Here is a 144,179-nt window from a genome sequence, read left to right on the forward strand (position 1 = left end):
TTTAAAAAATAGACAATATAGAACCTCTAAAAAGAAAAGGTACAATCTGTGTCCCATTTCTGCCTACCCCCAGGCCCATTTCTCTGAAATAACCTGTTTTAACTATTTCTAGTTTTAATTCTTGTAGTAGTTCCTTCTGCAGTTGTATGTACGGTTAGCATAACATAGTGGCTTCAAGTGTGGAGGCTGGAGCTAGACTACTGGGTTCAAATTCTGGCTTTACCGCTTACTAGCTGGACAACCTTGAGCTTGACTTTCTGTGCCTCCATTTTCTTATCTATAAAATGGAGATGCAGGTATGAGGTTTATAAGTTGCAATACAGGAAAGTATCTTTTTTTTTACATTTTTTTTTAACGTTTATTTATTTTTGAGACAGAGAGAGACAGAGCATGAATGGGGGAGGGTCAGAGAGAGGGAGACACAGAATCTGAAACAGGCTCCAGGCTCTGAGCTGTCAGCACAGAGCCCCACGCAGGGCTCGAACTCACGGACCGTGAGATCATGACCTGAGCCAAAGTCGGCCGCTTAACCGACTGAGCCACCCAGGCGCCCCTACAGTAAAGTATTTTAGAATACTGTTTGACATGTAGAATGTTAGCCATTCTTAGGAACTCCAAATTTCTAAATATTAACTAGCTAATCGCTATACTGCTACTTTTTAAATTATCAATTTAAAATATTTTCTATTGATGAGATGAAGATTTAACTCACATATATTGGCTCATCTGTTTGGTCCACTGCGGCCATTTCTGTATGTATTTTAGGCCATGGCTTCTGGGTTTTTACTTTATCTTTTTAGTAATTTCTGATCCCTTTACCCTTTTCCAGAAAACTGTTGGAATCCTGTACCCTGAAAGTTCTTCTCCCATTCATTTTACTAGGTTTATATATTTGTTAGGTTCTTACTATTATTTGAGTGAAGTTTGGGAGGAAAGGAGGTAAACAATATGAGTTTCATGGTGTATTTTCTTTAAAAATCAAGAATGAGATAGAAGGCAAAATGATATACACTTGCATGTGAACAGGGAAGATAAAAAATTTCTTACGAAATTATTTTATGTTACCTAGTGTTTCTGATACTTAATTTCTCATCTGTGAAATAAAGTGATTGAGCAAAATGACTTCTAAGTTCCTTTCAACTTGAACATTTTATTATTATATTTGTTTGGTTTTTTTTTCCCCTCTCTGTTATAAATCTCTACCCTCATTCACACTTAACTATTCTGGCCTAGTTAGTTTCAATGAAATGTAATCTACACAAACTGCCCTTCTCCTTTGTTTCCTAACTATGTTCATGTCTATACATGAAATTTGAAAGATAACACAGAAACATTCTGCCACCCTTCATAAATAATCAACTTCTTTCAAGATTAGTAAACCAACAGAAATACTTTATAAGCTTTTTTTCCGATTGCTGTTGAAGAAATAAGCTCAAAAAGCCATTTTAGTGTAATTGGGCAGTATTTAGTTATGTGTTTGGGGGATATATCTATTAGAGGCTTCTGCATGTTTTTGACCTAATAAAGCTGGTAGAACATGACTCTCTTCAAGAAAGCTTGTTCACCAAGGTTGAGTTAAATAGCCCTTCGAAGACAAACATCCAGGATTCATCATGATTTTTCCTGTTTCTTCACATCCTACATCCAGTCAGATCATCAGCAACTATGCTTTACCTCATATACACGTGTAAGAAGTTGACCCTTGAACAATGCAGGGTTAAGGGCACAAACCCTTGCCCAATTGAAAACGCATGGATACCTTTTGGCTCCCCAAGAACATAATTACTAATAGCCTACTGTTGACCAGAAGCCTTACTGATAACATAACTGGTCAATTAACATATATTTTGCATGTTGTATGTGTTATATACTGTATTCTTAAAATAAATAAGTTAGAGAAAAAGTGTTATTAGTAAGGTCATAGGGAAAAACATTTACTATATTTATACTGTATTGTATTTATTGAAAAAAATCCACGTGTGAGTGGACCCGTGTAGGTCAAACCCATATTGGATGTATGTATGTGTATTATTGTATGTGTGTAATCACGTGTGTGTGTGTGTATACATATATATATATGTATATATACATATATATGTATATATACGTATATATATACGTATATATACATACGTATATATATATGTATGTATATATATATATAATCCAGCCTTTTCTCAACAACTTCACTAAGACCACCTTCTGTCAGGTCAACCCTATACCCAGTGCCTCCTACACTGGTCTCCTAACTAATCCCTTTGCTTCTACTCTTTCCCCTATATTTCCCTATTTTGAAATGGCTTCCCAACACACATAGAATACAATCAAAACTCCTACCATGACCTATAAACCTTGCTTAATCTGACCTGGCCTCCTCCTACCTTCTCTTCTATCAATTCTCTCCTTTTCCTTTACTCCATTCCCACAACATTGGCTTTGTTTTTCCTCTAATACACCAAACCCTTTCCATCCTTTGGGCCTTTATGCTTGTGGTAGCTCTGGAATGTGGACCATCTGGAATGGTCTCCCAGATCTTTGCTTCAATGCAGCACCTCAGAGCAGCCTTCCAAAGCAGCCATGCTCTTCTTCACCCCCTGGCATTCTGTTCCCTTTATCCTAGCTTATGATAACTTAGGATAAGCACTTACCATTTTGTGACATCATATAGAACTATTGATACTTATAGATACACATTTATCTACATTTTACTTCTGTCTCTGTCTTTCTGTCTCTTCATCTCTTTGTCTATCTTTCTGTCTCTGTATTTTTCTCTTTCTCTTTCTACTTCTCCCAACCCAAGGAAGGGTAAGGTAGGTGTGTGGTCAGCCTCCTTCTCTGCTGTACTGCTGCTTATAGCACCTAGGATAGTGCCTGAAAAATACTAAGCATTTAAAATATTTTTATATTGAATTCTCACTGGCTATTTAATTGCTTCTAAATTGCTAGTCTGGAAGCAATTACAAAGTAGGAACCATGTCTATCTTACCATTTGATTCCTAATACTGACTAGAGTGCTTGGCAAAAATAACACTGTGTTAAAGACAGAAGGAATAAAAGTTCTGAATTCAACAATGAGTCTTATTTGGAAACCACCTATTATGACATTTATATGAAGCATTCTAAAAATTATAATAAATCACTGGCTTCATTAAATTTCTAGGCTTATGAGCACTTTTTGAATAATTTTTTAAAAAAATGACAGTCAACTTTTGAAATTCAAAATCCATTCAGATTTTGTGATGATCACTTTTCAAATATCTGTGGTTTTCTATTATATACAAGTATCTTGCATTTATCAATGTCCTACATTGCAATTGGACACACTGTATTAGAAATGAGGACATTTTAAATAACCATATGAATTTGGGCAAGTCCCTGCATCCCAGGGTATCCCATTTGCTTCATTTGTAAGTTGAAAAGAATCCTATACATGACATGCAAAATGCTGTTATTCTTGTCATACCACATGTGCTATGTCATAATAATATTGGCTTTTTATAAAAGAGTAGTGAGTCATCATTAATCATACAGGCACACTTGAGTACTACTTGGAGATGGGCTTAGTTCTGCATAACTGTTTGAGGAACATTGTTCTGGCATGTGGGCAATAGTGAACTACTCATGAGCTGAGTACATTAGCATCTGCTGTGCTGTCTGCATGGAAAATATAAACAGAGCCTCTTCAGTTCAGTTAGGCAAGATTTCTGACCCTTGAATCTATTTCCCTGTTGGATTATCATGTCTTATGAAGGCAGATGACTTTCTTTGAATTAAAAAAAGATGTAAAAACCATGTTCAGTGCTTTATTGTTTCGCAATGTTTACAGGTAAAACAAATTTATTCTTTAGATTAACAAATCACATGTCCAGTGATGGCTTCCACTCAAATATATTATTTACTATGTACACATTCTTTATTTTTGAAGAACTTGAGAGTAGATCAAGAGAAAGAACTAAAACATGACTTGCAAGCAGAATAGTGGCATTTAGAGAAGTAAACAAGAAATTTTGTTTACTTCTCTAAATGCCACTATATTCTGCTTGTTAGTCACGTTTTGGTTCTTTTTCTTGATCTAAAGTTCTTCAAATTTTATTTAATGTAGAACCCAAACTACAAAGATAGGGCAACAAATATGGTTAATAGAGACCATAAAGGAACTCCTTTACAAGGCATTAATTTTCAAGGCTCATTAACATTTCAATATTATCCTATTTTTTTAGAAATGCCCAAACATTGGTGATACAAATTAGAGCTTTACCAAGAGCCTATTAGTAGGCAGAAATAGATGTGGCAGGCTACACATAATGATTACGGGAATGCACTTTGCTTTAAAACAAGTAAAATAAACCAAAAAAAAAAGGAAAAAAAATCAACTAAAAAATCTATGCCACCATTACTGTTTCCTTTATAACTTTAAAGTGTTTTGGTTTTATAAAGTTACCTTTAAGTTAAAAACATCCTTGTATTAAATTATGGAGTATTTGAATGTTAGGAAAAATGGGTATTTAGTTTTAGTTTCAAGGTTTTGAGTACTAGACAGGCATTGTGCTGTATCAATATCAAGGTAAGACTAAATCAAGAGCAAAACAACAGAAAAGGCTAGAGAAATTGAAGATCAGGATTAGTACTCTTGGTAGATATAAAGTAAAATATGGAAGTGAAATCCTGGAAGATTAGCTTAGACTACAAAGACAGAAAAGCATAAAGACTTAAGAAAATAGTAAAATTCAGGAAAGCATAAAGACGGAAGTAGACATTAGAAACATGAAATTGAGGAGCTGAGACCCGATAATCAAGAGACAGGACCAATGATCATATGTGATGGGGAGTCTTTATTTCACTGAGGAAAGAATATTGAGTTCAAAGGGGTAATATAGCAGAAGCCCTTGAGTTAGGAGTAACGGATGAACATTTCATTACTCACTGGGAAGTTCACTTACTGTGTCCTTATCACCTTATCACTTGGTAGGAGTTAGCAGAAATAGGGTTCATGGTAGTGACCTTCAGCATTTGTAGGTATGTCTTGCAGTGGATATGGCTTTATAGCCATAAATCAAAGAGTGAGAAGTATGTCATATTAATATGGTTCTTTTTATCAACTCAGATTCTGAGTATCCAGTCCACTGGGAAGTAATTCAATCTGTTATTATGTTCCCCTCCTTCTTGTCCAAGTCATGGTTAAGTCCTAGAGGCTTAATCTATACTAAAGCCCCATAGGCTGCGCTTTTCTCCTGTTCTGATTATCACTAAAATATCTAATGACCAAGTCTCATAGTGCCCTGAGTTTCTAGGCTTCTTTTTGAAATTTTGGATACCAAAACCTTTGTAGAAGGTAAAAGTCCTGGAGATTCTTGGAGATACTTCCCTAGGCACAGCTCACAGCCATTGAGATCCTACCCCCTTTAAAAAGTCCTAATGTGGAGTCAACTTCAAAGGACCTCTATTTGATGCTCTGCAAGAATATTCATGGTAAGAGCATTCAAATGGCATAGCAAAATGTTTAGAAATAAGGGAAGGAAAAATGGAGATCAGTGACATATATGTACCTCAATATTTTATCTAGTTACTTCCCCCCACTAGTAAACCTCTATGTCTTTTCAAACAACATATGTTTCCCATTCCTGTGTGGCCACGTACTATCACCACAGTCAACATCTCCACCACCACTAGAAAGCTGAAACATGTGCATGTTATCCCATAGGGGGATGTTACCCCCAGCATAGTGTGACACATGTGCAAAGTGGTGCCTGTCAACACCTCAAGAACTAAAATGATGAGCTTGAGCACCAAGATAATGTTTGACAACCCCTTTTAGGAGCCCATTTTTCTTAATTTTCCTTCCAAAGTAACTTTACCCTACCCAGGTTCTCAGTCTTAGGCTCCGGGGCCCCACTTGTCCTCAGAGATAGGTGAACTAAACATGAGCAAGGCTGACCTAACGGCAGCTGTATAAAGTTTCTATTTGCTACTGGTAATTACAGCAGCCACTGAATCCTATTCTCCATCAATACCGTATCATCTTCCTAACCATTTCCTTCCTTTTACCACACCTATATCAAGACCTCCTGATGATATCTTCCTAGATTAAGCCAGCTGGGTATTTTTATCTGACCTGTATGAGGTCCAGGTTTTCTTTTTTTCCCAACGTTTTTTTTTTTTTGTTTTTTTTTTTTTTATTTTATTTTTTTTTATTTTTGGGACAGAGAGAGACATAGCATGAACGGGGGAGGGGCAGAGAGAGAGGGAGACACAGAATCGGAAACAGGCTCCAGGCTCCAAGCCATCAGCCCAGAGCCTGACGCGGGGCTTGAACTCACGGACCGCGAGATCGTGACCTGGCTGAAGTCGGACGCTTAACCGACTGCGCCACCCAGGCGCCCCTTTTTTTTTTTTTTTTTTTTTCCCAAAGGTCCAGGTTTTCAAGGGCAAGAGAAGAATGGGAATTTATGGAGAATAATTCATATAATATCATATGTGTAGTCTGCACCTGTGTTCTCAATAGAGGGTGGCTGGATTGATCTGGCACATAGGAGGCTCTCAACTAATTGTTGAATGGGTTATTTTCCTTATACTCCTGTAGCTTCAGTCTCTGCCTTTCTATGGACTCCTTCCCAGTAGCAGTTCACCATACTGTCTCGCCACCCCTCTACTTCATTTCCTCAAATCCTTATGTTCTTCTCCACTGCTTGATCTCCCTCTGGCAGCCAAATTTCCTAGGAAAGTTCCTTGTGCTTGGCCATCCCTTTCCAATTCTTATCCCTCTCCAGTCTGACTTCCACCCCCATAAATGCCTCTGATTGAGGTCAGCCATCGTCCTACTTGCTAATCTCACATTTCTCAATTCTTACTGTACTTGCTCTCCCTTTGTTGAGAAATACACTTCCATCAGCTTTTGTGACCTCAGCATCCATTTTTTTTCTTCTTCTTCCTCCCCCTGAGGATGTTCCATCTCAGTCTCCTCTGCAGGTCCCTCTTTCTTTGCCAAGACATTAAATGTACTAGGTATTAATATACCCAAGAGCTCTGGCCTTGTACTTCCTCTTGCTCTCCATTTTCCCTGGCACATCTCACCTTCTCCTTTGGCTTCAGTTATATGCTGATGCTTCTCAATCTACTTATAATTCAAACACATCCCCTAAGGCCAGAGGTATATATTCTAGTACCTATCAGATGTCTCTATGTACCACTGGCACCCCAGACTCAAAATCGCCAAAGCTGATCTTATCATTTCTCCTTAAAACCCACTGGTTCTCTTATTTTTCCTTCTCTCTCTCTTTTTTTTTTTTTTTTTCATTCTGATGCTATTATTGTCCTTTTACCTTTAGACTTCCACCATTTCTCCCACTTCTGGCAACCACCAGTCTTTTCTTTGTATCTGTGAGTTATTATTTTGTTTTTAAGTGTCTACATACAAGAGACATTATATGGTATTTGTTTTTCTCTGTCTGTCTGATTTCACTTAGCATAATGCCCTTGTTGCAAATGGCAAGATTTCGTTTTTTATGCTGAATAATATCCCATTGTGTGTGTGCATACTGTAATATGTATACTAGATATACAGTAATATAGACACATACACTCTCTCTATATAATATATACTCTAATAAATCTGTATATATATAACAAATTTTTATCTGTTCATCAATCAGTAGTCTCTCAGGTTGCTTCCATATCTCAGCTATTATAAATAATGCATACAACCTTTTCAAGTTGTGTTTTTGTTTTATTCAGGTAAATATTCAAAGTGGAATTGCTGGATCATATGGTTGTTCCATTTTTAATTGTTTAAGGAACTGCCATACTGTTTTCCATAGTAGATACACCAATTTGCATTCTAAATGTGCAAAGTATTCCCTTTTTTCCACATCCTTGTCAAGACTTCTTATTTCTTGTCTTTGTGATAATAACCATTATAACAGGTGTGGTTTTGATTCATTTCTCATTGTGGTTTTTACTTACATTTCCCTGATGATTAATGGTGTTGAACATATTTTCATGTGTCTATCATGTGCATGTATTTTTTTAGATAATTGTCCATTCAGGTCCTCTTGTCCATTTCTGAATTGGATTATTTGGGGTTTTAATGGCCATTGAGTCTTATGTTCTTCAATTATTATGAATATTATCCCCTTATCAGATATAGGATTTGCAAATATTTTTGCAAATAGTTTGCCTTGTCAACTTGTTGATTGTTTCCTTTGCTGTGCAGAATCTTTGTAGCTTGATATAGTTCCACTTGTTTATTTTTGCTTTTGTTGCTTGTTATTTTTAAAATTTTTTACACTTATTCATTTTTGAGAGACAGAGACAGAGCACAAGTGGAGGAGGGGCAGAGGGAAAGAGGGAGACATAGAATCTGAAGCAGGCTTCAGGCTCCGAGCTAGAGCCCGACGCGGGGCTCCAACTCACAAACCTCGAGATCATGACCTGAGATGAAGTTGGATGCTCAACTGACTGAGCCACCCAGGTGCCCCGCTTGTGCTTTTGATATAAGATTCAAAAACTCACCACTGGGGCACCTGGGTAACTCATGAGTTAGGCATCTGACTCCATCTCGGCTACAGTCATGATCTCACAGTTTGTGAGTTTGAGCCTCATGTTGGGCTCTGCACTGACAGTGAGGAGCTGGCTTGGAGTTCTTTCTCCCTCCCCCTGTACTCCTACCCCACTTCTGCTCACTCACTCTCTCTCAAAATAAATAAACTTTAAAAAATTAAAAAAAAAAACAACTCATCACTAAGACCGATGTCAAAGAGCTTACCACCTATGTTTCTTCTAGGAGTTTTATGGTTCCAGGTCTTATGTTCAAATCTTTAGTCCATTTGAGGTTAATATTTTGTGTATGGGATAAGTAGGGGTTGAGTTTCATTCTTTTGCATGCAGCTGTACAGTTTTTCCAACACAATTTATTGAGAGTCTGTCCTTTCCCCATTGTATATACTCTTGGCTCCTTTGTTGTGAATTAATTGACCGTGAGTACAAGAGTTTATTTATGGGCTTTTCATTCTGTTCCATTGATCTGTGCTTCTGTTTTAATGCCAATACCATACTATTTAATTACTATAGCTTTGTAATATAGTCTGAGTGAGGGAGCATGATGCCTCCAGTTTTGTTCTTTCTTTCTTTCTTTTTTTTAATGTTTATTTTTGAGAGAGAGAGAGAGACAGAGCATGAGCAGGGGAGGGGCAGAGAGAGAAAGGGAGACAAGGAATCTGAAGCAGGGTCCAGGCTCCAAGCTGTCAGCTCAAAGCCTGACGAGGGGCTCGAACCCACAAACCGTGAGATCATGACCTGAGCCAAAGTCAGACGCTCAACCGACTAAGCCACCCAGGCGCCCCCCCCCCCCAATTTTAAATATTTCTTTTCAATATTTTATTATCAATGTATAGAAATACAACAGATTTTTGTGTATTGATTGCATATCCTGCAACTTTACTGTATTTGTTTATTAGTCCTAACAGATTTTTGATGAAGTTTTTAGGGTCTTCTATATGTAATACCATATCATCTGAATATAGTGAGAGTTTGACTTCTTCCTCCATTCCTACTCATACATACCTTTAAAAAAGTTTACTGATTTTAAGCCTGGGATGCTCCCAGTTTTGAACATTGAGCAACCCAAGAAAACCTGACTGCAGACAGAGTATATAGTAGCATTTTATCTTCTGTATTTCCCTTCTCTGTGCTATAATCTCAGCTCTGCAGACCTTCCTACTTGCATATCTTATGTTCCCATCATCTCTTCACACAGTCCTCTCTGACCACTTTCCTTGGCTATCAATAGCTGAGCTGAGATTACACTTCTATCTGTCCTTTTACCTTATTTTGAATTGAGCAGCATAGTGATAAAACATGGGTCTACTTATGAAATAAAAAGAGCCCATTCTGCAGTTAAAACCAAGTCTTAAGATACTAATATCCTGAAGACACATGATTACGATTTGCCTATTTTACTTTTTAAAGTTTATTAATTTATTTTGAGAGAGGAGGAGAGAGAGAGAATGGGAAAGGGACAGAGAGAGAGGGAGAGAGAATCCCAAGTAGGCTCTGACTGTCAGATGCAGAGCTTGATTTCACAAACTGTGAGATAATGACCTGAGCCTAAATCAAGAGTCAGACCCTTAACCAACTGAGTCACCCAGGTGCCCTGCCTATTTTAAATATTAAGCAGTATAAGTGTAAATTTTCAAAAGAGGATACAAGTAAAAATGACACAAGAGCATTGTTTAAAAAATAATTTATTTATTTTGAGAAACAGTGCACAGAGCCCAATGCGGGGCTTGAACTCACGAACCATGAGATCATGACTTGAGCTGCAGTCAAGAGCCAGTTGCTTACCGGACTGAGCCACCCCGATGCCTCAACACAAGAGTTTTTGATGGGAGAAGGGAAATACCAAATCTAAAATAGAAGAGTTTCACAAGGATGGGAATCCAAGGAATCAAAATAAAACTTCTACTCCAGATTTTTGCCTAAAAAGGAGCTCTAGGAGTTTCTGTCTTGCAAGAGTTCCTATCTGGGTAGACACAGCTGTACTGAGCCCCTACTTGTCACCAGGCTTTGCTGTAGACACTGGACCATTCTGCAGTAAACAACAAGGCTACCGGATTAGCAAAGCAAATACTTTTATTTCAATTTAACAGACAATAAAACTGAGGCCCAGAGAACTTGACTGAGTGATTTTCCTGAGGTTCTTGGAGACAGTCAAAGAACTGCATCAAGAACTCGAGTCTCCTCATTGTTCTTAGTAGACCATAACTACAAATCAGACTTTAGATACAGGATTCTAATAAACCTTGTCACAGTTTCTTACTTCCTGCACCCATCTGTTCTTCACTTATTGGAGTATCATTCTCCATTTTTCTCTGTCTTTTCCTCTACTTCCCAAGAACGTTTTGCACTTTGGCCTTGAGATTGTATGCATTGCTCCATTATCTTAAATAGACCCAGCCAAAGATTCACATGATAATCTCTGCTGTAAGCACATTGGTCAAGGTGTGAGGGAGGCAGGAAGTGTGCCAATACATTGCATAAGTGCCATGAACATGTAATCGGATAGTGTGACACGGACAAAGTGACCAAGGGAAACAAAGAATAAGGCAGAATAAAAGCAAAGGGGAGAAAACCACCGGACTGTTACTACAATGTACTAGAAGCAGAATAGGCTAGGATTCTTCTGTAACCACACTGTTGGAGAGTTTACTGACAGAAGGAAGTCTAAATAAAATCCAGAATCTAATTACATGAAAAGTTATTAGGCCACTTGATCCATGATCAAAGACAAGAAATAGACATTTCCCCTGCAGCACAGAGTATGTGATCTCCCTATGGGTGCTGGGATATACAAAGCGACATGATGTCTGATTTGCTCACTAATGTTGTTTGTAGTTTGTTTGTTTTTTTTCTCTCTGAAGTGTGTTGCAGTTTTTTACAAAAGATCGTAGAATTGGGGAAAGTCTTAGAATATTCTTTTATGCAGTCTCTGAAATGCCATGTTTTCAAAATGTAAAGGAAAGGTATTCACTTCACATGGTATTTTCTCATTTTAGGAACCATTTTCTGCTCACCCTCAAATGATTGTTTTGTACTATCTTTGCATGTTTAGCAAAAAATGGGTGATCTGTGCACTCTAACTTTATACATAGCAAAGGTTGGAAAACAACTCTGGTAAGGATGCCTGGGGAAAGTGCTAACATCTCTACCTTTCCCTTATAGAAAAGTCTAGAGACGATAGTTTTTCAAATCAGCTTATTCAACTCCTGCTGTCACACACCTTGATGTCACCACTTATCAGTATCCAAGATTTTCTAAATAGTTTTTAGAAACATTCTGGGAGTGAGTGTATAAGAGATGTCTGGATATTACAAAAAGAAATGTTCTGGGAGTGGGTATACAAGAGATATCTGGATGTCAGAGAATTTAGGATATGAGCTCATTCTGTTTATTTACAGCTTGGTTTCTCTTGGGAGGAAATGTACTCCCTTTTCACTTACAGGATCTCCTACGTGGAAGACAATTGTTCTTAAGTCCTCCTGTTTGTCTTTTCAATCAAAGGTCTTGGGCTTGAGATTGATTTTTCTTCAAGGCTATATAAGTCTTGGTGTTGGCAGGATGATTTTAGAGAAGGTACAAGATGGAAAAAAAGGAGTACAAGCTATGAAGGCAGTGGGTTGACATGCTATTTCTTGTAAGTCCTTAAGGAATCTTCAACTATGTGATCAACTCCTCCCAACTGAATGAATACCACTTTTAAATTGAATTAATATCATAAAGCAGTTGTAAAAAACAATAGCAAGTATATTGTTTATAAGGCAATGCTAGTTCTATTTCCTATTCTACTATAAGAAAATGAACATATTTTATTTCTTATACTCTTATGTTAAAAATATAAGTATAACTGGCAGGCTGCACAAACTAATATTTCCTTGGAAAACTATTCAAACCATGGTTTTCATATTGTCTTTCTTGATATAATTTTTAATTTTTAATTGATTTTTTTCTGCTTAAAGATGAGAATGTTCTTCAAATGTAAATAGAGAAATACTTAAAAATGAAATATATATATATATATATTATTTATTCCACTAAGTAAATATGAGCACTTTAAAGGTTTCATTTATTTTCTTCCAATGAAAACGCTATTTCTTTTCTTTTCTTTTCTTTTTTTTGTTTTGAAAACCCTATTTCTTATTGCCTAAGAGTGATTCAAGACTGACTGTTGTATAACATCAAAATATTAATAAACTCAATGTCATTAATTAGGACTTAAAAGGAATGATTAGAACTAAGATGGACATATTACATTCATCATGACAACTTAGTTCTCATTCGTTTAGGCTTTTCCACTATTCATATATATGTATTTTTTTTTGGTTGGGATATTTTTCTGATGTTCTAAATACATCTTATTATAGTTCATTTGACTATTATTCCTAGATATTATGACAACAGATATCTACAGAGCATAGTAAAAGGACAAATAACTTTGATTATGATGGCAAGCTTTTTTGTGCATTTTTTATGTCTTCTAAAGTCAAGACATATGTTTAATTATCTTGTTTTTTTCTTCTAAGATTTTATTTAAATTCAAGTTCATTAACATATAGTGTAGTATTGGTTTCAGGAGTAGAATTTAGTGATTCATCACTTATATACAACACTCAGTACCCTTCTTAATGCCCATCACCCATTTAAAACATCCACCCCATATCCCCTCCAACAACTCTCAGTGTGCTCTCTGTAGTTAAGAGTCTCTCAGGGTTTGCCTCCCTCTCTGTTTTATCTTATTTTATTTTCCCTTCCATTCTCCTACGTTCATCTGTTTTGTTTCTTAAATTTCAAATATGAATGAAATCACAAAGTATTTATCTTTTTCTGACTGACTTACTTCGTTAAGAATAATACACTCTAGTTGTATCTACATCATTGCAAATGTCAAAATTTTATTCTTTTCGATGGCTGAGTAATACGCATGCACACACACACACACACACACACACCACAATCTTCTTTATCCACAGACAGTCTCTTCAGTAAATAGTGTTGGGAAAATTGTACAGTGACATGCAGAAGAATGAAACTGGACCACTTTCTTTTTTTTTTTTTAATATATGAAATTTATTGTCAAATTGGTTTCCATACAACACCCAGTGCTCATCCCAAAAGGTGCCCTCCTCAATACCCATCACCCACCCTCCCCTCCCTCCCACCCCACATCAACCCTCAGTTTGTTCTCAGTTTTTAACAGCCGAGAAACAAATAACCCAGTGAACAAATGGGCAGAAAACATGAATAGACACTTCTCTAAAGAAGACATCCGGATGGCCAACAGGCACATGAAAAGATGTTCAACGTCGCTCCTTATCAGGGAAATACAAATCAAAACCACACTCAGATATCACCTCACGCCAGTCAGAGTGGCCAAAATGAACAAATCAGGAGACTATAGATGCTGGAGAGGATGTGGAGAAACGGGAACCCTCTTGCACTGTTGGTGGGAATGCAAATTGGTGCAGCCGCTCTGGAAAGCAGTGTGGAGGTTCCTCAGAAAATTAAAAATAGACCTACCCTATGACCCAGCAATAGCACTGCTAGGAATTGACCCAAGGGATATAGGAGTACTGATGCATAGGGGCACTTGTACCCCAATGTTTATAGCAGCACTCTCCACAATAGCCAAATTATGGAAAGAGCCTAAATGTCCATCAACTGATGAATGCATAAAGAAATTGTGGTTTATATACACAATGGAATACTACGTGGCAATGAGAAAGGATGAAATATGGCCTTTTGTAGCAACATGGATGGAACTGGAGAGTGTGATGCTAAGTGAAATAAGCCATACAGAGAAAGACAGATACCATATGGTTTCATTCTTATGTGGATCCTGAGAAACTTAACAGAAACCCATGGGGGAGGGGAAGGAATAAAAAAAAAAAAAAGAGGTTAGAGTGGGAGAGAGCCAAAGCATAAGAGACTGTTAGAAACTGGACCACTTTCTTACACCAGACACAAAAATAAATTCAAAATGGATGAAACACCTAAATGTGAGACAGGAAAACATCAAAATCCTAGATGAGAACACAGGCAGCAACATTGACCTTGGCCTCAGCAACTTCTTACTAGACATGTGTCCAGAGAAAAGAGAAACCAAAGCAAAAATGAACTACTGGGGCCTCATCAAGATAAAAAGCTTCTGCACAACAAAGTAAACAATCAACAAAGCTGAAAGGCAGCCTACAGCATGGGAGAAGATATTTGCAAACAGCATATTGGATAAAGGGCTAGTATCCAAAAATCTATAAAGAACTTAACAAACTCAACACCCAAAAAATAAATAATCTGGTTAACAAATGGGAAGAAGACATGAACAGATATTTCTCCACAAAGACATACAAATGGCTAACAGACACATGAAAAGATGCTCAACATCACTCATCATCAGGGAAACCAAATCAAAACCACAATTGGATACCACCTCCCACCCGTCAGAATGGCTGAAATGAACAACACAGGAAACAAAAGATGCTGGCGAGGATAGGAGAAAAGGGAAACCCTCTTACTGTATTGTTGGGAATGCAAACTGGCACAGTCACTCTGGAGAACACTATGGAGGTTCCTCAAAAAGCTAAAACTCATTCGAGTTTTAACCTATGACCCAGCAATGGCACTACTAGGTATTTGCCCAAAGGGTACAAAAATATTGATTTGAAGGGGCACATGCACCCCAATGTTTATAGCAGCACTATCAACAAAAGTCAAATGTAGAAAGAGTCCAAATAGCCTTTGTATATTTCAATTTCAAATTTATATAGTGATAAATCAAGGAGAATTTTAGAATCCATATAACCCATAATCTAACTTTCAAAGGCCCAGGATTCTGATATCTCTTGTTCATAGCTGAAAAAAGGTTTTATTTAGGTTTTATTAAGTCCTCAGTCTTCCAAAAGGCAGTCTTAGTTGAGGCAGCTGAGTATTGGGAAATCATCCAGGTGTTTGGAAAATATAGAGTTACGGGTAATCCATTAGATATCCATTTCCTATTAAGAACTATAGTTGTAAGAGTAAAAACATGACAACTGATTACGAGGATAAGAAAGGATGTTACAATCAAACTACATTTTGACACTTGATAAGGAGTGATTCTAACAGCAAGGATAAATAATAAAGCCTGGCTGATAAATGACAGTTTCTTTTTCTAGTAGTTTATCCGCACTATAGTGTTCTTTACATGAGGCACTCATAAGGCTTAACTGAAACGGGTAAGGTAAATAACTGTAAGGTGGGGTGTCATAGCAGGAACCAGAGTAGTCAAAGAGTACGTATAAGCTATACCTTGAGGGAACATAAACCCTGAGTTACCCCTCGGAGACATAAATTCAGTGTAGTGTAAAGATGAGGAATTTGCAGTGGAGTTATCCCCTAATAGCAGTACAGAATTGCACCCGGAAGAAGGCATTTACCTTTTCTCATCTGCCATCTGTGTGACTTGAGTTAGCACTTACGGTTTGAATTCATTTTGAATAAATTAGTTCATGTATATGTGTCAGCTAGTCTGGTTTTTATAATTACAAGTCATCAGAATAGTTGCTCTCAAAAGTCAGCCTTGCTCAAGAGAATGCAAACATAGAGGTCCTTAAGGATGGCCTGATATTGGAGAGAATTCTGAGACCCAAGGGGAAAGATAGGTTAACTTGACTTGAAAGCTAAGCTTCAAAATTGTTTGATTGTGAAATAGCAAATCCCTGTGCATGATGGAGGCTCACTGTTCATGATTCTGATACTACAGATGATCAGAATTCCATCAAACTTTTGATTGATAATTATTACATTATACAATGCTTTGATGAATCCATGCATTAAAAAGTATTGACTACCCACTATGTTCTAGACACAGTGATGACTGCAAATCACTTCCCTCCGTGAGCTTCCAATTTAGTGGATAATGATAGTTAATAACACAAGGCAGCATTTGTTAATTTTCAAATGAGTGTCATTGACAGTAAATTCTCCAGGAAACCATCTTTCTCAACAGAGAGGCTCATAAAGCCTCTTTGCTCCCTGACATTAATCTGTCCATCTTTCATGTGAAACCAAACATTCAACTAAATTTACATTCTTCTCCAAGGAGAACCAGCTGGTGTTTATAGTGAATCCTTTTGGCTTGATTATTGCCATGTACAACTTATTCTTTATTTCTATTTTATAACATGACTGGAAACAGCAACAAATTTAAACAGAGACATTAGCAACGGTCTCCAAACATAGTTAATTTATGTCTTTTAAAAACATGTATTTTTAAAGCATGGTGCAAAATTACCAGAAGTTTCTATAGCATGATTATAAATGTGAAATACATTTTCATGGAGCCACCAAAATAGTTAACCTGAATACCCCTTTCTGAGAGAAACTGATAGAAAAGCATATGTGGCATGCTGTTTTTCAGGTCGTTATTCAAAGGACTTCAAAAGGAAGTTTGTGAATTCATACAATTATTCGCAGAAAGTTAGATGACTATAATGTTCATTAATCCAATGAACCTATTCAAAGGTATCAGAGGTATCTCACAGAATGTAGGGATATAAATATCTTTCCTGGCTCTTATGTGCGCTATCTAACTGTGTCGTACGGGTTAAGAGGATATCTAAGTGTTTCTCGGTGATTTAAGATAAATGAGACAATTCTTGAGACTGTCCTTAGAGTATTTTTAAGCTTTTTACAGATCAGATTGCTGCCCAAGTTACTTATTTTCTATGATTACGAGAAGAGTAAGGGGATCCGGAAATCCTACTTAGTTGTATAGTCTGAAAATGTTTTCAGAGATGAAGGGAAGCAAGGTTTGGGTAGGGAGGAAAGGAGGATGGAGAATCACTGGTCACATACACCTTTTGTTTTTAGGACCTCTTTGGTGCCCATTGGAGTGTGGGAAGATTTGCTAATGCCACTGGTAAGCTAAACTAGTTCTCTCACAAGCCCACAGCTGGCATGGCTCCAAAATGTCAGGTGGGTGACTTCTATCCTCAGAGTCTGATCAACTCCCCCTTTAATGAATCTTTATCACCTTGGTAACACATCTCTGTCAATGTAACCAGCAACATTTTGTCATAGAGATCTTAGAAATAATTTGTCCAATTTCCATAGAAAGCCTTCAGTGTGACAGGCCCTGAGCCAAACAAGGGGCAATTCACTAATACCGAGTTGTTACTGGCAAATAACTGAGCCAAACTTCCAAGGGCATTTATATGATAATGCAACAAAGGCAGTGGAATACAGTTCTCATTTTGGGTATCATGAAGAAAAGTAGAGGTAACATTCTTAGACTCAATGATTTATGTTATCTCTTTGGGCCTATAGATTTCTAAATTTCTATTATAGCAAAACGAACCCGATCAGTTTCTTCTGTCTTGTAAACTGCCTTGCAGGCAATACAAAATTTCACTACTGCTTTTATCTACTGACCCCCAACCTTAGTCTTTGCAATTCTAATCTAATCTCTGATTATGCTTTCAACTTTCAATATTTACATGTCCATTCATTTTTCATGTGTCCTCCATAATTCCCTTCCCTTCATCAAGGCCTTTTGGGCAAAATATATCAAAGTGATCTGCTGTCCAAATGGCAAAATGTTGATAAACGCTGAAGCTGGGGAATGATCCTGTAAGGTCATTCATTATACCTTTATTTATACTTTTTAATTTTTTTTTTAAGTTTGTTCGTTTATTTTGAGGGAGAGAGAGAGCGAGAAAGAGGCAGGGAGAGAGAGAATCTCAACCAGGCTCCACAGGACTTGATCTCATGAACCGTGAGATCATGACCTGGGTTGAAATCGAGTCAGATTCTTAACTGACTAAGCCACCCACATGGCTCTATTACAAATTTTACAGAAAAAAGTTTATAGGAAGACTCACAGACTTAAATGTGCTTCTTCTATCCATTAAAGAACATAAATATGTCCATTAAAATACATAAGTATTTTCTGTATTAATTTCATGTGGAATCAAGTCTTTGTATGAAAGTCTGTGGGTCTCCTATGGTTTCTAAGTTTCCTTGATGAGGTGATGTCCATGTAAATCTTGATCAAGAGTTAGGCCTTGAAATCCCAACTGCTAAATTCACCATTTCTATGTGGGAGTCATTGTTGTTAAATTTAAAATTCCACAAGTCTGTGACTCTTTTTTAACACATCACTAATGTTAGGGACCAGATGTTTCCTTTAGATCACATCAGGGTTTGTTATTGGTTTCCCTTTTTTTTCTCTTATGATACATATGTAGCAATATGCACACTGAAGGCAGTTGTTTGAGGAACATTACAGTGTAGAGTCCTTCAGGTGGAAGCTTGAAATAGTTTCTCAGTGACAAGGAAGGGAAATGTGACAAGGGGAAAATGTGGAAAGGAAAAAAAATAATAAGAGAAACAAGCACAATGTATATACCAGATGAGGCTAAGGAAAAAATAGATAACAATCTCTAACTTGTTTAACTACTGTGATCTTAATGCGGAAAAAAAAAAAAAGGAGAAATGTTCCAATTTGCATTGTTAGTTTAATATTGAGAAAAACTTTTGATAACTGTCTTTTAGGATGTGAATATATCTCCATGGCTTGATATTCTCACTGTATCAGTAAATTTTCCATTATGTATCATTTAATGGGAAAAACAAAAATACTGACGTTACTCACTGTGCTTCTTTTGATGTAACTTTTGCTCCCTATGATCAAGTAGAAAATATGTACCCGCAAAGGACATTCAGGATTGTAATGGCTATTATAAAATTCAAGTTAATTGAATGTTTTTATTAATATATCATCTTTTTGCTGACTTTTACAAGTGATAAAATTAAGATTTAGAGAAGTTAAGTGACCTGTGATCACATGTGTTATAAGTGGGAGAATCACCATCCCAGATCTCCTCAGTCAGAATTGTTTAATTTTCAAGGACTCCCATTATATGAACAGCTCATTTTTTCCCTTTGATACTAAAAAAATAGCATTTAAAAATATATTTTGAGGGTTTTTTTTTCAGCTTTTCAAGTCTTCCACATAAAATTTAAATGAGTCTCAACAAATTGTCATTTAATTTTCAAACACTGAATTGTTGAGTCCTGTATTTCATCTAACTCTCATTGCAAGTGGTTACAAGTTTTGCCTGATAAACATTATTTCTCGAGATCTCATTATATTTGGAAACAGGATATTTCCAAAGGAAAGAAATGACAAGGCTGCATCTTTTTTTAATATTTTAAACAACTGCTGTATTTTAGGGATGAAGGCCAGCTTCTTCAAAGTCTCATGAAAAATCATGATGAGGAATCACATGTGACTAGGAAAAAACAGGCACTAAATTTTGTTTGTATGCATGCCAATTCACAGCCCAGAAAGGAACTGGTTGGTTTATTTTGCTATCTAGTAACTTTATGTATAAGCATATATACAGAATATAAATAAATTCTGAAAATACCTTTAAATATTCAGATGTCTGTTTTAAAATGCATTCTAATAGGTGATATATGAATTCAAGAGGCCTAGATAGACTTCATTTTAAATTCCAAACTGTTAAACACAGGCTGGTCATTTGGGACACCATCTGAGAAGATTGATTTTTTTCAAGGATCGAGACCTCATTGAAAATATCCCACTCAAAAACTGAGAAACCCTAACTGCAGATGAAATGAGCCTAAGCAAAGTCCGTAAGATAAGGCTGAGATCCAGGTTCCTGGCCAAGAACCTAGGCACACCATGGTCGGTGGTGAGGCTTGAGGATAAACTCAGAGAGCAGTTTCAGAGCTGGGTGTGAGAGGAACATCATGAATACAGACTGGAAGTGAGCAGGCAGGTCTGAGTTTCATAGGCTGTGTGAGCTGAGCAGTAGAGTTCTGATACAGCAATGCAGACGAATTTCTCACAGATTCTGAATGGAAACCTATGTCGGTAAATAGATAAAATGACGGGAAAATTTTCTTACCTTCCCGCTGGGCTTTACCTCTGCTGTCAATGAGGGCCTCACACTATGAACCCCACGGCGGCGCACCCACACAGCCGCTAGGATATTTAAACTGGGAGTCAAGGAAAGAAGTTCTGTGATTACATGCTGTGATCAGTGTATTGGCATCTGCCTATTCTATTGGCACGTGTGTGACACATACCTTAAGCACATCACTTAACAATGTACAATTTCTACAATCTTCCTTCATTGCAAAATGCATGGCAGGCACCCCGTTGAGTGTGTTTGTCACTCCCTGTGGCTGCTCTTGAAATATTTACGGGAACATTAAAGAAAAAATATCCTCTATCACGATAAGTACAGGATAATGAATACAATTGTTGAATTTTATATTGTACACATGAAAATAAGATAGCACTGTATGTTAACTCTACAGGAATTAAAAATTTAAATGTAAATATGAATATGAATATAAAAATAAATAAATAAATAAATAAATAAACATACATACATATATACATTCTCAGGTTCCACAATCTCAGAACAAAAAGTCACCCGTGGATAGGTTGCAAGGATCCAAGGTTAAAAACCATGGTAGTGACTCATATCAAATGCACTGCTGAATGAGCAGTCATAGAAATGAATATGTTAACAGTAATGGTGGGATCAGTAAAAAGAAAGTTTCCACGATTGCACAGATAGGCAAATCTATACTATTTTCAGACCTTTGACCTTTGCTCAGATATGACCCAGCTAGTCTTCTATGCCTTGGCCTTTGTATTTTATCTGACCCTTTACTGCTAATAGACATAAAACAAATCGACAGCCTTTTCTTAAAATTTCCCATTTAAGTTTGTGCCCTTTTTTTCACTTAGGTTTTTTTTAAATTTATTTTTAAATTTACATCCAAGTTCTATAATGATTTCAGGAGTAGATTCCAGTGATTCATCCCCTATGTATAATACCCAATGCTCATTCCAACAAGTGTCCTCCCTAATGCCCCTTACCCATTTAGCCCATCCCCCCACCCACAACCCCTCCAGAAAAAAACTTCAGTTTGTTCTCTGTATTTAATAGTCTCTTATGTTTTGTCCCTTTCCTTGTTTTTATGTTATTTTTGCTTCCCTTCCCTTATGTTCATCTGTTTTGTATCTTAAATTCCTCCTATGGTTGAAGTCATATGATATTTGTCTTTCTCTGACTAATTTCACTTAGCATAATATACTCTAGTTCCATCCACGTAGTTGCAAATGGCAAGATTTCATTCTTTTTTTAAAAAATTTTTTAATGTTTATTCATTTTTGAGAGAGAGAGCAGAGACAGAGCATGAGCGGGGGAGGGGCAGTAAAAGAGGGAGACACAGAATGTGAAGCAGGCTCCAGGCTCTGAACTGTCAGCACAGAACCCAACGCAGGGCTCAAACTCATGGACCACGAGATCATGACCTGAGACGAAGTCAGATGCTCAACTGACTGAGCTACCCACACGCCCTGAGATTTCATTATTTTTGATTGCTGACTAATACTCCATTGTGTGAATGTGTGTGTGTGTGTGTGTGTGTGTGTGTGTGTGCACGCGCCCCACATCTTTTTTATCCATTCATCCATCTGATGGACATTTGGTCTTTTTCCATACTTTGGCTATTGTCAATAGCGTTGCTATAAACATTAGGGTGCATGTGCCTATTTGAAACAGCACACCTGTATCCCTTAGATAAATACCTAGTAGTAAGTTTGTGCACTTTTAAATAGGATTTGAAGTAGCCTATATTAAGGCACAATGATCACTGCTTCATTATGCCATTTTAACCACCATTAGTGATCAGAGACAATAGTATGCTTTGAATACTGTGTATAATTTAGTCAATCTGCTTATCGGTGCTTGAAAAGGCAAAAACAAAACATATAGCTGCTAGAGACAAATAAACTAAAAACTCCAATCAACGATAAAAATTATGGCATGAAATGAAGACTAGAAAGCTGCTATTAGTGTTGTGTATTTTGAATGTATTCATAACTACAAATGAAAAGGCCAAGGTTAAAATCAGTTAACATAGCTTACTTCTTGCAGGAATCTATGACAACAGTGTCTAAATAAATAATAAAGTATGATCAGCAAACATACAGGTTTTCTTTATAATCTTGTAACAGAGACTATTGTAACACATTATGTAACTATAAAATTATTATTTGAACTTTCATACAAAAATATAAAAAACACCTTGTTACATAATATTATTATTAAGTCTTTAGGCTTTATGCCAAAGTGTTACAAGTTTGATAAATAGGAAATCTCTTTTCCTTGTACCTTTATTGTTACAACTGATGTCTGGCTACATGTTGACTATATAGATAACAATTGAATCATGGGCATGACCAGTAATTATGATCTTAACTTGGTACAGAGATGTCGTGGGTTTGGTTCTAGGCCACCACACCAGCAAATATCACAATAAAGTGAGTCAAATGATTTTTTTTTACTTCTAGTGCCTATGAAAGGTATGTTCACATATACTATAGTTTATGAAGAGTGCAATAGCATTACATCTAAAAAACCCCAATGTACATGCTTTAATTTAAAATGGTTTATGGCTAAAAAACGTTAACTATCATCTGAGGTTTCAGCAAGTAGTACCCTTTTTGCTGGTGGAGGTTTTTCTCTCGATGTTGATGGCTTCTGACTGATCAGGGTGGTGATCGTTGATGAAGCGGGTGACTATGGCAATTTCCTAAAATAAGACTATGAAGTTTGTTGCATTGTTTTCCTCTTCCTTTCATGAATGATTTCTCTGTAGCATGTGACGCTGTGTGATAGCATTTGTCATTTGACCCACAGTAGAATTTCTTTCAGTCCTCTCAAACCCTGCCACTGGTTTATCCACTAAGTTTCTGTAATATTCTAACTCCTCTTTGGTCATTTTAATAATCTTTATAGCATTTTCACCAGGAGTAGATCCCATCTCAAGAGACCACTTTCTTTCCTCATACATGAGAAGCAGCTCCTCATCTGTTCAACTTTTGTCATGAGATCACAGCCATTCAGTCACATCTTCAGGCTCCGTTTCTAGTTCTCGTGCTATTTGCACCCCATCTGTAGTTACTTTTTCCACTGAAATCTTGACCCCTCAAAGTCATCTATGAGGGTCGGAGTCAATTTCTTTCCAAATTTCTGTTGAAGTTGATATTTTGGTCTCTTCCCATGAGTCATGAATGTTCTTCATGGCATCTAGAATGGTGAATTCTGTATAGAAGTTTCTCAATTTATCTTGCCCAGATCCATCAAGAAATCACTATTTACAGCAGCCATAGCTTTACAAAGTATATTTCTTCAATAAGACTTGAATGTCAAGATTGCTCACCAATCTTTGGACTGCAGAATGGATATTGTGTTAGCAGGCATGAAAACAACATTAATCTCCTTGTCCACCTTCATCAGCGCTCTTGTCAAAGAGCAGTAGTATTTTGAAAGCAATCTTTTTTTTTTTTTTTCCTGAGTAGTATGTCTCAAGAGTGGGCTGCAAATATTCAGTAAACCATGTCAACAGATGTGCTGTCATCCAGGCTTTGTTGTTCCACTGATAGAGCACAGGAAGAGTACATACAGCATAATGCTTAAAGACCCTAGGATTTTCAGAATGGTCAATGAACATTGGCTTTAACTTAAAGCCACCCACTGCATTAGGCTTTAACAAGAGAGTCAGCCTCTGTCCTTTGAAGCTTTTTAAAGTCTTTTTTAGAGTTTATTTATTTTGAGAGAGAGAGAGAAAGGGTGAAGGAGGGGAACAGAGAGAAGGAGAGAGAGAGAATCCCAAGCAGGCTCCTCACTGTCAGCACAAAGCCCGACACAGGGCTCAAACTCATGAACTGTGAGATCATGACCTGAGCCAAAACCAAGAGTTGGATACTTAAGTGACCTAGCTCCCCAGGTGCCCCTGTCCTTTGAAGCTTTGAAGCCAGGCACTGACTTCTCTCTAGCTATGAAAGTCCTATCTGGCATGTTTTTCTAATATGAGGTTGTTTTGTCTCTCTTAAAAATCCGTTGTTTAGTGTACCAACCTTAATTATTTTAGCTTGATCTTCTGGAAAACATGCTGCAGCTTCAACATCAGCACTTGCTGATTCACCTTTCACTTTTGTTATATGCAGATGGCTTCTTTCCTTACACGTCATAAGCCAACTTCTGCTAGCTTCAAACTTTTCTTCTGCAGCTTCCACAACCTTCATAAAATTAAAGAGAGTTAGAGCATTGCTCTGGATTAGGCTTTGGCTTAAGGGAATGTTATGGTTGGTTGATCTTCTACTCAAGTCACTATAACTTTACATCAGTAGTAAGCTTTTCATTTTCTTATCCATGTGTTCATGGGATAGCGCTTTTAATGTCCTTCAAGACTTTTCCTTTGCATTCACAACTTGGCTGTTTGGTACAAGAGTACTAGCTTTTGGCCTATCTTAACTTTTGATGTGACTTTCTAACCAAGCCTAATCATTCATAGCTTTTGATTTAATGTGAGAAATGGGAGACTTTTCCTTTTACTTATCACTTACAGGCCATTGTAGGGTGACTGATTGAAATAACTGACATACATCAAAGAGATTAAATATGTATGCTAAGTATGATAAAATAAGATTTAAGTTTACAGGGAAGTAAAGGGTCACATATAATACTATGGGAGGTCAATATAGGAAAAGCTTATGCCAACGGGAATTGATGAAGACATGACAGAAGGGAGAGGCTTTCACTGAATTTTGAAGCAGGACTACTGTGGGCAGCTACATACAGTAATGCTTATTGTACACTGAACAATACTAAGGGGCACCGTTTACACCGTATGTGTGATAAATTATATATAAATATAAATATTATGGTATAAGAAATATAATATAAATAAATTTAAATATATATATATACACATATATATATATATGATATGGCACTTTTCTTGCAGAGTGCAGCGGAGTGTCTTGAAGAAGTGGTTCCTTTCATTTGCACAAAGTAACCATATGGGCTAATAGCAGCATTAACAGTAATTTTTAAACATGGGAGTATTCATTAATTCTGATTTAATTTGTCTGGGATGGAAATTGAGCATGTTATGTTTTTTAAGGCTTCCAGTATACACACCATGTTAAAGGATTCATTGATTTTGAAGAGTAACATTTAAGTAGAACATCAAAAATTCTAGAGGAAATACCTGAAGCAGTGGGAAATGCAAGGTGAGAATGCAGAGACCATTTCCCTGAAGGACAGACTTCATGCAGGAATAGAAATGATAGTTGAGAGCCTTCAATGGTGGTCTAAAGAGGTTAAAGTCCATTCTCTGGGCATTGGGTACAATTAATGTTTTATTGTAAATAAATAAGTCATAAAATCTAATTTGTTTTTAGATTAATCTATAAGCAGCAGGAAGGATAAATGAGAGAGGAGTAATTCTGCATGCAAGAAAGTCAATTGGGAGACCATGGCAATAGTCAAGGTAGGTTGGAATAGAAACCTGACTTGGGTAGAGGCACACAGGAGTTAAATAGAACACAGGAGACAAACGGGAAGATACATGGTGAAGTTAGAATTGTTAGGAACTGGAAGATGATGGGTTGCATGGGCAGCAGTTTCAGGCTGAGTGACAGGAAGCACAATGATATAAGTGCAGAGACTGGGGGCACAGTCTCAGAGATAGGGACGTGGAGACGTATGTTTAGGGCAGCAGGGTAGAAATGTCCACAGAAATGCAAGAGTATTATATCACTGTGGGTCAATTACAGAACAGTATCTCCCAGCTCAAGATTTGAATCTATGGAGAGAGGAACTCAAATCTGGCTACCTGGAGCACTCTAACCATGAAGCAGGTAACTTAACATTACTAAACTTCCATTTCAACTTGTTAAATGGTAAATATTAGTTTTATCTTCAAAGTTTTTTAAAAAAAATATATGACATAATACAGACACTGTACTAGTATATAGAGAATTCTCAAAATGCTAACTAAACTTACTATTAAGACAGAAGTTTGGGGTAAAAAATAGATTTGGGGATTAACTGGAAAGGTGCTAAATCAAGCTCATAGAGTTGCCAAGGAAGAGAAGATATAGGAGGAAAAGAACAGGGATAGGCCTAGACCTTCTTAGATGCCTACATTGAGAATGCAGACAGAGCAAGGGCAATCCAAAAATGGACAGGAAAAGGACAGTTAAGAAACTGGGTATCAGATCTTTACATGAAAAAAAAAAAAGACACAGAAAAAAAAAAAAAAAAAAAAGAATCATGTGAACTGTGATCTGAAGAGTAGCGGTCTTAATTCCAGAACTTTGTCAGAACCTTCTGACTGACTCAGGATAGTCTTATTTAATCCTCCCATTTCTCTTAAAGAGGATTCCACTACAGTGTACTAGACACGGCTTTGTACAATTGCTCACCAAGAAAGTACTAAAGGCTGCTTGATTATTAGCTGATTATTATGTGATAACATCAAAACAAAATACTACAAACAGAAAGTGCTACAACATGGAAGTAATAATTATAGCTACCAAGGCTCTGTCTGGTTTTAAAAACCGATGGGACATCTGCTTAGCTGCTAACCATAATTGGCTACCAGCCTGTTGTTTTGTTGTGCTGGAAGAAGGACTTTATGTTCTGTGGATAATATTTGCTCTTGGTCCAGGGGGACCCAAGTTTCCATTAGATTACAAGCTCTACAGACATAGCCACATGTATGCAAGACACTTGCACAGTTTCCCTAGTCACTTTAAATTTCCTTTTAGTACTGGATTCTTTCAGGGGCTTTTGGTTCCTCTTCTGTTAGAACTAACAATCCCATGAACTTCTAGTCTCTAAAGTGTCACTTTGTGTCTTGTGACACCTCCTGTCATAGCTTTGGGAAAACTTCCTAGGATAACCTAAACAAACAAAAAAAAGATAGATGATGTTACAATATAACCATTCACTTCTGCTCACATTGTACTTAATTCCACTCATTGATCTCTTCATTTATACTATCTTTAATTCAAAAAATCTTATTTCAGCATTAGCTCTGGGCCAATCACTGAGCTAGATGTATTCTCACGTTATCTGTAGAGTAAGTGTTCTTGATAGGGTGTAGAATGATTTTTGGAATAGCTTCACTTTAAAGACTTTCTCAATGAATTATTCTGCCCCTTTCTTCATACACCACAACTACTACCATCACCAAAATCTGTTGATTATACCTTCCAAATATTTTTTTAAATCTATGTGGATATTTTCCTCCATTTTTCCTACATCCATTTTTGGTCATGTGACCATTCAAGTCAGTAATAACTCCCTAACTAGTTTCCCCACATCCATTCCTACCTCTCTTCAATCCCAGCAGCCATGATGCTATCAGAATTTGTTTATTTTTTTTTTATTTTTTTTTTATTTTTTTTTGTAGGTATATATACTATATTATAAAATATAGTATATACTATGTTATACATACTATAGTAATATATATATTAGTATATATATACATATATATATACTTTTTTTTTTTTAATATATGAAATTTACTGTCAAATTGGTTTCCATACAACACCCAGTGCTCATCCCAAAAGGTGCCCTCCTCAATACCCATCACCCACCCTGCCCTCCCTCCCACCCCCCATCAACCCTCAGTTTGTTCTCAGTTTTTAACAGTCTCTTATGCTTTGGCTCTCTCCCACTCTAACCTCTTTTTTTTTTTTTTTTTTTTCCTTCCCCTCCCCCATGGGTTTCTGTTATGTTTCTCAGGATCCACATAAGAGTGAAACCATATGGTATCTGTCTTTCTCTGTATGGCTTATTTCACTTAGCATCACACTCTCCAGTTCCATCCATGTTGCTACAAAAGGCCATATTTCATTTTTTCTCATTGCCACGTAGTATTCCATTGTGTATATAAACCACAATTTCTTTATCCATTCATCAGTTGATGGACATTTAGGCTCTTTCCATAATTTGGCTATTGTTGAGAGTGCCGCTATAAACATTGGGGTACAGGTGCCCCTATGCATCAGTACTCCTGTATCCCTTGGATAAATTCCTAGCAGTGCTATTGCTGGGTCATAGGGTAGGTCTATTTTTAATTTTCTGAGGAACCTCCACACTGCTTTCCAGAGCGGCTGCACCAATTTGCATTCCCACCAACAGTGCAAGAGGGTTCCTGTTTCTCCACATCCTCTCCAGCATCTATAGTCTCCTGATTTGTTCATTTTGGCCACTCTGACTGGCGTGAGGTGGTATCTGAGTGTGGTTTTGATTTGTATTTCCCTGATAAGGAGCGACGTTGAACATCTTTTCATGTGCCTGTTGGCCATCCGGATGTCTTCTTTAGAGAAGTGTCTATTCATGTTTTCTGCCCATTTCTTCACTGGGTTATTTGTTTTTCGGGTGTGGAGTTTGATGAGCTCTTTATAGATTTTGGATACTAGCCCTTTGTCCGATGTGTCATTTGCAAATATCTTTTCCCATTCCGTTGGTTGCCTTTTAGTTTTGTTGGTTGTTTCCTTTGCTGTGCAGAAGCTTTTTATCTTCATAAGGTCCCAGTAATTCACTTTTGCTTTTAATTCCCTTGCCTTTGGGGATGTGCCGAGTAAGAGATTGCTACGGCTGAGGTCAGAGAGGTCTTTTCCTGCTTTCTCCTCTAAGGTTTTGATGGTTTCCTGTCTCACATTCAGGTCCTTTATCCATTTTGAGTTTATTTTTGTGAATGGTGTGAGAAAGTGGTCTAGTTTCAACCTTCTGCATGTTGCTGTCCAGTTCTCCCAGCACCATTTGTTAAAGAGACTGTCTTTTTTCCATTGGATGTTCTTTCCTGCTTTGTCAAAGATGAGTTGGCCATACGTTTGTGGGTCTAGTTCTGGGGTTTCTATTCTATTCCATTGGTCTATGTGTCTGTTTTTATGCCAATACCATGCTGTCTTGATGATGACAGCTTTGTAGTAGAGGCTAAAGTCTGGGATTGTGATGCCTCCTGCTTTGGTCTTCTTCTTCAAAAGTACTTTGGCTATTCGGGGCCTTTTGTGGTTCCATATGAATTTTAGGATTGCTTGTTCTAGTTTCGAGAAGAATGCTGGTGCAATTTTGATTGGGATTGCATTGAATGTGTAGATAGCTTTGGGTAGTATTGACATTTTGACAATATTTATTCTTCCAATCCATGAGCAGGGAATGTCTTTCCATTTCTTTATATCTTCTTCAATTACCTGCATAAGCTTTCTATAGTTTTCAGCATACAGATCTTTTACATCTTTGGTTAGATTTATTCCTAGGTATTTTATGCTTCTTGGTGCAATTGTGAATGGGATCAGTTTCTTCATTTGTCTTTCTGTTGCTTCATTGTTAGTGTATAAGAATGCAACTGATTTCTGCACATTGATTTTGTATCCTGCAACTTTGCTGAATTCATGTATCAGTTCTAGCAGACTTTTGGTGGAGTCTATCGGATTTTCCATGTATAATATCATGTCATCTGCAAAAAGCGAAAGCTTGACTTCATCTTTGCCAATTTTGATGCCTTTGATTTCCTTTTGTTGTCTGATTCCTGAGGCTAGAACTTCCAGCACTATATTAAACAACAGCGGTGACAGTGGGCATCCCTGTCGTGTTCCTGATCTCAGGGAAAAAGCTCTCAGTTTTTCCCCGTTGAGGATGATGTTAGCTGTGGGCTTTTCATAAATGGCCTTTATGATCTTTAAGAATGTTCCTTCTATCCCGACTTTCTCAAGGGTTTTTATTAAGAAAGGGTGCTGGATTTTGTCAAAGGCCTTTTCTGCATCGATTGACAGGATCATATGGTTCTTCTCCTTTTTTTTGTTAATGTGATGTATCACGTTGATCGATTTGCGAATGTTGAACCAGCCCTGCATCCCAGGAATGAATCCCACTTGATCATGGTGAATAATTCTTTTTATATGCTGTTGAATTCGATTTGCTAGTATCTTATTAAGAATTTTTGCATCCATATTCATCAGGGATATTGGCCTGTAGTTCTCTTTTTTTGCTGGGTCTCTGTCTGGTTTAGGAATCAAAGTAATACTGGCTTCATAGAATGAGTCTGGAAGTTTTCCTTCCCTTTCTATTTCTTGGAATAGCTTGAGAAGGATAGGTATTATCTCTGCTTTAAATGTCTGGTAGAACTCCCCTGGGAAGCCATCTGGTCCTGGACTCTTATTTGTTGGGAGATTTTTGATAACCGATTCAATTTCTTCGCTGGTTATGGCTCTGTTCAAGCTTTCTATTTCCTCCTGATTGAGTTTTGGAAGCGTGTGGGTGTTTAGAAATTTGTCCATTTCTTCCAGGTTGTCCAATTTGCTGGCATATAATTTTTCATAGTATTCCCTGATAATTGTTTGTATCTCTGAGGGATTGGTTGTAATCATTCCATTTTCATTCATGATTTTATCTATTTGGGTCATCTCCCTTTTCTTTTTGAGAAGCCTGGCTAGAGGTTTGTCAATTTTGTTTATTTTTTCAAAAAACCAACTCTTGGTTTCGTTGATCTGCTCTACAGTTTTTTTAGATTCTATATTGTTTATTTCTGCTCTGATCTTTATTATTTCTCTTCTTCTGCTGGGTTTAGGCTGCCTTTGCTGTTCTGCTTCTATTTCCTTTAGGTGTGCTGTTAGATTTTGTATTTGGGATTTTTCTTGTTTCTTGAGATAGGCCTGGATTGAAATGTATTTTCCTCTCAGGACTGCCTTTGCTGCGTCCCAAAGCGTTTGGATTGTTGTATTTTCATTTTCGTTTGTTTCCATATATATTTTAATTTCTTCTCTAATTGCCTGGTTGACCCACTCATTCGTTAGTAGGGTGTTCTTTAACCTCCATGCTTTTGGAGGTTTTCCAGACTTTTTCCTGTGGTTGATTTCAAGCTTCATAGCATTGTGGTCTGAAAGTATGCATGGTATAATTTCAATTCTTGTAAACTTATGAAGGGCTGTTTTGTGACCCAGTATATGATCTATCTTGGAGAATGTTCCATGTGCACTCGAGAAGAAAGTATATTCTGTTGCTTTGGGATGCAGAGTTCTAAATATATCTGTCAAGTCTATCTGATCCAATGTATCATTCAGGGCCCTTGTTTCTTTATTGACTGTGTGTCTAGATGATCTATCCATTTCTGTAAGTGGGGTGTTAAAGTCCCCTGCAATGACCACATTCTTATCAATAAGGTTGCTTATGTTTATGAGTAATTGTTTTATATATCTGGGGGCTCGGGTATTTGGCGCATAGACATTTATAATAGTTAGCTCTTCCTGGTGGATAGACCCTGTGATTATTATATAATGCCCTTCTTCATCTCTTGTTACAGCCTTTAATTTAAAGTCTAGTTTGTCTGATATAAGTATGGCTACTCCAGCTTTCTTTTGGCTTCCAGGAGCATGATAAATAGTTCTCCATCCCCTCACTCTCAATCTAAAGGTGTCCTCAGATCTAAAATGAGTCTCTTGTAGACAGCAAATAGATGGGTCTTGTTTTTTTATCCATTCTGATACCCTATGTCTTTTAGTTGGCGCATTTAATCCATTTACATTCAGTGTTATTATAGAAAGATATGGGTTTAGAGTCATTGTGATGTCTGTATGTTTTATGCTTGTAGTGATGTCTCTGGTACTTTGTCTCACAGGATCCCCCTTAGGATCTCTTGTAGGGCTGGTTTCGTGGTGACAAATTCCTTCAGTTTTTGTTTGTTTGGGAAGACCTTTATCTCTCCTTCTATTCTAAATGACAGACTTGCTGGATAAAGGATTCTCGGCTGCATATTTTTTCTGTTTAGCACACTGTAGATATCGTGCCAAGCCTTTCTGGCCTGCCAAGTTTCAAAGGAGAGATCAGTCACGAGTCTTATAGGTCTCCCTTTATATGTGAGGGCACGTTTATCCCTTGCTGCTTTCAGAATTTTCTCTTTATCCTTGTATTTTGCCAGTTTCACTATGATATGTCGTGCAGAAGATCGATTCAAGTTACGTCTGAAGGGAGTTCTCTGTGCCTCTTGGATTTCAATGCCTTTTTCCTTCCCCAGTTCAGGGAAGTTCTCAGCTATAATTTGTTCAAGTACCCCTTCAGCACCCTTCCCTCCCTCTTCCTCCTCTGGGATACCAATTATGCGTATATTTTTTTTTTTTAGTGTATCACTTAGTTCTCTAATTTTCCCCTCATACTCCTGGATTTTTTTATCTCCCTTTCTTTCAGCTTCCTCTTTCTCCATAACTTTATCTTCTAGTTCACCTATTCTCTCCTCTGCCTCTTCAAGCCGAGCCATCGTGGATTCCATTTTGTTTTGCATTTCGTTTAAAGCGTTTTTCAACTCCTCGTGACTGTTCCTTAGTCCCTGGATCTTTGTGGCAAGAGATTCTCTGCTGTCCTGTATACTGTTTTCAAGCCCAGCGATTAATTTTATGACTATTATTCTAAATTCACTTTCTGTTATATTATTTAAATCCTTTTTGATCAGTTCATTAGCTGTTGTTATTTCCTGGAGATTCTTCTGAGGGGAATTCTTCCGTTTGGTCATTTTGGAGAGTCCCTTGCGTGGTGAGGACCTGCAGTGCACTTCCCCTGTGCTGTGGTGTATAACTGGAGTTAGTGGGCGGGGCCGCAGTCCGACCCGATGTCTGCCCCCAGCCCACTGCTGGGGCCACGGTCAGACTGGTGTGTGCCTTCTCTTCCCCTCTCCTAGGGGCGGGATTCACTGTGGGGTGGCGTGTCCTGTCTGGGCTACTTGCACACTGCCAGGCTTGTGTTGCTGGGGATCTGGCGTATTAGCTGGGGTGGGTGGGCAAGGTGCACGGGGGCTGGAGGGGCAGGCTTAGCTCGCTTCTCCTTAGGTGATCCACTTCAGGAGGAGCCCTGTGGCAGCGGGAGGGAGTCAGATCCGCTGCCGGAGGTTTGGCTCCGCAGAAGCACAGAGTTGGGTGTTTGCGCGGATTGAGCAAGTTCCCTGGCAGGAACTGGTTCCCTTTGGGATTTTGGCTGGGGGATGGGCGGGGGAGATGGCGCTGGCGCCTTTGTTCCCCGCCAAGCTGAGCTCTGCCGTCCGGGGGCTCAGCAGCTCTCCCTCCCTTTGTCCTCCAGCCTTCCTGCTTTCCGAGCAGAGCTGTTAACTTCTGACCTCCCAGACGCTAAGTCGCGCTTGCTGTCGGAACACAGTCTGTCCGGCCCCTCCGCTTTTGCCAGCCAGACTCGGGGCTCCGCTTGGCCGGCGAGCCGCCCCTCCGCCCCGGCTCCCTCCCGCCAGTCCGTGGAGCGCGCACCGCCTCGCCGCCCTTCCTACCCTCTTCCGTGGGCCTCTAGTCTGCGCTTGACTCCGGAGACTCCCTTCTGCTAATCCTCTGGCGGTTTTCTGGGTTCTTTAGGCAGGTGTAGGTGGAATCTAAGTGATCGGCAGGACGCGCTGTGAGCCCCGCGTCCTCCTACGCCGCCATCTTCCGGAACCTCCTTATATATATCCAGAATTTGTTTTTTAAATGTAATTGCGATTCAATCATGTATCTCTCTTGAAATTCTTCAAAGTCTTCCCATTGTTCTTGGGGTAAATCCCTGCAAATATCTATGATATCTGGCTCTTTCCTAACCCCTCTGTATCATCTCCTTTTGCTTTTCCCTATCCTCGCTCATCCAGCCACATTGTCCTTCTTCTTTCCTGTCCATGGCAGGCTGCTTACAGTTGCTGGCTTCTTACCTCTGAATGGTTCCCTAATCTGCTGCTTCTTAAAATCTATACTCACTCTTAGAAATTAGTGTGTGTCTGTATGTATGTGATGTATATCTATATACATTTGAGCTCAGTGATAAATAAAAAGCCAAAGTTTGTGCTCCCAAGTATTGTTTAGTGAAAAAAGTCAGGCATTATTTAAGAAATCCTAATATATAACCATAAACTGAAGTAAACTGGAATAAATTGAGAAGGGATGTTACATTGTGATAAGATAAAGCTGAGAGGTCAGAGTAGCTTCCCTGATAAATTATACACACACACACACACACACACACACACTTTCTGAAATAATATGTATATATCTGTATATAGATATATATCCATATCTATATATAAACAAATGCTTACAATTTATATACACACATATATATGATCATACATATATATATATAATATATACATATATATGTATATTAGAGAAACCTCTCTGTTCAGTTTAGCTTATCACAATGACACTTTCATTATTTATCACAGTTTATGATAATGCATTATGATTTGTTAAATCGTGCTTGTTTTCCTTCACTAAACAATAAGATACTTGAGAGCCCAAAGCTTGGCTCTTAATTAGCCATTATCCCCCAAAGGAGAAGCACAATCCTGTATACATCAACAAAATTTCAATATATCTTGCTGTTGAATTAACAAATGATTAAATGATGACCAATCCAACTTAAACAGGAAGAATGCTGCGTTGGGGCTATAATATTTCATGTAAATTCTTGATAAAACTTTTATAATTAATGCAGATGACATTGGAAGGGAGATAAAAATAAGGCTATGAAATTTAGCAATAATTTGAAGCTTCAAAGACTTAAAAAAAAAGCAAAGAAAACCACTCTGTTAGATTATTTTTAATAGTATAAATTATGATTGATCCTCATTACTTTTGAATAACAGAGCTAGAATTCTCTCCTAAAGTCGGTTTCGAGAATAAATGGTAAGAAAATCTTTACCCTAAGCTGATGTTCAGAATAAAAGCATCTCACACACATATAGATTTGAGGAGAGCAAGAGAAGTTTACTGTGAAGTCTTTTCACAGCTTTCCTGCAGGTAAATGCTCCTTATGGAGAAGGTCTTTGAGTGAAATTATTCATTACATGCTAACATGGGAAAGCAAACAGACAAACAAAACTCTGGTAAGAAGAGTCTGCTAATAGAATCAGTTACAAATGAGCCCCAAAATGTCTTTCAGAACCTGAAAATACACATTAAGTAAGCTGATAATAATCCAAGGGCGTTTTCCAAATACGTTTTTCCTAAAAACAAGTTAGCAAGGTTAATGTGTTATATTTTCATTGTTTTCAAGTGTGTACGGGGTTTATGCCAATTTTCCCCAACAAGGCCACAAACTGTTCTTTCCCTGTTATGTTACAGAGCCAGGGATTCAAAAACGCTTTACTGTTAACTCTTACACAATGGACAGAAATATGAAATAAGGGACAAATCTTTGATTTAAAATTTGAGTTTCTCTGAAGAGAATTTTTTTCAAGCATATTATTAATTTAAAAGTCCTAAACATACTCAGCATGGCATGCTTAAGGATGAAGTCAGTACTGTTATTAATACTTGATGAAGCCCACTGGATGATGCTGGTTGGATAGAGAAGAAAGATATCTGGAAGAATAGCACCCAGAGGCATCAGAGACATATGATTGGGAGTTGTTGAGAGGGAGAGAAAATATGATTACTCTTAATGCCACTGTATTGATGATGCTTTGCATATCTTATTTTGAGATGAACTGCTTGTTTGGAGAAAAGATTTTCACAAAGAAATGGGAAATTCCATAATAACATCTTGCAGGGAACAGTATCAACAGCTGTTAACAGCTGCTATTAACAGCAGGATTATGGGTTCAACTTTAATGCCTTAAAGTTCTTTTTTTTTAATTTTTTTTAACGTTTTTATTTATTTTTGAGACAGAGAGAGACAGAACATGAAGGGGGGGCGGGGAGAGAGAAGGAGACACAGAATCGGAAGCAGGCTCCAGGCTCTGAGCCATCAGCCCAGAGCCCGACGCGGGGCTCGAACTCACGGACCGCGAGATCGTGACCTGAGCTGAAGTCGGACGCTTAACCGACTGCACCACCCAGGCGCCCCTAATGCCTTAAAGTTCTGCCATGTAGCATGCAACCAAAATCAGAAGAGGTTTTGGTTTTGTCTGGTTTAAAAATTTAGGTTCATGATTTGTTCATTATAGCCACTCTGGTGTGAGGTGATACCTCAGTGTGGTTTTGATTTGTATTTCCCTGATGAGGAGCAACATTGAGCATCTTTTCTTGTGCCTGGATGTCTTCTTTAGAGAAGTGTCTATTCATGTCTTCTGCCCATTTCTTCACTGGATTATTTGTTTTTTGGGTATGGAGTTTGGTGAGTTCTTTATAGATTTTGGATATTAGCCCTTTGTCTGATATGTCATTTGCAAATATCTTTTCCCATTCTGTTGGTTGCCTTTTAGTTTTGTTGACTGTTTCCTTTGCAGTGCAGAAGCTTTTTATCTTCATGAGGTTCTAATAGTTCATTTTTGCTTTTAATTCCCTTGCCTTTGGAGATGTGTCAAGTAAGAAGTTGCTGTGGCTTAAGTCAGAGAGGTGTTTTCCTGCTTTCTCCTCTAAGGTTTTGATGGTTTCCTGTCTCACATTCAGGTTCTTTATCCATTTTGGGTTATTTTTGTGATTGGTGTAAGAAAGTGGTCTAATTTCATTCTTCTGCATATTACTATCCAGTTCTCCCAGCACTGTTTGTTAAAGAGACTATCTTTTTTCCATTGGATATTCTTTCCTGCTTTGTCAAAGATTAGTTGGCCATCCTTTTGTGGGTCCAATTCTGGAGACTATAGATACTGGAGAGGAAGTGGAGAAACGGGAACCCTCTTGCACTGTTGGAGGGAATGTAAACTGGTGCAGCAACTCTGGAAAGCAGTGTGGAGGTTCCCCCCAAAGTTAAGAATACAACTACCCTATGACCCAGCAATAGCACTGCTAGGAATTCACCCAAGGGATACAGGAGTGCTGATGCATAGGGGCACTTGTACCCCAATGTTTATAGCAGTACTTTCAACAATAGCCAAATTATGGAAAGAGCCTAAATGTCCATCAACTGATGAATGGATAAAGAAATTGTGGTTTATATACACAATGGAATACTACTTGGCAACGAGAAAGAATGAAATATGGCCTTTTGTAGCAACGTGGATGGAACTGGAGAGTGTTATGCTAAGTGAAATAACTCATACAGAGAAAGACCAATACCATATGTTTTCACTCTTATGTGGATCATGATAAACTTAACAGAAGACCATGGGGGAGGGGAAGAAAAAAAAAATTACAGAGGGAGGGAGCCAAACCATAAGAGACTCTTAAAAACTGAGAATAAACTGAGGGTTGATGGGGGGTGGGAGGGAGGGGAAAGTGGGTGATGCGCATTGAGGAGGGCACCTGTTGGGATGAGCACTGGGTGTTGTATGGAAACCAATTTGACAATAAATTTCATATTAAAAAAACAAAAATAAAAACATAAATAAAAATTTCGGTTCATCCACACTTGAAAAGCAACTGATTTGGGAGGAAAAGAAAGTCTTGGTTTTGACATTCTGTGACGAAATGTTTAATTTTGAAGATAGCTGGTTAAGAAAATTCCTGATGATTCTCTGGATGAAGGGGTCAGAGATCTTGTCCTTCTTCATTATCCCAGAGCCAGGGTCATTTTTTTTTAGTTCACTCCACTACTATTCCTTCCTTTCCCTCACCACTACTCATAAGTTGGTGTCTAGAAGGGAGTGAACAATTGAATGACAATGAATATATAATTCATAGAAAGGAAGCTCAGACTTTCTTATTCTTATTTATAGGACATAATCCATATTTTAAGATGATGGTGCTTAGAATGTTGAAGGCATTCTGATATTCATTGTGATTCGTAGAAAATATGTGTGATTCTGAGTTCACTGATTTGTCTTCTCAGTTCTTTGATAAGATATTTTATTAATAAGCTTTTAGTTTCACGGAAAAATGCTTTGCACACATAGAACAATACTTTTTTCAATGAACAGGGTCACATTTTATGATAGTTGAGAATGTGACCCCCTCACTTTCTCATGCAAAATTTCCCTGGTATTGGCTACCTGACCTTACCAGCTGACTCTGCCACATGGATATCCCTCCTCTATGCTGGTCATCCAATCTCTAACTGCCAGACGTGCTATTATGTCTGAGAAATGTATGAGACATGTATGAGAAACGTATGTCTGAGAAATGTATGAGAAATGGCCATCAGCTCTGGAAGGTCAAACTCTGCTTACACAAAATCAAGAGGACATGGGACATCTGGGTGGCTCAGTCAGTTAAGCATCCAACTCTTGATTTCAGGTCATGAACTCATGGTTTCATGGGTTCAAGCACAGCTTTGGGCTCCACATTCTCAGTGTGGAGCCTACTTAGGATTCTCTGTCTCCTTCCCCCTCCCCTCTCCTGCTCTCTCTCTCTCTCTCTCTCTCAAAAATAAATAAACTTAAAAAAATTAATGAGGACGAGTTGTCAAAAAAGAGAAATGCAAGAGATGAGAAATATTTCTGGCTAGAGTCATGCCTTACAGATCTATATTTTCCTTGTGCTGGAAACATAATGCTTCTGGGGATTTCCTGGTATCATAGCAATACTCCACAGGGAACATTTCTGTATTTTCCCTAACTTTGTCTTAAATAAAGAAAGAAGCCTTGGAATTACTCACAGGATGGGTAATCTGATACAGATAAAGTATGGATGACACTCATTTTTAACCTGAAACTGTATTGTATGATGGGAAAACAACGTACTTTCAGTCAAAATCCTATGAGTTAGACTCTTATATGAACCACTTATTAGCAGCCATTGTCAAAATCTACCATTTAAGTTCTAGTTTTCTATTCTGTAAAATGGGACATAAAAATATTAACTTGATTTGAAACGATACTTTTGGATTAGGAAAAGAGAATGAAATGATACGATATCTACTTAGCAAAGTGCCAAGAACATGGACAGTTCTCAATACATGGGACCTATTATTAAAATACAAAAACACTAGTTTTGGTAAATTGAAAAAATAATCATTCTCCCTTCTGGGATGGTCGGTACCACTAGATACAGATCAGCTTCATTTAGAAAGTGGTAACCCAAAATCCATTATTTTTCTTTAATGCCGTTCAGTAAAACATACTATTGGTTAAAACATTTAATACCTCAAAATCTCAGGGGAGCAGTATGGCTTTCCTAGTTCCTCTGTTTGATTTGTTCAAATATAGAATTAGAGATCCTTAAATTATGAGTCCCAGAGAGTGATTTATTGTTAGAAATCTTGCCATTATATCTTCAGAGTAAGAATTTTAATCATAGCTTCTCAGGCTGAAGGTAACCTCATTTATACGTTTACAAAGACTACTAAGCAAAATTCAATTTAAATTAGCTACATTATACAACTATACCAAAAGTTTAACTTAAACCAAAGCACCTGGCAATGGATGACACTTTCTGGCTCCATAATTGAGGCAAACAATAAAAGGACCAAATCACTACCTGCAGGATATAAGAGAAAAGATACTAGAAAGTTTACCAAATAGATGCTCACATTTAAGGACTCACCTGCCAAAGATCCTTTAAAAAAATAAACTGAGAAAATAATTATTAATGTTCACTGTCATGCTTCTTTTATACTTCACCAGGAAAGGAGAATTTGAGCCTGTCTCTATACTATCCCACAGATGGTAATTATGGAGAGAAGCGAATTGATTATTAATGATTATTTGAATCCTCATGTTTCATAAGCACTGAAGCTATTTTTTTAAGGGGTATAACAGGTTTTAACAGGAAAAGGATTAATGGTTTTATTTTCCTCAACTGAGGCACAAAATGAATGAGATTTTTCAAGCTAATGTTCCTTCCGTCTGGCTCAGGTGTCTGGGCTCTATATTTATCTTGTGTCAGGCATGCGCCTGAAGTGCTGGAAGGCTCAGGCTGTCAATGGCTTTCAGATGTCAGGATAACCTTAAAGACAGATGAATGGCCAAGACCCCGTGCCTCATTTTTGAGTTCTCAGCTGCTGCGCTGTGGAAATCATGTGTTTATTTTCTGCGTCTCCTCCTACCACAGTCTCTCTGAAGCTGACTTCAGATCCTACATCGAGACAAGCCAGCTCCCCTAGAAGTTGGTGAGCAAAATCACTTTTGTTTAGGGGTCTGACTGTTAAGGTCTTTCTTGTTGATGGGTTATCATCTGGCAGATATTAATAATTATTATTTTTAGCTGTTTAGGATGATAAATATTATCTGTTGGAATAATTTCATCTATGATGCTTCTTTTAACATTTGTAAGCTTTCAATGAAATAGATGAATAGACTCTTGACACTTAAATTTAACATTTCCACTAGTGTCTAAATTCATCCTATGAAATTCCCATTTGCACATTTTCCTGGCTTTTATTTCAAAAGTATCAGAAAATGTAGAATTCTTATCAAAAGTATAATATTACTGGCAATCTTATTCCCTCAGATTCTCTAAGTTGATATGGCTTGTCCTTATCTAGACTGAGTTTTTATTTAAATTGCTATTTGCCTTCTTATAGCATTTTTAAAATATCTTTTTGAAAAGGACACTCTAAAGCCCAATTAAATTTTTCTCTTCCAAATTGGAAAAACTTTATTTTAACTGAGACTAGAAGTTGAAGGATCTTTGTTCATGATATTCTGAAAATGTTTTTTGGCACATTGTCATGACTAACAAGTATATTTAAGAACTGATTTAACATACCCAATCCTCTAAACAAACTGACTCTTAGAAGGAAAGAAGAAAATAATCTTTCCATATATAAACATATTGATCATTAGTGGTCATACAAACTGTAGTGACTGTGGGCACTGGATATCTTACTTTGGAGGGAGGGGGTTTTGTCACATAGCAGAACTTTGTTACACGGTGTGTTTCATAGTATGGCTATATAAGGCCAAAAAACACTGCAAAGAATGATAGAGGAGTAACTTATGCAGAAAGGAAACTTAGCGACATACTCATTTAGAGACAAAACCAGATGTTGATTAAAATCAGTAACCTGTGACTCCCCACATTATTTTGCAAAGTCTCGAAATGAACTGGGTAGAATTCTTTACCTTTTAAAGAAGATCATTTCCTTGTATTCTTTGAAGAAATGGTTGCTTGAAGCTGTGCTGAATTCTGGGGAAAGCATTCTGCACTGATACTTACAAAAGTGTCAACTTCCTGTTCCCTTCCTGTGTGAGAGCCCAGAACTTAGATGGGATGCGGATCAGGTGAAAAGGAAAAGGCAGCCTGTATTTTTCTCAGGTATACCTGACTAAATAATGAAAGTGGGATTTGTGAGGCAATACATGAGACTCCTGTAATCTTGGCAAGGGAAGGAGAAATATTTTCAAATGATGTACAACACAAACACTAATTATTTGGAATCAGATCCCTTTGTAAAAGACAATGACAACTTTGCAGCTAACTGTTCTGAGAGTTTAAGGAAGAAAGCAAACAACTGAGGATAATAAAACAATTTTCACCTGGGAAAAGGTAAGCTCTTGACCTCAGAAGAATCATTGTCAGGCAAAAATAGGAGGAAACAAACAAAAAAAAGCTTTCCAGTGGCTAACAAATCAGTGGCAAAGACCATGTAAGACTGCAGAGTAGGCCAATCAAATGGAAAAATATGTTTTGTTTTGTTTTTTTAGAGTGGAGAAATACACAATCTACTGATGTTAATGTGACTGGCTAATTTTGCTTTTGGCACCGACTGCTAATTAAGATCACTCATTAAGGAATTTAATCTTCTTAGTTTTTGTTAGCTAAATTTCACAGATTTCTGAAATTAAAAAAAATGCTTTAAAATGTATGAAAAGGGAAAATTTTTTTTATTGATAGTTTTCTTTAAAAATTTTTTTAACGTTTATTTATTTTTGAGACAGAATCAGAGCATGAACTGGGGAGGGTCAGACAGAGAGGGAGACACAGAATCCGAAGCAGGACCCAGGCTCTGAGCTGTCAGCACAGAGCCCCACGCAGGGCTCGAACTCACGGACTGTGAGATCATGACCTGAGCCCAAGTCTGACGCTTAATTGACTGAGCCACCCAGGCACCCCATGGTTGGTTGTTTTTTATTGCTCTTCTGATGAAAACTGCAAAGCGCATCACCGCTTTACTGTAGCTTCAGTACAGCTTCAAAGGAGTGGTGGGCAGTGAGGAACGGGGAGCTATCGCAGGTGGAGGAGGGACACTGTGTTTTTATCAGGGTCCTGGAATCCTAAATAATTCCAGGTTAAGAGTGATTCTCTCCATGACAAACAATGAACTGTTGTTCATCAGGAAAATGAAACTGTCTAAAACTAGCACAACTGCACAGAGAATATAAAAAGAAACCTAGTTTAGTAAATAATTAGTCTTACTGTTTGCTGTGTTGTATCAAAAGGCAGAAATTGACTAAGACACTAAACTTTTACAAAAGGCTTTGAGTATGCCACTGGCTCCCCAGTGAACTTCCCAGCCATTTCTTTTTGAAGATTGGTAAGATGGATTTTGTTTTGTGTCTTCTGACAAATTTAGCTGTGTGGAAAATGATTAACACTTTTAAGGTGTTTGTTGGTACGCTGTTGTGTAAAATGTTTTGAAATATACCTAGAGACCTTTGTCACACAAACACTGTCATCTCACAGAGGAAATGACAGAAGGTTGGCAAGCATTATTGAGGGGCATAGCAGGCAGCTTGGCTCCATTCACCAAGGACTCCAGAGTGCCCCCAAATAGAAAAGCATTGTTTTTCCTTGAATGCTTGTGAAGTTTACAAGTGGAATAAGAACAGCGCTTTAAAAAGAACTACTAGTTTCATCCCTTAATTTTGCTTCCCTCATTAAATCTTCCAAATATAAATGTTACATTTCTCCCATGTTAATTTTTAGGAAATTGGAAAGGATATTAGTATTCATGTCATAGTTTTAAAAATTAAGAACACAGTGTAATAGAAATGCAGGCAGAGGCTCATTTTGCTCTATTCTGGAATTTCATTATTACTCTTTGAAATGTAATAGGAGCCAGGGTAGAGTGTCCTTCTTGTATCTCAATCCAGGAACCTTTAGAAATGAAATAATAAAAGTTAGTTTATTCACTACAGTGGTCCCATAGAATGGACCCTAAGCACAAGATCTTTTTAGAGAAGGCATAAATTTGTAGTAAGTGAGCAGGATGTTTTCAACAAATATTCTTGCCTTAAGAGCGAACCCTAAAACAGCAAACCTATTTTGAATACCTGATGGAGTCCTCTATCTTTCACAGTCACTTATTCATTGATGCATTTGTTAAAATACATACGGATGAGCATTCACTGTGTGTAGGACAGTGTTGTAGGCTCTAGAGAACATTATTAACAATTTTTTGCTGAATGTTTATAAGGATCCAGGATCTTTTTACAGGTGGTTGTTCTAAATTTTGTTTATATGGAATGAAATCTTTTGATGAAAGTTAAAAAAACAACTGTTAGTAAATGATAAAGATGTAGGATGATTTTGTGGACATTTTCCCCACCATGTACACAAGCAAACCACTTAATGAACCATCCATCTCCTGAAGAAGATAGGCTGAATAGGTGACTGTTACCTTTACAGAATTAGAAGGAAGATGATGAGCACAGTTGCCTCCTCTGCCTGCTCTCAGCTTCTTGCCATTGCCCCTACAAATGAAAAAGGCATATTTAAAATGCTGAGTAACTTACATAAAGCACATGGAAACCCCTTCCGAATACACTAACATAATTGAGTGTGCATCCTAAGCTTTAATAGCCTATTTAATAGGGTTTAATAGCTCTTAAGGGTTACTTTTTTTTTAATGTTTATTTATTTATTTATTTTTTTAATATATGAAATTTACTGTCAAATTGGTTTCCATACAACACCCAGTGCTCATCCCAAAAGGTGCCCTCCTCAATACCCATCACCCACCCTGCCCTCCCTCCCACCCTGCCCTCCCTCCCACCCCCCATCAACCCTCAGTTTGTTCTCAGTTTTTAACAGTCTCTAATGCTTTGGCTCTCTCCCACTCTAACCTCTTTTTTTTTTTTTTCCTTCCCCTCCCCCATGGGTTTCTGTTATGTTTCTCAGGATCCACATAAGAGTGAAACCATATGGTATCTGTCTTTCTCTGTATGGCTTATTTCACTTAGCATCACACTCTCCAGTTCCATCCACGTTGCTACAAAAGGCCATATTTCATTCTTTCTCATTGCCACGTAGTATTCCATTGTGTATATAAACCACAATTTCTTTATCCATTCATCAGTTGATGGACATTTAGGCTCTTTCCATAATTTGGCTATTGTTGAGAGTGCCGCTATAAACATTGGGGTACAAGTGCCCCTATGCATCAGTACTCCTGTATCCCTTGGGTCAATTCCTAGCAGTGCTATTGCTGGGTCATAGGGTAGGTCTATTTTTAATTTTCTGAGGAACCTCCACACTGCTTTCCAGAGCGGCTGCACCAATTTGCATTCCCACCAACAGTGCAAGAGGGTTCCCGTTTCTCCACATCCTCTCCAGCATCTATAGTCTCCTGATTTGTTCATTGTGGCCACTCTGACTGGCGTGAGGTGATATCTGAGTGTGGTTTTGATTTGTATTTCCCTGATAAGGAGCGACGTTGAACATCTTTTCATGTGCCTGTTGGCCATCCGGATGTCTTCTTTAGAGAAGTGTCTATTCATGTTTTCTGCCCATTTCTTCACTGGGTTATTTGTTTTTCGGGTGTGGAGTTTGGTGAGCTCTTTATAGATTTTGGATACTAGCCCTTTGTCCGATATGTCATTTGCAAATATCTTTTCCCATTCCGTTGGTTGCCTTTTAGTTTTGTTGGTTGTTTCCTTTGCTGTGCAGAAGCTTTTTATCTTCATAAGGTCCCAGTAATTCACTTTTGCTTTTAATTCCCTTGCCTTTTGGGATGTGTCGAGTAAGAGATTGCTACGGCTGAGGTCAGAGAGGTTCTTAAGGGTTACTTTTTGTTGAAATAATCAATATGAAATGGGGAACAGGCACAAATCCAAATTTTAGCTCAGTCTCTTGGAGGGGAAGTGGGGACGACCTCTAGTTTTTACAGAAACCTCTCATCTCTAGGAGCCTCATGCTTCTAAGAGCTGCTTGGTCAAAAGTTAGATCTAAGCAGACACGTGGAGGGGCAATTACAGTGCAGGAGGACACATGCTGTGGTAAGGGTAGGCACAGTGATCAGGGCACTGGGTACAGACCTTTGCTATTCCCTAGAGACAGCTCTTGGGCTGGGCTATAAACTTCAGGGAGGCAGAGGTCATTTGTCAACCGGGTATCATTAGCATTGCCCAGTTCCTGACACGTAGTAAGCACTCAATAGCTAGATTTTATTCATCTATTCAAAATTATGTCTAAATCTTTTCTAACTCCAGTGTTCACCTTTCACTGATTATCTCTAAGTGGGTCAAGTCCATGGACCTCATTTATTTCACCTAATACCACTGATTTCTTAGTCTTCTTCCTCCACCCTCCCCCCCTTCCCCCCCCCCCCCCCCCAGTCTGCATGCAAAACTTAGATGTGCTTGCTTCTGCATTCAGCCTCAGAGATGTCTTTACACTGTGTGCCAAGTTTTGGATAAAGCTAGAGAAAAACAGCACTGTCAGTTCTACTCAGGGTCCACTGGCCATCTTTAAGATTTTCTAACCTGGCCCCAGGTACAAGTTATGATTTCTCTTCTCATACTTTATGAGAAATCACAACATGCATAATAGTAGTTGTTTGCCAGTCTAGTCACACAGAACCCCAAAACCTTCCCTGGGGTTGGAAGCTGTGGCCAGCTAGTGGTAGAGGGGTGGTAATCATCTGTTGTCTTCCTCAGCCCCTTGGTCAGTGTTCCTCTGTGACTTTATTGAGAGCATCTCGCAAGTTTCTTCCTTCAGTCTTCCAAACCTCTGTGTATTGCGTCTGTACTCTGCACTCCTATTATGATAACTCAGTAACATTTTATGTTTTACCAAATGAGGTCAGGAAACAATAGGATTAGGCAAGGAAAAAAGTAAATCTTGCTATGAAGAGGCACACTGCAGGAAGCTTACTATAATTGTGCCCATTATCTTCTCTACCCCATTAATATTCCTCTTAAGGAATAAAGGTGCCATTTTGTTTTCTCTCTAAAATCTCCCACACAGAACTTCTGTACATAGTAACCGCAAGAACATTTCTGAAGCTGAAATCCTCTAAAATAAATAAAAGCAATTGAAACTAACTGAATGGTCTTTTGTGAAAAGAAAACTACTTACTAATTATTTACCATGGCAAAGCAACAGCTATGAAGCTTGGCTTTTTTCTGAGGTTTAAAGCTGGAAGTTGACTTTCGATGGCTCTCCCGATGTTTACATTTGTTCACAGCAAAAACTGCAAACATTAGAAGTGGGAATAGTTCTTAACATACTCTCAAACCAAGATCCGCTAATTTTATGAGTGAGAACCCCAAAGCCCATAGACATTAAATGAGTTTTTTGCGCTTCCCTGGGCATTGGATTGGCAGTCCCCCTGCTTGCAGTTTTTCTAGGGTCCCCTTCCCCACCAATATCTGTTAGGTGACCTCATTAACTTTTACAGTTTCACCAATAGTCTATATTTTGCAGAGAACCCAAATCTACATCTCTTGGCCCCAGTGCCTGCTAGTCAAGGTCTCAGTGTGGATGTTTTATATCTTATGTCAAAAGTATCTGACCCCTTTAAAAACATAATCTAGTTTTGTGTTTCACGATATGCATTTTATGTTCAAAATTAAACTGTAATCAGCCCCAAGATAGGTGTGACATCATACTTGAATTTATCCTAGTGTTTAGTAAAATATATGTACATCCATATACTCTGCAAATACTTTTCAAACAAATGGATAGGTTAAATAGTTAAGTATATCCTGCCAGTGAAACCAGAGATTATAACCACTCTGATAATAATTATATGAAATGGTTAGTATTTAATGAGAGGCACTGTAAACATTGGCTGAAGCACCCTCTCTATAGCCAGATTGAAGAGGTTTGAAATTTGGATCGGTCACTTCCCAGCTCCGTGGCCTTGGGCAAGATGGTAAACCTCTCTGTGCCTTTGCTTAATCTGTAATATAGGGATTATAAAAGTACTTACTTCATAGGGCAGTTGTTTAAAGTAAGCGAGTGACTGTATGTAAGATACTTACTCAAGTGTCTTCCTTGTACATGATAAGTGCTTAGAAGGGTTAACTATTATTTAATTGTCAAAATAATTAAAACATGTCTAATGTTATCCTCATTTTAAGAATGAGTAAATGGGTGGCTAATTTGGTTAAGGATCCGATTTCAGCTCAGGTCATGATCTTGTGGTTCACAAGTTCGAGCCCTGCATCAGGCTCTGTGCTGACAGCTCAGAGCTTGGAGCCTGCTTCGGATTCTGTGTCTCCCTCTTTCTCTGCCCCTCTCCCTCCCTCCCTCCCTCCCTCCCTCCCTCCCTCCCTCCCTCTCTCTCTCTCTTTCTCTCAAAAATAAACATTAACAGTGGGTTAACAAAAACATTAATATGTAGTGGGTTAACAGTTAACAAAAACATTAATAATGTTAAAAACATTAACAAAAACAGTAAACAGAGAGATTAAGAAACTGTCCCAGGATCTTGGAACTAATTAAATGAAAATGGGCCTAACCTGAGCCCACCCTCATGTCTAGTTATATTATTTCCTTTCCATTCTTCTCTTTCATCTTGTTACTAGACCTGAAACCTGGGACTCATTCTTGATTTTTTTTTTTTCTCCTTAACCTAGCTATTTATTCACCAAGGCTTAGCTCTTCATGCTCCCTTCTAAATTTCTCCCCATCTCTACTAAGTATTTCTGAAATCTTTCTCAACCTCTTCTTCTCCAGCCCACTATAATTCAGACCATATACTTTTCTGCCTAGAATATTTCAGAAGATTTCCTCTGGATTTCTGTCCAATCTACTCTCCAGAGAGCCAGAGCCATCTTCCAACCCTGAATTTTATTGTATTCCTTCCCTAAAATCATTGAGTAGCTCTCTATTGCTTTCAAGAGAAATTCTTGACAGAAAGAATTCCTAGGTATTTAGGCACACGTCTTGGTGTGGTTTGTTGATATTAGGTCTTTGTGTTGTCATCTGTTCCTGCCTCTCTAGTGTCCTGTCTTGTCTTTCCAAAACTCATATGCTATAGCAAAGCCTTCTCAAAATATCTGTATTTCCTCACTGTGTGTGTTCTTCTGGATTTATATATTTGGGGGGAATGGCTCTGATCCCTTTACCTTCTCCCACTTTCTTTACCTGGGCCTGTATTCTATGACTCTCAAGGAAGATCACACTTCTTCTACCAAAATGTCCTTCATCTCTCTTCCCCAATCCACTATTCTTCTCCCCACCTGAGTGCAGGTGTCACAATGTATCATAACAGTCTGCTTAGGAATTTATCTTCCTAGCCATCCTGTGAGCTACTTGAGTGTGATACCAGGATTTTGTTTTGGTCATTCTCCTATTTTGTCCCAATTAGAAGTCCAGAACAAGAATGCCAGAGGAATTTATTTTACTCTTGCAAAGGCTACAGACTAATGAAACATTTGCCAGTGTCCTGGAGAAATAAAAGTATAAATAAGTGAAAAACAAAGTTAATGATAGGAAAGTATCCTATCATTTCCTATGATAGGAAAGTAGCTCCAAAAGCAATCTGAAATTTTCAAGAATGAGGAAGAGTTTGATAGGGGAAATGACCCAGTATTTTAACCTGTAGAAGTAACTGCAAAAAGCCTGGAGCAAGAATCTGCATATCCTCTGGGTTGTGACATGGAGGTGAAGGGAGCCAGATCACAACTTGGTTCAGGTTCCAGGCATGACCGCCCAGCAGGTGCTTGCTATGTAGGCAAAGGGTTGAGGGCAAGATAAGATTAGGAAAGGACATGCACTATGATGTTGAGTCAAACTCCGAGTCTGATCTAGTTTTCAATCCTTCTTTCTTTTGGAAAAAAACTCCTGGCAAGTAAGGGCTAGAGATTAGAGAGTGAGAAGTATATCTCCTAGCACTCAGTTCAGTTTTAACAGCTATTTAAATCAGATTGGATTTAACACAGCTGTTCTCAAAAAAATTGTTATATATGTGAATAACCAAAAATGTTTAACTCAGTTCTCATAATGCTTGCTTTTGAGAAATCCGTTGTTACATTGCTGTTTTAATTACCTTCCTCATCACCATCCTTAGGATCACTCTTGCTATTTTCTTAATCTACACTCGTACCCTGTACTTCCTACCCTGATTACCATATAATTTTAATCCCTATTAAATACAGACTTTATCTTAATCCCTTTTAAGAAGTTGTTTAAAATTAACCGACCATTATCTTGATGGCCCTTTACTTGGAGGGCCATTAGTTCCCTAATTATATGACCCTATGCCTATGTTTTGTACCTACCACAATAGTATATTATCTTCAATGTTGTGACCTAGACTCCTTCCCTTTAGTGGGATTTTAGTGAAAAAGACAACATTCTCCCCTAGCTTCTTTTGAAACAGTATTATAAAGCTCTTCAGTGGTTCAATGTCCTTCAGCTCTTAATGTGTCCTCCCTGTGCCCTGGCTTATGTCCCCTAGCTTGGCATATTCTTTTATTCTATATTTGATATGGCTGCTCTAACCTTAAGATCTTTGTTTGATGCCATTTTGCACACCCATAATCATTTCTCCTGTTCCTCATCCCTAAGGCATCTTCTAATTATCCTTCCTTTAAGTTCCATTTAGTCTTCCACAACATTCTGGAGTATTGTGGTACCAAATACGTCAGAGCTTCTTGATAACACTGGCAGGAAGAGCCAAGCTTGTGAGATACTTTATCACTGTCAGTGGTCTTTAGCCAAAGACCTGCAGGAACACACCTGTAGTTGAACAAGTTGAGTTGATTATTCATCTCAAAGAGGGCAAAGTATACCACAGGGAAACAAGGGTGACTCAGTAAGAAGGTGTTAAAAAGAAACTCATACAGAATTTGGATTTGGGGTGATTAGATTGGAAGTGGGGTTAAGGAAACAGAGTTGTGCTCTGAATTGGATGTTGTGGGGAAGCAAGGTAATTTTACCACTGGGGGTCTAATAAACCTTATCTAGGAGTAGGGAAGAAGAGACTGGCTAAGGCTGTGATTGGCAAAGCAGGAGCAATGACCCATATTAGCTGGGAAAGGGAGTTATGTGGTATCTTAGTATTCATAAATGCTCTGTGTTTAGACATCATTATAGAGCGCTTGGTTTTTGTCATGAACCATCATGATCATAGAGTGGCCTTTTCTAAAGTTGATGTTCTGTCAAATTGTTGATGTTCAACAAGAGGATACCAAGGCCTGGCTGTGAGTACCAGGCCAATGTCCAGAAACAACAAGACCTACCAGATAGCAGCAGACCAGGTCCTGGACATCAGGAGCTATTTTCTCTTTCACATGACAAAATTCTTTGTTGCTTCAGTAATGAAACTTACCTCTATGAAATCCACTTTCCACTACTTTGGTTATAAGATTCTAATAGAGTTTCTTTGTAATTTTCTCCCTAAGCCCTATGGTATAGTCACTGCACAGTATTTTAATACAAAATCTCATTAATTTGATGCTAGTAATTTGATGGTCAATGAGAACCACAAGAGATCAATCTGTGTATAATAACTACAACATGCACAAACTGTTTAGGGAATTGATTCAGTTCCTTGCATTTACACTCTAAAAACTAATGTGTTACATAAATGAAAAAAATATACCATTGACAGATAAGAAATAAATGGAATAAAATCTTAATTTCATGTAGTGAAAGTTACTTATGGAAAAATTAAGCAGTCTTTCCACTTACTATACAGGATAAGAATGTAATTAACCAGAGATTATAAAATCTTGGAGTTGTGAATTATTGTAAATACAGTATTTCTGGAAATCTCCATCTAAGTTTAACTTAAATAAATGTGGTTTAAAATATATGTGTCAATTTTCTACTTAGATATTCTAGATGCCACCTAAAATAAATTGAATCATCTTACTTTTTCTTTTACATAATAGACAATCATCATAACTTTTGCTTAAAAGAACATCTAGTGAGTGATTCAAGTTCATGATCGAGTATTCAATGTTTTAGTAATGTGTGGATTTCAAATGAGTAGAAACATTAACAAATGACCCATGCTTCTAATTTGCTTAAGAACTTGTTATCAAGTCTACAGAGGAGGTGTTGTGGGTGGGGATGGGACAGGAGGGGGGGGGGAGGGCGATAAGGCTACAAATTAAGCTTGATTCCATAAGTCACACATGCAAAAATTACCTTTCCATAATGTATATTTGAGACATTTGGATTTGGAATATTGTTAAATATACCACTCTCTTTATATGTATATGCTTTTTAAACATGAGCTGCATAATAAATGCAAGGTTTCAGTCCCATATATAAGATTAAGATTTTCCACCTTTGAGTTTTTTCAATTGGTCTTAAAATAGAAAAAAGGCAATACAAAATAGAGATTTGTTATCCACCTCTGCTTTATTTACCATATTATTAATAAAGAGAAGCTATTTTCATTGAACTTTATAGAATTTGCCCTTAGTTATCTTTGAAGATAGGATCTAAGCAAACAAAGATGTGCATTTTTTACTTTCCCCTTAAGATTTACCCTTTTGCATGATCCTAGTTCATCTTTCCTGTTTTCAAGTGAAACATGTAGCTTTGTTTTATGCGAGACAGTAACTGAACAGGAAACTGACATTGAGAAGTTAAAACTCGAGTTAAACATTTCCACTGTTAATTAAATAACAAGGCTTAAGTCTTTTTAAAGATTACAGATGTCTGTTATGAGCCTACGCGATGTGAGTTGATTCAAGTCTTGTACAACCACTGCCATCGTTTTGGATGCGACATCTGAATGGTTCAATAGTTAGAGCAAGGTCATGATAACTGACTTAATTCCCTGTTAATAGTAATAAAAGGAGAACAATACCAATAAGTATAAAAAAATCCATTAGTTAGTTGGGAAATCAGTATTCTTGGAGACCATTCTTTATTTTTTGCAGAGTCAAATTTGCATAATGTACTTGGGGGTATGTGTATATTTTAACATTACAATCTGGAAGACTGCTGTAAATAAACATAATTACTGCTTTTTGTGATGGTCAAAAGAAGTACTTTGCGTGCCCAGTTTAGCAAGAGATACCTATTTTAAATGGAAATTTAAAAAATTAGGGTCAATCACTTTTCTTACCTGAAACATTCCTGCACTTGGCGTGTTTCTGCAAACTACATCCATCATGGATATTCTTAAAATGATTGTTGTATGACTTATGCCAGAATAAAATGGCACCTTTCTCCTCTTACATCTAATCCTTGTTTTTCCAGGGCGTATTATTAGCCTTAGGGGCAAACAGTAGTGATTGTTTTTAATTGCAAAAACCACACAGAGTGTTTCTTGGAGAATATTCTTGTTTTCCACTAGCTTAGATTCTCTTTTTTCCCTTATCCTATACCTCTTTAAACGGTCCTAATGCATTTACATTTTATGCAGGCACTGGTCAAACAACTGCACCAAAAAGCAGGTTCATGTAATCCTTTCTTTTATTGCATGTTCTTGACAAGGTCCTTCTGTAAATAGTATACTGAGCCTAGTCTAAGCAAATGAAATGATAAGTGTCTCCTACATATTGGTCCATGGCCTTTGCAATACAGACCTCCATCTCTTGACCTTTGTTCCCCTCACTTACCTCCACATCTCCCCAACCCCCATGATGATGCTAAAGTGCTGCCCTGATTCCACACCACTACCTTAAAAGCTAAACCACTGCCTGGAATGTGAAGTGGGGAAGATGGGAAATTAAGAGATTAAATACTTCCTAATAGCAGTGGAAGTGTGTGAGTGTTCCTGTTAACAGCTTAACTGCTGTGCTGTTTGTTAGCATTATACTATATTTGACACTTCAACCGGTGCCGGTATAAGAGAAGTGTCCAGTTCTAGGTTCCTTTGGATTTTAGTGTTTTGTTTCTGCTTTTACGGGAGTTCTTGGTTCAGTTTTTACCCAGTTTTCATTACTTCTCCTATTCCTACCCCTGCTGTTAGGCTCCAGAGCACCATCAAAAAGCTTTTCAGGAGAGTATTTCTCCCACTCAGGAGGAGAACTCCTGGGGCTGGCTTCGTTTTACAGCCCTCCTCGCCGTGGATGCCACCACACACTGCAAGTATCTTCCTACTACTCCAAAAGTCTGTCTAAAGCGAGTCCATCTCCTCTTCATTGACTGAATACAAGTTTTAGTCCAGAGCCTCATGTCTTCCCAGTATTCATGAGTCTCCTGTGTAGACCCTCATCCCAACTTATTGCCTTTACTATGACCCTCTATAAGTAACAACTCTTATCTTGTCATTTCCCTGACTTAAAGTGACTTGATGACTCTATTCTGCTTACAGAATAAAACTCAAGTTTCTTAGAATCATGCAAAGGGCTTCAAAAGCTGGTTTCTGCTCATCTTTCTCCCTTTGTGCCATTTCCCTGCAAAGAATTTTGTGGTTTTGCAAATACATCATTCCCTTCTGGCTTTGAATTTATACATGCTGTTCTTTCTACTTGTCCTGACTTTACAACCTCTTGGGTGGTTAGAAAATGTCTACGTATCCTTTGACGCCTTTCCATTAATTTATAGTGTATCTCCTCTCAACAAAACCACGATCTCTGAAAGACATTTTTTTTTCATCTTTGTGTCCTGGCACCAAGATCAATGTCTGGTTATAGTCAGTGGTCAGTAAGTGTTTAAGTGAATATATGAGTTAATGAGTGTCCAAATACCTTTCCTCCTTTTTCATCTAAAGCTTGGAACTTTCTTTATTCTACTCTTTATCATTTCTCTCAAATAAGCTTAGGGGGAAAGCTTCATGAAAACTCTTGGAATTTTCTCCAATAGTAGTTCCCAAGTGTAAAAACTATAGGCTATATAATTATTATTATTCATTAAATAAATCTGAATTCAAGTGCTGCATATTTTGTGACATTGAATAAATTGTGTAACCTTTCAGTATCTCAGCTTCCCCATCTGTAAAATGGGTGCAAAATTATCTTAGGGTTAAGATTTTAAAAGCCAAACTATATATATACATATATATGTGTGTGTATGTATATATATATATATATATATATACATACACACACACACACACACACACATACATATTTATATATATATATAAATCTGAAACGCCACTTCCTCATCTGAGAAATAAATCATTTAGATTAAATGACTTTTAATATCCCTTGCAGGTTTCAGATTTAGGGGACATGAACTTTGGTCCCTCTTCTCTTACTATCTGTGACACTGAGAAGATAAATTTTCAGGTCCTCTCTGTGCTTCTTGGCTAAAATGAGGAGGTTGTACTAGGTGATCTATAAAGAATCTTCCAATCTAAGTTTACTGGATCATCTGTTATCTAAATCTATATGTCTGTTTCCTTTCTTTTGTATATACTTACTACGATACAGCGTCCCAGGTTTGTTTTTAAAATTACTGACTAATGAATATAATTTCACCAGGGGAAAGTGTTCTCGATTTACAGATGTACAGGCTGGGAGCTGGTAAGTAACAGGTTATATAATATCTTGGTCAACTTCCAAACACAAGCAAATTTCCGTGTGTTGACTTTCTGATCTACAGAATTCTATAGCAACTGTTTGTAAAGACTTCAAAAAAATTTCAGATTAAATAGGAGTAATGTCAGCAAAATAGCAGTTTTAGAAATTTCTAGCACCCATTCTGCCTCAGAAACCTCAATCTGAACCACTACCTACACATGAAAATACCTTTATAAGAGCTAAGGTTTCCAGGTGATGATTTACGTATGTGTGTGAAGCAGGTACCATGTTTTTGTAGAGACATTGAGACTATAGCCGATGGCCTCAATCCTTTCCGTAAAGTAGAATATAAAGCAGTTTCCTGAGCAGATACATTTCCTGGGAAATTGTTAAGAAAACGAAGATGTGGCACAACCAAGGGAGTGAAGGGAAGAGACACAAGGTAGGAAAAGAAGTAAAGGATTGGTAAGTAGTTACTGCGGACAGCTCAATACAAATGTAATCTTGTTTTGGGTGCCAGGGTGGCTCAGGAGGTTAAGCTTTGGACTTTGGCTCAGGTCTTGATCTTGAGGTTCATGAGTTTGAGCCCCACTTTGGGCTTTTTGCTGCCAGTGCAGGGCCCACTTCCTCTGTCTCCCTCTGTCTCTGCCCCTTCCCTGCTCCCCTGCTCATGTGTAGGTTCTCTCCCTCTCCCTCCCTCCCTCTCTCTCTCTCTCTCTCTCCCCCCCCCCAATAAACATGAAAAATATTAAAAGAAACAGATATAATACTGTTTTAAAATGTATTTGATTATCAAATGAATGTGATTGAAAAAAGTCAAATAATATTTTAGCAGCTAAAGAAAAAAAGACCATTGCCCTATTTTCCCTAGCTTCTCCCATTCCCCATGCCTCTTTCCAGGAGAAAAATACCTTGAACTATTTCTAGATAACATACTTACAGTGTTAATTCTTGATTTTATAAAAAGTATTCTCTTTTACACATGGCCTTTGATTTGTTCGTATGGAGACGGATCTAGCTTTTATACTACACTACGGAACCCTCCCTCCATTTTACCCACTTGATATAGTCACCTTTCTTGATAGTATTGACTATCTACCTTCATGTTACAAATTTTCTTAAAAGGAGAGCCACAAGTTTGGAATGACTGCTTTCTTTCTGGTAAAATTTATTTTTTCCTGGTGATGATAATCGCCTCCTAAAATCCTGTCATCCTCCTGACCCAATACTAACTTCACCCCCACCCCCACCACCCCCAAGGCCTGTGACATAATTCTTATCCTAGAACTTCTTTTAAATTTCTTCCTGGAAATTCCTTTTGTCTCTTGGTTGTCAGACAAGCTATATTCTCCATCCTCTGTCTTCTGATTTCTTTATTAACCTCCTTACTTTGGTGGAGTTTCTGTTCTGGGAGTTCTTTGAACTCCTTAGGAAAGGATAAAAGACAAGTAAAATTTGGGAACTTGCAGATATTAAAATGTCTTTATGCTCCTTCTTGAAAACATGTTTGCATATAGAATTACAGTTGGAAATCCTTTTCCCTCAGATTTTTAAAGAGATTGCTCACATGTCTCCTAAATTCCCAGTGTTCTGACTTGGTGTGACGTTACTCCCAAGTCCCCCGGGAGGCTTTTAAGATCTTCTGTTATTCTTGATACTCTGCAAGCATGTGAAGACAGACAGGTAGGACAATGGCCTGTGGCCATTTCAATCCACCGTGCTAAACTGGCTGACTTCTTGTACTCTGGAGACTTAGATCCTTCAATTCTGGATAACACTCATGCATTCTATCCTTACCCCCCCACCCCTGCCTTTTTTTTCTGGTTTTATTTTTCTTTCCCTGGAAAACCCTTCCTATGAATGTTGGATCTGTTCTGTTCCTCTGATGGTGCTCTTGTGGCTCCTGTACTGATGTCATGCTCGTGATATTCCAAAAGCCCTGCTGACTGTGTTATTTCTACAACCATTGCTTAAATTTTCCTTACTGCTTTTTATTTACCTTTTATTTCCCTTTCTATGACTTTATGATTTTCTGTTTCACTAGTTTCATGATGGAGTATCTTCCCTTAGTTGTCTGAACAGAGTAATCACAAAAAAATATTTAGTGTTTTTTTATTCCCTTTTCTTATATTTGTCCTTATTGTCTCCTTGCCTGTTTTAAATACTGTCGTGCATGTCAGAGATCTTCCTCAAATGTTTGGTGATTGTCCATTTATATTTAAAATTGTGGCATATAAATACGAATCTCATTCTAGAGTTTCATTGACCAATATGAAAGCCACTAGCCACAGGTGGCTATTGAGAACTTGAAATAGACTTACTCCAAACTGAGATGTGCTACAACAGTAAAACAAAAACCAGACTTGTAAGTCTTTGTATATAAAAAAAGTAAAATATCTCCTTAATAATTTTATCTCAATTATTATAATACATTATAATAATGATAATATAATTAATATATTAACACATAATTTATATATATAGATTATTATTATATTAAAAGGATAGTATTTATGATATTGGGCTAAATGATATATTAATATTAAAATTAATATCACTCATTTATTTATGCTTTTAATGTGGCTAGTGAAGATTTCAAAAGTATATATAACATGAGGCTCACATTCTGCTTTTATTGGACAGTGTCCCTCTAGAGGGATCAAGTAAGCTTCTGGTCATTTCATTTTCCTCCCTCATTACCCACTTCTACTAGGAAGTAATGTAATGTGTTCTCTTGGACCAGTCAGTTCCCCCAGAAAGAAATCCTGTCATTTCTTGCTCTCTAGAGCTCTGGAAGTGGCAGTAGAAAAAGGAATCAGTATGTGGAATTTCACTTAAACTTATTTCTGAATGGATCTCCCTCATGCCCCTAACTGGGCCTTCTGTTTTTAAATCCAGAGTTCTTTGCTCAATGTTGTCAAAGCAGAAACACCCTACCCTTTAACAGGGTGAGGAAGGAGAGTGCATTGGCTGAGTGGAGTATTTGAAGAGAAGATCTAGGGTTTAGGACTTAGAAAGACAGTCAACCAAGTTAGACCCTGGTTCCCATGGCACGCCATGCTGCTGGTTCATGACCCTTTCTGGAATTATTTAGCAGATCCTTTTTGCTTCATATTGGCTTTCTGTTCTAGGCATAGATGTTGAGAATCTGACATTTTAGGGCCCATTATCATGAGTCAATTTGCTTTTTAAATATTGACATATTTTCTGGATTTTGTCATCTAAATATCTGGGCTGAACACATGTGTTCATGGTTTGTTTTTTTTTTTTAATTCTATTACTTTCATTTTAATGAAATTTCAGGTGCATGTGAAAATGGATTCAATCTTCCATGTTTAACCAAGGGTCTTTAAATCACTCATCTTTTCCTTCATTATTTTCTGTCAGATTATGCTCAGGCATTTAAGTTTCCCATAACCTGGTCTAAATATACTTCCCTCTACCTGAATAGGTCAAACCAGGCTTACATTTTCCACATGCCTTTTTTTTTTTTTCCAACCATACCAATGACAGTGCTAAATGCTTTATGTAATTACCTAATTTTATATTCTGAGAACCCCACTTCCTTCTACTTATTTATATTCAACTAATCTTCTAGGGAAGATTAAGGATCTGTGAGTTCTGTGAACATACTCTTAGGACTTCATTGTTTCCTTGATTGTTTCCTACATTTTACAGTTTTTATAATATGATGAAATGATATTGTGAGATATTAATCCACATGATTTTATCCCTCTACCCTCTTCCTTCTCTTTGAACTGCAAAATAGGAAGCTGCAAATTGGGGAAGGACCTTGAGTGAAGACAAGAAATAGACTTTATGTGAATATTCAGTGTTAATAAAGATATGAAAAGCAGTTATGATCAAACTGACACATTGTTCTCAACATTATTTCAAAGTAGCGCAAAGGGCACTACACTTGAATAGAGGTGGGAACAAAGGAGCTTAGATGTGGAGGAATCCCAGAGAGCTACTGTGGTCTGCCTTGCCGCAGACACATTCCTAAAGGCAAGCTTTCTCACCTCCATCCCCACAGGCGAATATGAGGATCTCAGAGCTGAGGCATGCCTCAGAGAGAACAGCCTCCGAAAACACTGTGTCCATCATGGCTCCAGAGCAGTGGTGTATAATAGGCTGTGTGTGATGTGTAGGCAGCTATGTTTAGAAACAGATTCACAGAGCTCTTGGGGCCCTATCACTCTGCTCAAGGCCCTACACAGTTGCATAAGTAAACTAAGGAAAACAGGGCCATTACCTGCCAAGTGCTCATGACCAGGACAGGGAAAGCCACAGCCACCAGTTTAGAGAGGGTATTCTGTGTTCTAATCTCTTCGTCCGTTTTTTTTTTTTTTTTTTTGGTAAAAACATGCTTCTGATAAGATTATCATTTCACAAAGTAAATACAATGTGATAGTGCAAGAAATAAAAACTGTGATGTGATTATTTAAAAAGTCAACCAACACACATCAATGCTACATCACCTGCCCTGCAATCAGATTCTGGAGATAAGTGCAGTGACTTTGGAAAGGACTCACTAGAAAGAACTTTGCTTGTATGTAGCCCAAAGGAGGAAGGGGCACAAGATACCCTTTCAGTGGTATTTAAAACTAGATTTGAATAATTATTTGTCCAGTTGTCTCATTCTAGGAGCTTACCCATATATCTGACACTTATTGTGGGTTTAAACATTGAGCTAGGTATAGTTCAGAGAAAGAGGAGTCCAGTCCCTGCCTCCAGGGAGTTTGGGAGTTACCTATTTGATAGAAGGAAGCAAGACTTGGCTTCCTATTACCTAATCCAGTTGAGCAATAAACAGGGAGAGACTCCAGGATAAAGTGCCTGACAGAGGTCAGAGTAGGGGGTGCATGTGAGAGAGTGTCCTGTCCTCACATAGCCTCTGTGTCTTGTAAGGAGAGCCTTGACATGAATCTGACCAGAAGGCTTTATATTTGAGTGGCATCTGTAGGAGTAGATTTTAAAATGAGTAATCTGGGATTGGGAAAAGACTTCTAAAGTGGGGGAAATAAAGGATATAAGAGGATAATCAGTGCTTCTAGAAAGCCAATTTCCCTGACTTAATGCTATGATCTAGACTTTACAATTTCAAGAATGTTTTACTGTCAAAAATAGAAGGACTGAGAAATTTTTATTTAAAAACATTTTTTTTCCTCTGCTTTTAAGTGGAAACACATCTACTGCATTTAATTTCTTTATATAGGAATGCATCATTGAAGTTTTTATCTTCTGTGAATCAGTATTTGTACAACCTTAGGTTTCTTGTTTCCCGAGGCATGAATATGACTGTTTGCTTTCTTTAAAGCCTAACATTCATAGTAAGAGGATATGTTTTATCCAGAGTAAGACATACACAAATATACTAAGATCTTCTTAAAATTTACTTAATACAACAAAGAGATCTCTAAGTGTCATAAGCATGTACCTTTTGATATGTTCAGCCTGATTAGTTTTAGATTTAAAAATCATTAAATGCTTCCAAAGTTATATATACACCTTAACTTTCAGTCTTCATTATTTTCAAATCAAATCAATGAATCAAATTAAATTGGTATGCTTACCAATTTATTGGTATGTCAACATATTTACTCTCATTTTCTAAATTTAAATGACCTTCCACTATCTGTGAAGGTATAGAAACACCAAAGATGTTATAAAATGTATCCAGTATGTTGTTACTCTTTTTTTCAGCATTAAGTAAAATTTGGGGGCTTTGAGGAAGAATTTTTAGTTCCTTCTTGGACTTATTTATGCAAAGTTATAATTCTTGGCAGCTTAATACAAATTGCTTTTGAATTTTAAGAAGAAACCACATCTTTCCCCTAACAATGCCTGAACTTAGCAGGCATCCAATTAATTTGAAATTAATTTCCTCTAATCTTATTTTGATGTTGCTGGCAACAACTTTTTATATTTTCTTCCTTGAGGTCACTAGCTTTTTGGTAGAAATTGCTCTTTTTAAAGATGGAGAAATACCTTCTGCCTTTAACCTTTCTCTGTGTTGGCCAATACATGGTAGTCAGTCTCTGACTTATGCTTGCGGAAGAAGCTGGAAATATTAATCCCTCTGTGAAGCTTGGCATCTCTCCTGCTGAAACTTCCCCCTCTGTATGTCCTCCACTGTGCCATAAACCTTCCATTAAGCCACCTATTATATTACTATAATAACTTTTCTGTATGTCTATCTCTCACTCCATGAAGATAAGTTTTATTTACCTTCATAAACTTTGGACCCAGAAATACCCAGTGCCAAGAGAAATAGTTTAATAAGAAATTTCTTTACATTCTTATTTAATGTAACTATAATCTCTATATAAGAGTGATGAAAATAATTTTAAAACCTCAGGGTAGCATAGCAAAATGTGTCTGCTGAGAGCTTTATATTGGCAAAAGGTAAAGATTTAGATCTGGGCAAGGAAATGTTTGTATGTGACCATGTATCCTTATGTCTTCCTACTAATCTTTGCTATTGCTTGTTGTATGGATGCATAAACTCAAGGTCATCCATTTCATACTGATGCTGAAAATTTTAGCATTTATATAATTTTCTTAGTTTTCCTTGTGTTATCTCCTCTGTAAAAATGTGGCTCATAATACCCAATTAGAGAATTTTTTGTGGACTTAAATAATGACAAATGGAAGCATTTAGTATGACACCTGGCCCATGGTATAATGTTAACAAATAAGTCTTCTCCCTTACTCTTTCCTAGAACTTTTCAAAGTGTTCTATGTGAAAGGGAAGAAATAGAATATATTAATCAAGTAGAAAATTTTTATTTTCATATTTAATAACTAAATTTAAATTATGTTGAAGATGTTTAAATATTTAAAATAAATTTGAGAAGTCCAAAGAGCAGGAACCAGAATAGCTTTAAAAAATCAACTTCACTCTAGTGATAGTATCTAGTGCATGGCAATCAAAAAGAGGTAAAAGTTATTCTAATTATCCAGGAATTGAACTTTAAATTGGTGAGCATTGCTAAAGAGGAACAAAGAATAATGACATATACACAAAACGAAAGCAATGCTTTAGCAAATATCAAACCAGAACCTAGAAGAAGATATGTGACAAGAGGTAAAAACTAAGAAAACAGAAGCATAAGGAGAAAAAGAAAGCAATGTTTTTTTGAAAACCATTAGGGCAATGTAGAATAAGCATTTCCAGTTCTCTGGGTCTCTGTGACCTCTTTTGCTCAATTATCAGGACCAGATGATTCCTAAGATTCCTTCAATTTCTGCAGTATAAAGGTCATGAACAGAGGGAAGAAATGTGTCATGCGTAGAAGTGGGTGAAAGGTCTTTGAACTAAGAGTAACAGCTATTTATATCTGAGTAAATGTGGATGTTCTGGGAGCCTAGGAAACTCTGTTATCTTCTACTGTAGAATCTTTCTATAGAATTGTCCTCTGTATGTGAGGTGTGTCCCCAGAATGTGAGCTCCTTGCAGGGAGGTGTTGCTAACCTATCCAAGCTGATTTGAATATATTCTATTATTGGTTTATCTTAGTAAATATTGGTAGCTTTCAACAACTAACAGCAGGGAGAGCTATAAATCTCCTTCTTAAAACAGACAAAGTGAAAGCTCTCTCAAATTGGCTTCTAACTGAAGCAGATGAGCAGCAAGCAGAAACTCAACCTGTTGCCCATGCTCCACGAAGCTTTCATGTTCTGTACTTTTCAGTGTCTCAGTAGTCCTTACGTGGACAATTCAAAGGCATATGCTTAACATGCTAACCATGGAATTCAGCTAACCATACCGTCATAGTCAGACAATGGGGAATGCCCCCAAATCAAAAGCTACACAATGGGCCATTTCTCAACTGAGCCTTAGGCATCTGGGCTTGGTGGGTTTTTATAGCCTGTGATGTAAGAGTAGGGAGTTAGCCATATTTCTAGCCAACTCATAAATCTTTGAAGCCATTCATTTCACCACTGGGAACCTCATTATTATTTTTTATGGAAAGTTTCAGATTTTACGAAATAAAGGTAATTAAATTACAGATTTTGATTACATGGTAAATAGCTCTAGAATGAATGTTCACAACCAGGGTAGCACCCCACTTTAGAAGGTGGATTAAAAGTGTTCAGTACTCACACATTGTATTTATTCTCTTTTGTTTGTTTCAAGTTTTTGTTTAAATTCTAGTTAACATAGAGTGCACACATTGTATTTTATATGGAAATATTTGTAATGCATTGCAGAAAAACTCATGGTAGGAAACATGCTTTCTTCCTCTTTGTGGCAGAGTTCTTGGAACACAGTGGTCACATGATAAATCTTCACCAAATATGTGTATGTATAAGGATGCATATCATCAACAGTAATCCCCAGGAAATTACTGCCTAAATGATGGGAGAAAAATCATATTTTCTTGTCTAATTTAGCTTATATTATAATGGCTCGATTTATTTTTGGAGTGTCTTTACTTTTTTATTCTAATGAGTTGCAAAAATAAGAGTACACCCACCAAATATTGCTATCTTAGTCCTCTTACATGGCAAAAGAATGTCATAACCATTGTAGACCCCAACCTGTTGATTTTGCAATGCCCTCACCAAGAAGCCTCTTCTCTCCAGCTTTTACAAACTAGAATATTCATCGATGCTTTGATTCTTCTCCTAAGAGAAGTGTGCATGTTTTTATCAGGTTCCTATAACAAAGACACAGGATGAAAAGAGTCAAGGGAACCGCTCTAAGAAAATAAGTAGGAATATCCCTGGAGAGGGATCTGCTTCTGTGTTCTTTTAAACGTCACAGCGTAATTGTTTCTTTCTATCCTTTTTTTTTTTTTTTTTTTTTTTTTTAAAGAAAGAACCAGGGTGAGGAGCAGCTCACTTGCAAGCTGGGGAAGTTGGCAAACACTGGCGGCAGAGCCTAACTTTGGTTTAGAAATCATACTGCCTCAGTGGAGTGTCACTCAAAACTCCACAGCCATTCTTGGATACTTGAAGGTGGGGCTCACAGCAGTCAGCAGTGATTTGACCCAGCACTTGGGGCAAACACAACCACAGTTATCAGTGTTAATTCCATTGTCTTCCAACCAGCATTTTGCAAGTGAGTTAATATTGGAGGATTTGCACTTTTTCATCGGACTTCAAACTGGTAATTATGCTTATGTAATCCCTGTGAAGTTTTCTACCCTAACAACATAGGATGCAAGACTGGTTCCTCTAATACTAAAATCTTACTTTGATCTGGTTTTTTGCTTTCTTCTTATCCAGTTTAAGCTCTACCTGCATTTCTCTCTTCTCTCGGGCAGTATTTGAGATACAGACCTACAGGCACCCTGTCCCCAGCTTTTTGATAAGAAGTTGTATCTAAAAGAAAATAGAAGGAGTTGTAACTTTACCATGTATGATCTTGCCAGTAATAAATACAATACTAAGTGATAAGAGGGTATTAAAAAATACTCAGAAGTATTGAAACCCTCCAACAAACGTGATTATATACATGCAGCAGTGGAGGAGTATCTTAACAGAGCAACAACATACTAAAGGACAAATTCATGCACGGTTCTTTTATTCTTAAGAATATCTATGCCCAGGGAGACTGTTAAACTGCAGATGAATTTTTATAATTGCCTGAAGAGGCAATTGTAATATAATTATGCAAGTTTTGGACTCTCTTATATGAAGATTGTAACGCAGAGTGGGTGTCTTCCCAGTCTTGAAGAAGAATCTATCCTTTCCCATTTAGCATCAACAGTAATCAGTAGTTATCACAGGCAGAGTTTCTACTGCTGAAATTCCTGGTATGTCTCCAGTCAACAGGTGGCTTCCTGGGACTTGTATGAGAGGTGACATGTCAACTTTATTTTACATTCAGGTTACAGAACTCTATCATCATATTGTATACCTGGCAGGTTACTGAATCTTTGATGCAACAGCTAACAGGATACAGGAAGTAATGTTACAAAATTTACCATTAAATTAGAACCAGTTTTCAATTTGTACATCATTCCTCCAATGTTTTTCCTGGTAAGAGCTAGCCACATGGAATGATAATGGGAGGCAGGTATTAGAATTAGGTAAAATTTTACAGATTTCAGACCTAATCATTTTACTGTTCACATATAACCATTTCTAGTAATGGTGTTTTATTCTGACCTGCATTGTGATACAGTATTCTATAGGAACAAATGATATCTGTCTGTGTGCCTTAACTCTCTTTCACTTTGATTATCTCAAATAGTTGGAAAGTAAGCCCTTTGAATTAAGAGCTCTAGAGGCAGTGGTTTGCCTCTGTGGGTACTGTGTGAAGACAGGAGACTGGGGGAGAGTGTTTGACATAGACAGGGGCGGGAAATGCTAATATTACCTCATTCAAAGAATTCCTAACCTTCCTTGTACCTCAGACCTATACAATTCTATTTGATGTTTGGGTGGTTAATTATTCAAGCATTCTAGACAAGCCATAATTAAACATTTCAATATAAAATCACAAGCAATTACTGATCTATAATTATGTATGCTACCTAAGTATAAATAATTAGAAAACAAAAAAATTGAAATGACCTGCTGTGTGGTAATGCTGCTAAACAGATATATTTTTTTACACTAAAAGGCAAGGACTTTATGAATGCTGGCATTATGTAAATGACTTTGTCTTTAGAAAGTTGGATTGTGCGTGGTATCTTGTCTGTTTACTCAAACATTTGCCTGCTCAACACATACTAGGTATTTATCATTTTCTGTACCTAATTTCATCCACTTAACACTTTAACAATCAATTCCCTATCACAAATATTATTTGATAAATTAAATGGATATCAACACAGGGACATTTTATAGCAGGTCACTGCTCTATTGGGTCATCAGGGAATCTTCCACTGAGTCTGGTACCACAAGTTTTCATATTTCTCCCTTAAGGATGATGAAAGATCAGTGGATCCCTAAGTATCTGAAGTCTGTGGAGCCTTGGGTTGCTTAGAAACAGTGAATATGGGCTTGCTATGGCAACCCAATTTATCAGTGAATGAAAAGCCAGTTTAGCTGGCATTGTGCCACCTCTCCATACTTTGATGGTAAGAATATTCAGATCAGATCCTCTATTGTATCAGTATTTTTTATTATTTATAAATAAAACTATATTTATTAGCAATTTACATATTTATATATTTATTTACCAATTACAAATTACCAAATTTTGACATAGGAACTCACAGTTTATAATGGATAGCAACTACATGAAAATCAAGCTGAAACTTACTATGTAACGTTAGTATACACTTCAAATTTGTTACGTCTGCTGGTTATTACCCCATTGCCTAACTTTTTTATACAGGATTTTCATTAAATTAAAAGCATGAGAAAGCAAGACTAGTAAAGTATATTATTTATGTGATAAAAAAGTTTCTGTAAATTTGACTTAGATTAATAATTCCATAAAAACAATCTATAAATTTATCTATGTAATGTAGTATATTTTAGTGATATTTTCATTTTATATTCACTCTTTGTTTGCATATAAATAGAATAAATGTGGTTTACCATATTTTTAAAAATCTTATGCTTTAAGTAATATACCATGTAATCTGACACACAAAATGTATTAGAGAATTAATTTATTTGAAAAACACACCTTTTTAATAATGGAAAAGATTTTAGAGTCTGACTCTCATCCTCAGTTTGAGGATTTGCTCCTTGGAGTACATTTTCAACTATTTTGCCCTTTCTGATTTAGGACAATTTTTCCGATTTTAATGACACCTTTTAATTTTTTTTTTTTTACATATTCATGCTTTATAAGACCATAACCTCTGCACCTCTTCACATGTAGGTGTTGTATTTATCTTATCTGCCTATTGACTCAAACTCTTGTATGTTTGTCACAGTCTGTGGCGGAGGCAGGGCTGGCAGCCTCTCCTGAGACAAAAATGCTACCAGGTTCTACTTACTGTCCTTTTCTCCTGGGTTTTGGCATTTATGCATTTTGTTTTGATATTTAAGAGTTCATAGTCATAGTATGAAAAGTTCTCTTGAGAGTAAAAAAAAAAAAAAAAAAAAGTCCATCTCAGGTTGCCATGGGATAAGGAAGGACACATTTGGTGATATTTTCGATTTTTTCTTTGTACTTTATTCATTTTTACAGACTTCTGAAATTGATCAGTGTTTGGAATCCTCTAGCATGTCTCTTTAGCTGAGCGATGCCCCTCTTAAAGATAAGTCTCGTGTCACAGATGGTAACAAGTACAAAGACAGAACTTAAACGGAAACAGAACTTCAGCCATTTTTCTTGAACTAACTGCTATCAGAACATAAAGGCCAATCCTCAGAGGTGCTTAAGTTTCTAGTGACTGGGCCATACTAACACTCTTGACAAAGGTGCATTTTGAAGTCAGATAAAGACCCACTGTCTTTTAACAAAATAAATGAGCAGTCCAGAATAAACCCTCTAAACAACCCAGAGGAATCAAACTATTAGCAAGGGATCGCATCAGTTGATTTATAAAAAAAGATGGTCATGTAAAAAATTAGACGGTAGTGTATTACTATTCAGAAGACTTGGCGAAAATTTGATAGGCAAAATAATACACCACAACCACTTATAATGATCTACCTTTAATACCGAATCATGGTTTTTGGTGTGAATTATTTTAACAAATTTTAGGAATCTTCATTTTAATAAATATGTCTATTCCTTGATGTGGATACAGAAACACAGTTAGTATATTAGATCATTTAAAATGTTTGGGGAGGGCACCTGGATGGCTCAGTCCATTGAGCGTCACACTCTTGATGCTCAGGTCATAATCCCAGGGGTATGGGATTGAGTCCTGCATGGGGCTAAGTGTGGGGCCTGCTTAAGACTCTCTATCTCCCTCTGCCCCTGTCCTCCACTCATGCTGTCTCAAAAATAAAAATAAACATTAAAATGTTTGGGAAAAGGTTATTTTGTAGGAGCATGTCATTCATCCTTGTATTGTACTTACTCAAGAAGTATCTGAAGAATGACAGAATCCTTTGTAAGAATGGTTTTCAGTTTTTAAAAAAATGGCCCTGACTGAGCCACCCAGGCACCCCAAGAATATTTGCTAATGTGAAAGAATCAGACTATTTGTTTAATACATGCAGATTTTTGCTTAAAGCAGACCACACCTGTTCTTTGTTGCACTTCATGCCCAGTGTCTACTAAATATAAAAAGGCATACATAGAAAATAACCATTCCTTTTAAACTTGATATCAGACAACATGGAGAACCAAAGATAACCTTCTCTCCTACCAAATTATATAATATACCCATGTTTCTTTTTGATCTATCCTGTGATATCTATAGTATAGGTTCTTCATTATCTATTCAATGTGTATTTTAGCATCTATTATGTGTCTGGCACTATTTTAAAATCTGGGATATAAAAATCGCTACCAACACAGTTCCCAATGAGTACATTATAGGGAGCTTCATTGTCACCTGCACCCTTGCAACTCCTGAATGAACTGAGCTTTTTATGACATATTTTATGAGTATAACACTAAAGAGTTCTGGACATATGTAGAAGAAAATATAGTTACATGGTGTTTTATATGTGTTTAATATTATACTAATATCTCTGTTACATATAGTGTAAAAAACCATATTTCTGTCCTTGATTCTTTTTTTTAGAGGTCTCCTGATTGTGTTTCTTTTTTTTTTTTTTTTTTTACATTTTATTTATTTTTGAGAGAGAGACAGAGCACAAGCAGGGGAGGGGCAGAGAGAGAGAGAGAGAGAGAGAGAGAGAGACAGAGACAGAATCTGAAGCAGGCTCCAGGCTCTGAGCTGTCAGCACAGAGCCTGACGCAGGCCTTAAACTCACAGACAGCAAGATCATGACCTGAGCCGAAGTTGGACGCCCCTCCTGATTGTGTTTCTTGATGACACTTAATGAACAAGAACTTTGGTTAGATATTTTATTTGTGTAAATGAGCAGTGATCTAAGATCCACATTTTACATAGAATATTGTGTTTTCAACTGAAACTAGCTGACTCAATAGAGGGATTTTAGGGAGTCCACATAATTGACAACTCCAGAGTTAGTACTTTAATTTTTTTTTTATTTTTTTATTTTTATTTATTTATTTATTTTTTTAGGAAGAGAGAGGAAGAGGAGCAGGGAGAGAGAATCCTGAGCAGGCTGCACAGAGTCTGACATTGGGCTCAATGCCATGACCCTGGGATCATGACCTGAGCCCAAATCAAGAATTGGCACTCAAGGACTGAGCCACCCAGGTGCCCCCAGTGTTAGTACTCTTTAGGCATAGTTGGATCAAACTTGTTGGCTCTTTCTCCTTAACTTTCTCTCTTCCACTTGTTTGGGTGTTGGCTTTGACCCAGACTGACCTACCCTGAGTTTTTAAAAGTCCCCCAGCAGGAAGAATATGTGTTTCCTTATTCTTCTACATAGAAGATGGGGATGGCGTTGGGGGGGGGTGGGTAGATAATAGTAGAAAGACTGATTCATACCAATGTTGAGCAAAGGACCTTTTGTGAGTCCTGAGGGAAAATGCATGTTCTTGTAACACTCCCTACTTAATCAAAGGAAAATTTTAAACAGAGCATTGGCATTCTTAGAGGCAATGTCTCTAGAATCAAAACCTTTATAAATCAAAATATGGAGGCAGTTTTTGAATCTTCTGTACTCAGTATGGAAGGACATCTCTAAATGCTGAGTCAGTCACTCATGGCTTCTAGATCACAAGTCACTCCTCCCTATACAAAAGGGACTAAGGTTCTAGGGTGTGAAGTCCCTGAAGAAACGTCACTATCTTGGGGTGCCTGGGTGGCTCAGTCATTAATCGTCTGACTTTGGCTCAGGTCATGATCTCACGGTTTGTGAGTATGAGCCCCACGTCAGGCTCTGTGCAGACAGCTTGGAGCCTGGACCCTGCTTTGGATTCTGTGTCTCCTTCTCTCTCTGCCCCTCCCCAACTTGTGCTCTCTCTATGTCTCTCAAAAAATAAGTAAGTAAAAAAAAATTTTTTTAATTAAAAAAAAAGAAACATTACTCTCTTTCTTTCCTCTGGGAAATTCTCAGGCATAGTGAAAAATCCCTTAAATAATCAACTAAATTCATTGTGTTCCATCTTTAAAGATTGAAGCCAATTCCCTCAAACACATCTTAGTACTTATTTAATGGACTTAAAAACAAAAAACAAAAGACATTGTTCTCATTTTTAATTGTATTTGCATAGGATCGGATGAATATTGAAAGAGTGATACATATGATGGTAGAATATTATATCCTAGAGATAAAAAGCTTCCCAAGTAATGGATTTGCACCAAAAGACTTAAAAAGAAGATCACACTGTATTTTTTTTCCATAACCTGGCTGACATAACAGACAAGCCAGAGAAAGTTTAGTAAATAGCATAAATGTAATTTAATATTCATTTTTTGAGTTTCTTGAAGAATTTAAATATTTCCTACTATACAGAATAGTAAATTCAAGGCTAATAGAATCAGTTGCAGAATATGATGAAGTTTTGACTAGAATACTTTTTGGTAATATTTTGATACCTGTAATTGTACATTGAACTGCCACTGGAGGCTGGACGCCTTTCAAAACAGAAATATCTGTTAAGTGGATGATGTAAGCATGTTTGTAAAAGGAGTGAAGGACCAAAAGAATTCATGGTTTCTGCTGATTTAGGGATAGATATGCTTTTGTAAATGCAATTGCAATAAGTCATGTGAATGCAACTCCAAATTTACATATCCCAAATCATGTACCCTTTTGAGAGCATACTAGAAAGATAAAAATGAAATGTCAAATAGTCAAATAGAAATCAATCAGGACAGATACACATAGGGTAACCAAGGAAGAAAAGAAGCATGTGAAAGAGAGGAGTCTATACGGAGCCTTACTATAAAAACAGTATTTTGTGACATGCCTCTTTATAACATAGGAAACCCTGTAATCGTTTTTAATTTTGAGTTAATTCATGAAATGGTATGGTTTTACATGCTTTTATGGACTTACTTCACCTCCCAATTTTACTCACAGTAGCCTTCTTTTCTCCAGCCTACTGTGATGACCCAGTTTTCCCTGTGGAGTTGTAGAAAATGAGAGGAAAAACAGGCCTAGCAACATTCCTGGATCATATCCAGAAAATGTTCTTTAGTCCTTGGAACACATGGAGGATGCTGCTTCAAGCCTTGTACATGCAATTTGGGAAAACAAGAATATTCTCAGCATTCACCCTGAACAGGAAAGCACTGTGCTCTTAACAAAAGGAGCATCACAGAGTCCACTGAAACCCACTCAGATAATATAAGCACTCCAATTCACATACGTACCTTTACCCATGAACTGGAGGCACCGTGGAGGAGGATACTTTGCTTACCTAAATAACACAACCGAGAGACCTTGGGCCCTAATAGCCAAGAAAACAGTTGTGTCCCAGTTGTCCTGAGGACAAGTGAGCTAATCAAGCAGAGCAGAACTAGCAGGACTAGTTCAGTCATGTATGAGGGACATTCTGTAGCAATTCAGACTCCATAACCTACTATTGGTTCCTTGAATCACAACCTCAGAACAAAAGACAAGAGTGACATTCAGGAATCTGAAAGGGATGGTCATGATAAACAGGTTTTGAGTCCTTGGTTGCTTGCTGGCGAGCTCAAGGATGACCGATAATTGCAGAGACGGTGCTGATGCTGCCTGAACCCACCTAAACCTACCCTAGTACAGTTACCACAAGGTCAATTCCTTTATCAGTTCCCTTGTCAGTGCCCTATATTGCAAAGCAAGGTTTAATGCTGCTGCGAAAGTTGCTGCTAAAGTAATGAAGTTTAATAGGCAAGTCAAACTTCTTTATGATTCAAAACTGAAGTATGGAGATCACAAAGGGAAGGTTTCACTCTACCTCTGATATGTTGCAATTTCTTTCATGTAAGCAGGTACCCAGCAATCACAGAGACACATAGAGGACAGTTTCAGGATTCTGACATTTTAGAATTATTCTGAATTCATCTATCTGTCTCATGCAACATAGAGTGCTGGTGTACCACTTTTTATTCTGTCTGGATTCTAATGTTTATGGCATCTGGAATATGCCCATTGAAATATGTAAAGAAAGTGATTGAAATGATCCATAACATTTCCGGGTAAACATTTGCTTCTGAAAATTTTACATGTATATATTTTCAATGTTTTTGTTTGTTTTTCTTACAAACAACGTGAGGCTTTATTCAAACAGAAAAATACATTTAAAGTAAAATGTTCCCTCTTGGAATCCTATGGGTTCTTTGAAATTTTAAGAATTTATTTCAAGTTCTTCCAAGGAGTTCATTTGATAAGTAACACTCTAAACCAAACTTGCTGGTCTCTTTGAAGACAGAAAACTCAGGCTCATTGAAGGGCAAACCCTTCCCTTAAGCCCACTAAGAACCAACCTGGGCAATGATGGTCCGCAAACTGTTTTATGTTTCTTTAAAATGCCGGGTCACTCAGATGCAGGGTTTATCCCACTTCAAACAAACAGAAAAAGAAAGGTATCGGGAATATAGTTTTTCCTGTGTAGTGATTTTTTAAATAAATTATTATTGTATAACATGTTTCTTAGAAACCTTTTTTTTTTCTATCTTTAAAAAGAAACCTAATTAGGTCGGTCTCCTCCTATGTCCCTGAAGGAGAGTGTGTGTGGGTGCATGCACGCGTGAGTGCACGCACACGTGCATACAGTATGTATACCTAAGTCTTGTAGGAATCTGATGTCCAAGTGTGTATCTTTAAACTTAAGGTAACAGGTTGTCAGATGACACGTATGTCCATATAATTAGGTTTTTCATTGTCTCTAGTGTGATTAGCATGTCTCCATTAAATGGAATAAAATCACTTTGAGTCTCATTATCCATCTTTTTTCTTTGATTAAATGTATTTTGTTTTTATACATTCATCACACACTTCAGCTTTTTACTGGTGTTTAAACAGAGTTAAAAAACCTGATATTTTAGGATTTTAAAGTACATCCTTTTGATCAAGCCATGAGCTAAAGCAAATGTAAACTGATGTCCCTAACCCCTCTTAAAATTATTTTATTTATTTAATTTTTAAGACCCCACTTCAGGGAGTATCTTAGGTTACTTTTCTTAATGATAAAATTTGTTTTGATTTTTTTTTTGTATTTCAATTGAATAGTTTTTTTTTTTTACATTTTTCCTGTCCTGTGAAATTTCAAATTCATTGATTATATTTTTCCTTAACCTTTTTAAATTTGGCATTTGTTAACTAACTGCTTGTTTTCTTTATTGATTATTGTGCTTTTTTTCCTACTATTTCACCATGCCATGTTTTCAGGCCTTGTTATCACTTTACCTGAATATTTCTGGTTTTCCCCCAAATAATATCCTATCAACTGTATGAATACAAATTACCCTGACAACTATGCTGATCATACCATGTCCTTATGTTTCGTAGTATAATTTAAATGTTGACTTACTCTACTTCCCCTTAGAGAGTTGAGTCAGCTTTGCAGTGTTCAAGTAAAGATTAGGTCTGTCAACATTTTTAGATGGCCTGTGAAATTTACATATTGATTTGGCCCTGCCCACGTGAGCACTGTCCACATATACAGAGGTGCTCTCTGTTAAATCTCTTTCACACACAGCTCCTACTATGGCTTCTATTAAACATATGGGTAAGTTTATTTTATAATTTTAATTCAGTATGTTTGCTTGTGTCCTGTGTTTCAATTTATTAGATCACATGGTTTAAGTCTAAACTTTAGTTACCCTGATATCCTATGTTTTACCTTTATTAATGTCCTTGAAATTCTCTTTTAAAGGCCATCTTAGAAGCCTGTATTTTAGTCTCTCAAGTTTTACTGGCATTACATTATACTGTTATATCTTAGTTATGTACATATATATTTATTTATTTTTGTTCCTGCATGTTAAGTCCTTCCTCACCATAGAAAAGAGGTAAAGCATGCCATTGATTTCATACTTTCACAAATAAACAAGGTAGCAATTGAAAATGATAGATGTTTATACACACACACACGTGTGTATACATGTGCATAAATATGTGCATATGTATGTGCACATCAATCTCTATGGTTAGTTATCCCCAAGGATTAAAGTGAGAAAACAAATTTTACTTACAGTTTGACACTGGTAACTAATGTTTTGAGATAGTTTACACATCTTTAGAAGGATTTAATTTCAAAATAATTCTGTTACTACTTACAGAATATGTTCACTGTTGATTCTTTGTTATGATTAGATATCATTTTCCTCTCAGTGTAACATCAATTTATTTAAAATTGTTACTCAATTTGTACAAAGGTGTTGAGAAAAGTATATAAAATTAGGTATTGTTCAAGAACTTTTTATCTGCTTTTTTTCTTTCAGAAAAGAGTATAGGCTCTTCACTTAGTCTCTCTGGGTTTTAATCCTTGATTTGGCACATACTAGCTTTGTGACCTACTCTAGTTGTCTAAGGAGCCCAACGGGTGGTATGATAGGTCAGCAAGTAACACAGGTGAAATACTTAGTTCAACAACTGACAGATAGTAAGCCTCCAGTATGTGTCAACCCCCTTATTATATCATTATCATAATTTGTAAGTCATTGCTTATCCATACAGTCCACAAATGCAATGTATATTATATCAAGATTCTTTTTTTCATTTCCTGAACTGTAAAAAAAAAAAAAAAAAAAATCACTTAAAAAGTTCCATCTCCTAACAGAAATGCATACAGATTTAAATTAGGTAAACCTAACATGTGATTTGATCTGCAGCTTGAGGGTGTGGATGGACTCTGTATGATGATCCTCTTTGGCAAGAAAGAAAATCAGAAATACAATGACTGTGTGTTACTTACTGAGTTCACAAATCCTGCTGTTACTAATAATGTGATCAGAACTCAGGCCATGTGACCCTTCTTCTAGAACTCTTACAATTCATCTGTCATCTGCTTCTCAAATATGTTGCAATATTTGTCATTCAATTTACTTTACTCTTCCTCTTTTACTTCGTAAGTGTTAAATTCCATGAATCAGCTTCTCTAAAAAATACTGTTACAAAGGATTTTGTAAACCACACAAATGCTAAAAGAAGTTTTATTATATTTAATACTTCTGAAGTAAAGAGAGCCTTTGAAAGCATGACACTATATTTAAAACGAAATTACTGTGAAAGTTAATGGCATACAAGTTTTAAATTGTAGTAATATAATAATACAATGAAAATAGTAAAAAAAAATTTTTTTTTGTCAAATGCAGAAGGCTGGTTGGTTCCTTACCAATTAACAAAGAAAGGACAAACAAATTTAAAGAAAAAAAAGATGAACAAGGATATTATCACGAGTATTTTAAAATATAAATGGCTAATATACTTGGGAAAATAGGTACAACTTCATTCAATTGAATATTTACCAATAAAAAAGTACTTGTTAGAAACTTAAAGTTCAGTATAAAACAGTGTAGACAGGCATTCTCACACATTGTTAGTACACACTAACAATTTCACTTACTGCTGTTTATTGGTGTCCTAGAACAGGTAAACAAAACTATGTATGCATGCAATGATATTGTAATAGTGTCATACAGTGACAGCTGAGAACTACACTTGTGGTGAGCACAGCATAACATAGATGTTGAATCACCATGTCATACACCTGAAACTAACTTCGTGTGTCAGCTATACTCAAAAATTTTAAAAACTACATAGGAATTTTTAGCATTTTTTGGCAAGATCAAAGAACTGGAAATAAAACTATGTCCATTAAATAGGAGATTGGTTATTTAAAAGACAATACACCTGTTAGTATGGAATATTTTTCAATGATGGAAAAAGCACATTAACTCTATCCAAAACATGAGAATATCTCCAACGCACTTAATAGGAGAAGAGTCAAGTTTCAGAAAGTATCATTTGGTGTATGAATGATCCCATATACATAAGAGGGGTAGGGGAGAATTTTATAATTTTCAATACTTTTTTATTTGTCCATATTAGTTTAATAAAGTCCCTAAAATAAACATTTGCTTAATGGCTAATCATCACCATAGCAAGTATTTACTAACAATACATATGAATCCTTTATATTCTCACTGTCAGTCTTTACAACAGATTAGATCCATGGTAACTAAGAGAGGGGAAGTAGTTAGCAACCTTAACACACTTTAGGAAGTGACGAATTCCAAAGCCACACTCTGCTCCATTGACTTTCCAAGCAGATGCTCTTCATCCCAATCAAACCATTGAATATTTGTGGTACGGACAGCCAACATAGTAACATCTGACTTCTGGCCATTCTCGCTCTGTTTTAGGTATTATTATGGTTATGACAGTTGTTGCATGTGTCCATTTACTTAACCGGTTACCAGCTATGAGCCTGGCCTGCACTCTGGGGATTCAGCAGTGAGCCAACCAAATGTCCCCCTCCTCATGGAGACAACATTCTAGCAGATGCAAAAACAGGACCAAACAGATAGCCCAGTAGATGGCTGATGGTGCTATGTAATCTGAAGAAAATAAACCAGAAGGGAGAAAAGAATGGAAGGGGCTTGACTTTGAGTGTCTAGTAATCAGGCTCCTGTCAACTGCCCTCACTTAGTTCATATTATGACCTTCTTAGTTTTGCCCACTTTTTTACTAAAAAAAGAAAAATAAGAGTAGTCATTGAACTCCCAACCCCCACTCAATACAACCATTGCCAGTAACATCAGGATTCACTTGTCTGTCTGGGTCCAAACCCTATGTGGTCTCTCGCAAAAGAAAGGTTCCCAAAAAACTGTGTCTAAGCTGACTTCATTATGTTGAAAGTTTTATCCTTCATTATACTAGATGTATGTAGTGCTGCAGTGGATTTACATAAGGCAAGGGGTACACTCATATAAAATATATCTCTTCAAAATACTGTGGGTATGTAAGCTTTATAAAATGAAAACCTCAACATTCTTTACTCGGAAATGGGTACAGCATTTTTCTGCCTTGTTGTTTAAGGTATATATTTTGCTCAAATCTAGAGAAATGATCGCAGATTTTACTTAGCTGTGCCCTCTCGGGGTATTACCACACGAGACTCAGAAAGCTCCTCAGGAACTGCTGTCTATGGGATTGAACACAGCTGCCTCTGGGAATGTAGATTTGATTCTTTGGACTGCTCTTGGGAGTGTGTGACATTTTCCTCTCCAGAGACAGTCAGAGGGTTTGGATGGCATTAGGCTACTGATGAGTGATCCAAGTAAGTTCAGTGTCAACTTAAAGCATGTATTGTGCTTGTATTTTTTCCGAAATATCTTTCTCTAATAGTGTTCATAATTTCATCATAATTTAATGATCCTTTCAATATGTTTAAAATATGCTCTTTAAAATAGGTACTATCTGAACTCCTGTGTTGGTGAGCTATTTCTCAATTTTCATACAGGGGGTGGGGGAGTAAGTGTGTTTGAATTAAAGTTGAGAAGAAAATATATCAAAGCAGCTTCAATACAATAAAATAGATGTTTTTAATCAAGATATTCATTAAAATAGCCTTTTTCTACCTTTTTTGCTAATACAGCAAATACCAGAGATCACAGTTAGAGAAATCCTCTTTTCAAGCTACCTGAAATCTGTGTAAGTTATTCTTTTAAAATGAGTAGCATAAATCACATGGAAATTGTCCAAGACCATTTCTACTTGACCCTGATTAAGCGGTGTAAAATTTGAAAAAAAAAATCCCAATATATCTAAAGTATTAATATCTAAGTATTAATTTTTAAATAAATGTGTCAGTAAAAATACCTGGGAAAAAGAAAGTAATGCCTGAGGGAAAAAGAGAACTTTGAATCCTTTTCCAGTTGTATTGCACTGCTAACAAATGAAAAGATTCACCACACACTCAGAAGGGGCCAACATGACCAATCCAATGATAAGAACTGGTTTAAATATGATCTAATGGACTAAATATATTTCTGCCTGTTATTGTTAGCTTACTTTATTTCAAGGCTAACTTTGAGACATTTATTCAGCTGGCCTGTCTGATAGATGACAGTTTAACTGTCTAAAGATTTTGATCTCTCTTACACGATTTTGAGAATTTCTCTGCAAGAATGGGTTCTTAGTATTGAGGGTCTCCCCCCACAAGGCTTTTTATTTTTATTAGGTTTTAAAATAATACCTTTCTTTTAAAGTAACTTATGTTTATGCTGTTTTTTACATTAAAACGTCATCTTAGATGTAATCTGTTTAAATGCTATTTAATAGTTGTATTTTGGCTGAAGAAATTTAAGGGAAATTTATTTTTTTGTTTTTATAGGGATATTTTGCTCTGCTCATGAAACTTCTGTAAAACTAACAGAAAATGATGAACAGTTAAGAATTTCCAGTTAAAACAATATGCTATTTCCTTTTTTAAAGTCGGTTTGTCATCTTTGTTGATAGTATCTCCAATTGTTTTCAAAATTCTTAGTCTTTATGCACGTCAAATTAATGCTTTATAGCAAGGTACATTTTAATTCAACATTATGAAGTTTTGTAAGCTAAGTCATGACAAAGAAGTGATACTGCTAATCCTTCCCAGTTTATAGTTTCAACCCCCGGAACCCTATTCGTCATCTGGAATAATGATTGTGCAGTAAAACAGAATAAATAGAAGCAGCGCAGCAAGTCAGTTCCTTTTGTTTCTCTGGCCTCTGACTTACTTGGATGGGAGAATGGCCAAAAAAAAAAGTCTGCTGAGTATCTCAGATATAGGGAATGGGTCCTCACCAGACTATAAAAATAGACCAGTAAAAGCCATAACAGTAGTGTGATATGTGTGTTTTTTTTTTTTTTTTTTTTCTTTCCTAATTCCTCTGGCAACAAACCACATACTGGGATGGGATTTTTTTTTTTTTTTAAGCATATTTAAACTCACACACTTTATGTAATGAGGATTTCAGTGTAGGGTTTTTCTGCAGAATACCATTTGGTCCTACTAAGAACCGTCTGTTCAAATGTTTGAGCATTTGATTGAAAAATCCTTCTTAGCCTTTTTAAAGGTAAGTCATATGCTTTTTTTTTTTTTAACAGAAAAGATTTCTATGTCCCAAATGATAGATGACTCTACTATATAAACCCTCTTAAGAAGTTGTATAAGAGTAACAACAAAAAGCTTGTAACTGTTTTGGTTTTTTTTTTTCCAAGTCATTAGGCTTTATTTAAAAATTGGGTTTGTGTTGTTTTCCAAGTTGCTAATATTTTTACATTTTATGTTAAAAAAATATTAAAACCTTGTCTAATGGTCAATGACATTTTATTTTTGATGTTTAAAATCTTATGCCTGCTATAAACCTTTACTTTTTAATATTTAAAAATGAGTTTTAATCCAATTGAAATTGTAAAACTTTCATTGTACACATAGGCAATTTATACCTGATTTTTAAATTAATAAAAAATTATCATAAAATAAATATAATACATTAGTTATAAATGACTTGCCACTCATGTCAATATGCTTTCCAGTATGCAATTAACTAGTGAAAAGTAACTAATTACTTTTCAGAGTCATTAGTGTGTTTAAATTTTTATCTCAATTGCATTAAGTTTTCATGAACCTGACTTTGTAACATGGTTAAACACAATATGTATTTTGGATATGTTCTTGTTAGGTATTTTTTTCTAATGAAAAAGATACTATAATTGCTACTGGGAATGGTAAGTTATATTGCAAGTAATGATTCTAGATTTAATTAGTATAAATTATATAAAATTTGGTGAGAAAATAAAAACCAAAACTACTACTTTTGACTATTTAGGAAGCTTATAAATATCAGCAAATTATTTCCTTGAATGTTGATACCAAGTTTAAAGGATAAATCACTCTAGAAAAATTACAAGTTTCAAATTAATTACAGTAAGATAATTCATATATAACTGTAAATGGCATAAATTCTCTGGAGTAAATCTTATACAGTTTCTAGAATCACCAAGAAACATAGTGAAAGATGTTTTAAAAATGTTTGCATGTACTTTTCAGTCCTCTTCTATGTGGTCTTAAGTTAGTAACGTCTTTTGGGTCTAAAATAAACATTGCTTTCAATACTGGCTCACGAAACAACCAAAATGAAATTTTTAAAAAGTTTTGTTATTCAGCGTCCAGTGGTCCATTGGGTTTTATGAGAAAAAATATGTGGAAAATTTTTATTTACTAGAAACACGATTAAACCAAAACAATGATGAATCAAATACACAACCATCAGCTAACGGGTTAGCCCAGGAAGAATATCATAATTACAACTGGAAAATATGTGGGCAGAATGTACTGGAAATTTTAGAATTTCTAATTGCCTCCCTTATTTTTTATGAAAACGTTTGGGCATGTTTACTCCAACACATTTGAATCTTGTAGATTTTTTGTTTCTGAAGGAATTCTGTAACTATATTTTGATTTAATTGTAAGCTGTTTTAGTTCACTGGCCCAAGTTATGGCTAAAAGTTTCAAATAGCATCTTCTAAGCTAGCAGATGCCTCTCCATTTGGGTGATACTCTGAGTTCCTATATACATAAATAATAAATAATTTCATCAGATTTTATTGTAATCTATGTGTTTTGCAAATAATCATTCCTATTTGTGTAAACTATACGTATTTATTAGATTTCTAAAAAAAATTTGACCAATATGAAATAACACTACACTGTTTAATAGTAAGGTTATTCAAAATAATATTTCATGATAACTTATCAAAATAACATTTCCTATGATAAGAATTTTATACTAATATCATTTACTTTTATTTGGCATTCACAACCTTATCTGTTTAAAAAAAATTTTTTTTAATGTTTATTTATTTTTGAGTCAGAGGCAGAGCATGAACAGGGGAGGGGCAGAGAGACAGGGAGACACGGAATCTGAAACAGGCTCCAGGCTCTGAGCTGTCAGCACAGAGCCTGACTTGGGGCTCGAACCCACGAACTGTGAGATCATGACCTGAGCCGAAGTCAGATGCTTAACAAACTGAGCCACCCAGGCGCCCCTTACAACCATATCTGTTGAGTGATACAGCATTTTAGAGAAAATTAAGCCACAGAGAAACTATGCTATTAAGACCCAAAATTGAACCTAAATCACTTGACTTCAAATTCCAAAATCTGAACTATTGTAGATCACATGCTATCTTACTGTTTATACTACAATTTGGGGTGGGAAAAAAAAGCATTCCTGTCTGAGCTTCAAGGATCAAGAAGTGCTCTAGACAATCTTATTTAAACCAACATGAATCAAAGAGAATCATTTCAAACCTATAGTAATCCCTGTAATCAAGTACTCCAAAAGACAGGCTTGTTTCTAGAAGGATCCTTAGTATGATACATGAAGTACAATATACTTACTGCTTTAATTTTTTAAGAATACCACCAAGTTTTAAATTGTAATGTTTTAAAAGTATAATTTAGTGATGTGTCTTATTGTTTCATATTATAGATGTTTATAATTTTTTTCTATTGTGAATTTTTAGCTACACCTATTCTAATATGATAAAAAAGGACTGTGGTAACTTCAATAAGAAAAGATAAGAGAGAACTTCTCATCTAGGTATTTAAGAGTCTTCTGCAGAGCCCTTGAGTTCTGTGAGGATGACTCAGAACCCAAGTGAAGTGTGATACGAGGGGGAAAGGGCCACAGAGTTCCTGCTCCCTTTTATCAGAAGAGGTTTTCTGCTTATATATTGGAATTTCATGTAAAGAATTCTGTCTCTAAACAGAAGTTTATAAAGTACTGATCTAACGGCCTTCTGTTTCCACATGATGAAATGCAACCAGATTTAAATTATTGATTTACACCCATTACAAATAGCTGGGATTTGAATCTGCATCTTACTCATGTCTAGGAAACCATGGCTTTGTAAACACACCTAGTTACAGTGTAGGGCCAGAAAGTGAAAAGGAATTTAATTTTGAAAGCTAACTTTCATCATTTATACACAACTTGTTAAATTAATCACCCCTCACAACTCCAAAAATGGGGTCTGTGGGCAGATACTGTATTTATTAGGTAAAGAAGGCTGTGTATCAAAAGAACAGTGTAATGTGTGTGTGCTTGAAAACAGAAGTGTGTGGTCTGGTTTTCAATTCTAAGAAAATGTGGAGGGAAAGTTCATGGATAGAATAAGAAATCTGAGGTACTCACTCATCAGTAAGAAAATGTCATCCCAGCCCTGGCATTCATTTATGGTACAAATACTCTTGTAATCTGAAGCTTTTTCAAGTTTTGCAGTTTACATCCCAGAAAATTTACCTCTGGGTCATGCCTTTTCTGGGTGGAGTTTCCCAAGGAATACAGCTTTGATCACACATGGGAAGAATTACAGATTCTCTAAGAATTTTATCTGATTTTCTGACCTATTTACTGGAAAGGTTTATTATAGCTCAGTCTCTCAGTTTCCACCACCAGGTTTCCAACATAATGGAAAGACATAATGCTCATAAATTCATTCTGGAAACACTCCACTGATTTGACAACAAAAAAGTAAAGAAAAAAAAGTACCCTTTTTTCCTTCTTTCAAAGATAACCCAAGGGAATAAAATAGACTCACAAATTCTACAAAAGGAATAGGATCTATAATCTATAAACTGATAGGATACAGGTGATCTCCCTCTAGACTCCAGAAAGGTATGTGATAAGTGATATTTTAAAATACGCCTTTTTTTTCTTTTCTCTGCTTTATACAAGTCTCAGCAATTGGTTTTTCTTTACTGTGCCTGTGATGATTCTTTGCTTTCTAAATTTATTTACTTGAAACAAGAAGTAAATTATTGCAGATTTTGATGTCTTGTCTATTCCTATGAAGGAGAAATAACAATAAATAATAAAATGTAATCCAAAATTAGCAAGTGAAATAAATTACTATTTTAATATGTAAGGAATTTGTTATTAAGAAAACCAAGTTCACAAGACACAGATTTACAAGCCTTACCAAATTTGAGAGGAGAATGGGGACAAACAACACTTTTTTTTTTCCCTGAAGATAAACATGGGTGGAAAAACTGGTGAATGTGCTGTAACCTGAACTTTCTTATGTAGTCAGCGTGTGTCTTACATAGTGTGTTGGGCCCTCCTTTGCCTCAGGTGAATAAAACTAAATTTAATAATATGAAGCATAAAGCTAAGGGAGGAGTTTAATAACAATACTTCATTACTCATGGTTTCAAGGCACTGAAGGATAATGAACGCAAGTAATGTCGCGTATCTTAACGTATTATTAGGGGGAAAAGTTGGAAACTTACAACAAAGTAACAAAAGTGAGTCAATCAAATAAAAATTTGAAAGAAGTACATAAACACAGTCTCTCTCAAAACTATTAGTACATGTGTGAAGTGATGTTAGATTAATACTTACAGCTTTGCTTATATATCATCCAGACCAGTGTTATTCCAATAACCATCTAACGGCATGATTCAACAGAATAAGTTACTGGATACTTCTTTTTTCTGATGAGCTTGACTCAACAGCAGTGGGATGGATACACTATATCACTTCAGTTTTAAGTTTAAAGCAGACAGAGCCTATGTAGGACCCAGGCATGACCATTACTTGACAGGTCTGGGGCTCAGGGTCCTCAGAAGTCATAATCATGAGTTTCCAGGTTTAGAGAGGGAAGTATTGGACAACATGTGCTGTTGCCTGAGTCCTCCAGTGGACATTCTTGGGACTCTTTGCCCCTTGCAGAAACTTTCCTCTGTAGTACATGGGCTACTTGAATAAAGGAGAATAATTTTGGCAGAAGTCCAATTCACAACTAGGTTATGGCACCTAATCTGGAAAAGGGCAGATAAATGCACAAAATATTTTAGCAGCCATAGAATTGTAATTTTTAAATCATTTTATTTCCATATGTCAGAGTTGCAAATGACATTAATAGGAGTGAAGTTTTTTAGTGATATTTATATAGAACATAAAATAATTTTCCAAAAGGGAAATTTAATACTTGAGTTGTTTCTTTTATGTTTTTATTTATTTTACTAGAGAGAGAGAAAAAGAGAAAGCATGAGTGGAGAAGGGGCAGAGGGAGAGTGAGAATCCTAAGCACACTCCTTGCTGTCAGTGCAGGGCCCAACGAGGGTCTTGATCTCACAAACCATGAGATCATGACCTGAGCCGAAATCAAGAGTCAGACGCATAACCAACTGAGCCACATAGATGCCCCTTCAGTTGCTTTTTAAATTTTTTTTAACGTTTTTATTTATTTTTGAGACAGAGAGAGACAGAGCATGAACGGGGGAGGGTCAGAGAGAGGGAGACACAGAATCTGAAACAGGCTCCAGGCTCTGAGCTGTCAGCACAGAGCCCGACGCGGGGCTCGAACTCACTGACCGCGAGATCATGACCTGAGCTGAAGTCGGCCGCTCAACCGACTGAGCCACCCAGGCGCCCCTTCAGTTGCTTTTAAAAGATAGATTCATGAGGGGCTCCTGGGTAGCTCAGTTGGTTAAAGGTCTGACTTTGGTTCAGGTGATGATCTGGTGGGAGTTCGAGTCCTGCGTTGGGCTCTGTGCTGACAGTTTAGAGCCTGGAGCCAGCTGCAGATTGTGTCTCTTTCTTTGCCCCCGCCCCCTGCTCATTCTCTCTCTCTCTCTCTCTCTCTCTCTCTCTGTCTCAAAAATGAACATTTAAAAACATTAAAAAAATAGATTCATGATATCATATAAAGAAAACTGCAATTTGACTCTGGGGATTTCCTTTCCCAATTTTTAATTGGCTTTGCAAAGCCATAGATTTCTACAGAGATTCTCATAGAGCTTCCTCAGAGAAAGGAGTATGTCACGTGGGAGTAGGTAGACCAGGCTGGGACTCAAGGTCACAGGGTTGCCACCACTGTTGTACTCCATAGTCACCCTGCCTGTTGGTCTTCCATGTAAGAATCTGAAGAACTGATTCAGCTACTTAAATTAAAAACTGCCGATCTCATCCTAGCATCTCATTTTACACATGAGGAAATTCAAGTCCTAAGAGATGAAGTGATTTGCCCATTGTCATCTGGCAAGAGAGTAGTAGCACATCAATTTTTGGTTTAATCTCTACTAGTCTACTGGTCTTAACTACACTACATTAGATCCCTGTCTTGATTGCTACTTTAGGTATAACTTGGAAATGAGACGTAGAGGATGGTGTCTGAAATGATGATTCAGCCAATGATTACTTAATTGGCTCCCTTGGATATGACTATTTGTCCATAGTATACAGACCACCCAGATGGGTAGCATGTTACATGATTTCAGAGGGCAAGGAAAGCTGTTCCTCACATGCCATCCCCAAACAATTAATACAAAGCAAACACCACTTGCTCAGTGAGATATGGAAGTCCATAGGAAAACCAAATTACTTGTTTAGACAGCTTATAGATAGTCCTTTTACATTGGGAAAAAACAAAAAACGTGTAATATTACTACTATTCACACTTCTTAGCTGCTAGAACCTCGGTGTGAATGAATTCAGTTTATCCTCCTTTACAGTGGAAGTATCCTAGATAGAAGGCATCGGTAAAGGGAGATCACAAAGATAAGAAAGGGTAAAGAGAAATAAATAAAATTGCCATGGGAAAACTCTGTAACATTTATATTCACAATATTGAGGAAAAGTCTAATTTTCCTTATTTTCTTAGCTATGTAAGCAATATTCCTGAAAAACTAAATGGTTCCTCCAGTGGAAATAAGTACTAAGAATATCCTAAGAGTGGCACTTCTGTTGGAACAAAGCTGTGGAGGGAAAATCTGAGACCATAACAAAGTAGAATTTTTGTTATTACATTTACAGTGCTGACAGTAATAATTGGCATGTGACTCCTTTTTTTTTTTTATATATCTATAGTCTCCATTCTGTTGGCATTTATGTTTTCCATGGCCTTGGGCAATAAAGTAGAGAATTTTTGTTTATAAGCTACAAAGCACATTTTGGCTCTTTATCAACGTCAGGTCAGCCCCATTTAAAAAAAAAAATACTGTTACAACCAAAATATGAAGGTGTTTTAAAATCCTAGAAGTAATAAATTCTTATTAACTTTGTTAAAATAGAATCCACTCGTTTCATTAATCATTTCCTTTCAATCTTTATGAAATAGCCACATACTGTACAGAAAGATATCAAAAATAAGACTGACTAGTGGAAATACACACTGGCACAAATTAGTTGATTTTAACCGAATTGGTGTGAATCAAATGTTCATGATGACAAAATAAATAATGTTGCAGTTTCATATGTAAAAATAAAACAAAAACAAAAAAACCTTGTGAGACTAGTAACAAAGAAATGTCTGTCATTAAACATCCTTTACATTCATTATGTATTTTCTTTAAATTCTTCCCACCTTTAGTGTATTCAAAAGCCAATTATTAACAATGAAATTGAAAGTACATTCTTTAAAATATTTGTTTTTAACACTATAAAAAAAATTCAAGCATGAGCTCAGTATTCATGAAAGATTTTTTTAATAGTGATTATAATTTTGGTGTTATTAGACAATATTCTGGTATTAATTTACTGACAATGTATTTTCCCAATGTAACCGTGTTTTTTTTGTTTTGTTTTGTTTTAACAGATAGCTTACAAATGATTAGAAGAATTAATTCTTTCTGAGACTCCTCAGATCATTTCCTATAAAATTTGTATCTTGCTGTATACTTGTGAATAAGGTATAGTAAAGACACCATCTATTACCATACTTGTTTAGCATTGGACAGAGAAGACATGGGTCAGGATACCTCCAGTTTGCAGGAGAACTCCAGGCAAGATGTGGGTGGCTGTGCTTGAGTGGAGAAGCCAGATAAAGAGCAAAGATGCATCTAAGTGTCCTGGGCTGAGGGTAGATAGATGAGGGAGAGAGTACAGTAAGCAAGTTCTCCTTAGATAAGATTTCAGTGTTAATTATCCATAGGAAGAAAATTTTAAAAGAGGGGAATTTTAAAGAAATACTCTATATGACAATGTTCTTTATTTCTTCCACTGGTAAATAGTGAAAAGCAAGACAGGAGAGGACCTAACCTAGAAAGTCAGTTTCATCAAACAAAAATTATTTATTCATAACCGGCTAAATGCTTGTTCAGTTGTGTTTTCTTTGTACTTTGATCTTCTTGTACTGATATTTAAGCTTCTGTTTTATGATCTCTTTCTAATGCTAGGACCAGACCTCTGGAAACCACCTAACCAGACCTGGGAGTTTGAAAGAAGCAGGTGCTGGACCTTAATTTCTCCCCTGATTAAGAAAATGGGCTGTGACCGAAACTGTGGGCTCATCGCTGGTGCTGTCATTGGTGCAGTCCTGGCCGTGTTTGGAGGCATTCTGATGCCAGTCGGAGACATGCTTATTGAGAGGACAATCAAAAAGGTACAAGTATTCTAAAGGATACTTCTTGTCATTCATTTCTTGTCATTTGTATTTCCTGGTAACTGGCAACTTTGTATCTTTAATACAAAGGTGATTATGAGCCATTACAACTTCACACAGTTGAGAAATGTTAAAAGCATAATGTACTTTTAACATGAATGCATCACTATCTTAAGTATAATATCCAAATTCTCATCAAAGGTGTTTAGAAGTGTACAAGTTAGTAGAAATAATTGTTTTTCATTATGCCTAAGGACTATATTGATGAGCTTCTGAACGAGAAATAAGTATGTGTATTTTGTGTATTATATATAAATTTAAAATTGTGTTTAATAATGAAACAGGAATCTTTGGTAAAGCTGGTATAATTTTTTTTATTTGGTAAACTGTTGCTTTTTATAATATATGTAATAACATAATATTGTTTTATAAACATTCCTATTTATAAACATTTATACTGATTCTGCCAAAATACTTCCGGAAATGTTATGTAGGACAAATGTCAGCATAAATGAAATGAGTTGACTGTAGTTTTAACAAAAACTAGAGCGGTTCAATAGCCAGACTTTGCACAACAAAGTAGAGTTCATCTTCCACCTTCCTTCCTTCTATTGTGCTTCACACTCACGGACTTGAACTGAGAGAGAGTAGGAAGACTAGAATAAGAAGCAGATTTGCTGAAGTCCTAAATCAGTGGGTGGCAAATTGAATCAGCTTCAGGAGTTTGAAGACAGGGTTTAAAAAAAAAAAAAAAGAAAAGAAAAAAGTGAAGCCTCTAAGAACTTTCCAAGAACGAGATAACATAAGAACAGGGATAACTGTGAACTTTGAGAGTGTGTATCCTGCCCCAGGGCTAGTATGCTCAGGTTTTTTACACATAATCCTACCCAAGTAAAACCTATCTGAGTGCTGGCCTCAGCTCTCAGCCTGCTTAGATGTCAATGCCCTGGCAGAGACAGATAGACAGATAGATAGACAGACAGATAGATAGATAGATAGATAGATAGGAACCATTACCTCAATAACATCCTATTGTCTTATCTTTGATACTAAGACATTAATATATATACACACACACACACACACACACACATACGTATATATATACACATACATACACACATATATGTGTGTATATATGTGTGCCTGTATGTGTGTGTGTATATATATGTGTGTATATATATATATATATATATATATATATATATATTTACTCAATAATAACATAGGCATTTTTATCTTTTGCTAACAGGTTGTAAATCTTCAACCCCATGCATTTAACTTTAAAAATATATTGTAGGGGCACCTGGGTGGCTCAGTTGGTTAGGTGACTGTCTTTGGCTTAGGTCATGATCTCATAGTTCATGAGTTTGAACCCCACATCAGGCTCTTCGCTGTCAGCACAGAGACTGCTTTTGATCCTCTGCCCCACCCCCCTCTGCCTCTCCCCAGCTCTACTTGCTTAGCATTTGACAAAGATGACATGGGTCCACATACCTTCAGTTTACAGGAAAACTCCAGGCAGGATGTGGGGGGCTGTGCTTGGGTTGAGAAGCCAGATAAAGGGAGAAGATGCATATAGATATTTATATATCTATATCTGTATCTATATCTATATCTATATCTATATCTATATGCATTTATATAATATATATTATATATAAATAATATAGATTTATATATTATATGTTTATTATGTTTATATATTATTTATATATACATAAATATAAATATAGATAGAAACTGAATGTCATCCCCTCCCTTGGAATGTCCAGTTTTCTTGCTATTATTCATGATACAGTTCAAAAGAGACAGGCAGATGCTGGTGAGGTGGAGCTTATGTAACCATGTGAGTTGGAGCTCCATTGCACAGCGCTCTTGCTATTCTATAAATTCTGCTTCCCTTCTGGGCCTTCTGTGGAGAAAGAACAGATACAGTATCTGTACTAACACTCAGGCTATAATTTATCTTCTGGAAAAGTCTCCAGAATGGAAATTCCCAATAATCTCCTACTACACAGCATTTTAGACTGTTTTTTTTCCAACACACAAATGGTGTCCAGTAGTTGAATATTGTTCACTTATCTTTTTCTTCTTCATTCAACAGTATTAGTACAGATAGTTTTTCTGTTCAATCATGTGCAAAGAGCTAACATCTATTTTAACTGTCTAATGTATATCTCTAACTTCATAATAGTTGTTCATGAGGAAATAAGAGTTTTGAGATGTCAAAAAATTTACTTTTATATAGTGACAGAGAGTAAAATAATTTTTTTACTTCAACAATATAAAATTTAACCAGGGGAAAGCATAGTATACCAAAACATAAAGAACCATGAAACTAGGGTATTATATGGGAATTTGCTATTTAGAAAGAGAAGTCTCAAAACATTTGATCACTTCCGAAAGATGAAACTGTTGGATTTTCAAAAAGGATAAGATTTTGGAAGTTCAAAAGAGGGCTGTAATAAAGGCATCAGAGGGCTGAAGAATATTATAGGAAAAGGTATGAGATGCAACTAAGTGCTGTAAAAAGGGAAGGAAGAACATATCAACTGTGCCCAAAATATGGGATCTACAAAAGAGATGATTAGAAAAACAACATGGGGTAACATATATGAAGCTTTGAACATCAGGAAGAAGAATATTTAATTGGCCATGTGACAGGCAGTAGCGGTTGGTGGATCTTTCCTGGTAGGTGTAAGAGATAAGAAAACCTGCATTTAACGATTCATATCACATGGCTTCCATTTATTTAGTGCTGTGAAGAGCTTCATACACACTAGTTCATTTAATCTTTGCAGATATCTATGAGATCCTCTTATTGTACCCACTTTAGTCACAAGACCTTAAATCTACTTGCCAACTCATGTGGCCAAAAGGAGTCAGTTCCCAAACCTAGACAATCTGAAGGCAGAGACTAGATGATACACAGTCTTGTGCAGTATGATCCTACAATAAAAAGAGTTGGAGAGACCAAAAACAAGAGAACAGGGGGCACGTGGGTGGCTCAGTCGGTTAAGCATCCAACTTGTGATTTCAGCTCTGATCATCATCTCACAGTTCATGAGTTTGAGCCCCACATTGGTTTCTACACTAACAGTGCAAAGCCTGCTTGGGATCCTCTCTCTTACTCTTTCTCTGACCTTCCCCACTCACACACTTGCTCTCTCTCTCTCAAAATAAATAAACATTAAAAAAAAGAGTTTAAACAAAAAACAGGAAAACAAGGAAAAATTATGCAGGACATGGCCATTTTCAAGGAGAATTTAAGATTCCCTTTTAGGAAGATCTTTGCACAATCTGCACATTATGTAACAAAGGCACTCTGGGCTAGTGTAGTGGAGTACATAGAAAAAAATGGGTGATGGAGCGTAATGGCAGTTTGGATATGGAACTAAATTAGGAGGGAGGGTAAAAACACTTCAAGATGTCCAGTTGAATTATTGGGAGAGATGTATATCTTAGGAGAATAAAAGAGGTTTTATGAGTGTTTTGACGTGAACATCAGTATTTCAAAGGTCAGTACTCAGATTGATTTGATCATTGATCTAGAGATTACAGATAAAACTAAACAATCTATTTGCTATCTAGATGGCTTGAACATCAAGACAAAAAAAAAAAAGCAGAGAGATTACTATAGGTTTTATACATAATTCAGAGGTATAAAAACAAAAAAATGATTTTATGAATGAAGAAATAAAAACAGAAGAGTGTAATTACTTTGGAGGTTAATATAAGGCTAGTGCTCAAAGAAAGAGAAAATGCTCTGAGGCAGATGAAAATTCAGGAAAAAATGATTAGGACATGGTTACTAATGTTCTTGAAAATATAAATTCAGTAGGGTAGGGTAATAAAGAGAGGTATGCAACAAAGAAATAGAGTGCTTTCTCTTCTTGTTTTTGAAATAAGAGTTATCTGTCCAATCTTGTACAAGACAAAAGGGGATGGTATGGATCTAGACCCTAGAAGGAGGAAGAGGCACAAAACAGATTTAAGGAAGAATGAGTATCCAAAAATATTAAATGATAGTTTATATTGTATGCCTGCCACAAATCTATAGCCTAAAACTAATCACCAGAACCTCTCCAATGGTCAGAATCTGTGATACATTTAAAACTAAGCCTGGTTTTGCTCTCAGATTTCCATATAGTCATGTTGATCTTATCAACTTTAGTCCTATAAAGATGCTGGGACTTGTTCTTTCTTTATACAGGGTATTTCTTTTTTCTTTAGTTTACAAAACTGTTCTAAAAGTAAGGTTGGAATATATATCTGTTTGAAATACAGTCGGAGTCAAATCTCTGAATTATGTGTAAACCCAAAGAGCCAAGTCATTTAGGGTAAAGCTGTTATTTTACAAATAAAGAATAATTTTAGTACCAGTCAGTTTTGTTTGCCGCTGAAACTCACTGAAGACTACTTTCTTCATTTAATTGACTAACAGCAAATTGGGAAAGTTATTACCTATATACAAGCACCTTTTAAAACTATTAAGTTGCTTAATTTAAAAAAAAAGATCAGAAAATCATCCCATAGTTATCTCATTCATAAAGCAAAGCTGGGACTGTATGATATCTTCAGTTCTAAAAGAGCACCCTGAAACTGGCATTTAAAATGGTCTAAAATAGGGGCGCCTGGGTGGCGCAGTCGGTTAAGCGTCCGACTTCAGCCAGGTCACGATCTCGCGGTCCGTGAGTTCGAGCCCCGCGTCAGGCTCTGGGCTGATGGCTCGGAGCCTGGAGCCTGTTTCCGATTCTGTGTCTCCCTCTCTCTCTGCCCCTCCCCCGTTCATGCTCTGTCTCTCTCTATCCCAAAAATAAATAAAAAACGTTGAAAAAAAAAAATTTATAAAAAAAATAAATAAATAAATAAAATGGTCTAAAATAGTCCAGAAAATTTATTTCTTTCATATATATATACATATATACACATATATATGTATATATATATATATAAAATGTGTATATATATGCATATATATAAACAACATTAACAATAAATAACAATATTTATTAACAATAAATAAACATTAAAAACATATACATATAAAATGTGTGTATAGTGTGTACAAATATACAGATGTATATACACATCTATACATATACACATGCATTCATTTTACTCTTAATTTTTAAGGGATGTTTTCTAGGGACTTCATGCTTTTTATGGATTACAGCTGAGAACTTTCTTACCAGTACTTTTGACTATGATTCCTAACAGATAAGAGTGGAGCCAACAGATTTATGCAACCTTATGTAGATAAGCAAAGTCAGTGGCATTAGCTTCCACAAATATAGAAACTGGCACAGCACTTTGGAAAAAGGTCAAAGTCCTGCCACCGTTTATAAAAGATAATTTATCACTTGACACTGTTAATATTACTTGATGAATGTTTAATGAATATTGTATAACAGTAGTAATTTTAAATAAATTTTAATTTCCCTATGATATTAAGTATAGAACACCAAGAAGGAAATTAAAGCTCTTTCTTTCCTCCTAAAAGACTAATGTTAAATTATACATCATTTCTTTGCACACTTCCTGAAAAGAATAATCCTTTAGTAACTTGTAAGACATGCTTTCAGATAAAATAAGTTGAAATAATTAGTTGTTTATTAAAATATCCAATATTGGACTCAATAGTCCATATTTTAATAATATAAATTAACATTTATATTGCTTCAGTAATATGTGCTTATTGTATTTCCAGATATGAAAAAATAATTTGTATAAATTATGCTAATGATAATATATGAGAACATAAGCATGAACATGAAACAGTCCAAAGTAAATTTTAAATTAAAATAGAGGCATAAAAATGAATTAAACACTACATACATTAGCATTTTAATTGCAATAATAAAATTACTTAAAAAGGGTTTCAAGAAATAGCAGGTAAGCATATATAATTTTTCCCCCAGTCCAATTTTTATTGACATATCAACATAATTTACTACTCAAGCCAAATGCAGAATCTCCCATATTAAGTTCTTACATAAATTTTGGAGGCTAATGGCCTGGGTTTCAGAAACATTAAATCCAATCAGTTTCCCCAAATTGGTGTTTTAACTGATGACTTGATATCTGAGACTGAAGTCATTTTTTGACTCTCAGCACAGCTGCCACTAATATTGTAATTCAGTCTCCGTGAGCATGCACACGCAAGCATGCATGCACACATATGCCCATGTACGTAATACACACTTTTTTGAATGTGGGGAAATGGTTTGTAACTGGTCCTAACCAGAACAAATTGTGGTAGTAACTGGAAAGGCTGAAGACTCTTTTCAATATGAAGAAACACAGTGCAGAACATTTTAAGGAAGTTTTGATGTCACTGCAGTGAAAATAAATGTAAAAATGATTAAAGAAAAAGAAGTGTCACCATATACTACATGAGTTATTGCCACATGACTGGGTTAGACATCTCCATTTACTCTGGAGAGTAAATATTAGAGTTTTTCCTCCAAAGAGTAGATAGGATGTGTATAATAGCCAACATTCACTGAATGCTAGCTCTGTGCTAACACTGTTGTTCTAAGTGCTCACATTTATTAATCTCTATAAGAAGCTAGGAGGCTATATATTCAATTAAACCATATTCAACTCATGTTGAGTTTCAAAATACTAATCTCATGTGGTTCAACCTAATATTATTATTATCCCTATTTTACAAATGAGGAAACTGAGATATAAAAAAATTAAATAACCTGCCCAAGTTTAATGGTTACCATGGCACTCAACTGGGGATTAAACCCATAGGATCTAGTTTCATTCTTAAACACTTTACTCTGTACCCGGAGGGAAGAAGCCACTCTATATGTTCAGGGTAGGGATAGGATAAGGAAATGTAACTCATAGGTTAAAATCTGCTACACATGATCCTGTCTATTAGTACTTTACAAGATCCTTGAGAAATGGGACAACATATTTTCCACATTGGTACTCTATCTACTCCACCCATGGGAAGTTATCAAGGACATTTTAATAATTACCCTAAAGTTGCCAGTGGTGGTGATGGGCAATGTTTTCCTGCAAAAGCAATAATCTAATGAGTATGTAACAAAGTAGAAGATACTACTATTCCAAACTTCTGCTTTCACATTAATGTAACAAAATAGAAGTTTCAAAGGTCAATAGTTTTCAACCCAGCTGGAGACCATACCATAAGAGTGTCATTAGTTTGGAATCTAGTCAGCACTGGGACTAGTCTACATGCTTAAAGTCAGGGACAGATACTGATGTAGACATCAGCCAAATGAGAGGATTTTGAATTACATTGTTTTTTTCATGTGCTCATTTATCAGCTTTGTACTTCTAACTTAGTGAAAGGTTTGCAAGATTGGCTAGATAGTGCAAATCCAACTTAACTTTAAGGCCTTTTAAGTTCACAAATGATGTAAAATCCTTTGCTCCTTTTAAAATTAAGGGAACTTGTGGCTTGATTTAGTCTTGGTACTCAAGGAGTGGCTAGCCAATTTTCTAACACATAGAGTAGTCTTAGGATCAGAAGAAATGCATTCCTATTTTGACTGCTTCAATGTTTTTCTCTTTGGCTCTGAACAAACGATGGCATTATGAAACTATGCAAGATTGGAGTAAAAAGACCTGATTTCTCCATTACCTGCTACAAAGTTGTCCTATAACATTGACTAATCATCTGTTTTTCTTAGGACTCATTTCTACCTCTGAATAAATAGAGATGTGGTTAGATGACTCTAACAGCTAATAATTCAATGCATTCATTTCAACTTTTTGCGTTTCATCTTTGCCATTTAAAAAATATCTCCAGATCAACAAATAAGGCAAAGTGTTTCCTGGCCTTTAGAAGAAAGGCATGATGCACTTCTAGTCTTTTGATGTTAAATGCACACACATTAGAGTTAGGGAGGTTTTCTGCCCTGCCAAGTATCTTCCATCACTGTTCCTTTTCAATTCTGTAAACATTTATTGAGTTTATTGCATTAAGAACTAACGTAAAATGTGTGCCTTAAGAGGTGTATGATAAATAATTGATATTGCATTGTCCTTAAGATTTGCGTAGTGCAAAGGTAGTAATGTGTAAGTTCGTCTGTATCTTCCCCTCATAAAATCTCTTGAAATTGGTAAATTAACATAGCTTTCAGCTTCAACGATCTCATCAAACATATTTACATGCTTGATCTGCATGTAACTCTGTCTTAATATGGAGCTTGTTACTATTGGAAATAAGACTTTTGGGGAACTAATAAAAAGTTTTTCAAGGACAGTTGGTCATAAAAAGTAATGGTCGAACATCAACATGAGCACAACAGTGAACCCAGTGAAAATGCATTGCAACAGCACAGGATTTTGTAATAGCATTTCAGCTTGGTTCCCTGTTCATCTCTAAGGAATTTCCTTATTCTCTGGATTAAGCAATAAGTAACATATCCTGAAGATATGAAACTTAATCTTACTTCTACCAACTAAGTGCAGAGGTGACAGGAAAACTAAAAGACTGTAATAGCATGGTATGAAAGAGGACTAGTCTAAGAGTCAGAGACTAGGATTTTCATCACAGTTCTGCTATTATTTGCCTGGGTTACCCATGGGCCAGCCACCTGGTTCCTCAGAGCCTCAGTGTTCTCTCCTAGAAAATATGATATTGTTCAATGTCCTTTCCTGACTCATCATTCTATGAATTGATGCTTCCAGGTGAAGGAAACAAATAGATCAGATTGTTCCTGTATTCATAGATCAGTTGGGATTCATTTTCTGTGAAATACTTTTCTTCCTCTTCCTCAAGCACAAAGGTAGAGCTTTCCATTCTAGGCATTCTTCCCAAGGTGCTTAACTGGGAATACTGCCTGCTACCAAATCACCTTTGTTTGCCCTAGTTACTATAGCCTTATAGACTTTGGGATAAGAGAGTGAAAGCCGGGGAAGGAAACTGGGAGATCATCTATAACCACCTCTTTTATAGATAATGATATTGACCTTGAGTGGTTCGGTGACTTTCCATCCAGTTACACAGCATCTAAAGCAAGGGAACACGTTTCTAACATGAGGTTTTGTGATTACCTCATTGACATTTTTTCCCACTTGTTTATCTTTACTACATGGCGCATTGGTGATTTTTAACGAATTCCACAAAATAATAATAGGATAATCTCCTCATTTCATCCTTTTATTGTGTAAGTAATAACTTTAATAATAACATTAGACTGTTGTAGCTTCTGGAAACATGTCTTATTTAGTTGTCACATATATACTAAGTTAGGGATTGAGAAGGATTTTGAAGAGAAGAAGTCAAATTTGTGTTTTTCACCAAGAAATTTTTTTTTAAATTTAATAAATGTTAAGTGATCATCTTCTGAAGTGTCCAACTTTTGAAGAAAAGTTAAAGCTTTCAATACCACCAGATTTTTCTCTCTTTTTTCTGTTTTGTCTCATCAATCTGAGGACAGCAGAGAAGTTAATGTTCAACCTGGTAGGAACTTTGTTAGGTTTAATAAAATTTGCTTAATAAGTTATAACTGTTGCAATATAGGGTCACTCTAATGCTTGCCAATGGTTGGGCTTACATCAACAGCCATGTCTGCAATATTGTACCCTGATTCCCTTTGTAAAAGGTTGACAAAAAGAGGTTGCTATAGTAATTTTTTGAAAACATTTCTGTTGCAACCGTGTGGCAAGGTTCACATGAAGAAGGTACTTGAGCTTAGTCCTTGCCTTGGCTAACAAAGTTATAAACTCCCAGAGGTGCCCATATTTACTACAGAGAAATAACCCAAACTTGTTTTCTTTTTCATAGGAGGTTGTACTCGAGGAAGGTACCATTGCTTATCAAAATTGGGTTAAAACAGGCACAGAAGTTTACAGACAGTTTTGGATCTATGATGTGCAAAACCCACAGGAAGTGGTAGCTAACAGCAGCAAAATTAAAGTTAAACAAAGAGGTCCTTACACGTACAGGTGAGTCCTCACAAATAAGTGGCATTCTTTCCTTGACCATACATATTTCTGAAAAACTTCCACTTGAAAAATGCCATTGTTTTCAGATGTACTTCTTCCTGTTCCCCAGTAAAATATCATGAAATATTTTGTTTCTGCCTATATGGAATCCTGATAAGGATTTAATAAGAAATATAGATTTTATTATAAATTCAGCAGTATCAGATAACAACCCTACATTTAAGAAGTCACAGGTGTTTTACAGTTACGACATATATTCTCAACAACTCTGACATATGCATGCATAATAGAAAAAATCTTATCAGAATTTTAAGAACCAGAATATTTTAAGATCCTAAAATTGTATACATTTTATCAGTTATTCTCAAAGTGTGGTTCCCACCCCGACAGCAACAGCCTCACCTGGGAACTTGGTAGAAACACAAATTCTGAGAATCTGCAGATTTTCCCAGATCAAATGAATCAGAGACTCTTGGGTTGGAGCCCAGCAATGAGTTTTACAAGTCCTCTGGGTGATTCCAGTACTTACTCAATTTTGAGAACCACAGAATTAAACTGATTTTATGTAACCGCAGTACCTGTTAAGGATTTCTAGAAACTAATTTCCAAGTCATATGGGTGTTTATATTGATTCAGTGGCTTCATTCTTATATTTTCTCCAGAACTGAGACCAAAATGCTATGCCTTTCTCTTATATACCCTAATAGTTTAACACAATTCTAAATAGAATGTTCGGGTATTAGAACTAGAGGGGAATGATTAGCTAGGACTTTTCATTTTGTATACTAAAAAACTGACACCAAGGGATATGAAGTGATTGTTATGTTTACACAGACCTAAGAGATGGTACCTCCTAGATTTTTGTGTGTATTTTTATTTCTTATTTAAATTATACACTATGTGTTTTCTCCAACTATCGAAGTAACACAGGGGGGACTGAGGTGCTAAAAGCACTAACTGTAACCAAGGATTAGATTTATGATATCCATGTGGGAACACCATTAAGTCCTGCTGTATCATTTGTTATACAAATGTGTGATTTTCCCTCAAGGATAATTACAACTAGTTACTTAGTTTGATCAGTTTTTATCACAAAATTACATATTTATTATGATTTCATATAACTCGTAGTTTTAATATCTGTTTTAGATAGTCTATATAGTTTCTTTTCCATGCATTAATATATTTTTAGATTGACTACTCACACACAAAATATAATAAAATAACAGTAGTTGTGAAGGTAGTGGCTGCTGCCATAGTATGTGATATATAAGCTACAGAGGGCTGTGGTGACTTTTCTGTCCTAGCAATTGTCCCCAAGTCTCCTGTCTCTGTGCATATGTCTGTGACTATTCACAGTACTGTTGAAGAACACTTGGTTTTCATTGTTAAACAAAACAAAACAAAACAAAACAAAAAAACCTTGGAAAATGTTTTTTTCATGGTCTTAAATTTACCATGTTATTATCAAAAACTTATATGAGGTGTGCATGGGTGACTCAGTTTGTTAAGTGTTTGATTCTTGATCATGGCTTCATGGCTCAGGTCATGATCTCTGAGTCATGCGATCAAACCCGGTGCTCGGCTTAACACAGAGCACGGAGCCTGCTTGGGATTCTTGCTCTCTCCCTCTCTCTCTGCTCCTCCCCTGCTTGTGCTCTCTCTTTCAAAATAAACAAGTAAACTTAAAAAAAAAAAAGCCTATGCGAGTATCTTACTCCAAAAAAAATTATTAAGAAATAATAATCTAAGAAAAAATGTTTAAAAAATTATAACTTGACTGAACTGCATGCGTGTGAGGAAACTGAATAGTTGTTAGAATTTGAGAACTCTTTCACTTTTATTTTGCAGGGGTATTTTTTTTTTTTATTTTTAAAGATATTCCTTGAGATATGTAGAAACAAACAATACTGAATCTAGCCCTAGACAGCTAATACATAGTTACTTTTTAGAGACTTTAACCTATGTCTCTAAGGGACAAAAGGGTTAGTTTAGATTTACTTGGAGAAGCAATGAGGGGAAGGTTGAATTAGGGAAGTGGGATTTGCAGCTAAAGTTTATAAACAATAAATCCCATTTATATAACAATGTTAAAGGGAATTCTAAACTAGGGTTCATCTTAAGATGTCACCAAAATGGAGTCATTAGTGTCTGTCTGGATACCTTAAATAATAAGAAAATAATTGATTACCTTTCAGAAAAAGTTAATAATTTCATATTCTTCCTAACAGCTAATAAGTTTTACTGAACCTGCCTCCCTATAAATTATACCCTGAATACATTTGAAATTGGAAGTGTAGGAGGATGTCCCTCTTCAAACACAACCACAGCTTATTTGGCTGATGTCTGTTAAAGTGAGTTTACTGAAATTTTGACAAGGTACAGCATTGGTCAAAGCATGAAATTGCCTGGATTGAGATCTTAATTATACATATTGTAAATTACGTGGTCTCTATGAAGACTCATTAATTCCTTGAGAATATTCTCAGGTCCAACATTAATCTTTTATTTAAAAAAATTTTTTTTAATGTTTATTTAATCTTGAGAAAGAGAGACAGAGTGTGAGTGGAGGAGGGGCAGAGAGAGAGAGGGAGACACATAATCTGAAGCAGGCTCCGGACTCTGAGCTGTCAGCACAGAGCCCGACGACATGGGGCTTCATGAACTACGAAATCATGACCTGAGCCTAAGTCAGAGGCTTAACTGACTGAGCCGCTCAGGCACCCCTCATCTTTTATTTTTTTAAGTTACTTGGCTTTGGCAGGAGTACAAAGAAAGCAATTTGGGGCAAAGTCTAAGGCAAATTTCTCCCTTTTACCTCATTAACCAACACTTTCCAAAATCTGTGTACATTTTAATTTTTAAACAAAAGAATTGAGCGATTATGTTCTCCTTCTAAAAGTATTTTCTAAACACAGACCTCAGTTAAAAGATTTTTCTCTTAGTGCCATCTACTGGTATAATGTTGTAAGTACAGCTTAAGTAAATTGGAATCTGGGTAACATTTTGCTATTGTTTCAATTATTTTACATACATAAATTTTACTAAAAATTAAAGTACTTCAATTTTAAATGCTAATAGTAGGTTCTCTAATTTAAAATACAATTATGTAAGAAAAACTAGAAGTTGACTAGTAACAGACTGTCTTGGGTGCTCTTTCGTATTTGTATATTCCTGGTATGTCTACAGTACTTCAAGAAGAATAAATAATAAAGCTTTGATGACATTATATTAAAAATAAATTTTCTATAGTACTGTGAACTCTTTTAAAAGAATGTGAGCCATTAACTAATTTGTTTATTCATGCAAAAAATTATTTATCATGAACTCAATATGTGCCAGGCACTCTGCCTGTGGATACAAAACACTCATAATCCCTACCCTACAGGAATTTACAACTTTATTACACCGGAGTGAAATGTTGTTCCTTGTCCATGGGTTTTCAGTCTTTACCTTAGCTATCTATTCATCTCATGTATGGACATTCACATATATGATAGTGAAATGAATGATATATACCTCATTTTGTCTCAATAAACATCTTGTATTTGGAAAAGATTTTTCTTCATGATAATGAAGACTATTCATTCACCCTTCCCCATGTTCCTAAAAGGTATTTGGTACTTATAAGCCCAGACATTTTACAGCCAGGAGCTTAGAACTAATAAGTATTTAATATACGGCAGGAATAGTGAGGGGAATTGACCTGTAAAATGGAAATTATATTCCATTAGTTATCTTTCATTCTCATTAAAGTACTAGAAAATATGGAAAAGCCAGTGCTGAATACGCTATGTACTTAGAACATTCTTTCTCATTTAAGAAAATGTACTCTTAATATTCATTCCCCTACTGAAACCTTTCTGTCTCCTCCTTACCCTCAGGATCAAGGCTAAACATTTGAGGATAGGATGCAACTCTTTTATGCTTGAGATCTTGCTTACTTCTGTGCTCTATTTCCCATGATACTCCTTATTCTCACCTTGCAATCCATCCAAATTCAACAATTTGTGTTTCTAACAATACACCATGGGTCTTTTTACCCCACTCCACCTAAACTTCTATTTGTCATTCGGACCACCTGGGTGGAATTGCTACCAAAATGGCTATCATTACTCCCACTATGACAGTCCTAAACCTGGATTTATATTTATTCTGGGTTCCCCCCTGGACTCTGCATAAGCTCTCATAATGACACATGTTACTTCTCCTATGTTGTGAAGATTTGGGATCACCTCTAATACACTAAAGACCCCGCACTGGCTTACTTGTCATTTTAAACCAATTGGCTGGCATCACTTGTGACGTATTCTATATACTCAAAAATTATTTGTTATGTGAATGGATGGCATTTGAGACCTGTTCACTTGAGACAATTATTTTGAATTTTATTTACTTCTGGTTTTCAGAGTTCGTTATCTAGCCAAAAAAAATATAACCCACGATCCTGAGAACCACACAGTCTCTTTTCTTCAGCCCAATGAGGCCATCTTCGAGCCTTCACTATCAGCTGGAACAGAGAATGACACTTGGACTGTTCTCAATCTGGCTGTAGCAGTAAGTAGACAAACAACAAAAGTACTGGTTTTGAAATACTCTAGGATCCACTGTAGTGGATCTTATGATTAGAACTCTCATCAGATATTCTTCATTTTGTCATTTTAATAAAAATATGTTCCTATGTCATTATTTTGAATGGATTTAGCATCATTTGGAAAAATGACAAAATCATAACAACTGAATTGGAAGACTACTTTATCATTAAAAAAAAAAATAGGGTTGAATTTTAAATGTCTCCTTGTGACTAGCACTGAGGCAGAGAAATGTAGTCATCTAGGGATTAGATAAATTGTACTTTTTGTCCTGGCAAGATTGAGCAGTAATTTTAAAGATAAGGTTAGATTTGTTTCTATTAAACTTAAGGCTCGTATTAAATCCATCTATGTGTTAAAAATATGATACTAAAATTGATGTCTCAAACAGTGATTTTTTTTTATAGGCTGCACCCCATCTCTACCCAAATACATTTGTTCAAGTGGTACTCAATTCACTTATCAAAAAGTCAAAATCTTCCATGTTTCAAAAAAGAACTGTGAAAGAGCTCTTGTGGGGCTATAAAGATCCGTTCTTGAGTTTGGTTCCATATCCTATTTCCACGACAGTTGGTGTGTTTTTTCCTGTGAGTACCAAATGTGAATGTTGATTTTTTATATCTTAGATAAATATAATGACATTGGCAATTTATAATTTTACAACTTAGTGTGTTCACATGATTTCTGATCTGGGAGTAGATATTCTAATTGTTTATTTTATTATTTTTATTATTTATTTATTTATTTACTTGAGGTTATTCTAATTTTTTAAAGTCTCTATCTCAGATGGCTCTGTAGTTAGAAAATTTTACTCATCTAAATTTAACAATTAAATTTAAAATGAATAAACTGAGATTTAATTAGGTTTCCATTCTTTGATAAATACACAATTGTCTAAAATAGGTTGTAAGCCAATAAGGCTGCGAATAATGTTTTCTGTTTTGATTCCCCTTATCAAAAAATCAAGTTTAATACTGTATTTTTCTTTGTGTTAAATGTATTCATCTTAACATTCCTCCTTCTCCAGAACTCTCACAAATTTGTGTTAATAAAAATTTAAAAGTTAGCCTAAATTGGAACACAGTGAGATTGACAAATCAGCAATGTCCTATTTTAATGCACTTTGTCAAAGATATGGCAGTTTGCAGATGAAAGAAAAAGTGAATTTGGCAATGTACTTATAGTTTAATATTTTGAATTATAAATAGGACAAGCTATTGAATTAGAATTTTGACTGATTTATTTGGCACTATATGTGATATTAGTTATATTCTCCAGTTTATTGTTGTTATTTTACTTTTAGATAGTGTTTAGGATTGAAAGGTTATATGCCACTAAATAGGAATGTAGAAAGCTTTAAAGGATCAGAGATTCAGTTACTATGTTTTGACTCAAAAACTCTTAACATCTTTCCTTGGCTGATTGCATTTTTAATTTTGTAGGCCTAAGTTTTATATCCACTTGTTAAAGATCATAACATTTAGAAAGAAAACAAAAAATATCATAACATTTAGAAAATCTCTAGAAGTCTTCCCTTGTTCTCAAAGTTTTTTCTTAATATCCCCTTACCTCAATATAATAGGAGTAGTGATCAAAATTGCCTTACTGGCTTAGTTATGACCAGAGTTTGGATCATGGCAACTTCTGGTATTGGTCTTTCTTCCTTTGTCTCAACCCCTAGCACAAATTTGAGGTGCCATTTATAGCCTATGTTTTTAAAGTGTTAAAGACCAATAATTTTAAAACTTGATTGCATATATATTTCAGGCCACATAAAATAATTATTAATTATCGATAACTGGTATTTGAAAAATATGAACATGAGTTACATACTTTATAACTTGGAAACTATGACTTGTCCTAGAAGTAATTTCTTCTTGTACATATCTTTTCAGTACAACAACACTGCAGATGGAGTTTATACAGTTTTCAGTGGGAAAGACAACATAAACCAAGTTGCCATAATTGACACTTACAAAGGTAAAAAGTAAGTATCCAGGTAAAGTGTGTGAACTCCAAAGCAGGAGGGGTATTTATTTAACAACTGCTAAGGCACAGGCACTAACTATGGTCCAGATCTGCCTATATCTCAGCCCTGGAACTTCGTGTTCTTTGAGGTGTTAACCCTCTAGTTGTGACAACTGGTCACTAGTGCATAGTTGCTAAATATCAGCCTCACTATAGAATTAGCTTTACCTTTGTACACAGGTTCTCTTACATAAAGAAATCCAAAGTGAATTCCATCTCTGTTGCATGGCCACCATCACAGTACACTCATACGGCCACAAATGAAAGGAAGAAAAGCATTACATCAGCTGATCAACTAGCAGATAGAAAAACATAGTTTTCTGGGTGTGTTTAACTTGTTGTATTGAGCCTATCAAATAAAAATTGTTCATTCCACAGCATGACTTCATGTGTCTCTATAAAGTTGAAAACTTAATGAATCCATGCAGATGTTGTCATGGCGTTTTCCTTCAAAATTTCTTAATTTGCTATATTGATAAATCAGCATTTTATACCTTTATCAGTGCAAAAGTGGAATTAGTACTGCAAATATAGTTCTAAAGTTGCCATATTAAACTTGAAAATAAAGACCAGGCCTCCTCTGAAGTAGTAATAGAATGATTACTATTCTATCTTGTTACTACTGGATTACTACTATGCTACTATTCTGAATGAATAGTAGATAGTCATGATTTGCTTTTTTCCTTAGCTCCTGCTTAATCATCTAGAGTACACATAACTTATCATGTAAATTTATCATGTAACAAAGGAAGAATCTCAATAAATGTCAGGGAAGAAAGTCATCTTCTCTTTTAATCAAGGTTAATAAATATGCTTTGGATCAGTTATTTCCTGGAAAGAATACAGTAATCAAAATTCAGAGAGATTAAAGGTTTTTATTAATTAATACAAGTAACCACTGCCTCACACTGAGTCCTTATCTAAAAATTGCATACAACCATTAAATATTCACTTAGGTAGTAGTTTTTCTTCTATAGATTCCATACTAACATCTTTTTATAGAAAAGTATAGTGGAGGAAAACTCACACTCCTAAATGCTTATTGCAATGAAATCACATCACTGTATATTGAGAAACACAAGCATTTTTGCCTTTTCAATATTACAGAGATATTTTGAGGAGAGTTACTAAGTGCTTCTAATTGGAGTAAGAATTCCACCTCAGTTTAAGATTTGATAAGCTTAATGTAACTGATCATGGCAAGACTGAGCATGGTTAACAGTTTATTCCGTTTAAAAAAAAGTAACATTAATAAAATAAAAATAAATAAACAGTGAGACTAATTAGAAAAAAAAATTTTTTTAATAAAAAAGAAGCAACAACTTCCCTTGACATCTCGCTAGATGATACATTATCAGTGGGGAAAAACCTGGTTTTGCATCACCAAAAAGTGGCTGAGGATACAGAGAAATTTTTACTACTATTTTTATTGCTTCCAGTTATATATACATATATCTTACTTAGACATCAGTATATAAATTAATAAACTCTGTCCTTTATTTTTTTAATGTTTTTATTTATTTTTGAGACAAAGAGAAACAGCATGAGCAGGGGAAGGGCAGAGAGAGAGGAAGACTCAGAATCCGAAGCAGGTTCCAGGCTCTGAGCTGTCAGCACAGAGGCTGACACAAGGCTCGAACTCACAGACTGTGAGATCATGACCTGAGCTGAAGTCAGACGCTTAACCAACTGAGCCACCCCAGTGCCCCAACTCTGTCCTACTTTAATGCAAGCTTATGCAAGAGTTAAAAGGGAGAAAAGTATAAATTGATGATCTATATGTTTCCATCTCTTTCTTCGACATCAGCTTTTCTTTCTTCCCTACACCCCTCTTCTCCCCTCATACTCCCTCCCTCAAATATGAAGAAAACCACTTCATATTTACCTATATATTTTGAAAACTCAACATATTACCAAATAGTTCATTTCTCCAAATGGAAAAAAAAAATTCTCTGCTATGTAGAGATATAAATTTCTGAGGTATTTCTCCTTTTTCTTTTTTCAGAACTGCTTTCTATTCTAAGTTGTGTTAACATTTGGCACTTTTTATTTTATAATCTGGCACTTAATGGTATTGGGCACTTAATTTATCTCAACAAGATGAAACCTTCAAACAAAACATAAACCACAGGACTTAGAACATTGCTTAAACTTAGCATTTGTCACACATCTAATCTTTATTTTAGCAATATTGAATCATAATAGACTAAGTAATATGAGAAAGGTACTCTAGAAAAAAGAATGTTTATTCATTTCCTTTCTTTTTATTCCAAAGGAATCTCTCCTACTGGCCAAGTTATTGTGACATGATTAATGGTACAGGTAAGGGCATTTGTTTTGTGGTAATAATCACCATGAACCCACCTCCCTCTCTCCCACAAATTCCACCACTGTACTTACAATGTTCTGAGTGTTAAGGGTATGCGTTTACCTATCTTTATATCCCAAGGACATAATTGAGAGTGTCTATTGTTACACAGGCTTAGTAAATGTCTGCCTAATGTGATGGGATTTCTGAAGATTAATCCTTGAGGATTAGCCTTTACTGCATTACTAGGGAAACATTTGATTAGTAAAACCTTGACTACTTGAACTATCTTCATGGCAACAGAAGTAAAAGAGTAAAAAGAAAAACTTAGAAAAGTAGTTAATATTCACATGTTTTATAAATACTGTACAGAAAATGATTTAAAATTGAAACATTTTAAAAATGAAGATAATTACAAAAGGTAAAATTTACTTTCAAGTGAGATTTCAAGCAGAAGTAGAAACTGTGAAGTTGCAAGCAGCCCTGTATTTCCGAATAAGGTGATCAGAATGAAAGAAAAAGAAAAAGAAAAACAAAAACTTGACAGGTTTCATGCCCACTAACCATGAAAAATGTGTGCAAAAATGAATATTCTGAACTAGAAGTGGGGAGAAAAGAAAGTAGAAGGAACTTAGATTTGCAGCATGGTTAGATTTGGCTTCTTCTTCTCCATGAAGAAAAGCAAAGTACACATAGACATATTAGTTTAAGAACTAAGGTTTTAAAAAGCAAATGGGGATCAATACCATGAGGTAATTAAAACCTGAGATAAGGTGAGCTCTCAGCAATGCAGAAGCAAAGACAGAGAAGCATGATGTTTACAAAGCTGGTGAGGCAGTACCCTGTAGGAAAACAATATATTAAAGATGAAGAAAGTTAAATACGAAGTTATGTAAAGGGTGGGGAATAAGAACAAAACACAGGGTATTTACTTTCCCAAAGGTATTGTTGAGCTTTACATGCCTATTTAATTTTGTTACCACTGTCTTCTAGAAAACAACAGCAAAAACACAGTTGAGTTTGCTTTGTAGCAAGTTTCAAGAAATCCCTAAACAAAGCATTTCTGCAAATAAATTGTCAAGTGTCCTAATACTACTAACTCCAATAATTACATAAGTGTAGTATTTCAGACTTTAAATACAGAGAAACAGATTGTACTGCTCCTTAATAGTAATGGATTCTTAATGGTAATGAAAAGAAAAAAACAAAAAAAGCTATTAAACAATTCTGTCCAAAGCTAAAAAGTTTTAAAAGGGGAGGCAAAGGATTCATTAATCACAAAAATATAAGTACATGAGCATCAGGCATAAAGTTAAAAGTATCTAAGAGGAAAAAAAGAAGGAAAACAAATGAGGATCAGAGGGAGATTGGACAGAGCAGAGGACTCAGATGTGATCACTGGGAGAGAGATTCTTGGTTGATGGCCTCAGGGAAAAGCAACCAACAAAACTGAAAAAGTCATAGTATAGAAGTGTCCCCTCCACCTTCAGTGAGTAAGAGACAGAACATGAAAATATTGATACACATCTGAATGTTTAAAAAAAAAGTCTGCAATCTTGTACTTATTTCCATGGTACTTGTTAGAAATAATTATGGCATAATCTTCAATGATATTTCAGTAATAATTCTTACAGCTTTTTAATGTATTCTTTTCCTTCAATGGTTAAAGTGTTGGAAAGGCAAGTTGGAGATGATGTCCACTGAGTCACCTATCTGGGGAGTTTAAACTAAACTCTAATATCCAATGCTCTCAATACCACAATCAAATTCACTGTGATATTCTGTTTCATTGATCACAAGAGTATAAGTGAAATGTAATAAGATCACAAGGTTGAAGCGTAATTGAAGGATGGGCACTGTTTACAACAAACACATTCAGTTCTGTGGCTCATTTTAGTGATACTTATTTGAGAAGCTAATAGAGGAGTTATCGAGTGATTTCTTCATATATCCATTGTGTTCCATGGATCATAACCATAGTAGAAATTCAATAAATACAACAAAATCCTTTTTGTAAGGTGATGGATATATTTCAAAGCAGTTAGAGGAAATTCTAGTTAATGAGAGAATTTTAATAAATTTTTAAAATATTACTCAACCCTTAGGATAGACGAATGAATCCCTATAAAATGTAAGAAAAACATAACTCTAACTGAAGTCCTAAGTGAATTTCATAGAAATAAAAGTGCCACTCTCCTTAAAGGGTGGGGAGATTTCAAAAACAAACACAATCACAATTTTAACAACATGTGATTTTGCTATTATTTTTGTAAATATTTATTTTTAAGGTGTGGGGAAATTTAACATGAAACTAAATACCAATGAATATATATAGTATACAGACTTACTGAATATGGTAGCTGCTAGCCCTGTGTTGCTATTAAGGAATTGAAATGCACTATAAATATAAAATACACATGGGATTTTGCTAATTTTTAGATCGATTACATGTTGAAATGATGGCATTTGAGGTACATTGGGTTAAAAAAATATATACCTGTTTTGTTTTGTTTTTTTCCTAAAAGAAATTGGCTACTAAAGAATTTTAAAAGTACATCTACAGTTTGCATTATATTTCTATTGACCATACTGGAATAGAGATTTCTAGATTTTTCTAGGATACACATTACATCTAATCCCTTGCCACTGGCTTGATTTTTGAACAGACGCAGCCTCATTTCCACCTTTTGTTGAGAAGACACGAGTGTTACGTTTCTTTTCTTCTGACATTTGCAGGTAAGACCAAGACGCCCAATGTATTTCTGTAACTTAGAATTTTTTTTCCTCAAGTGACAAAGCACAGACCAAGAAGCTTATACTTAATAATTATGTTTTCTGAGAAGACTAAAATACACATAGGGAAATTTTTCTTGATTTATTCAGGATAAATACAATATGGAATTGATAATGTGCTTATTAACTTTTCTAAAAATTGAGGGCTGCAGGAGGATATTTTACATAATGCAAATTATTTTATTCTCATTTTTAAGCGTGAACTATTTTTTTAAAAAAAACTAAACTAGTAGTATATTCAATAGCAATTATGTCTAGAAGGTCATCCCCATCTTTCTAATGTTGTCCAGAGAAGATGATGCCATTGTCACAGAACTATGTTAATGTCACATTAACAACCTCTTTTAAAAACGGTGGAACCCAGTAGATATCACATAAGCATTGGAACCCACGCCAGTTCACTCTTAGCCCTTTTCCTAAAGATCATATGTTTATGGGCAAACATTTAAAATATCTCAGTATTTTCCTTATCTGTAAAATTGAAGAGAGCAGTGTTTCTTCATATAGGGTTATGTGGGGATTAGAAGAAATAGGTATAGAGCCCCCGCACATTGCCTAGGTGTTGGTGAATACTAAGTAAACGATGGAGGCACTCAGTAAATAATGAGATGTATATCAAGAACTCACATGCAAGTACCTCAGTGAGTATGTGGTCTTTCTCTCCAGGATTAAGTTTTGAAAGAAAGAAATTTTAATTGTATTTCCTGTAACCTGGGCACAAATAAAGGATTTGAGGGAAGTCATATAAATATTTAATCTACAGAGGAAATTAACTATGAGAAACGTCTTCAGTGTAAATAATCCATGGTAATACATAAGCAAAAATTGCTCTTGGAAGCTTTTGAGAACAAAGAATAGTTCACGCTCAGGTATTGTGTCCTGGTATGCCTTAAAATTTCACAAGAAAGTTTTTTTCATGTGAATTAAATGAGGATTTAAAATTCTAACAAAAGGGGCGCCTGGGTGGCGCAGTCGGTTAAGCGTCCGACTTCAGCCAGGTCACGATCTCGCGGTCCGTGAGTTCGAGCCCCGCGTCGGGCTCTGGGCTGATGGCCCAGAGCCTGGAGCCTGTTTCCGATTCTGTGTCTCCCTCTCTCTGCCCCTCCCCCGTTCATGCTCTGTCTGTCTCTCTCTGTCCCAAAAATAAATAAAATAAAAAAAAAATAAATAAATAAAATAAAATTCTAACAAAAGTATCCAATCTTTCTTTTAATTTTTTTTAACATTTATCTATTTTTGAGAGACTGAGAGAGAGCACGAGCAGAGGAGGGACATAGAGAGAGAGAGAGAGAGAGAGAGAGAGAGAGAGAGACACAGAATATGAAGCAGACTCCAGGGTTGGAGCTGTCAGCACAGAGCCTGATGTGGGGCTCAAACTCACGAACTGCGAGATCATGACCTGAGCCATAGGTCATTTGCTGACCTGAGCCATAGGTCAATTGCTTAACTGACTGAGCCAACCAGGCGCCCCAAGTATCTAATCTTTCTTATTTAAAGCAAGAATATAATCTAAAAATAAGAGGAAAAAATAATCTCTAGAATGTAGTTTAGGTTCCTGGAATAAAGCTCTTTTTTCTCTGTGTTTAGGTCAATCTATGCTGTGTTTGCAGCTGAAATTAACCTGAAAGGAATCCCTGTCTATAGATTTGTTCTTCCATCCATGGCCTTTGCATCTCCACTTCAAAATCCAGATAACCATTGTTTCTGCACAGAAACCGTTATCTCCAATAATTGTACATCATATGGTGTATTAGACATTGGCAGATGCAAAGAAGGTAAGTGTTCTCAGTGTCACAGTCCATGATATAATCTGAAGCCTTGATGAGTGAGCATCATCAGGGAAATACAAATCAAAACCATGAGATACCACTTCACACTCATCAGAATGACTAAATTAGCAACACAGGAAACAGATGTCGGTGAGGATGCAGAGAAAGGGAAACCCTCTTACACTGTTGGTGGGAACACAAACTGGTGCAGCCACTCTGGAAAACATTCTGGAGGTTCTTCAAAAAGTTAAAAATAGGGGCGCCTTGGGTGACCCAGTTGGTTAAGCATCCAACTTTGACTCAGATTATGATCTCATGGTTCGTGAGTTTTGAGCCCCGCATCGGGCTCTGTGCTGACAGCCTAGAGCCTGGAGCCTGCTTCGAATTCTGTGTCTCCCCCTCTCTCTGCCCCTCCCCTGCTCATGCATGCTCTCCTCTCTCACTCTCTCTCTCTCTCTCTCTCTCTCTCTCTCTCTATCAAAAATAAACAAACATTAAAAAACTTTTTTTAAAAAAGTTAAAAATAGAACTACCCCATTGCCCAGCAATTGCACTACTAGGTATTTACCCAAAGGATATAAAAATACAAATTTGAAGGGGCACATGCACCCCAGTGTGTATAGCATCATTATCAACAATAGTCAAACTATGCAAAGAGCCCAAATATCCATCGACTGATGAATGGATAAAGATATATCATATACCACAACTTCTTTATCCATTCATCATTAGATGGACATTTACACACACACATATATGCATACACGCACACACATATATACAATGGAATATTAGTTGGCCTTCAGAAAGAGTAAAATCTTGCCATTTGCAGTGCTATGGATGGAGCTAGAGGGTATTGTGCAGAGCAAAATAAGTTCATCAGGGAAAGACAAATACCATATCATTCCACTCATATATGGAATTTAAGACACAAAACATATGAACATATGGGAAGGGACAAGAAAAGAAAGGGAGGCAAACCAAAAAGACTCTTATGTACAGAGAATAAACTGAGGGTTGCTGGAGGGGAAGTGGATGGCAGATGGGTTAAATAGGTGATGGGTATTAAGGAGGGCACTTTGATGAGCACTGGATGTTACATGTAAGTGATGAATCACTAAATTCTACTCCTGAAACCAGTTTTACACTATATGTTAAATAAATAGAATTTTAATAAACACTGAAAAAAATACACAAAATAAAATGCAACCTTGAGGCACCTGGGTGGCTCAGTCAGTTAAGTACCTGACTCTTGATTTCGGCTAAGGTCATGATCTTGAGGTTTGTGAGATCGATCTCCTCGTGGGGCTATGTGCTGACAAAGTCTGCTTAGGATTCTCTGTCTCCCTCTCTGTCTGTGCCCCTTCACCACTTGCTTGTGCACACACTCTCTCTCAAAATAAATAAATAAACATTTTTTAAAAAATGCAACTTTTACCCAAGATCCCTTTCAACCAAAATTTAAAATTAAAGCGAGAAAGCAAGAAGACAGTTAAGGAAGCGTGGTAATAGAATAATTTTGCCTTGATTTTTGTTTTGTTTTTGAGGTCCCAGTTGTGTTCCAGTGTTGTGAAACTTAGTTATTATTAGGTAAAACCATACTGATATTTCCCTGCTACTTTGGACAATGTCTATTTAGGTCCTTAGCCCATTTTTTGTTATCTGGTGTTTTTTTTTTTTTTTTTTTGAGTTCTATGAATTCATTATATGTTTTTTATATCAACTACTTACTGAATATGTGGCTTGTATCCATTCCACAGTTACACTTTTCATTTTGTTGGTTTCCTGGGCTCCTTTCAAATAGATGGTAAAACAAGAATAATTCCTAGAGTACTTTGAACATCCCAACTTGTCCATCTGCCATATTTCTAGATTTTTCTTCCCTAGAAATTGGTAAATAAAAATATGTTTTCAATATGTCTCTGAAAGAAGAATTGACTTAAAAACAAAACTTGGAATCTTATTTAGCTCACCTTCATATTAGAGTCAATGTGAAGGCAAAAAAGAAGACCTCTTAAATTAATTCTCATTCACAGACTTATTACTGCCTGAAACAAGAACATGATTGAAATTTTATGCTCAGCAGCTCATCTTTACATATTGAAAATTGACATCTAAGGAAGAACAGCAGGCATTAACTTACTGTTTAATAGGATGATGCATAAATTTTTATTTTCTTTTTGTACAATAGTGATCAGGTAATATAATTCTCCCCCACCCTCACTCCCCAATCATTGTTCAAGCCTAGTTATGCATTCTTTTATTTAAAATTTTTATATTTGGGCTGCCTGAGTGGCTCAATTGGTTAAGCATCCGACTTAATTTCAGGTCATGATCTCGTGGTTTCTGAGCTTGAGCCCTGTGTCGGGCCCTGTGCTGACAGCTCAGAGCCGGGAGCCAGCTTCTGATTCTGTGTCTTCCTCTCTCTCTCTCTGCCCCTCTCTCTCTTTCAAAAATGAATAAACATTAAAAAAAGTTTGTTTTATTTTTAAGGAAATATTTTTTGGGTGGTATGCGAAATGAGAAAAATTATTTATCTCCAATATCTCTTAAAATGTTTTCAGGAAAACCTGTGTATATTTCACTTCCTCATTTTCTACATTCAAGTCCTGATATTGCAGAACCCATTGAAGGCTTAAATCCAAATGAAGACGAACATAGCACATACTTAGATGTTGAACCTGTAAGCAAACATATTATTGATCTGATTTCATTAAATTGAAAGAAAAAGTAAATTCTCTCCTTGTTAATTGCAGTTACTGAATCACAATCTTGATATATTACTATTATTTCAGTCAAAATGACATTATTTCTATTGTTGCTTATGAAATGTCAAGGTAATTAAACTTCAGTTTCTCAGCATATGGAAATTTATATGCCTATCTAATGGTTCATAGGTCAGGAATACCAATGATGGGAATGATTCTAATTGGCTTAAAACAATTTGAGATGTATAAAATAATCATCAAATAGTAATTTATAACTGTAAATACTGCTTATATGAAGAGATACTGTGTATTATGAGGAATTAAAAGATATTTTATGGGTATTATGTGAATTCAGGGCAAGATCTATTTCACTTAGGGTCAAGAAAAATCAATAAAAATTCCTGTAACTCAACAGTTTAAAGTTTTAAATGAATTTGATATTTTCCTCTTCAAAAGTCAAATGAAATGTCAAAATTTTAATAGTCATGTGTCACTTTAAATAATGATACAACTAGTATAATTACACTGAGGATACATGGATTTTTACTGAATATATATCTGGCCTTGTGTAGTTTAAGAATCTAATTATATGAGCTCTGTGTTTCCATATTGCTGATTACCAAAATCATGTTAGGTAACTATCACGAATCTAACTAAAGCCTTGACATTTGGTTGGGCAAAGAAATTGTGTATGCAATACCTGCATATACACATGTAATTATAGATAGCTATTTGGTTAAATATCACATATCTAACTAAAGACCTGACATTTTGTTGCACAAAGTTATTATGTGTGCACATACCCGCATACATATATATGCCTGCATATACACATGTAATTATAGATATGTAATAATTTAATATGTCCAATTAATTTCACAAGTTTCAAGTAGTAGCGTCATATTAAATTTTACATAATAATAAAAGTAAGTTTGGATATTGCAACTTTTTGTTTAAAGTTGGTAATTAGTTTGTTCTCTTTTTAGATAACCGGATTCACTTTACGATTTGCAAAACGGCTGCAAATCAACATATTGGTCAAACCAGCAAAGAAAATTGAGTAGGTCTCTTAAGTGAGGTTATCACTGCATGATTTTTGTAGTATTTTCTTTTCATAGACTTAACTCACATTCTTATAAGAAGTGGAAAGAATATAAAATTTCAACTTCTCTTTGCTTAATGTTATTAAATAATTATTAAATGCTTATGATAATTTTTAAAATTTATAATTATGCCTAGTGTTTATAGAAATGATATTTACACATATTTTGATATGTTTTAATTTAAGTATTTGGTGGTATCTCTCATTTTGCTAGCTGTCCAGATACTTCCATGACCATAGTTTCCAGAATTCATATTTTACCTTCCTGGGTAGAATTTGTTGAAAGGGAAAATCTGTGCTTAGAAAAAGTTAATCTAATTATATATCTGTATTAAACAGATTTGTAAGCATGGAAAATGTCTGAGTAACAGCTATATTAACATTCAAATGACTTGTTACAGGGAACAGAAATCAAGGAACTTAACCAAGTTGCAAAAGCAACTAATTTCTGAACATATATTTACACTAGTACTTGTTGAAATTTATGTTGTGTATGTGTAATATATTAGTATATATTTTCATAATTACTTTTAATGTATATTACAGGGCATTAAAGGGTCTTAAGCGGAACTATATTGTGCCTATTCTTTGGCTTAATGAGGTTAGTATTTTTATCAGTAAACAGTAAACTTCATTGGTGTTTCAAAATTAAATATATATGTATAGTTTTTGAAGTTGTATATGTTTTCATTGCCCATATAGATGAATATATATATATTTGAGAAAACCCAATCACATAGTTGTATCAGTTTTCAGTATTTTTCTTTTAGAAAATCAAAGCAATTTCTATTATTTTAGATTATTTTCAAAATGCATCTTTAGGCACTTTTTCTTGGCATAGTGCTTATTTTAAGAAAGAGTCATACATACATGTAACTCCAAATAACTCAAGACTCAGTGAATATTATACTGGTAATAAAAGTCAACCAAACTTATAAAGGCCAGGTTAGAATAGGTGTATGCAGTCTATCCTATTCCCTGATGACATAATTTTAGTGTAAACCATGATATCAATTAGCCCCAGAATTGGGGAATGCAGTACATAAAACTTCAGAGCGATTGAAACTATTGAAACCTTGCCACTTCCCTTGGTTAAAGGGAGCATCTTTTGGAAAGGATGTTATAAGGTCATTCTGAAGATCAGTGAAGCCTAGCATGTTCAATAGTGCTATATAACATGTGCAAAGTGGGGGAAGGATTATATTTCACTCTCTAAGTATTCTACCTTGGCATTTACTGCCGCCTTTGACATGCAAAGTGAATTATCCTAGTTTATCTTAAACATACAGATGACTAACACCTATGCAAGCATTTGGAGGAAAGAGTGATATGCAAGTGGAAGGTTTTAAGTCTTTTGCTTTGCTCATCTATTCAAATCATGTTAATCATTAACTTTATTACAGACTGGTACCATTGGTGATGAGAAGGCAGAAATGTTTAGAAAAAGAGTGACTGGAAAAATCAACCTTCTTGGCCTGGTAGAAATTACCTTACTCAGTGTTGGCGTGGTGATGTTTGTTGCATTTATGATTTCATACTGTGCGTGCAGATCAAAGAAAGTAAAATAAGTAAGTATATACCAAAAATTATTACCTGTATTCATTTTACCAAAGAGGGGTTATAAAATTAGCCTACAAACATTTTTAGATTTGTCTACCCAACTACCATTTTCAATATATCCTCCAAGTTTTGAGATAGCTAATGTAAATTAAAACACAAAGACTGAATGAGTAAATAAGGCCTATGAGCAGATTACTCATTGCATCAAGCAGATTACTACATTGCATCTTAAGTTCTGGGAGGAATGGAATAAAAAAATGAAATTATCACCTTTGAAAGTACGAATATAGCTTTAGTGCAAAATCCTGACTTTTAATTTTTTTAATTTTTTTTTTAATGTTTATTTTTGGGAGAGAAAATGTGATCAGGCATGGGGCAGAGGGAGAGAGAAGACAGAGGATCCCAAGCAGAATCTTTTCTGACAGCAGAGAGCCCCATGCAGGGCTCGAACCCCAAACCTGTGAGATCGTGATCTAAGTCAGAGGCTTAACTGAGTCACCCAGGTGCCCCAGTGACATTTTGTTTCTTGATTATTTCTAGCTAATTATAACAAAAAGTCACAAGTAATTAATACATTATTGTCTAGGGCAGGTTATGGGAGATTGAAATTATTTTTTTTAATATGTATTTATTTAGAGAGAGCCTGAGCATGAGTGGGGGAGAAGCAGAGAGAGGATCTCTGTGTTGACAGCACAGAGTCAGATGCGGGGCTTCATCTCACCAACTGTGAGTTGATGACCTGAGCCTCAATCAAGAGTTGGAGGCTTAACCAACTGAGCCACCCAGGCACCCCGAGATTAAAATCCGTAAGGGATTTTCCCACTGCTTTCTGATTAATAACATTTCTTCTATTTTCCAGGCAGTAAATGAGTTTCAACCTTTATGTACCAGCTACATCAGGGCCATTGTTACTATTGACCTACAAAATGAAGATTAAATATGCTTCATTTTTACAAAACACACCTTCTAGTTGAAGAAATGGTGGCATTATTTTTGCACTAAGCAGCAGCATATTTCTAACTGATTTTAAGATATTATTAAAAATTTATACTTTGAACACAAAACTGGAGCCTTTTAAAATTCTTCATGTTCACAAACTGATTTCAGTTTCTATGGACCTGGCTCAAGCATGAACCAATTGTTTTTATTTGGTACTGATTCACCAACTGGTTCCCTGGTGGCAAATTCAGCACAGTGCACATTCTCAACAAATGTTGGACCCTGAACGCTTGTCTTCTTTATCAAGGGAAAACATCAGCATCCCTATTCGTTGCAATAGACTGACGCCAGGACTGTCAGTACATCACATTTCATGAGCGCCACCAATTGTGAAAGACATTTAAGAATGGAAAGTAAATGATTGGCCTTAAGAGCCATTCATTATATATTACTTAAGTTTCTTTCTCTGTGGAATCCTTTGTACAGCAACAGCAGGCATTGTAACCATTTTCTTACTTTATAGCAAATGGGCTTATATTTTATCACTAATTATGCAAATGGACATTAATTTTAGCACATTTTGGCTCTTCATGTTTAAGAACTTTGTCATCTTCCACATCCTGAAGCTCTTCTAGCAATACGGGGAGATTGTGATCTTTCTGCTCAGTTACATGCAACTTACGCTTGGCAACTTCAGAATCTTGTGCTAGCATTAAGAGATGTAAATGACAATAAAGGAATTATCATACGAAAGATTATCAAGGATTGAATTGTGTTAATAGTTATTTGTTGTAATAGTTCTTATTTCCCTTGTCACCTCGGAAAGACTGGTCTCAAACATTAAAATATGTTCTTCCTTAAATTCCTGTGTTTTTCATGGTTCTTGTGACACAAAGCATTTACCCTAATTTAATATTCCATCTGAATCTCTATTTCCTTCTGGCATATGCTTTCTGAATTCAATCATGACAACTTTCTCCTAGGCTAAATTTTTAAGCGAATAGGAGGAAAAACAAACAAACAAACAAAAAGATATTTTGTTTCATCCTCTGCAGAAGCAGGACTTGAGCTCTAAACTGAAGGATTTTTCCTTTCTATGAGGAGACATACTGGTAAGTAATCCTGCTTTCTTCAGCAAGGGTTCACTTATTGGAGAGAACTAGTCCTCTGAAAAAGTTCCTCACAGAAAGGGAAGATGCACCACATTGTCTTGTGTTTTATACACAGTGGTTTATAGGACAAAGTAGTAGTAACTGGTTTGGATATGAACATTGATTAAAAGTAACTTGTTTCCCTCACATTACCTTCCAGGGCAAATACTGAAAATCCAAAGATACTGCCAGTTTGGAGGGATCATTAGAAAATCTCAAAAGTGTACTGATTTAGTGCCTTTACATTTAATTGAAAGGGGGGGGTGGGGGGTGGGTGGAAGGCATCCCTGTAAGCTAGTGACATGTAAGATTAGATTCTGGACATCTTATATGTAAAAGTGGACATGTTGATCTAAGAGATATAGGAAGGAAATTAATTATTGAACAAAGTAGGACTAAAGAATTGTATGAAAAACATATGTAGCCACCTCACACAAGATCTGGATATCCAATCAATGATTCAGACTTTAAAATCTTCATAAAGAATATCCTCTCACCACATTTAGGTATCAGGAAAATATTTTCACTTCTGGGTCTTTAATATTGTTTAAACGCATGTGTGTTCTAATATTTATAATTATACATTTTCATTCCAAACTATCTTTCCTCACCACCACACAAAGCATGGTTGTTCATACCCTAAATTTGAAAATCTACAGCATCTGCAAAAGTGTTAACATAAGTTAGACAACCTACGACATCTAAAAATGTGTTAATGCTTATTGTTGCAGACAAGTGCATGAAGAAATAAAATCTCTATAGCTTTTATCTCAGGAACAAAAAGATAAAGGGGATATCATTTAGGGAGAAAAAAAATGAAGCTACAGACAAATTGGTCATCCCTAAATATCCACTGTGAAAGTACTGGATGTCTGTGTTTGATATGTGCAAGTGCAACAGTCAATCTTTTAACCTATTGTCAATGTCTGAGCTACACAACAATATTATTTGTAATTAAAGGAAAGGCAGAGAGAACTCAAAGTTGACCTTCATTGGCGTGTTCCTTGAGAATACCTCCATAGGCTCCTAGATATGCGCCAAACCTAAAGCTTGTCCCTCAGGCCAGAGCTCCTGGACAAGCAAATTGAGCTCTTTCTCAGATAAACTGGGCTACGTGTCAGCCTGTTGTCTGTCCAATGCTCTGGGAGTGGTAATCTGTCAACAAATGTCTCCCGATTGTTTCAGACCTATGGAATCTAGGCACATAAACTGCCCCAGACACCAGGCCAGGTAATCAAAGGGTGTTTCCTGGGCAGCGCTGCAGAAATCAGGGCACTAGATTTGTGTAAAAGCTCCCCTCTGGGAGCTACTGGCACTCAGAGGCATGGCAAGGAGGTTGAAATTGATGCCTATTGACTAGAGCAAGGCAGAGGACACGAAGATAGCACCCACCAGATTCTCTCCCTGGAGAGTAGCAGGCCCACTAGTGCTATGTTAAAATCCATCTGGAGATTTTTTTTTGGCTGCTGCCCAGTTGATACCTAGAGTACTTGGCTTCAGGGCCAGCAGTGTATACATTTGCAGTTCCACAAGACTGTATATATTTCCAGACCTTAAAAGCTGCTGCTGCCTGAGGATCTGGGTCCAGTCTGCCTGAATACAGATGCCTACTGAGATCCTCCCCTTTTTGACACTGACATGTCTTGGCACACCTTCATCTACTGGGAGTCATTAAAAAATAAAATAGGCTCCTTGGAAAATCACAAAGATTTAAGAGATAACCAAAAGTTAGGGGCAGGGTTGAACAATAAGGGTCATCTACAGGAAGATACTCCTTCAAATCAGAGAGGTGGCTATTTCATCTAATGCATAGAAACTGTCACAGAAAGTCAAGCAAAATGAAGAAACAAAAGAATATGTTCCAAATTTTAAAAAATACAACTTCAGGAAAAATTCCTTAATAAAATGGAGATAAGTAATTTACCTGATAAAGAGGTCAAAGACACTGTCATAAAGATGCTCAAAAAACCCAGAAAAATGGATGAACACAGTGAACTTCAACAAAGAGAAGATAAAAGTATCAAACAGAAGTTACAGAAGTAAAGAATAAGTAAGTGTACTGAAAGTACATGAGAAGGGTTCAACAGAAGACTAGAAGATAAGATGGAGTAGAAGAAAGGATCAATGAACTCCAAGACAGGGCAGAGGAACTCACCCTAATCAGAACTGCAAAAGGAAAAACAAAAATTAAAACAAGGAAAGATACCTTAAAGGACTTAAGGGACAACATCAAGCAGGCTAATATTTGCATTAGAGGGGGCCCAGAGGAAAGGAGAAAGAGAAGGTACAGAAAACAATTATTTAAAGAAATATAGGCTTAGGGGCACCTGGGTGGCTCAGTTGGTTGAGCATCTGACTCTCTATTTCAGCTCAGGTGATGATCTCATTGTTTGTGGGATCAAGCCCTATGTTGAGCTGTGCACTGACAGAGCAGAGCCTGCTTGCGATTTTCTTTCTCTTTCTCTACCTATCCCCCGCTCACTCCATCTCTCTCAAAAATAAATAAGTTTAAGATATATATATATATATATAGGTTTAAAACCAACCTAACCTAGGGAAGAATAGCCATCCAGAGCCAGGAAGCCCATAAAGTTCCAAATAAGATGAACTCAAGGAAATTCTCACTAAGGTACATTACAATTAAATGTTAAAAGTTTAAGACAAGGAGAGAATCTTAAAGGCACAAAATAAAAACTACTTGTTATGTATAAGGGAACTGTCCCCTCCCCCCATAAAGTTATCAGAATTCTCAGCAGAAAGTTTGCAGACCAAAACGAAATGGCACAATATATTCAAAATGCTCAAAGAAAAAAAATCCCAACCAAGAATATTCTACCTAAAATCAAAGTTATCATTCAGACGAGATACAGAATTTTCCAGACAAACAAAAGCTAAAGGAATTCATCGCTACTAAAGTGGCTTTATAAAAAATCTGAGAGGGACTTTAAGATGAAAAGAAAGGGTGCTAATTAGTAACAAGAAAACTTATAAAAGTATAAACCACACAGATAAATGTATGGATGGTAAAGGTAATTGATTATTCACTATTAAAGCTAGTATAAAGATTAAAAGTCAAAAGTAAAACTATAATAACTAAAGGGCACACAAGATAAAAAGAGGTAAAACATGATGCCAAAAAACATAAAAATATGGAGCTTTAAAAATGCATTCAAACTTAAGTTTTTATCAACTTAAGCTGTTATAAATAGAAGTTTTTATATGTAAGTATCACGATAACTACAAAGCAAAAACCTCTAGTAGACACACATTAAAATAAAGAGTAAGAAATCTAAACATACCATTCTGAAAGTCATCAATTTACAACAGAAGAGAGCAAGAGAAGAAAGGTACAGAGAAGAACTATAAAATAGCCAGAAAACAATGAACAGAATGGCAAAGAGTACATACCTATCAATAAATACTTCAAATGTAAATGGACTAAATTTTAGAACCATGAGACAGAGTGGCTGAGTGGATTTAAAAAATAAAAACAAGACCAAGATACAGGCTACCTATAAAAAAATTCACTGCAGATATAAGGACACACAGAGACTAAAAATGAAGGGATGGAAAATGATATATCATGCAAATGGAAACCAAAAGAAAGTTGAAGTAGTTATAGCAGACAAAAAGATTTTATTTTTAATTTTTTTAATGTTTATTCATTTTTGTGAGAGAGCGAGCACGTGCATGAGCAGGGGAGGGGCAGAGACAGAGGGAGACAGAATCTTAAGCAGGCTCCAGACTTGGAGCTGTCAGCACACCGCCCAATGCAGGGCTTGAACCCATGAATCGTGAGATCATGACCTGAGCTGAAGTCAGAAGCTTAACCAACTGAGCCATCTAGGCACCCCTAGACAGACAAAATAGATTTAAGATGAAAACTATAATAAACATCAAAGAAGGACATCATATAATAATAAAGGGGTCAATCCAACAAAAGGATATAACATTTACAAATATTTATACACCCAATATAGGAACATATAAAAATGCAAAACAAACTTTAACAGACCTAAAAAGAAAAATAGACACCAATATAATAAAGTAGCAGACTTTCATACTCCATTTACCTAAATGAATAGGTCATCCAGACAGAAACATTGGCCTTAGACCAGATGGAACTTAATTTTTATATACAGAACATTCCATCCAAAAGAAATACAACACATATTCTTCTCAAATGCACATGGAATATTCTCCAGGATAGACATATGTTAGGCCACAAAACAAGTGTAGATAAATTTTAAACTTAGAAATCATATCAATATCTTTTCTGACCACAGTGGTATAAAACCAGAAATCAATTATAAGAAGCCAGAAAACTTACAAACATGTGGAAATTAAACAACATACTACTGAACAACCAATGGATCAAAGACATCAAAAGAAATTTTTTAAAAATTTTCCTTGAAACAAATGAAAATGGAAATAAAACAAACACAAATGTATGGGATGCAATTAGAGCAGTTCTAGAAGGGAAGTTCATACCAATGTCTACATCAAGAGACAAATATCTCAAATATAAACCTAATTACATCTTAACTAAAAAAAGAATAAATAAAGCCAAAAATTAGCAGAAGAAAGAAAATAACAAAGACCAGAGCATAAATAAATGAAATAAAGAAAAAAAATAAAATAGAAACAATCAATGATAGGAAGGACTGGTACTCTGAAAAGAGAAAAACTAACAAACTTTTAGCTAGATGAACCAATTAAAAAAAGAGAGAACTCAAAATGAGAATGAAAGACAAAATTTACAGCAGATGCCACAGAAATACAAAGGATCATGAGACTATTATTAACAATTATATGTCAACAAATTGGACAAACCTAGAAGAAATTGATGAATTCCTAGTACTATACTACCTACCAGGACTGAATCATGATGATATACAAAGTGTAAAAAGACTGGTTACTAGTAAGAAGAGTAAATCAGTAATCAAAAACCTCCCAACAAACAAAATTCCAGAACAAGACAGCTTCACTGGTAAATTCTACCAAACATTTCATGAAGAATTATTACTAATCCTTCTCAAACTCTTCCAAAAAATAGAAGAAGTAAGGACACTTCCAACCTCATTTTACAAAGCCAGAATTATCTTCATACCAAAACGAGACAAGGATGCCACAAGAAAACAAAATATAGGCCCAAATGTCTGATGAACATAAATTCAAAAATCCTCAACAAACCGAATTCAAAAATACACTAAAAGAATCATACATCATGAACAAGTGGGATTTATTTAAATAATTCAAGGATGATTCAACATCTGCAAATCAAGCAATATGATATGCCATAGCACATTAACAAAATGAAGAATAATAATCATATGATCATCTCAATAGACACAACAAAATGCAACATTGATTAGTGATTAAAACACTCAACAAAGTGGACACAAAGGGAACATATTTCAACATAACAAAGGCTATATGTGATAACAGCACAGCTAACATTATACTCAACGGTAAAAAGCTGAAAGCTTTTCCTCTAAGATCAAGAGCAATACAAGAATGTCCCCTCTCATCTATTTTATTCAACACAGTATTGGAAGTCCAGGCCACAAAATTAGGCAAGAAAACAAATAAAAGGCATCCAAATTAGAAGCAAGAAGTAAAACATTCACTATCATAAAGAGAAATTAAGAAGACAATCCTATTTACAATTGCATCAACAAAAGTAAAATACCTAGGAATAAATTTAAACAAGGAGATGCACGATCTGTACAGTAAAAACTATCTGACATTAATGAAAGAAATTGAAGGAAACACAAAGGGAAAGATACTCCATGCTCATGGATTAGGAGAATATTGTTAAAACGTTCATAGTACCTAAAGCATTCTATAGATTCAATGAATTACCTATCAAAATTCCAATGGCATTTTTCACAGAAATAGAATAAATGATCTTAACATTTGTGTGGAACCAGAGAATAGCCAAAGCAATACTGAGAAATAAAAACAAAACTGAAGGCATCATACTTCCTGATATCAAACTATATTACAAAGATACAGTAACCAAAACAGTATGGTATTGGCATAAAAACAAACATAGAGATCAAAAAGAAAGGATAGTCTCTTTATAAGAGAAACTGTGTTGAGAAAAATATATAACCACATGCAAAAGAATGAGACTGAACTGCTTTCTTAAAACATGCATGAAAAGTAACTCAAAATGGGTTAAATATTTGAATGTAAGACCTAAAACCATAAAACTCTTAGATGAAAACATAGACAAAAAGCTCCATGACATAAGTCTTGACAATGATTTTTTTGGATCTGAAATCAACAGTAAAGGCAATAAAAACAAAAATAAACAAGTCAACTACATCAAGCTAAAAACCTTCTGCACATCAAAGGAAACCATCAAAAGGCAGCCTATAGAAAGGGAGAAAATATTTGCAAATCATTTATCTGATAAGGGATTAATATCCAAATATATAAAGAACTCATACAAATCAAGCAACAAACAAACAAACAAAGCACTTCCCAGGGGAATTCTACCAGACATTTAAAGAAGAGTTAATACCTACTATTCTCAAACTGTTCCAACAAATAGAAATGAAAGGAAAACTTACAAACTCATTCTACAAGGCCAGCATTATCTTGATTCCAAAACCAAAGACCTCACTAAAAAAGGAAAATTAGGCCAATATCCCTAATTCACATAGATGCAAAAATTCTCAACAAGATCCTAACAAATAGAATCCAACAGAACATTAAAAGAATTATTCACCATGATCAAGTGGGATTTATTCCTGGGCTACAGGGCTGGTTCAGTATTCACAAATCAATCAAGGTGATATACCACGTTAATACAAAAAGGATAAGAAGCATATGATCCTCTCAATAGATGCAGAAAAAGCATATGATAAAATAGAGCATCCATTTTGATAAAAACCCTCAACTAAGTAGGGATAGATGGAACATACCTCAACATCAAAAAGGCCATATAGGGATGACCCACTGCTAATATCCTTAATGGGGAAAAACTGAGTGCTTTTCCTCTATATTCAGGAACAAGACACCTACGTTCACTCTCAACACTGTTATTTAACACACAGTACTAGAAGTTCTAGCCTCAGCCATCAGACAACATAAAGAAATAAAAGGCATCCAAATTGAAAAAGAAGAAGTCAAACTTTCACTATTTGCAGATGACATGATACTGTATATAGAAAACCTAAATGGGGCATCTGGGTGGCTCAATCAGTTAAACATCTGATTTTAGCTCATGTCACAATCTTGTGGTTTGTGAGTTCAAGCCCACATCAGGATCTCTGATGTCAGCACAGAGCCTGTTTAGGATCCTCTGTCTCCCTCTCACTCTGCCCCTCCTCTGTTCACACACACACTTTCTTTCTCTCTCTAAAAAATAAATAAACATTAAAAAAAATTTTTTTAAAGACAACCTGAATGACTTCACCAAAAATATTGCTCAAACTGCTACACAAATTCAGCAAAGTTGCAGGATATAAAATCAACATATAGAAATTTGTTACATTTCTCTACATTAATAATGAAGCAGCAGAAAGATAAATCAAGGAATCTATCCCATTTACAACTGCACCAAATACCATAAGATACCTAGGAATAAACTAACCAAAGAGGTAAAAGATCTGTACTCTGAAAACTATAGGACACTTATGAAAGAAACTGAAGATGACACAAAGAAATGGAAAAACATTCCATGCTCATGGATTGGAAGAACAAATATTGCAAACATGTCTATACCATTCAAAGTAATCTACATATTTAATGCAATCCCTATCAAAATACCAACAGATAGAGCTAGAACAAACCATCCTAAAATGTGTATGGAACATCTAAAGACCCCAAGTATCCAAAGCAATCTTGAAAAAGAAAAACAAAACTGGAGGCATCACAATTCCAAACTTCAAGCTATATTACAAAGCTGTAGTCATCAAGACAGTATGATACTGGCACAAAAACAGACACATACATCATTGGAAGAGAACAGAAAGCCCAGAAATGGACCCCCAACTATATGGTCAACTAATCTTCCAGAAAGCAGGAAAAAATATCCAATGGAAAAAATAGTCTCTCCAAAAAATGGTGTTGGGAAAATCGAACAGCATCATTCAGGAGAATGAAACTGGACTACTTTCTTATACCACACACAAAAATAAATTCAAAATGGATAAAACACCTAAATATGAGAAAGGAAACCATGAAAATTCTAGAGGAGAACACAGGCACCAACCTCTTTGACCTTGGCTGCAGCAACTTCTTACTAGACAAGTCTCCACAGGAAAGGGAAACAAAAGCAAAAAGGAACTATTGGGACTTGATCAAGATAAAAACCTTCTTCCCAGTGAAGAAAAAATCAACAAAACTAAAAGGCAGCCTATGGAATGGGAGAAGATGTTTGCAAATGACATATCTGATAAAGAGTTAGTGCCAATAATCTATAAAGAACTTATCAAGCTCAACACCCCAAAAAAACAAATAATCCAGTTAAGAAATGGGAAGAAGGCATGAATAGACATTTTCCCTAAGAAGACATCCAGATGGCCAATACGCTCATGAAATTATGCTCAACATCATTCATCATCAGGGAAATACAAATCAAACCCATGATGAGGTACCACCTCACACATGTCAGAATGGCTGAAATTAACAACACAGGAAAGAATAGAAGTTGGCCAGGGTGGAGAAAGGGGAACCCTTTTATACTGTTGATAAGAATGAAAACTGGTACAGCCATTCTGGAAAACAGTATCGAGGTTCCTTGAAAAGTTAAAAATAGAACTACCTTATTGTTCAGCAATTGCACTATTAGGTATTTATCAATGGATACAAAAATACAGATTTGAAGGGGCATATGCACCCCAATGATTATAGCAACATTATGAACAGTAGCCTGATTATGGAAAGAGCCCAAAAGTCCACTGACTGATGAAAAGGTAAAGAAGATGTAGTATACATGTATGTATGTGTGTGTACACACACACACACACACACACACACACACACACAATGGAATATTGGCCATCAAAAAGAGTGAAATTTTGCCTTTTGCAATGATATGGATTGAACTAGAGTCTATTATACTAAGCAAAATAAGCTCTTCAGAAAAATACAAATACCATATGATTTCAATCAGACATGGAATTTAATGAGCAAAACAGATGAACATAGGGGAAGGGGGAAAAAGGATGGAGACAAACCATAAGAAACTCGTTTTTTTTAATGTTTCTTTATTTATTTTGAGAGAGAGTGAGCAATCAGAAGAGGGGCAGAGAGAGAGGGAGAGAGAGAATCCCAAGCAGGCTCCTTGTTAGCACAGAGCCTGACATGGAACTCAAACTCATGAACCACAAGATCATGAGTTGAAATTGAGAGTCAGATGCTTAACCAACTGAGCCACCCAGGTGCTCCAAGAGACTCTTAACTATACAGAATAAAATGAGGGTTGCTAAAGGGGGGCGTTGGTGGGGGGGGACACCACCACCCATGAGCTAAATGGGTGCGGGCATTAAAGAAGGCACTTGTTATGTTGAACAGTGGGTGTTCTATGTAAGTGATGAATCACTAAATTCTACTCCAGAAACCAATATTACAGTATATGTTACCTAAATAGAATTTACATACAAATTTGAAATAAATAAATAAATAAATAAATAACACAACAACTACATGAACAAAATGAAGAATCCAATTTAAAAATGGACAGATCTGAATAGACATTTTGATAAAGAAGACATACAGCTGGCCAACAAGTACATAACAAGTTCTCAACATCCATAACCATCAGGGAAATGCAAACCAAAACCACAGTGAGATACCACCTCACACCTGTCAGAACCCAAAAATCGAAAAGACAAGAAATAATAAGTGTTGGAGAGATGTGTATAAAAGGGAACTCTTGTACTGTGTTGGTAGTGGTGCCACCACTATGAAAAATAGTATGGAGTTACCTCAAAAAATTAAAAATAGAACTACCACATGATCCTATTCCACTACTGGATATTTTCTGAAGAAAATAAAAATACTAATGAGAAAGATCTGAACCCCTATGTTTACTGCATTACTTTCAATAGCCAAGATGTAGAAACAACCTAAGTGTCCATCAATGGATGAATGAACAAAGAAGATATATACACATATAATAGAATATTTTTCAATCATAAAAGATTAAATCTTGCATTTGTGACCTGGATAGACCTTTAGGGCATTATGCTCAGTGAAATAAGTAAGTCAGAGAAAGATAAACAATGTAGGATTCATTTATACGTGGAATGAATGAATGAATGAATGCCCATCTCACAGATATAAAGATTGCTGATTGCCAGAGGTGGGTTGTGTATGGGGGGTGTTATTGAAATGGCTGAAGGAGGTTTAAGGGTACAATCTTCCAGTTATAAAATGCTTAAGTCATGGGGATGTAATGTACAAGATGGTGACTAGAGTTAATGTTATGGTACTTCATATTTTAAAGCTGATATGAATATAAATTTATAAACTCTTATCTAAGAAAAAAGTTTTGTAACTATGTCAGTGACCGATGTGAACTAGACTTATTTTACAGTACAGTATGTACAAATATGTTGTAATCCTAAAACGAATGTAATGGTATATGTCAATTATACTTCAATTAACAAAAAAGAATATTCAGCTTTGCTTATAAGAGAGATAACAGGGAGAGAAACTAAGTGTTAAGGAAGGAAGTAGTTTGTGTGACATGTTAGACAAAAACTAGAGAATTTGGTGAAAATAGGAAGGTACAAAACAGAAAGGTACAAAATTGCCAAAATAGGAAGGCACATATGAGTCCCTACATATGTGTAATACATTTATATGAGACGTAGCAGTATCCCATTTTCCCCTGCCAATAGCATGCAGAAAAAAACAAAAACCAAAGGCCTGGCTATCTATCAGGTCACTGGTTCTCTACAGCTGTAGCTAGACATACTTTCCTCTGTGACTCTCCAATACAACAAGGGAAGATTTTGATACCAAGCATCCTCTGTACTTTGGACCCCCTTGCTCAAACCCCAGCTCTGGTCTTACTATCTTCACCATCAACAGGGAAAGCTGTTGCAACAAAATGAGAGACAGGCAATATGATTCAGGAATAGTAGGGCTTCCACTCTGTCCTAAGTTTGTAAACGTACTCACTCACTTTCTCCTAACTTCTCACTGTGTATTTTTAAATAGATAAATTAGGTTATTTGATAAGCTAAGATTTTCTGAGACTTTCTGTTTTAAGACCTGTGGCACTGCCCCTGGATGTATACTCAGAAGAAACTATTGCATCAAGATCATTTCCTACACACTAGAGTTCTTGTAATATGAAAACAAAAACAAAAACAAAAACCAAACAAAAAGCCCAACACACAACAAACAACTTTGTTTGTTTAGAGTAACTTAGCATGCAAAATAAGAAGAAAATATTCAGGAGTGTTAAAAATGGGTGGGCTCAGGAGGGAGGGGCCAAGAAGGCAGAGCAGCGTGGAACTTTTTTTTTTTTTTGCCTTTCTCAGCCCTGAAATGCAGCTAGAATACCACCAAACCATCTTGCACACCTAGAAAACTAATTTGAGGATTAACACAACAACCTGCACAACTTGAACCACAGAACTTGGCAGGTACTTGGCACAGAGAGGTGAACTGGAGGAGAGAGAAGCCACAGAGTTTAGGGAGCTGGTTCGCTTACTGAGAGAGGACTGAGACTGGGGGAGAGTATAGGAAAAGCACTCTCCCTCCCCCCACCCCCCACCCCCCGCCAAAAGCAGCCAGAGAGAAAGAGAAAGAGTAGACTGAACAAAAAAGGGAAAAGGAGAAAGGGACTTCAAGGGACTGAACAAAAAAGGGATAAAGGAGAAAGGAGAAGGTTTAAATTCCATTAAGATGCTATAAACAGGAGAGCTCAGAGTCTGAAACTTGGCAGCTCAATACCTGGTGGACCACTGGTGGGAAGGGTGAATCCCCAGGAGCAGACAGTGAGATCCAAGGGGTTCTTAGAACACACAAGGAGAGGTGGTTTCCCTGCTGGGAGGACATGTGGTAGGGGCCAAGCGGCCTTCCCCCAGGCAGAGGTCTCAGCAGACCCCGGAGAACAGCCACATTCTCTGGGGTTGGAACAAGGACATTAATGGTTCACTGAAGCCTGGCGTTAGATGGTGTTGTGATTTACATAATCCCTGAACCACAGCTGCTACACAATTGCACGAAATTTTTCTGGGGTGGGCTTCCACCGGCCACAGTCTCTGTGCATCTAGAGCAGCACAGCCAAATGAACATTCCAGGGGGGAGGCTGGCACCCAGCCATTGCTCAGGGAGATGCTCCCCAGAGGGTTTGAGTGGGCCAAAGCTACAGGGCACTCAGAAATGAGGGGTTTGGAAACATAGCCCCATCTAAGATAAAACTCTGGAGGGAAGTGCAGCCTGGCAGGCTGATGGCTTGGTCATGGACAGTGTAGAAGCAGGGAGTAGACGGAAGCAGGAGAAAAAGGAGGGGCGCTTGATTGCCAGTGGGCAAGAGCACAGAGTTCTGATACTAGAGACTGGGTGGCTGTGTGAAGCCATTATCACCCCTCCTGCACATGCACACACATGCCTACACATGCCACAACAATCCACCCTGGTAAACTAAGTAGCACTATCTACTGGAGAATGGAGCCACTACACCAAGACCTTCCCAACTGGGCCACCATGCTCTACTGGAACACACAAATCTCTTCACCTGCTTAGTATAAGGACTATAAAGTGCTTCATAGTTTGACTACTAGGGGAAATTGGATGTACTTTCAATCATATTTCATTCTTTTTGCTGGTCCATCAATCCAATTTTTTTCTTTTTCTTTTTTTATTCTTGAATACAGAAAGAAAAAATTCATTATCATTTTCAATTTTTATAAAAAAGACTTTAATTTTTTCTACTATATTTTTACTTTATGGTAATTTTTTAAACCCTATTTTATTTATTCATCTTATTCTATTTTATTGTATTCATTTTTTTAAATTTTCACACATTTTTCTTTTTCTTTCTATTTTTTTCTTTCCTTTCCTTTCCTTCCCTTTTCTTTTCCTATCTTCTCCCCCCGACCTTTTTTTTCTCTCTCTATTCTATCAAGCTTCTTCAACAACCAGACAAAAACACACCTAGGAGCTAGCATCCTTTATTTGATTTTTTGTGTTATTTTTAATTTCATTTTAATTATTATTTTTATTTTATTAATACTTTCTCTTCCTTCAAAATCACAAAATGAAGGAATTCACCCCAAATGAAAGAACAGGAAGAAATGACAGCCAGGGAATTAATCAAACAGATACAGGCAAGATGACTGAACCACAAATTAGAATCACAATAATAAGAATACTAACTAGGGTTGAAAAAAGCATAGAACCCCTATCTGCAGAGATAAAAGAAGTAAAATCTAGTCAGGACGAAATTAAAAATGCTATAACTGAGCTGCAAATTTCAAATGGATGTCATGGCGGCAAGAAGGGATAAAGCAGAGCAGCAAATCAGCAATATAGAGGACAAACTTATGGAGAATAATGAAGCAGAATAAAAGAGAGAAACTCAGGCAAAAGAGCATAAGAATGAAAGAACTCAGTGATTCATTAAAAAGAAATAACATCTGAATCATAGGGTTCCCAGAAGATGAAGAGACAGAAAAAGGGATAGAAGGTTTATGTGAGCAAATCATAGCAGAAAACTTTCCTAACCTGGGGAAAACACAGACATCACAATCCAGGAAGCACAGAGAACTCCCATTAGATTCAACAGAAACCATCAACAAGACATATCAGAGTCAAATTCACAAAATACTCAGGCAAGAAAAGAATCATAAAATCAGCAAGGGGAAAAAAGTCCTTAACTTATAAGGGAAGACAGATCAGATTCACAGCAGACCTATACACAGAAACTTGGCAGGCCAGAAAGGAGTGGCAGGATATATTCAATGTGTTGAATCAGAAAAAATATGCAGCCAATAATTCTTTATCCAGCAAGGCTGTCATTCAAAATAGAAAGAGAGATAAAAAGTTTACCAGACACAAAAACTAAAGGAGTTTGTGACCACTAAACCAGGCCTGCAAGAAATTTGAAGGGGGACTCTCTGAAAGGAGAAAAGACAAAAAAAAAAAAAAAAAAGACCAAAAGCAAAAAGACTAGAAACGACCAGAGAACACCACCAGAAATCCAATTCTACAGGGAATAGAATGGCAATAAATTCACATCTTTCTAAATGTCAGTGAACTAAATGCTCCAAAAGACATAGGGTAATAGAATGGATAAGAAAACAAGATCCATATGCTGTTTACAAGAGAACCATTGTAGACTTAAGGACACCTTCAGATTGAAAGTAAGGAGATGGAGAATTATCTATCTTACTAACAGTTACCAAAAGAAAGCCAGAGTAGCCATACTTATATAGACAATCAAGATTTTAAAATAAAGACTGTAACAAAGTATTAAGAAGGGCATTGTACCATAATTATGGGGCCTATACACCAAGAAGATCTAACAATTGTAAACATTTATGCTCCAAATGTGAGACACCCAAATATATAAATCAATTAATCACAAGCATACAGAAACTCATTGATAATATAATAGTAGGGGACTTCAACACCCCACTTACAACAATGGATAGATTATCTAAACAGAAAATCAATAAGGGAACAATGGCTTTGAGTGACACACTAGACCAAATGGACTTAAGATATATATTCAGAACATTTCATCATAAAGCAGCAGAATATACATTCTTCTCAAGTGCACATGGAACATTCTCCAGAATAGATCATGTGAGGACAAAAATCAGTCCTCAACAAGAACAAAGAGATTGAGACCATACCATTCATATTTTCAGACTATAATGCTATGAAACTTGAAGTCAAACACAAGAAAAAATTTGGAAGGATAACAAATACTTGGACACTAAATAACATCCTACTAAAGAATGAATGGGCTAACCAAGAACTTAAAGAGGAAATTAAAATGTACGTGGAAGCCAATGAAAATGATAACAACACAGCCCCAAACCTATGGGACACAGTAAACACGTTCATAAGAGGAAAGTACATAGCAATCCAGGCCTTCCCAAAGAATGAAGAAAGGTCTCAGATACACAACCTAACCTTACACCTTAAAGAACTGGAAAAAGAATAGCAAATAAAACCCCCAAACAGCAGAAGACATGAAATAAGAAAGATTAGAACAGAAATCAATGCTATCGAAAACAAAAACAAAAACAAAAAACAAAAAAATAGAACAGATCAATGAAGCCAGGAGCTGATTCTTTAAAGAACTAACAAAATTGATAAGCTTCTAGCCAGTGTGATCAAAAAGAAAAAGGAAAGAGACCAAATAAATAAAATAAAGAATGAAAGAGGAAAGATCACAACCAACACAGCCAAAAAACAAAAAATAAAAGAATATCATGAGCAGTTTTACACCAATAAAATGGGCTGTCTGGAAGAAACAGACAAAGTCCTGGAAACATACAAACTACCAAAACTGAAACAAGAAGAAATAGAATTTGAACAGACCTATAAGAAATAAATCGAATTAGTAATCAAAAATCTCCCAAAAACAAGAGTCCAGGGCCAGATGGCTTCCCAGGGGAATTCTACCAGATATTTAAAGAAAAGTCAACACCTATTCTTTTGAAGCTGTTCCAAATAATTGAAATGGAAGGAAAACTTCCAAACTCATTCACTGAAGCCAGCATTACCTTGATTCCAAAACCAGAAAAAGACCTCACTAAAAAGGAGAACTACAGACCAATTTCCCTGGTAAACATGGATGCTAAAATCCTCAACAAGATACTAGCAAACCAGATCTACATTAAAAGAATTATTCATCACAACCAAGTGGGATTTATACTCAGGATGCAGGGCTGGTTCAATATCTGCAAAACAATCAATGTGATACATCACATCAATTAAAGAAAAGACAAGAACCATATGACCCTCTCAATAGATGCAGAGAAAGCATTTGACAAAAGACTAACATCCTACTAAAGAATGAATGGGCTAACCAAGAAATTAAAGAGGAAATTAAAAATACATGGAAGCCAATGAAAATGATAACACCACAGCCCCAAACCTATGGGACACAGTAAACACATTCATAAGAGGGAAGTACATAGCAATCCAGGCCTTCCTAAAGAATGAAGAAAGGTCTCAGATACACAACCTAAACTTACACCTTAAAGAACTGGAACAGACACTAAAATCAATGGAACAGAATAGAGAACCCAGAAACAGACCTCAAAACATATGGCCAACTAATCTTTGACAAAGCAGGAAAGAATATCCAATGGTATAAAGTCAGTCTCTTCAGCAAATGGTTCTGGGAAACCTGGACAGCAACATGCAGAAAAATGAACCTGGACCATTCCTTTCTTGATAAAACCCTCAAAAACATAGGGATAGAAGGATCGTACCTCAAGATCATAAAAGCCATATATGAAAGACCCACAGCTACTCTAATGCTCAATGGGGAAAAACAGAGCTTTCCCCCTAAGGTCAGGAACATGACAGGGATGTCCACTCTTGCCACTGTTACTCAACATAGTATTGGAAGTCCTAGCCTGAGCAATCAGACAACACAAAGGAATAAAAGGCATCCAAATCATCAAGGAGAAAGTCAAACTTTCACTCTTTGCAGACAAATAATATTCTATATGGAAATCCCAAGAGAATCCATCAAAAAAATTGCTAGAAATGACCCATGGATTCAGCAATGTTGCAGGATATAAAATCAATGCACAGAAATCAGTTGCATTCCTATACACCAATAATGAAGCAACAGAAAGAGAAATCAAGGAACTGATCCCATTTACAATTGCGCCAAAAACCATAAAATACCTAGGAATAAGCCTAACCAAAGAGGTGAAAAATGTATACATTGAGACCTACAGAAAACTTATAAAAGAAATTTAAGAGGATGCAAAAAATGGAAAAATACTCCATGCTCATGGATTGGAAGAACAAATATTGTTAAAATGTTGTTACTACCCAAAGCAATCTACATATTTAATGCAATCCCTATCACAATAACACCAGCATTCTTCACAGAGCTAGAACAAACAATCCTAAAACTTGTATGGAATCAGAAAAGACCCTGAATAGCCTCAGCAATCCTAAAATAGAAAACCAAAGCTTGAGTCATCACACTCCCAGACTTCAAGCTGTATTTCAAAGCTGTAATCATCAAGACTGCATGGTACCGGCACAAAAACAGACACTCAGATCAATGGAACAGAATAGAGAACCCAGAAATGGACCCCAAAACATATGGCCAACTAATCTTTGACAAGGAAGGAAAGAATATCCAATGGTATAAAGTCAGTCTCTTCAGCAAATGGTTCTGGGAAACCTGGACAGCAACATGCAGAAAAATGAACCTGGACCATTTTTTTACACTATACACAATAAGGAACTCAAAATAGATGGAAGACCTAAACATAAGACAGGAAGCCATCAAAATCCTAAAGGGGAAAGCAGGCAAAAGACTCTTTGACCTTGGCTGCAACAACTTATTAGTCAACACATCTCTGAAGGCAAGTTTCCTTTGCAAAAATGAACTATTGGGACCTCATCAGGATAAAAAGCTGCACAGCAAAGGAAACAATCAGCAAAACTAAAAGGCAACCAACAGAATGGGAGAAGGTATTTGCAAATGACATATCAGATAAAGGATTAGTATTCAAAAGCTATAAAGAACTTATCAGACTTAACACCCAAAAAAACAAATAATCCAGTGAAGAAATGGGCAAAAGACATGAACAGACACCTCTCCAAAGAAGACATCCAGAAGGCTAAAGACGTGAAAAAATGCTCAACATCACTCATCATCAGGGAAATACAAATTAAAACCACAATGAGATACCACCTCACACCAGTCATAATGACTAAAATTAACAACTCAGGCAGCAACAGATGTTGGCAAGGATGTGGAGAAAGAGGATCTCTTTTGCATTGCTGGGGGAATGCAAACTGGTGTAGCCACTCTGGAAAACAGTATGGAAGTTCCTCCAAAAATTAAAAATATAACTACCCTACAACCCAGCAATTGCACTACCAGGTATTTATCCAAGGGATACAGGTGTGCTGTTTCCAAGGGGCACATGCACTCCAATGTTTATAGCAGCACTATCAACAATAGCCATAGTATGGAAAGAGCCCAAATGTCCCTCGATGGATGAATGGATAAAGAAGATGTGGTATATATATACAATGGAGTATTAGTTGGGAATCAAAAAGAATGAAATCTTGCCATTTGCAACTACATGGATGGAACTAGAGGGCATTATGCTAAGTGAAATTAGCCAGTCAGGGAAAAACAAGTATCATGTGACTTCACTTATATAGGAGGAATTTAAGATATGAAACAGATCAACATAAGGTAAAGGAAGCAAAAATAATACAAAAAAAAAGGAGGGGGACAAAAAATAAGAGACTCTTAAATACAGAGAACTGAGGATTTCTGGAGGTGTTGTGGTTAGAGTGATGGGCTAAATGGGTAAGGGGCATAAGGGAGGACCCCTATTGGGATGAGCACTGGGTGTTATACATAGGGGATAAATCACTGGAATGTACTCCTGAAATCATTATAGGACTCTGTGTTAGCTAACTTGGATGTAAATAAAAAGAGGAGGAGGAGGAGGAGGAGGAGGGGGAGGGGGAGGGGGAGGGGAGGGGGAGGGGGAGGGGGAGGGGAAGAAGAAGAAGAAGAAGAAGAAGAAGAAGAAGAAGAAGAAGAAGAAGAAGAAAGTATTCAACAACCTTGCTAAATAAACAACAAATTACAGATAGCATATGCAGTATAAGGCCCAAATGGCAAAATAAGTCTCTTTTAGCAACTGTTTGGTAGGAGTTTCCTGAAGTTATTTGGTTGAGAAAGACTGAACTGAATGAAAAAGATAAGTAGATGGACCAATGGCTATCAATAGTTAGCAAGGCCTATCATAGACAATACTGAGGGAAAATCCCTGGATCTCTAGGGGAAGGGAAAGTCCCTAGCGTTAACTGTATGAAATGTGCAAGTTGATGTGTGGGTTTAAACACTGACACCATTAAATGAGATAAACATTTATGATCAACTAGTTTAATTCACTGCCACATTGTAGAAATACTTACAAAAAAAATTCTCAATGTTGTATTAATCTTAAGGTTCACTTTTAAACACTGAAGTTATATAAGTCACTCAGTTTTATATTCATGAATGAGATATTTATCACTGATGAAAATCTGCTTAAGCTACTAAAATAGGAATCAGCATACTTTTTCTGTAAAGGACCAGATAGAAAATATTTCAGGCTTTGCAGGTCATATGGGCTCTGTGTCAGTTATTACTACTTAGCTCAATCATGTAGCACAAAAGCAGCCAAAGACAATACCCAACAAATAGGTGTGGCTATGTTCCAATAAAATTTTATTTACAAAAACCAGGAATGGACCAAAATTGGCCTGCAGGTCATAGTTTGTTGATCCTGTACTAGAAAATATCTAAACCTCGCAAATATGGTATGATGGGTAATGTTGAATGACTTGGTTAACTTGGAAGTTTCCTATACACTACTATTACAAAGCTACACAAGTAAGGCATTTGTCACCCAAAACTTGGGCTCTAAAGAATAGATATTTAACTGATTCAATTGCTTTTCCACACCAAGAATAAAACTCGACGTTGAGATTAGAGGCCCATCTTGATGGGGCTTCTATGCTTGATACTATAGGAATTGTTAAATAAGAATTGCCATATTTTAAATTGGTGGGGCCTTCTCTTCTAATTCAAAATTCATTTGCTCTCTTCTCAGATACTCTTATGTTTGTTGGAGAAAAAATTTTGATTTGCTTTGATTTTTATGGGAAGATATTTGGAAATCTGGGGGTTTTATGGTTTAGAGAATCATACTTCAGTTAGGTTTTTTATTTTTACTTTTTAAATAATAGTTTCGGTTTCTACCGTGACTAAATGTAAACTTGTTTCCTTTCTCTTAGTTTTATGGGTAATAATTTAGTTCTGGTGCCCGGGTTTGAATTCCAGGCCTACCATTTACTGTATGACCTTGGAAAAATTATTGAACCCCTCTATGTCTTAGTTCCCTCATCTGTAAAATGAAGGCATTAGCAGCCCCATCATGGAGTCACTCTAAGGATCCAATGAGTTAATGCGTACAAAGTGCTTCCAACAGTGAATGAAGCAGAGAAAGCATTCAAATGTTAATTAAGACCATGTAAATTTGGTAGATCACAGCAAATGTGAGAGACTTGTCTAATAACTCACATTTCTCCTCTCTCAAATAAAATTCATAACACTGGAAAATTGATCCAAACTAACCATCCTTTGGAAAGTTCTGAAAGTTTATTATTACCATGTTGTACTGTTGGATCCCATATTTGACTTTGCCCTACTTACAAGCTAATAATTTACCTATACTGTGCATAGATGTGGACAGCAGATAATGATACTCCTGGGAAAGAGATGAATGGCCCTGTTACTTATAGCACACCAAAGCATGAGCATCGGCGTATTTGCTTTCAGCTGCCCTTGACTCCAAGTATCACAGGGGCGATGCAATACAGCCCAGATGGATGCTGTGCACATAGTGGATTTGTATCCAGCTGAGGTACAATGAGTTTCAGGAATCTACCACTTTGAAAGTAAACAGTATGCAAGGCTGCTTTTTGTTTGGGGATGGGAGTGAGACATTCCTGTGTCCCTCCCGACGGACCAGTGTCCTAAGACAAGGACCACGTTATGGCCAGGGCCAGGGCCAGGGCCTTCCTCTCTTGGCACATCCAGCAAGGCACACAGGAAAATGAGAAGCCTGATGACTACTATCTCTTTCAGTGATTTACATGGCCAAGTAGTTTGTTAGATTAATTTCTCTTTACTCTTTTTAGCTATATGATAAACAGTTTGATAAATGTGGGAAAGTAACATTAAACTTATTTCTTCCTGGAAGGTTTCTCAGAGGCTTTAATGTGCTATAAATCTCCAAGGAGAAAAAAAATACTGTTCAGTGTATCCCAAAGTTTTAGGACTATGAATTCCTTTTACTTAAGAATAATTACTTATGAAAGCTAAGTACATTAAAAAAAAAAAAACTGTTGGCTGTTCCTATTTTGCATGTTCCTCACAAGGTATATCTTGGTCTTTTTTTTTTTTTTTTTTTTTTTTTTTTTTTTTTTTTTTTGTCACTGTAAAATGACCATACCTTTAATCTGTGCATGTATATAAGGTACTTAGGACCAAAAAAAGGCACACATAAAGTGCTCAGTATTTAAAACCATTGTCGTCCCTACTCTGTGGCTTTTAATGACAAGCTAACCTTAATCATCTGATCATGATAGTGACTGCACTGTTTTATTAACTTCTTATGCCACATGACAAGTTCCTGGGCTACATAGCTACCATCAGTAAGTGAATGCCAAACGTTCCTTTAGTGCCTTGCCAAGACTTTCTGAAATTCTTCTCTCAATGGTACGTGACACACATGTTACTAATGCATTTATCTTATATTCAGTATTCCCACATTCTGTGGCAAACTCTATTCATCATCCTACAATATGTATGTTAATCTATCACGACATTCAGGAGACATTGCTCCCATTGATGCCATGGAAATTTCACTCATAAAAAGACATCAAGAAGCATTGTTAGTAGCAGCAGAGAAAGTGGTGTCCCCAAACATTTTGTCCACCTCCCTACATCTCTCAGATCCCTACAATTAGGAGTCATGCAATAAATTCTGGCCAATTGTCTGCAGATGGAAGCAACATGCGATACTTACTCAGAAGCTCTAAAGAGATTTTAAATCATTGTTACCTGTTGCTATACGTGACATCAACAGGGACAAGATAGTGGGCTTCATCAACCTGGCTTCCTGAGTGACTGTGTGCAATACAGTCACCACTCACAAGTTTGAGGCATGTGGTATGAGAAAGAAAAACCTGTTGTGTTATGCCATGAAGGTTTTGTTATGTTATATTATAAAAACAAAACAATTTTGAATAGTAAAGGATTCCCCCCAAAAAGGGATTCCCCAAAATTGTTTAAGTTGTTTTAGGGGCCACCAACAGCCTATGTAAAATCTATGCTAATAAGTTCAGCAAACCTTGAAGACCCTTATTTTGAAATGAAAATATACTGTAGTGATGTTTACTAAATGGTGTCTCTTTGCACACGAATTCTTGGATATGATACTATATGGGGAAAATTGGCCCTCTGGTGAAATATTTGGGAGATATTGCAAGCTAAATAGCCCTCTAAGAGAATCATAAGATATATAAGCATGATACATGTTCCAAGATACCAGTTACTCTTTTAAGCCAATGTTTTCTAAATTTAAACATGGAACACAGTTTTTTCCATTAAATATTCATAGTAATAACTTAAGAATTCCAATTTGGGAAAGTCAACATGGAGAAATGTTTAATACTTCTCACTCAGGCTGCTATGTAATAAAGAAATTATGCATATTTCATATAGCTCAAGAGCTCCAGGATGAATAGGTACAATATAAGAAAGATAAAGAGTATAACTGTTAACTCAAAAAAGAAGCCTCTTTACTTCTACAATAGTACTTGGATATAAATAAATAAGGACAATACTGAACCTCAGCAGGCAGCAGTCAAGCTCCAAAAGCACATAGATTATTTGGTGGGGTTCCTAAACCACCTGAACCTTAACATGTGTATGTACATGTACAAGGTATATGTGTACATACACACACTCATGCACTTAACATGTATACTATATGCATGTGTGCATGTATGTGTGCATAGAACAACACAAGAATGGTCTTGTTCGTGTAATGTTAGGTTTCTCCAGCATATACCCTGAATTTTATGAACCGTAAGTTTGGAAAGCCTAGTGACTTAGATTAAGTTTAGAGAGAAAATATTTATTGAATACCTGTTATATGCCAAACATTATTCCAGTATCATCAGATATATCAATTTTAAAAAATTGTTTTAATGTTTATTTTTTAGACAGAGAAAGAGCATGAGCAGGGAAAGGACAGAAAGAGAGAGGGACACAGAATCTGAAGCAGGCTCCAGGCTTTGAACTGTCAGCACAGAGCCGGATGCGGGGCTCAAACTCGTCAACTGCGAGATCATGACCTGAGCTGAAGTCAGACACTCAACCAACTGAGCCACCCAGGGGCCCCAGATATATCAATTTTTTAAAAGACAGGCATGCACAATTAAATTAGGGCGATGTGATGAAGTGCTGAGCAGTACCTTCGTACTGAGTAATGAGGGAAGATCTCTGTAAGGATTTGACATTTGTAGTAAGAAGACTGGCCCTCCAAAGATGTCTATGCCCTAATCCCTAAAATCCCTATAAACTGAGACTGTATTTTGTTCCATGGCAAAGGGACTTCAGAGTTGTAATTAAAGTTATAGACTTCAATTGGGAGATTATCCTGTCTTATCCACGTGGATCCAAAAAAAATCACAAGAGTCCTTCAAAGTACCAAACTTTTTCTGCCTGCAGGAAAAAGAAATGTAGCAGAAGGAGACATCAAAGAGGAGGCAAGCATATATTATTCAGGTCTTGGGAAATGGAGATGAAGAGTTAGAATAATTTCTATACAATAAGACCATATTATGAGGATGTACCATGAATTATAAGGAACAAGCTATGTTATGCAGCATTTCCAAACACATTTTTTTCAGAGCAACTTACTGGAATAGTGTTCCACAGAACAGGCTCTGAGGAAAAGTCATCCAGACAGATTATAATTCATATCTGTGAAGGGTAAAATGTTTTGGTTGAAGAGTAATTGTCCAGTAGACAGGAGCTCCAAATTTAGTCCTGTCAATAACTTTCTGAGTAAATTTCATTTGCTTCATCTATACATTGAAAGAATTGAGCTGAGTGCTTTTTATCTTTAAAATTCTAGATTTTTTTCAAAAGCTTATAGTAGTTATAATATGCTGTTACAGATACACAAACAAGAAAATTGTGATTGTTCCTCTAGAATCACATATTGTTACTCTAGAATTGATTGTATTTCCAAAATAAATTGATTGAAACTATTCAAAACATCTTACTATTTTATATATCTGATGAGATTTGATTATTTTGAAATCTGTCCTCTCACTTAGACAGTATTTCCCCATGTTTAAGGCTTTTGTTGAGATTAAAACTAATTTAATCACACCTCACAGACCACGTGGCTGCCTTAATATCCTGGAAAGACATCTTGGTCTATAAATGGTTCATGGGCTACTGGTGATTCTCAAATTTAATGGGCGTCAAATCGCGTGGGAGTCTTGTTAGAATGCAGATTCTGATTGCACAGGCCTGGGATGAGGTCTGCGATTCTGCATTTTTCACAAGCTCCAAATGTGATGCTAAGACGGCTGCTCTACAGGCAGTAGAGGAGACTTTTTAATGCATTTCCTATAACTGCCAGCCCTTCTATAACTGCCAGTGAGATTGATCAACTAAGTATTTCTCTTCCTGATTGCTCATTGGCAAATAGTAGTAACAAGCCCGCTCTAAAGGCCTCAAAGAGTTATTGGAAGATGAAATGAGATTTTATGTGATGACTCAACAAAACTTAAAAATATTTTACACATTCTTATGTAGATTCAATGATTCTCTCATGAGTATTTTTTACCCTCTTTTCCACAACATATGTGACTTATGTTAATCATCTTTTAAAACATCATTTGTTGATTTTCCACATAATTTTGGTTTCCTATTACCTGACCGATGCATATGAATGATCCTTATAAGTAAGGTATGAAAACAGAGGAAGAGTATCAACTTAAAAAATGATTTTTACTGTTATCAATCAACATTTAGTATAATGCTGTAGAATGCTGTAGTGAAAGAGATTTTAACCTCATTTTGTGGAAGAGTAAATGAAGATGGAGCGAAGGGGGACAGATATTGTCCAAAGCCACATAACATGTTAGTAGCCAAAATCCGGACTGTACAAAAATTCCAAGATGACAAAACACGTATACATTAGATAATAAATAATGTGTACATAAGAGTACTTTAAAGGGGCCGGATAAAGAGTTTGATTAAATTTCAAAAACAAAAAAAATTGAATAGCCTGCTTTGAATGATTCCTTTGTTTTTACATGTGATTCATCAAAATTCCACTAGATGGCAAACAAAACCCAATATAAAATTAGTAGGCAGGAAGAGGGGGGGAAAATGGATAAGCAAGAATTTCTTTATTGATTTACTAATTTTTACTTGAATAATTACTTTACTCAATTTACTATTATAAATCGTATCGTTAATATACAGAGATATACTTCCTATACGTTAGCTTATAAGTTTAATAATGAACTGAAGGAGTGGCTATCCAGAGAAAAGGATTTGGTATAGTGGAAAGAGCATATAAGGAGGCTTGAGGCTTAGTCATAGTTTTGACATTAAACGAAGGAATTATGTTATCTAACCTCTCTGAAATTCACATCCTTACTCATAAATTGTGGGTAACAAATAATAAAGCACCGACTAAGTGGAAGATTGTGAGTTGTATGGAAAATTGCTTTGTGAATGATAGAGCAGTACTCAAACATTGATTAATGTTATAATTTCAGTCTCCTCCCCCTTTTTAAAAAAATTTTTTTTAACATTTATTCGTTTTTGAGAGACAGAGAGAGAAAGAGGACAAGCGGGGTGGGGCAGAGAGAGAGGTTGACACAGAATCAGAAGTAGTCTCCAGGCTCTGAGCTGTCAGCACAGAGCCCGACGTGGGGCTCCAAGTCACGAACTGTGAGATCATGACCTGAGCTGAAGTCGGAGGCTTAACCGACTGAGCCACCCAGGTGTTCCTCCCCTTGTTTGACTGAAATGGTAGGAACTGAGGACCTCAAGTCAGGCTGGCCGCCGTTAACCAATCCACACTTTGATAATCACCCTCAATGTCCTCCTCAGTCTTCACAGATTCTGGCTGGCTTCTTTATTTGTCTCCCAGATTCCTTTGGACATTTTCAAGTTTGTCTACTCCAGGTGAAACATTCTCCTAGTTTCATAGTGGGAATCACAAGGACTCTTGTGAGTTAAAGCCCTGACTGGGCTCTCATGAGAGAAATATAGGAAACTTCTCTAGAGTCACATTGCTAGAGTCACTTAGTTTTCAAATCTGTGAGAAAGAACACAGGTGATGTCATACTTGTCCCCTCACATTCTTTCTGCCCTTCTGCAGAGGTTTTGTTCCCCTCCTGGAACTGTTGAAATTCCAGTAATTCAGATTCAGCAACAGCCCCA

The 144,179-nt window shown here is 36.2% G+C and overlaps 1 protein-coding gene across 5 annotated transcripts; it reads left to right on the top strand.

Moving 5' to 3' along the window:
- Positions 1 to 40,306: 40,306 nt before the first annotated feature.
- CD36 (CD36 molecule (CD36 blood group)) lies at positions 40,307 to 117,651 on the top strand. Of its 5 annotated transcripts, none has more exons than XM_078442522.2 (15): positions 40,307 to 40,328; positions 86,266 to 86,359; positions 86,846 to 87,051; positions 96,830 to 96,990; positions 101,400 to 101,547; positions 101,990 to 102,169; positions 103,478 to 103,569; positions 105,886 to 105,932; positions 108,585 to 108,654; positions 110,299 to 110,486; positions 113,045 to 113,163; positions 114,175 to 114,248; positions 114,837 to 114,891; positions 115,694 to 115,858; positions 116,710 to 117,651. In XM_078442522.2, the coding sequence occupies exons 3-14, from the start codon at positions 86,932 to 86,934 to the stop codon at positions 115,856 to 115,858; spliced, it is 1,419 nt and encodes a 472-aa protein (XP_078298648.2). In that variant the 5' UTR covers positions 40,307 to 40,328; positions 86,266 to 86,359; positions 86,846 to 86,931; the 3' UTR covers positions 116,710 to 117,651. The 5 variants fall into 5 exon arrangements, with proteins under 5 accessions (XP_078298648.2, XP_078298646.2, XP_078298647.2 ...); XM_078442520.2 differs by lacking the exon at positions 40,307 to 40,328 and adding an exon at positions 63,766 to 63,883; XM_078442521.2 differs by lacking the exon at positions 40,307 to 40,328 and adding an exon at positions 73,377 to 73,399.
- Positions 117,652 to 144,179: the final 26,528 nt, after the last annotated feature.

The sequence above is a fragment of the Panthera onca genome, chromosome A2 (genome assembly GCF_046562875.1).
Source record: "Panthera onca isolate mPanOnc1 chromosome A2, mPanOnc1 haplotype 2, whole genome shotgun sequence".
NCBI classification, from domain to species: domain Eukaryota; kingdom Metazoa; phylum Chordata; class Mammalia; order Carnivora; family Felidae; genus Panthera; species Panthera onca.

Coding starts and splice junctions, on each gene's coding strand:
- CD36 (XM_078442522.2), top strand. CDS start 86,932: ATGGGCTGTGACCGAAACTGTGGGCTCATCGCTGGTGCTGTCATTGGT. Junction 87,052..96,829: donor TTGAGAGGACAATCAAAAAG/GTACAAGTATTC, acceptor TCTTTTTCATAG/GAGGTTGTACTCGAGGAAGG. Junction 113,164..114,174: donor CATACTTAGATGTTGAACCT/GTAAGCAAACAT, acceptor TTCTCTTTTTAG/ATAACCGGATTCACTTTACG.